Below are 144,179 nucleotides of genomic sequence, written 5' to 3'. Positions count from 1 at the left end.
TGAATACACACAACACAAATAAGTTACTGAGAATTCATCTGTCTAGCTTTATATGAAGAAATCCCGTTTCCAACGAAGGCCTCAAAGAGGTCTAAATATCACCTTTCGGACTTAACAAACAGAGTGTTTCCAAACTGCTCTATGAAAAGAAACGTTAAACTCCGTGAGTTGAACGCACACATCACAAAGTAGTCTCTCAGAATGATTCTGTGTAGTTTTTGAACGAAGATATTTCCTTGACTACAATTTTCCTCAAATCGCTTGAAATTTCCAGTTGCAAATTCCACAAAAAGAGTGTTTCCAAACTGCTCTGTGTAAAGGAAAGTTTAACTCTGTGAGGTGAATACACACAACACAAAGAAGTTACTGAGAATTCCTCTGTCTAGCAGTATACTGAGAAATCCCGTTTCCAACGAAGTCCTCAGAGTGGTCCAATTATCCTGCTTCAAACTTTACAAACAGAGTGTTTCCAAACTGCTCTATGAAAAGAAAGGTGAAACTCTGTGAGTTGAACGCACACATCACAAAGTAGTTTCTGAGAATGATTCTGTCTAGTTTTTAAACGAAGATATTTCCTTTACTACAATTCGCCTGAAATCGTATGAAATCTCCACTTGTAAAATCTACAAAAAGAGTGTTTCATATCTGCTCTCTCTAAAGAAAGGTTCAACTCTGTGAGTTCAACAAACACAACACAAAGAAGTTATTGAGAATTCATCTGTCTAGCTGTATGTGAAGAAATCCCGTTTCCAACGAAGGCCTCAAAGAGCTCTAAATATCCCCTTGCAGACTTAAGAAACAGAGTGTTTCCAAACTGCTCTATGAAGAGAAAGGTGAAACTCTGTGAGTTTAACGCACACATCACAAAGTCGTTTCTGAGAATGATTCTGTCTAGTTTATATACCAAGATATTTCGATTTCTAAAATTGGCCTCAAATCGCTTGAAATCTCCACTTGCAAATTCCACAAAAAGAGTGTTTCCAAACTGCTCTGTCTAAAGGAAGGTTCAATTCAGTGAGTTGAATAAACTCAACACAAAGAAGTTACTGGGAATTCATCGGTCTAGCAGTATACTGAGAAATCCCGTTTCCTACGAAGGCCTCAGAGTGGTCCAAATATCCTGTTGCAAACTTAACAAACAGAGTGTTTCCAAACTGCTCTATGAAAAGAAAGGTGAAACTCTGTGAGTTGAACGCACACATCACAAAGTAGTTTCTGAGAATGATTCTGTATAGTTTTTAAACGAAGATATTTCCTTTACTACAAATGGCCTCAAATGGCTTGAAATCTCCACTTGTAAAATCCACAAAAAGAGTGTTTCAAATCTGTTCTGTCTAAAGAATGGTTCAACTCTGTGAGTTGAATACACACAACACAAAGAAGTTACTGAGAATTCATCTGTCCAGCTTTATATGAAGAACTCCCGTTTCCAACGAAGGCCTCAAAGAGGTCTAAATATCCCCTTGCAGACTTAATAAACAGAGTGTTTCCAAACTGCTCTATGAAAAGAAAGGTGAAACTCTGTGAGTTTAACGCACAAATCACAAAGTAGTTTCTGAGAATGATTCTGTCTAGTTTTCAAACGAAGATATTTCCTTGACTGCAATTATCCTCAAATCGCTTGAAGTTTCCAGTTGGAAATTCCACAAAAAGAGTGTTTCCAAACTGCTCTGTGTAAAGGAAAGTTTAACTCTGTGAGGTGAATACACACAACACAAAGAAGTTACTGGGAATTCATCTGTCTAGCAGTATACTGAGAAATCCCGTTTCCAACGAAGGCCTCAGAGTGGTCCAAATATCCTGCTGCAAACTTAACAAACAGAGTGTTTCCAAACTGCTCTATGAAAAGAAAGGTGAAACTCTGTGAGTTGAACGCACAAATCACAAAGTAGTTTCTGAGAATGATTCTGTCTAGTTTTCAAACGAAGTTATTTCCTTGACTGCAATTTTCCTCAAATCGCTTGAAATTTCCAGTTGCAAATTCCACAAAAAGAGTGTTTCCAAACTGCTCTGTGTAAAGGAAAGTTTAACTCTGTGAGGTGAATACACACAACACAAAGAAGTTACTGGGAATTCATCTGTCTAGCAGTATACTGAGAAATCCCGTTTCCAACGAAGGCCTCAGAGTGGTCCAAATATCCTGCTGCAAACTTAACAAACAGAGTGTTTCCAAACTGCTCTATGAAAAGAAAGGTGAAACTCTGTGAGTTGAACGCACACATCACAAAGTAGTTTCTGAGAATGATTCTGTCTAGTTTTTAAACGAAGATATTTCCTTTACTACAATTCGCCTGAAATCGTATGAAATCTCAACTTGTAAAATCTACAAAAAGAGTGTTTCATATCTGTTCTCTCTAAAGAAAGGTTCAACTCTGTGAGTTGAGCAAACACAACACAAAGAAGTTATTGAGAATTCATCTGTCTAGCTGTATGTGAAGAAATCCCGTTTCCAACGAAGGCCTCAAAGAGCTCTAAATATCCCCTTGCAGACTTAAGAAACAGAGTGTTTCCAAACTGCTCTATGAAAAGAAAGGTGAAACTCTGTGAGTTTAACGCACACATCACAAAGTAGTTTCTGAGAATGATTCTGTCTTGTTTTTATACAAAGATATTTCGATTTCTAAAATTGGCCTCAAATCGCTTGAAATCTCCACTTGCAAATTCCACAAAAAGAGTGTTTCCAAACTGCTCTGTCTAAAGGAAGGTTCAATTCAGTGAGTTGAATAAACTCAACACAAAGAAGTTACTGGGAATTCATCGGTCTAGCAGTATACTGAGAAATCCCGTTTCCAACGAAGGCCTCGAAGTGGTCCAAATATCCTGCTGCAAACTTAACAAACAGAGTGTTTCCAAACTGCTCTATGAAAAGAAAGGTTAAACTCTGTGCGTTAGACGCACACATCACAAAGTAGTTTCTGAGAATGATTCTGTATAGTTTTTAAACGAAGATATTTCCTTTACTACAAATGGCCTCAAATGGCTTGAAATCTCCACTTGTAAAATCCACAAAAAGGGTGTTTCAAATCTGCTCTGTCTAAAGAATGGTTCAACTCTGTGAGTTGAATACACACAACACAAAGAAGTTACTGAGAATTCATCTGTCCAGCTTTATATGAAGAAATCCCGTTTCCAACGAAGGCCTCAAAGAGGTCTAAATATCCCCTTGCAGACTTAACAAACAGAGTGTTTCCAAACTGCTCTATGAAAAGAAAGGTTAAACTCTGTGAGTTGAACGCACAAATCACAAAGTAGTTTCTGAGAATGATTCTGTCTAGTTTTCAAACGAAGATATTTCCTTGACTGCAATTTTCCTCAAATCGCTTGAAATTTCCAGTTGCAAATTCCACAAAAAGAGTGTTTCCAAACTGCTCTGTGTAAAGGAAAGTTTAACTCTGTGAGTTGAATACACACAACACAAAGAAGTTACTGGGAATTCATCTGTCTAGCAGTATACTGAGAAATCCCGTTTCCAACGAAGGCCTCAGAGTGGTCCAAATATCCTGCTGCAAACTTAACAGAGTGTTTCCAAACTGCTCTATGAAAAGAAAGGTGAAACTCTGTGAGTTGAACGCACACATCACAAAGTAGTTTCTGAGAATGATTCTGTCTAGTTTTTAAACGAAGATATTTCCTTTACTACAATTCGCCTGAAATCGTATGAAATCTCCACTTGTAAAATCTACAAAAAGAGTTTTTCATATCTGCTCTCTCTATAGAAAGGTTCAACTCTGTGAGTTGAACAAACACAACACAAAGAAGTTATTGAGAATTCATCTGTCTAGCTGTATATGAAGAAATCCCGTTTCCAACGAAGGCCTCAAAGAGCTCTAAATATCCCCTTGCAGACTTAAGAAACAGAGTGTTTCCAAACTGCTCTATGAAAAGAAAGGTGAAACTCTGTGAGTTTAACGCACAGATCACAAAGTCGTTTCTGAGAATGATTCTGTCTAGTTTATATGCAAAGATATTTCGATTTCTAAAATTGGCCTCAAATCGCTTGAAATCTCCACTTGCAAATTCCACAAAAAGAGTGTTTCCAAACTGCTCTGTCTAAAGGAAGGTTCAATTCAGTGAGTTGAATAAACTCAACACAAAGAAGTTACTGGGAATTCATCGGTCTAGCAGTATACTGAGAAATCCCGTTTCCAACGAAGGCCTCAGAGTGGTCCAAATATCCTGCTGCAAACTTAACAAACAGAGTGTTTCCAAACTGCTCTATGAAAAGAAAGGTGAAACTCTGTGAGTTGAACGCACACATCACAAAGTAGTTTCTGAGAATGATTCTGTATAGTTTTTAAACGAAGATATTTCCTTTACTACAAATGGCCTCAAATGACTTGAAATCTCCACTTGTAAAATCCACAAAAAGAGTGTTTCAAATCTGTTCTGTCTAAAGAATGGTTCAACTCTGTGAGTTGAATACACACAACACAAAGAAGTTACTGAGAATTCATCTGTCCAGCTTTATATGAAGAAATCCCGTTTCCAACGAAGGCCTCAAAGAGGTCTAAATATCCCCTTGCAGACTTAACAAACAGAGTGTTTCCAAACTGCTCTATGAAAAGAAAGGTTAAACTCTGTGAGTTGAACGCACAAATCACAAAGTAGTTTCTGAGAATGATTCTGTCTAGTTTTCAAACGAAGATATTTCCTTGACTGCAATTTTCTTCAAATCGCTTGAAATTTCCAGTTGGAAATTCCACAAAAAGAGTGTTTCCAAACTGCTCTGTGTAAAGGAAAGTTTAACTCTGTGAGGTGAATACACACAACACAAAGAAGTTACTGGGAATTCATCTGTCTAGCAGTATACTGAGAAATCCCGTTTCCAACGAAGGCCTCAGAGTGGTCCAAATATCCTGCTGCAAACTTAACAAACAGAGTGTTTCCAAACTGCTCTATGAAAAGAAAGGTGAAACTCTGTGAGTTGAACGCACAAATCACAAAGTAGTTTCTGAGAATGATTCTGTCTAGTTTTCAAACGAAGATATTTCCTTGACTGCAATTTTCCTCAAATCGCTTGAAATTTCCAGTTGCAAATTCCACAAAAAGAGTGTTTCCAAACTGCTCTGTGTAAAGGAAAGTTTAACTCTGTGAGGTGAATACACACAGCACAAAGAAGTTACTGGGAATTCATCTGTCTAGCAGTATACTGAGAAATCCCGTTTCCAACGAAGGCCTCAGAGTGTTCCAAATATCCTGCTGCAAACTTAACAAACAGAGTGTTTCCAAACTGCTCTATGAAAAGAAAGGTGAAACTCTGAGAGTTGAACGCACACATCACAAAGTAGTTTCTGAGAATGATTCTGTCTAGTTTTTAAACGAAGATATTTCCTTTAGTACAATTCGCCTGAAATCGTATGAAATCTCAACTTGTAAAATCTACAAAAAGAGTGTTTCATATCTGTTCTCTCTAAAGAAAGGTTCAACTCTGTGAGTTGAGCAAACACAACACAAAGAAGTTATTGAGAATTCATCTGTCTAGCTGTATGTGAAGAAATCCCGTTTCCAACGAAGGCCTCAAAGAGCTCTAAATATCCCCTTGCAGACTTAAGAAACAGAGTGTTTCCAAACTGCTCTATGAAAAGAAAGGTGAAACTCTGTGAGTTTAACGCACACATCACAAAGTAGTTTCTGAGAATGATTCTGTCTAGTTTTTATACAAAGATATTACGATTTCTAAAATTGGCCTCAAATCGCTTGAAATCTCCACTTGCAAATTCCACAAAAAGAGTGTTTCCAAACTGCTCTGTCTAAAGGAAGGTTCAATTCAGTGAGTTGAATACACTCAACACAAAGAAGTTACTGGGAATTCATCGGTCTAGCAGTATACTGAGAAATCCCGTTTCCAACGAAGGCCTCAAAGTGGTCCAAATATCCTGCTGCAAACTTAAGAAACAGAGTGTTTCCAAACTGCTCTATGAAAAGAAAGTTTAAACTCTGTGCGTTAAACACACACATCACAAAGTAGTTTCTGAGAATGATTCTGTCTAGTTTTTAAACGAGGATATTTCCTTTACTAAAAACGGCATCAAATCGCTTGAAATCTCCACTTGTAAAATCCACAAAAAGAGTGTTTCAAATCTGCTCTGTCTAAAGAATGGTTCAACTCTGTGAGTTGAATACACACAACACAAATAAGTTACTGAGAATTCATCTGTCTAGCTTTATATGAAGAAATCCCGTTTCCAACGAAGGCCTCAAAGAGGTCTAAATATCACCTTTCGGACTTAACAAACAGAGTGTTTCCAAACTGCTCTATGAAAAGAAACGTTAAACTCCGTGAGTTGAACGCACACATCACAAAGTAGTCTCTCAGAATGATTCTGTGTAGTTTTTGAACGAAGATATTTCCTTGACTACAATTTTCCTCAAATCGCTTGAAATTTCCAGTTGCAAATTCCACAAAAAGAGTGTTTCCAAACTGCTCTGTGTAAAGGAAAGTTTAACACTGTGAGGTGAATACACACAACACAAAGAAGTTACTGAGAATTCCTCTGTCTAGCAGTATACTGAGAAATCCCGTTTCCAACGAAGTCCTCAGAGTGGTCCAATTATCCTGCTTCAAACTTTACAAACAGAGTGTTTCCAAACTGCTCTATGAAAAGAAAGGTGAAACTCTGTGAGTTGAACGCACACATCACAAAGTAGTTTCTGAGAATGATTCTGTCTAGTTTTTAAACGAAGATATTTCCTTTACTACAATTCGCCTGAAATCGTATGAAATCTCCACTTGTAAAATCTACAAAAAGAGTGTTTCATATCTGCTCTCTCTAAAGAAAGGTTCAACTCTGTGAGTTCAACAAACACAACACAAAGAAGTTATTGAGAATTCATCTGTCTAGCTGTATGTGAAGAAATCCCGTTTCCAACGAAGGCCTCAAAGAGCTCTAAATATCCCCTTGCAGACTTAAGAAACAGAGTGTTTCCAAACTGCTCTATGAAAAGAAAGGTGAAACTCTGTGAGTTTAACGCACACATCACAAAGTAGTTTCTGAGAATGATTCTGTCTTGTTTTTATACAAAGATATTTCGATTTCTAAAATTGGCCTCAAATCGCTTGAAATCTCCACTTGCAAATTCCACAAAAAGAGTGTTTCCAAACTGCTCTGTCTAAAGGAAGGTTCAATTCAGTGAGTTGAATAAACTCAACACAAAGAAGTTACTGGGAATTCATCGGTCTAGCAGTATACTGAGAAATCCCGTTTCCAACGAAGGCCTCAAAGTGGTCCAAATATCCTGCTGCAAACTTAACAAACAGAGTGTTTCCAAACTGCTCTATGAAAAGAAAGGTTAAACTCTGTGCGTTAGACGCACACATCACAAAGTAGTTTCTGAGAATGATTCTGTATAGTTTTTAAACGAAGATATTTCCTTTACTACAAATGGCCTCAAATGGCTTGAAATCTCCACTTGTAAAATCCACAAAAAGGGTGTTTCAAATCTGCTCTGTCTAAAGAATGGTTCAACTCTGTGAGTTGAATACACACAACACAAAGAAGTTACTGAGAATTCATCTGTCCAGCTTTATATGAAGAAATCCCGTTTCCAACGAAGGCCTCAAAGAGGTCTAAATATCCCCTTGCAGACTTAACAAACAGAGTGTTTCCAAACTGCTCTATGAAAAGAAAGGTTAAACTCTGTGAGTTGAACGCACAAATCACAAAGTAGTTTCTGAGAATGATTCTGTCTAGTTTTCAAACGAAGATATTTCCTTGACTGCAATTTTCCTCAAATCGCTTGAAATTTCCAGTTGCAAATTCCACAAAAAGAGTGTTTCCAAACTGCTCTGTGTAAAGGAAAGTTTAACTCTGTGAGGTGAATACACACAACACAAAGAAGTTACTGGGAATTCATCTGTCTAGCAGTATACTGAGAAATCCCGTTTCCAACGAAGGCCTCAGAGTGGTCCAAATATCCTGCTGCAAACTTAACAAACAGAGTGTTTCCAAACTGCTCTATGAAAAGAAAGGTGAAACTCTGTGAGTTGAACGCACACATCACAAAGTAGTTTCTGAGAATGATTCTGTCTAGTTTTTAAACGAAGATATTTCCTTTACTACAATTCGCCTGAAATCGTATGAAATCTCAACTTGTAAAATCTACAAAAAGAGTGTTTCATATCTGCTCTCTCTAAAGAAAGGTTCAACTCTGTGAGTTGAGCAAACACAACACAAAGAAGTTATTGAGAATTCATCTGTCTAGCTGTATATGAAGAAATCCCGTTTCCAACGAAGGCCTCAAAGAGCTCTAAATATCCCCTTGCAGACTTAAGAAACAGAGTGTTTCCAAACTGCTCTATGAAAAGAAAGGTGAAACTCTGTGAGTTTAACGCACACATCACAAAGTCGTTTCTGAGAATGATTCTGTCTAGTTTATATACAAAGATATTTCGATTTCTAAAATTGGCCTCAAATCGCTTGAAATCTCCACTTGCAAATTCCACAAAAAGAGTGTTTCCAAACTGCTCTGTCTAAAGGAAGGTTCAATTCAGTGAGTTGAATAAGCTCAACACAAAGAAGTTACTGGGAATTCATCGGTCTAGCAGTATACTGAGAAATCCCGTTTCCAACGAAGGCCTCAGAGTGGTCCAAATATCCTGCTGCAAACTTAACAAACAGAGTGTTTCCAAACTGCTCTATGAAAAGAAAGGTGAAACTCTGTGAGTTGAACGCACACATCACAAAGTAGTTTCTGAGAATGATTCTGTATAGTTTTTAAACGAAGATATTTCCTTTACTACACATGGCCTCAAATGGCTTGAAATGTCCACTTGTAAAATCCACAAAAAGAGTGTTTCAAATCTGTTCTGTCTAAAGAATGGTTCAACTCTGTGAGTTGAATACACACAACACAAAGAAGTTACTGAGACTTCATCTGTCCAGCTTTATATGAAGAAATCCCGTTTCCAACGAAGGCCTCAAAGAGGTCTAAATATCCCCTTGCAGACTTAACAAACAGAGTGTTTCCAAACTGCTCTATGAAAAGAAAGGTGAAACTCTGTGAGTTGAACGCACAAATCACAAAGTAGTTTCTGAGAATGATTCTGTCTAGTTTTCAAACGAAGATATATCCTTGACTGCAATTTTCCTCAAATCGCTTGAAATTTCCAGTTGCAAATTCCACAAAAAGAGTGTTTCCAAACTGCTCTGTGTAAAGGAAAGTTTAACTCTGTGAGGTGAATACACACAACACAAAGAAGTTACTGGGAATTCATCTGTCTAGCAGTATACTGAGAAATCCCGTTTCCAACGAAGGCCTCAGAGTGGTCCAAATATCCTGCTGCAAACTTAACAAACAGAGTGTTTCCAAACTGCTCTATGAAAAGAAAGGTGAAACTCTGTGAGTTGAACGCACACATCACAAAGTAGTTTCTGAGAATGATTCTGTCTAGTTTTTAAACGAAGATATTTCCTTTACTACAATTCGCCTGAAATCGTATGAAATCTCCACTTGTAAAATCTACAAAAAGAGTGTTTCATATCTGCTCTCTCTAAAGAAAGGTTCAACTCTGTGAGTTGAGGAAACACAACACAAAGAAGTTATTGAGAATTCATCTGTCTAGCTGTATGTGAAGAAATCCCGTTTCCAACGAAGGCCTCAAAGAGCTCTAAATATCCCCTTGCAGACTTAAGAAACAGAGTGTTTCCAAACTGCTCTATGAAAAGAAAGGTGAAACTCTGTGAGTTTAACGCACACATCACAAAGTAGTTTCTGAGAATGATTCTGTCTTGTTTTTAAACGAAGATATTTCCTTTACTACAAATTGGCCTCAAATGGCTTGAAATCTCCACTTGTAAAATCCACAAAAAGGGTGTTTCAAATCTGCTCTGTCTAAAGAATGGTTCAACTCTGTGAGTTGAATACACACAACACAAAGAAGTTACTGAGAATTCATCTGTCCAGCTTTATATGAAGAAATCCCGTTTCCAACGAAGGCCTCAAAGAGGTCTAAATATCCCCTTGCAGACTTAACAAACAGAGTGTTTCCAAACTGCTCTATGAAAAGAAAGGTGAAACTCTGTGAGTTGAACGCACAAATCACAAAGTAGTTTCTGAGAATGATTCTGTCTAGTTTTCAAACGAAGATATTTCCTTGACTGCAATTTTCCTCAAATCGCTTGAAATTTCCAGTTGCAAATTCCACAAAAAGAGTGTTTCCAAACTGCTCTGTGTAAAGGAAAGTTTAACTCTGTGAGTTGAATACACACAACACAAAGAAGTTACTGGGAATTCATCTGTCTAGCAGTATACTGAGAAATCCCGTTTCCAACGAAGGCCTCAGAGTGGTCCAAATATCCTGCTGCAAACTTAACAGAGTGTTTCCAAACTGCTCTATGAAAAGAAAGGTGAAACTCTGTGAGTTGAACGCACACATCACAAAGTAGTTTCTGAGAATGATTCTGTCTAGTTTTTAAACGAAGATATTTCCTTTACTACAATTCGCCTGAAATCGTATGAAATCTCCACTTGTAAAATCTACAAAAAGAGTTTTTCATATCTGCTCTCTCTATAGAAAGGTTCAACTCTGTGAGTTGAACAAACACAACACAAAGAAGTTATTGAGAATTCATCTGTCTAGCTGTATATGAAGAAATCCCGTTTCCAACGAAGGCCTCAAAGAGCTCTAAATATCCCCTTGCAGACTTAAGAAACAGAGTGTTTCCAAACTGCTCTATGAAAAGAAAGGTGAAACTCTGTGAGTTTAACGCACAGATCACAAAGTCGTTTCTGAGAATGATTCTGTCTAGTTTATATACAAAGATATTTCGATTTCTAAAATTGGCCTCAAATCGCTTGAAATCTCCACTTGCAAATTCCACAAAAAGAGTGTTTCCAAACTGCTCTGTCTAAAGGAAGGTTCAATTCAGTGAGTTGAATAAACTCAACACAAAGAAGTTACTGGGAATTCATCGGTCTAGCAGTATACTGAGAAATCCCGTTTCCAACGAAGGCCTCAGAGTGGTCCAAATATCCTGCTGCAAACTTAACAAACAGAGTGTTTCCAAACTGCTCTATGAAAAGAAAGGTGAAACTCTGTGAGTTGAACGCACACATCACAAAGTAGTTTCTGAGAATGATTCTGTATAGTTTTTAAACGAAGATATTTCCTTTACTACAAATGGCCTCAAATGGCTTGAAATCTCCACTTGTAAAATCCACAAAAAGAGTGTTTCAAATCTGTTCTGTCTAAAGAATGGTTCAACTCTGTGAGTTGAATACACACAACACAAAGAAGTTACTGAGAATTCATCTGTCCAGCTTTATATGAAGAAATCCCGTTTCCAACGAAGGCCTCAAAGAGGTCTAAATATCCCCTTGCAGACTTAACAAACAGAGTGTTTCCAAACTGCTCTATGAAAAGAAAGGTGAAACTCTGTGAGTTGAACGCACAAATCACAAAGTAGTTTCTGAGAATGATTCTGTCTAGTTTTCAAACGAAGATATTTCCTTGACTGCAATTTTCCTCAAATCGCTTGAAATTTCCAGTTGCAAATTCCACAAAAAGAGTGTTTCCAAACTGCTCTGTGTAAAGGAAAGTTTAACTCTGTGAGGTGAATACACACAACACAAAGAAGTTACTGGGAATTCATCTGTCTAGCAGTATACTGAGAAATCCCGTTTCCAACGAAGGCCTCAGAGTGGTCCAAATATCCTGCTGCAAACTTAACAAACAGAGTGTTTCCAAACTGCTCTATGAAAAGAAAGGTGAAACTCTGTGAGTTGAACGCACACATCACAAAGTAGTTTCTGAGAATGATTCTGTCTAGTTTTTAAACGAAGATATTTCCTTTACTACAATTCGCCTGAAATCGTATGAAATCTCAACTTGTAAAATCTACAAAAAGAGTGTTTCATATCTGTTCTCTCTAAAGAAAGGTTCAACTCTGTGAGTTGAGCAAACACAACACAAAGAAGTTATTGAGAATTCATCTGTCTAGCTGTATGTGAAGAAATCCCGTTTCCAACGAAGGCCTCAAAGAGCTCTAAATATCCCCTTGCAGACTTAAGAAACAGAGTGTTTCCAAACTGCTCTATGAAAAGAAAGGTGAAACTCTGTGAGTTTAACGCACACATCACAAAGTAGTTTCTGAGAATGATTCTGTCTTGTTTTTATACAAAGATATTTCGATTTCTAAAATTGGCCTCAAATCGCTTGAAATCTCCACTTGCAAATTCCACAAAAAGAGTGTTTCCAAACTGCTCTGTCTAAAGGAAGGTTCAATTCAGTGAGTTGAATAAACTCAACACAAAGAAGTTACTGGGAATTCATCGGTCTAGCAGTATACTGAGAAATCCCGTTTCCAACGAAGGCCTCAAAGTGGTCCAAATATCCTGCTGCAAACTTAACAAACAGAGTGTTTCCAAACTGCTCTATGAAAAGAAAGGTTAAACTCTGTGCGTTAAACACACACATCACAAAGTAGTTTCTGAGAATGATTCTGTCTAGTTTTTAAACGAGGATATTTCCTTTATTAAAAACGGCCTCATATCGCTTGAAATCTCCACTTGTAAAATCCACAAAAAGAGTGTTTCAAATCTGCTCTGTCTAAAGAATGGTTCAACTCTGTGAGTTGAATACACACAACACAAATAAGTTACTGAGAATTCATCTGTCTAGCTTTATATGAAGAAATCCCGTTTCCAACGAAGGCCTCAAAGAGGTCTAAATATCACCTTGCGGATTTAACAAACAGAGTGTTTCCAAACTGCTCTATGAAAAGAAACGTTAAACTCCGCGAGTTGAACGCACACATCACAAAGTAGTCTCTCAGAATGATTCTGTGTAGTTTTTGAACGAAGATATTTCCTTGACTACAATTTTCCTCAAATCGCTTGAAATTTCCAGTTGCAAATTCCACAAAAAGAGTGTTTCCAAACTGCTCTGTGTAAAGGAAAGTTTAACTCTGTGAGGTGAATACACACAACACAAAGAAGTTACTGGGAATTCCTCTGTCTAGCAGTATACTGAGAAATCCCGTTTCCAACGAACTCCTCAGAGTGGTCCAATTATCCTGCTTCAACCTTTACAAACAGAGTGTTTCCAAACTGCTCTATGAAAAGAAAGGTGAAACTCTGTGAGTTGAACGCACACATCACAAAGTAGTTTCTGAGAATGATTCTGTCTAGTTTTTAAACAAAGATATTTCCTTTACTACAATTCGCCTGAAATCGTATTAAATCTCAACTTGTAAAATCTACAAAAAGAGTGTTTCATATCTGCTCTCTCTAAAGAAAGGTTCAACTCTGTGAGTTGAGCAAACACAACACAAAGAAGTTATTGAGAATTCATCTGTCTAGCTGTATGTGAAGAAATCCCGTTTCCAACGAAGGCCTCAAAGAGCTCTAAATATCCCCTTGCAGACTTAAGAAACAGAGTGTTTCCAAACTGCTCTATGAAAAGAAAGGTGAAACTCTGTGAGTTTAACGCACACATCACAAAGTAGTTTCTGAGAATGATTCTGTCTTGTTTTTATACAAAGATATTTCGATTTCTAAAATTGGCCTCAAATCGCTTGAAATCTCCACTTGCAAATTCCACAAAAAGAGTGTTTCCAAACTGCTCTGTCTAAAGGAAGGTTCAATTCAGTGAGTTGAATAAACTCAACACAAAGAAGTTACTGGGAATTCATCGGTCTAGCAGTATACTGAGAAATCCCGTTTCCAACGAAGGCCTCAAAGTGGTCCAAATATCCTGCTGCAAACTTAACAAACAGAGTGTTTCCAAACTGCTCTATGAAAAGAAAGGTTAAACTCTGTGCGTTAGACGCACACATCACAAAGTAGTTTCTGAGAATGATTCTGTATAGTTTTTAAACGAAGATATTTCCTTTACTACAAATGGCCTCAAATGGCTTGAAATCTCCACTTGTAAAATCCACAAAAAGGGTGTTTCAAATCTGCTCTGTCTAAAGAATGGTTCAACTCTGTGAGTTGAATACACACAACACAAAGAAGTTACTGAGAATTCATCTGTCCAGCTTTATATGAAGAAATCCCGTTTCCAACGAAGGCCTCAGAGTGGTCCAAATATCCTGCTGCAAACTTAACAAACAGAGTGTTTCCAAACTGCTCTATGAAAAGAAAGGTGAAACTCTGTGAGTTGAACGCACACATCACAAAGTAGTTTCTGAGAATGATTCTGTCTAGTTTTTAAACGAAGATATTTCCTTTACTACAATTCGCCTGAAATCGTATGAAATCTCAACTTGTAAAATCTACAAAAAGAGTGTTTCATATCTGTTCTCTCTAAAGAAAGGTTCAACTCTGTGAGTTGAGCAAACACAACACAAAGAAGTTATTGAGAATTCATCTGTCTAGCTGTATGTGAAGAAATCCCGTTTCCAACGAAGGCCTCAAAGAGCTCTAAATATCCCCTTGCAGACTTAAGAAACAGAGTGTTTCCAAACTGCTCTATGAAAAGAAAGGTGAAACTCTGTGAGTTTAACGCACACATCACAAAGTAGTTTCTGAGAATGATTCTGTCTTGTTTTTATACAAAGATATTTCGATTTCTAAAATTGGCCTCAAATCGCTTGAAATCTCCACTTGCAAATTCCACAAAAAGAGTGTTTCCAAACTGCTCTGTCTAAAGGAAGGTTCAATTCAGTGAGTTGAATAAACTCAACACAAAGAAGTTACTGGGAATTCATCGGTCTAGCAGTATACTGAGAAATCCCGTTTCCAACGAAGGCCTCAAAGTGGTCCAAATATCCTGCTGCAAACTTAACAAACAGAGTGTTTCCAAACTGCTCTATGAAAAGAAAGGTTAAACTCTGTGCGTTAAACACACACATCACAAAGTAGTTTCTGAGAATGATTCTGTCTAGTTTTTAAACGAGGATATTTCCTTTATTAAAAACGGCCTCAAATCGCTTGAAATCTCCACTTGTAAAATCCACAAAAAGAGTGTTTCAAATCTGCTCTGTCTAAAGAATGGTTCAACTCTGTGAGTTGAATACACACAACACAAATAAGTTACTGAGAATTCATCTGTCTAGCTTTATATGAAGAAATCCCGTTTCCAACGAAGGCCTCAAAGAGGTCTAAATATCACCTTGCGGACTTAACAAACAGAGTGTTTCCAAACTGCTCTATGAAAAGTAACGTTAAACTCCGCGAGTTGAACGCACACATCACAAAGTAGTCTCTCAGAATGATTCTGTGTAGTTTTTGAACGAAGATATTTCCTTGACTACAATTTTCCTCAAATCGCTTGAAATTTCCAGTTGCAAATTCCACAAAAAGAGTGTTTCCAAACTGCTCTGTGTAAAGGAAAGTTTAACTCTGTGAGGTGAATACACACAACACAAAGAAGTTACTGGGAATTCCTCTGTCTAGCAGTATACTGAGAAATCCCGTTTCCAATGAAGTCCTCAGAGTGGTCCAATTATCCTGCTTCAACCTTTACAAACAGAGTGTTTCCAAACTGCTCTATGAAAAGAAAGGTGAAACTCTGTGAGTTGAACGCACACATCACAAAGTAGTTTCTGAGAATGATTCTGTCTAGTTTTTAAACAAAGATATTTCCTTTACTACAATTCGCCTGAAATCGTATGAAATCTCAACTTGTAAAATCTACAAAAAGAGTGTTTCATATCTGCTCTCTCTAAAGAAAGGTTCAACTCTGTGAGTTGAGCAAACACAACACAAAGAAGTTATTGAGAATTCATCTGTCTAGCTGTATGTGAAGAAATCCCGTTTCCAACGAAGGCCTCAAAGAGCTCTAAATATCCCCTTGCAGACTTAAGAAACAGAGTGTTTCCAAACTGCTCTATGAAAAGAAAGGTGAAACTCTGTGAGTTTAACGCACACATCACAAAGTAGTTTCTGAGAATGATTCTGTCTTGTTTTTATACAAAGATATTTCGATTTCTAAAATTGGCCTCAAATCGCTTGAAATCTCCACTTGCAAATTCCACAAAAAGAGTGTTTCCAAACTGCTCTGTCTAAAGGAAGGTTCAATTCAGTGAGTTGAATAAACTCAACACAAAGAAGTTACTGGGAATTCATCGGTCTAGCAGTATACTGAGAAATCCCGTTTCCAACGAAGGCCTCAAAGTGGTCCAAATATCCTGCTGCAAACTTAACAAACAGAGTGTTTCCAAACTGCTCTATGAAAAGAAAGGTTAAACTCTGTGCGTTAGACGCACACATCACAAAGTAGTTTCTGAGAATGATTCTGTATAGTTTTTAAACGAAGATATTTCCTTTACTACAAATGGCCTCAAATGGCTTGAAATCTCCACTTGTAAAATCCACAAAAAGGGTGTTTCAAATCTGCTCTGTCTAAAGAATGGTTCAACTCTGTGAGTTGAATACACACAACACAAAGAAGTTACTGAGAATTCATCTGTCCAGCTTTATATGAAGAAATCCCGTTTCCAACGAAGGCCTCAGAGTGGTCCAAATATCCTGCTGCAAACTTAACAGAGTGTTTCCAAACTGCTCTATGAAAAGAAAGGTGAAACTCTGTGAGTTGAACGCACACATCACAAAGTAGTTTCTGAGAATGATTCTGTCTAGTTTTTAAACGAAGATATTTCCTTTACTACAATTCGCCTGAAATCGTATGAAATCTCCACTTGTAAAATCTACAAAAAGAGTTTTTCATATCTGCTCTCTCTATAGAAAGGTTCAACTCTGTGAGTTGAGCAAACACAACACAAAGAAGTTATTGAGAATTCATCTGTCTAGCTGTATGTGAAGAAATCCCGTTTCCAACGAAGGCCTCAAAGAGCTCTAAATATCCCCTTGCAGACTTAAGAAACAGAGTGTTTCCAAACTGCTCTATGAAAAGAAAGGTGAAACTCTGTGAGTTTAACGCACACATCACAAAGTAGTTTCTGAGAATGATTCTGTCTTGTTTTTATACAAAGATATTTCGATTTCTAAAATTGGCCTCAAATCGCTTGAAATCTCCACTTGCAAATTCCACAAAAAGAGTGTTTCCAAACTGCTCTGTCTAAAGGAAGGTTCAATTCAGTGAGTTGAATAAACTCAACACAAAGAAGTTACTGGGAATTCATCGGTCTAGCAGTATACTGAGAAATCCCGTTTCCAACGAAGGCCTCAAAGTGGTCCAAATATCCTGCTGCAAACTTAACAAACAGAGTGTTTCCAAACTGCTCTATGAAAAGAAAGGTTAAACTCTGTGCGTTAAACACACACATCACAAAGTAGTTTCTGAGAATGATTCTGTCTAGTTTTTAAACGAGGATATTTCCTTTATTAAAAACGGCCTCATATCGCTTGAAATCTCCACTTGTAAAATCCACAAAAAGAGTGTTTCAAATCTGCTCTGTCTAAAGAATGGTTCAACTCTGTGAGTTGAATACACACAACACAAATAAGTTACTGAGAATTCATCTGTCTAGCTTTATATGAAGAAATCCCGTTTCCAACGAAGGCCTCAAAGAGGTCTAAATATCACCTTGCGGATTTAACAAACAGAGTGTTTCCAAACTGCTCTATGAAAAGAAACGTTAAACTCCGCGAGTTGAACGCACACATCACAAAGTAGTCTCTCAGAATGATTCTGTGTAGTTTTTGAACGAAGATATTTCCTTGACTACAATTTTCCTCAAATCGCTTGAAATTTCCAGTTGCAAATTCCACAAAAAGAGTGTTTCCAAACTGCTCTGTGTAAAGGAAAGTTTAACTCTGTGAGGTGAATACACACAACACAAAGAAGTTACTGGGAATTCCTCTGTCTAGCAGTATACTGAGAAATCCCGTTTCCAACGAACTCCTCAGAGTGGTCCAATTATCCTGCTTCAACCTTTACAAACAGAGTGTTTCCAAACTGCTCTATGAAAAGAAAGGTGAAACTCTGTGAGTTGAACGCACACATCACAAAGTAGTTTCTGAGAATGATTCTGTCTAGTTTTTAAACAAAGATATTTCCTTTACTACAATTCGCCTGAAATCGTATTAAATCTCAACTTGTAAAATCTACAAAAAGAGTGTTTCATATCTGCTCTCTCTAAAGAAAGGTTCAACTCTGTGAGTTGAGCAAACACAACACAAAGAAGTTATTGAGAATTCATCTGTCTAGCTGTATGTGAAGAAATCCCGTTTCCAACGAAGGCCTCAAAGAGCTCTAAATATCCCCTTGCAGACTTAAGAAACAGAGTGTTTCCAAACTGCTCTATGAAAAGAAAGGTGAAACTCTGTGAGTTTAACGCACACATCACAAAGTAGTTTCTGAGAATGATTCTGTCTTGTTTTTATACAAAGATATTTCGATTTCTAAAATTGGCCTCAAATCGCTTGAAATCTCCACTTGCAAATTCCACAAAAAGAGTGTTTCCAAACTGCTCTGTCTAAAGGAAGGTTCAATTCAGTGAGTTGAATAAACTCAACACAAAGAAGTTACTGGGAATTCATCGGTCTAGCAGTATACTGAGAAATCCCGTTTCCAACGAAGGCCTCAAAGTGGTCCAAATATCCTGCTGCAAACTTAACAAACAGAGTGTTTCCAAACTGCTCTATGAAAAGAAAGGTTAAACTCTGTGCGTTAGACGCACACATCACAAAGTAGTTTCTGAGAATGATTCTGTATAGTTTTTAAACGAAGATATTTCCTTTACTACAAATGGCCTCAAATGGCTTGAAATCTCCACTTGTAAAATCCACAAAAAGGGTGTTTCAAATCTGCTCTGTCTAAAGAATGGTTCAACTCTGTGAGTTGAATACACACAACACAAAGAAGTTACTGAGAATTCATCTGTCCAGCTTTATATGAAGAAATCCCGTTTCCAACGAAGGCCTCAGAGTGGTCCAAATATCCTGCTGCAAACTTAACAAACAGAGTGTTTCCAAACTGCTCTATGAAAAGAAAGGTGAAACTCTGTGAGTTGAACGCACACATCACAAAGTAGTTTCTGAGAATGATTCTGTCTAGTTTTTAAACGAAGATATTTCCTTTACTACAATTCGCCTGAAATCGTATGAAATCTCAACTTGTAAAATCTACAAAAAGAGTGTTTCATATCTGTTCTCTCTAAAGAAAGGTTCAACTCTGTGAGTTGAGCAAACACAACACAAAGAAGTTATTGAGAATTCATCTGTCTAGCTGTATGTGAAGAAATCCCGTTTCCAACGAAGGCCTCAAAGAGCTCTAAATATCCCCTTGCAGACTTAAGAAACAGAGTGTTTCCAAACTGCTCTATGAAAAGAAAGGTGAAACTCTGTGAGTTTAACGCACACATCACAAAGTAGTTTCTGAGAATGATTCTGTCTTGTTTTTATACAAAGATATTTCGATTTCTAAAATTGGCCTCAAATCGCTTGAAATCTCCACTTGCAAATTCCACAAAAAGAGTGTTTCCAAACTGCTCTGTCTAAAGGAAGGTTCAATTCAGTGAGTTGAATAAACTCAACACAAAGAAGTTACTGGGAATTCATCGGTCTAGCAGTATACTGAGAAATCCCGTTTCCAACGAAGGCCTCAAAGTGGTCCAAATATCCTGCTGCAAACTTAACAAACAGAGTGTTTCCAAACTGCTCTATGAAAAGAAAGGTTAAACTCTGTGCGTTAAACACACACATCACAAAGTAGTTTCTGAGAATGATTCTGTCTAGTTTTTAAACGAGGATATTTCCTTTATTAAAAACGGCCTCAAATCGCTTGAAATCTCCACTTGTAAAATCCACAAAAAGAGTGTTTCAAATCTGCTCTGTCTAAAGAATGGTTCAACTCTGTGAGTTGAATACACACAACACAAATAAGTTACTGAGAATTCATCTGTCTAGCTTTATATGAAGAAATCCCGTTTCCAACGAAGGCCTCAAAGAGGTCTAAATATCACCTTGCGGACTTAACAAACAGAGTGTTTCCAAACTGCTCTATGAAAAGAAACGTTAAACTCCGCGAGTTGAACGCACACATCACAAAGTAGTCTCTCAGAATGATTCTGTGTAGTTTTTGAACGAAGATATTTCCTTGACTACAATTTTCCTCAAATCGCTTGAAATTTCCAGTTGCAAATTCCACAAAAAGAGTGTTTCCAAACTGCTCTGTGTAAAGGAAAGTTTAACTCTGTGAGGTGAATACACACAACACAAAGAAGTTACTGGGAATTCCTCTGTCTAGCAGTATACTGAGAAATCCCGTTTCCAATGAAGTCCTCAGAGTGGTCCAATTATCCTGCTTCAACCTTTACAAACAGAGTGTTTCCAAACTGCTCTATGAAAAGAAAGGTGAAACTCTGTGAGTTGAACGCACACATCACAAAGTAGTTTCTGAGAATGATTCTGTCTAGTTTTTAAACAAAGATATTTCCTTTACTACAATTCGCCTGAAATCGTATGAAATCTCAACTTGTAAAATCTACAAAAAGAGTGTTTCATATCTGCTCTCTCTAAAGAAAGGTTCAACTCTGTGAGTTGAGCAAACACAACACAAAGAAGTTATTGAGAATTCATCTGTCTAGCTGTATGTGAAGAAATCCCGTTTCCAACGAAGGCCTCAAAGAGCTCTAAATATCCCCTTGCAGACTTAAGAAACAGAGTGTTTCCAAACTGCTCTATGAAAAGAAAGGTGAAACTCTGTGAGTTTAACGCACACATCACAAAGTAGTTTCTGAGAATGATTCTGTCTTGTTTTTATACAAAGATATTTCGATTTCTAAAATTGGCCTCAAATCGCTTGAAATCTCCACTTGCAAATTCCACAAAAAGAGTGTTTCCAAACTGCTCTGTCTAAAGGAAGGTTCAATTCAGTGAGTTGAATAAACTCAACACAAAGAAGTTACTGGGAATTCATCGGTCTAGCAGTATACTGAGAAATCCCGTTTCCAACGAAGGCCTCAAAGTGGTCCAAATATCCTGCTGCAAACTTAACAAACAGAGTGTTTCCAAACTGCTCTATGAAAAGAAAGGTTAAACTCTGTGCGTTAGACGCACACATCACAAAGTAGTTTCTGAGAATGATTCTGTATAGTTTTTAAACGAAGATATTTCCTTTACTACAAATGGCCTCAAATGGCTTGAAATCTCCACTTGTAAAATCCACAAAAAGGGTGTTTCAAATCTGCTCTGTCTAAAGAATGGTTCAACTCTGTGAGTTGAATACACACAACACAAAGAAGTTACTGAGAATTCATCTGTCCAGCTTTATATGAAGAAATCCCGTTTCCAACGAAGGCCTCAGAGTGGTCCAAATATCCTGCTGCAAACTTAACAGAGTGTTTCCAAACTGCTCTATGAAAAGAAAGGTGAAACTCTGTGAGTTGAACGCACACATCACAAAGTAGTTTCTGAGAATGATTCTGTCTAGTTTTTAAACGAAGATATTTCCTTTACTACAATTCGCCTGAAATCGTATGAAATCTCCACTTGTAAAATCTACAAAAAGAGTTTTTCATATCTGCTCTCTCTATAGAAAGGTTCAACTCTGTGAGTTGAACAAACACAACACAAAGAAGTTATTGAGAATTCATCTGTCTAGCTGTATATGAAGAAATCCCGTTTCCAACGAAGGCCTAAAAGAGCTCTAAATATCCCCTTGCAGACTTAAGAAACAGAGTGTTTCCAAACTGCTCTATGAAAAGAAAGGTGAAACTCTGTGAGTTTAACGCACAGATCACAAAGTCGTTTCTGAGAATGATTCTGTCTAGTTTATATACAAAGATATTTCGATTTCTAAAATTGGCCTCAAATCGCTTGAAATCTCCACTTGCAAATTCCACAAAAAGAGTGTTTCCAAACTGCTCTGTCTAAAGGAAGGTTCAATTCAGTGAGTTGAATAAACTCAACACAAAGAAGTTACTGGGAATTCATCGGTCTAGCAGTATACTGAGAAATCCCGTTTCCAACGAAGGCCTCAGAGTGGTCCAAATATCCTGCTGCAAACTTAACAAACAGAGTGTTTCCAAACTGCTCTATGAAAAGAAAGGTGAAACTCTGTGAGTTGAACGCACACATCACAAAGTAGTTTCTGAGAATGATTCTGTATAGTTTTTAAACGAAGATATTTCCTTTACTACAAATGGCCCCAAATGGCTTGAAATCTCCACTTGTAAAATCCACAAAAAGAGTGTTTCAAATCTGTTCTGTCTAAAGAATGGTTCAACTCTGTGAGTTGAATACACACAACACAAAGAAGTTACTGAGAATTCATCTGTCCAGCTTTATATGAAGAAATCCCGTTTCCAACGAAGGCCTCAAAGAGGTCTAAATATCCCCTTGCAGACTTAACAAACAGAGTGTTTCCAAACTGCTCTATGAAAAGAAAGGTGAAACTCTGTGAGTTGAACGCACAAATCACAAAGTAGTTTCTGAGAATGATTCTGTCTAGTTTTCAAACGAAGATATTTCCTTGACTGCAATTTTCCTCAAATCGCTTGAAATTTCCAGTTGCAAATTCCACAAAAAGAGTGTTTCCAAACTGCTCTGTGTAAAGGAAAGTTTAACTCTGTGAGGTGAATACACACAACACAAAGAATTTACTGGGAATTCATCTGTCTAGCAGTATACTGAGAAATCCCGTTTCCAACGAAGGCCTCAGAGTGGTCCAAATATCCTGCTGCAAACTTAACAAACAGAGTGTTTCCAAACTGCTCTATGAAAAGAAAGGTGAAACTCTGTGAGTTGAACGCACACATCACAAAGTAGTTTCTGAGAATGATTCTGTCTAGTTTTTAAACGAAGATATTTCCTTTACTACAATTCGCCTGAAATCGTATGAAATCTCCACTTGTAAAATCTACAAAAAGAGTTTTTCATATCTGCTCTCTCTAAAGAAAGGTTCAACTCTGTGGGTTGAGCAAACACAACACAAAGAAGTTATTGAGAATTCATCTGTCTAGCTGTATGTGAAGAAATCCCGTTTCCAACGAAGGCCTCAAAGAGCTCTAAATATCCCCTTGCAGACTTAAGAAACAGAGTGTTTCCAAACTGCTCTATGAAAAGAAAGGTGAAACTCTGTGAGTTTAACGCACACATCACAAAGTAGTTTCTGAGAATGATTCTGTCTTGTTTTTATACAAAGATATTTCGATTTCTAAAATTGGCCTCAAATCGCTTGAAATCTCCACTTGCAAATTCCACAAAAAGAGTGTTTCCAAACTGCTCTGTCTAAAGGAAGGTTCAATTCAGTGAGTTGAATAAACTCAACACAAAGAAGTTACTGGGAATTCATCGGTCTAGCAGTATACTGAGAAATCCCGTTTCCAACGAAGGCCTCAAAGTGGTCCAAATATCCTGCTGCAAACTTAACAAACAGAGTGTTTCCAAACTGCTCTATGAAAAGAAAGGTTAAACTCTGTGCGTTAGACGCACACATCACAAAGTAGTTTCTGAGAATGATTCTGTATAGTTTTTAAACGAAGATATTTCCTTTACTACAAATGGCCTCAAATGGCTTGAAATCTCCACTTGTAAAATCCACAAAAAGGGTGTTTCAAATCTGCTCTGTCTAAAGAATGGTTCAACTCTGTGAGTTGAATACACACAACACAAAGAAGTTACTGAGAATTCATCTGTCCAGCTTTATATGAAGAAATCCCGTTTCCAACGAAGGCCTCAGAGTGGTCCAAATATCCTGCTGCAAACTTAACAGAGTGTTTCCAAACTGCTCTATGAAAAGAAAGGTGAAACTCTGTGAGTTGAACGCACACATCACAAAGTAGTTTCTGAGAATGATTCTGTCTAGTTTTTAAACGAAGATATTTCCTTTACTACAATTCGCCTGAAATCGTATGAAATCTCCACTTGTAAAATCTACAAAAAGAGTTTTTCATATCTGCTCTCTCTATAGAAAGGTTCAACTCTGTGAGTTGAACAAACACAACACAAAGAAGTTATTGAGAATTCATCTGTCTAGCTGTATATGAAGAAATCCCGTTTCCAACGAAGGCCTAAAAGAGCTCTAAATATCCCCTTGCAGACTTAAGAAACAGAGTGTTTCCAAACTGCTCTATGAAAAGAAAGGTGAAACTCTGTGAGTTTAACGCACAGATCACAAAGTCGTTTCTGAGAATGATTCTGTCTAGTTTATATACAAAGATATTTCGATTTCTAAAATTGGCCTCAAATCGCTTGAAATCTCCACTTGCAAATTCCACAAAAAGAGTGTTTCCAAACTGCTCTGTCTAAAGGAAGGTTCAATTCAGTGAGTTGAATAAACTCAACACAAAGAAGTTACTGGGAATTCATCGGTCTAGCAGTATACTGAGAAATCCCGTTTCCAACGAAGGCCTCAGAGTGGTCCAAATATCCTGCTGCAAACTTAACAAACAGAGTGTTTCCAAACTGCTCTATGAAAAGAAAGGTGAAACTCTGTGAGTTGAACGCACACATCACAAAGTAGTTTCTGAGAATGATTCTGTATAGTTTTTAAACGAAGATATTTCCTTTACTACAAATGGCCCCAAATGGCTTGAAATCTCCACTTGTAAAATCCACAAAAAGAGTGTTTCAAATCTGTTCTGTCTAAAGAATGGTTCAACTCTGTGAGTTGAATACACACAACACAAAGAAGTTACTGAGAATTCATCTGTCCAGCTTTATATGAAGAAATCCCGTTTCCAACGAAGGCCTCAAAGAGGTCTAAATATCCCCTTGCAGACTTAACAAACAGAGTGTTTCCAAACTGCTCTATGAAAAGAAAGGTGAAACTCTGTGAGTTGAACGCACAAATCACAAAGTAGTTTCTGAGAATGATTCTGTCTAGTTTTCAAACGAAGATATTTCCTTGACTGCAATTTTCCTCAAATCGCTTGAAATTTCCAGTTGCAAATTCCACAAAAAGAGTGTTTCCAAACTGCTCTGTGTAAAGGAAAGTTTAACTCTGTGAGGTGAATACACACAACACAAAGAATTTACTGGGAATTCATCTGTCTAGCAGTATACTGAGAAATCCCGTTTCCAACGAAGGCCTCAGAGTGGTCCAAATATCCTGCTGCAAACTTAACAAACAGAGTGTTTCCAAACTGCTCTATGAAAAGAAAGGTGAAACTCTGTGAGTTGAACGCACACATCACAAAGTAGTTTCTGAGAATGATTCTGTCTAGTTTTTAAACGAAGATATTTCCTTTACTATAATTCGCCTGAAATCGTATGAAATCTCCACTTGTAAAATCTACAAAAAGAGTTTTTCATATCTGCTCTCTCTAAAGAAAGGTTCAACTCTGTGGGTTGAGCAAACACAACACAAAGAAGTTATTGAGAATTCATCTGTCTAGCTGTATGTGAAGAAATCCCGTTTCAAACGAAGGCCTCAAAGAGCTCTAAATATCCCCTTGCAGACTTAAGAAACAGAGTGTTTCAAAACTGCTCTATGAAAAGAAAGGTGAAACTCTGTGAGTTTAACGCACACATCACAAAGTAGTTTCCGAGAATGATTCTGTCTTGTTTTTAAACGAAGATATTTCCTTTACTACAAATTGGCCTCATATGGCTTGAAATCTCCACTTGTAAAATCCACAAAAAGGGTATTTCAAATCTGCTCTGTCTAAAGAATGGTTCAACTCTGTGAGTTGAATACACACAACACAAAGAAGTTACTGAGAATTCATCTGTCCAGCTTTATATGAAGAAATCCCGTTTCCAACGAAGGCCTCAAAGAGGTCGAAATATCCCCTTGCAGACTTAACAAACAGAGTGTTTCCAAACTGCTCTATGAAAAGAAAGGTTAAACTCTGTGAGTTGAACGCACAAATCACAAAGTAGTTTCTGAGAATGATTCTGTCTAGTTTTCAAACGAAGATATTTCCTTGACTGCAATTTTCCTCAAATCGCTTGAAATTTCCAGTTGCAAATTCCACAAAAAGAGTGTTTCCAAACTGCTCTGTGTAAAGGAAAGTTTAACTCTGTGAGTTGAATACACACAACACAAAGAAGTTACTGGGAATTCATCTGTCTAGCAGTATACTGAGAAATCCCGTTTCCAACGAAGGCCTCAGAGTGGTCCAAATATCCTGCTGCAAACTTAAGAGAGTGTTTCCAAACTGCTCTATGAAAAGAAAGGTGAAACTCTGTGAGTTGAACGCACACATCACAAAGTAGTTTCTGAGAATGATTCTGTCTAGTTTTTAAACGAAGATATTTCCTTTACTACAATTCGCCTGAAATCGTATGAAATCTCCACTTGTAAAATCTACAAAAAGAGTTTTTCATATCTGCTCTCTCTATAGAAAGGTTCAACTCTGTGAGTTGAACAAACACAACACAAAGAAGTTATTGAGAATTCATCTGTCTAGCTGTATATGAAGAAATCCCGTTTCCAACGAAGGCCTAAAAGAGCTCTAAATATCCCCTTGCAGACTTAAGAAACAGAGTGTTTCCAAACTGCTCTATGAAAAGAAAGGTGAAACTCTGTGAGTTTAACGCACAGATCACAAAGTCGTTTCTGAGAATGATTCTGTCTAGTTTATATACAAAGATATTTCGATTTCTAAAATTGGCCTCAAATCGCTTGAAATCTCCACTTGCAAATTCCACAAAAAGAGTGTTTCCAAACTGCTCTGTCTAAAGGAAGGTTCAATTCAGTGAGTTGAATAAACTCAACACAAAGAAGTTACTGGGAATTCATCGGTCTAGCAGTATACTGAGAAATCCCGTTTCCAACGAAGGCCTCAGAGTGGTCCAAATATCCTGCTGCAAACTTAACAAACAGAGTGTTTCCAAACTGCTCTATGAAAAGAAAGGTGAAACTCTGTGAGTTGAACGCACACATCACAAAGTAGTTTCTGAGAATGATTCTGTATAGTTTTTAAACGAAGATATTTCCTTTACTACAAATGGCCCCAAATGGCTTGAAATCTCCACTTGTAAAATCCACAAAAAGAGTGTTTCAAATCTGTTCTGTCTAAAGAATGGTTCAACTCTGTGAGTTGAATACACACAACACAAAGAAGTTACTGAGAATTCATCTGTCCAGCTTTATATGAAGAAATCCCGTTTCCAACGAAGGCCTCAAAGAGGTCTAAATATCCCCTTGCAGACTTAACAAACAGAGTGTTTCCAAACTGCTCTATGAAAAGAAAGGTGAAACTCTGTGAGTTGAACGCACAAATCACAAAGTAGTTTCTGAGAATGATTCTGTCTAGTTTTCAAACGAAGATATTTCCTTGACTGCAATTTTCCTCAAATCGCTTGAAATTTCCAGTTGCAAATTCCACAAAAAGAGTGTTTCCAAACTGCTCTGTGTAAAGGAAAGTTTAACTCTGTGAGGTGAATACACACAACACAAAGAATTTACTGGGAATTCATCTGTCTAGCAGTATACTGAGAAATCCCGTTTCCAACGAAGGCCTCAGAGTGGTCCAAATATCCTGCTGCAAACTTAACAAACAGAGTGTTTCCAAACTGCTCTATGAAAAGAAAGGTGAAACTCTGTGAGTTGAACGCACACATCACAAAGTAGTTTCTGAGAATGATTCTGTCTAGTTTTTAAACGAAGATATTTCCTTTACTACAATTCGCCTGAAATCGTATGAAATCTCCACTTGTAAAATCTACAAAAAGAGTTTTTCATATCTGCTCTCTCTAAAGAAAGGTTCAACTCTGTGGGTTGAGCAAACACAACACAAAGAAGTTATTGAGAATTCATCTGTCTAGCTGTATGTGAAGAAATCCCGTTTCCAACGAAGGCCTCAAAGAGCTCTAAATATCCCCTTGCAGACTTAAGAAACAGAGTGTTTCCAAACTGCTCTATGAAAAGAAAGGTGAAACTCTGTGAGTTTAACGCACACATCACAAAGTAGTTTCTGAGAATGATTCTGTCTTGTTTTTATACAAAGATATTTCGATTTCTAAAATTGGCCTCAAATCGCTTGAAATCTCCACTTGCAAATTCCACAAAAAGAGTGTTTCCAAACTGCTCTGTCTAAAGGAAGGTTCAATTCAGTGAGTTGAATAAACTCAACACAAAGAAGTTACTGGGAATTCATCGGTCTAGCAGTATACTGAGAAATCCCGTTTCCAACGAAGGCCTCAAAGTGGTCCAAATATCCTGCTGCAAACTTAACAAACAGAGTGTTTCCAAACTGCTCTATGAAAAGAAAGGTTAAACTCTGTGCGTTAGACGCACACATCACAAAGTAGTTTCTGAGAATGATTCTGTATAGTTTTTAAACGAAGATATTTCCTTTACTACAAATGGCCTCAAATGGCTTGAAATCTCCACTTGTAAAATCCACAAAAAGGGTGTTTCAAATCTGCTCTGTCTAAAGAATGGTTCAACTCTGTGAGTTGAATACACACAACACAAAGAAGTTACTGAGAATTCATCTGTCCAGCTTTATATGAAGAAATCCCGTTTCCAACGAAGGCCTCAGAGTGGTCCAAATATCCTGCTGCAAACTTAACAGAGTGTTTCCAAACTGCTCTATGAAAAGAAAGGTGAAACTCTGTGAGTTGAACGCACACATCACAAAGTAGTTTCTGAGAATGATTCTGTCTAGTTTTTAAACGAAGATATTTCCTTTACTACAATTCGCCTGAAATCGTATGAAATCTCCACTTGTAAAATCTACAAAAAGAGTTTTTCATATCTGCTCTCTCTATAGAAAGGTTCAACTCTGTGAGTTGAACAAACACAACACAAAGAAGTTATTGAGAATTCATCTGTCTAGCTGTATATGAAGAAATCCCGTTTCCAACGAAGGCCTAAAAGAGCTCTAAATATCCCCTTGCAGACTTAAGAAACAGAGTGTTTCCAAACTGCTCTATGAAAAGAAAGGTGAAACTCTGTGAGTTTAACGCACAGATCACAAAGTCGTTTCTGAGAATGATTCTGTCTAGTTTATATACAAAGATATTTCGATTTCTAAAATTGGCCTCAAATGGCTTGAAATCTCCACTTGCAAATTCCACAAAAAGAGTGTTTCCAAACTGCTCTGTCTAAAGGAAGGTTCAATTCAGTGAGTTGAATAAACTCAACACAAAGAAGTTACTGGGAATTCATCGGTCTAGCAGTATACTGAGAAATCCCGTTTCCAACGAAGGCCTCAGAGTGGTCCAAATATCCTGCTGCAAACTTAACAAACAGAGTGTTTCCAAACTGCTCTATGAAAAGAAAGGTGAAACTCTGTGAGTTGAACGCACACATCACAAAGTAGTTTCTGAGAATGATTCTGTATAGTTTTTAAACGAAGATATTTCCTTTACTACAAATGGCCCCAAATGGCTTGAAATCTCCACTTGTAAAATCCACAAAAAGAGTGTTTCAAATCTGTTCTGTCTAAAGAATGGTTCAACTCTGTGAGTTGAATACACACAACACAAAGAAGTTACTGAGAATTCATCTGTCCAGCTTTATATGAAGAAATCCCGTTTCCAACGAAGGCCTCAAAGAGGTCTAAATATCCCCTTGCAGACTTAACAAACAGAGTGTTTCCAAACTGCTCTATGAAAAGAAAGGTGAAACTCTGTGAGTTGAACGCACAAATCACAAAGTAGTTTCTGAGAATGATTCTGTCTAGTTTTCAAACGAAGATATTTCCTTGACTGCAATTTTCCTCAAATCGCTTGAAATTTCCAGTTGCAAATTCCACAAAAAGAGTGTTTCCAAACTGCTCTGTGTAAAGGAAAGTTTAACTCTGTGAGGTGAATACACACAACACAAAGAATTTACTGGGAATTCATCTGTCTAGCAGTATACTGAGAAATCCCGTTTCCAACGAAGGCCTCAGAGTGGTCCAAATATCCTGCTGCAAACTTAACAAACAGAGTGTTTCCAAACTGCTCTATGAAAAGAAAGGTGAAACTCTGTGAGTTGAACGCACACATCACAAAGTAGTTTCTGAGAATGATTCTGTCTAGTTTTTAAACGAAGATATTTCCTTTACTACAATTCGCCTGAAATCGTATGAAATCTCCACTTGTAAAATCTACAAAAAGAGTTTTTCATATCTGCTCTCTCTAAAGAAAGGTTCAACTCTGTGGGTTGAGCAAACACAACACAAAGAAGTTATTGAGAATTCATCTGTCTAGCTGTATGTGAAGAAATCCCGTTTCCAACGAAGGCCTCAAAGAGCTCTAAATATCCCCTTGCAGACTTAAGAAACAGAGTGTTTCAAAACTGCTCTATGAAAAGAAAGGTGAAACTCTGTGAGTTTAACGCACACATCACAAAGTAGTTTCCGAGAATGATTCTGTCTTGTTTTTAAACGAAGATATTTCCTTTACTACAAATTGGCCTCATATGGCTTGAAATCTCCACTTGTAAAATCCACAAAAAGCGTATTTCAAATCTGCTCTGTCTAAAGAATGGTTCAACTCTGTGAGTTGAATACACACAACACAAAGAAGTTACTGAGAATTCATCTGTCCAGCTTTATATGAAGAAATCCCGTTTCCAACGAAGGCCTCAAAGAGGTCGAAATATCCCCTTGCAGACTTAACAAACAGAGTGTTTCCAAACTGCTCTATGAAAAGAAAGGTTAAACTCTGTGCGTTGAACGCACAAATCACAAAGTAGTTTCTGAGAATGATTCTGTCTAGTTTTCAAACGAAGATATTTCCTTGACTGCAATTTTCCTCAAATCGCTTGAAATTTCCAGTTGCAAATTCCACAAAAAGAGTGTTTCCAAACTGCTCTGTGTAAAGGAAAGTTTAACTCTGTGAGTTGAATACACACAACACAAAGAAGTTACTGGGAATTCATCTGTCTAGCAGTATACTGAGAAATCCCGTTTCCAACGAAGGCCTCAGAGTGGTCCAAATATCCTGCTGCAAACTTAACAGAGTGTTTCCAAACTGCTCTATGAAAAGAAAGGTGAAACTCTGTGAGTTGAACGCACACATCACAAAGTAGTTTCTGAGAATGATTCTGTCTAGTTTTTAAACGAAGATATTTCCTTTACTACAATTCGCCTGAAATCGTATGAAATCTCCACTTGTAAAATCTACAAAAAGAGTTTTTCATATCTGCTCTCTCTATAGAAAGGTTCAACTCTGTGAGTTGAACAAACACAACACAAAGAAGTTATTGAGAATTCATCTGTCTAGCTGTATATGAAGAAATCCCGTTTCCAACGAAGGCCTCAAAGAGCTCTAAATATCCCCTTGCAGACTTAAGAAACAGAGTGTTTCCAAACTGCTCTATGAAAAGAAAGGTGAAACTCTGTGAGTTTAACGCACAGATCACAAAGTCGTTTCTGAGAATGATTCTGTCTAGTTTATATACAAAGATATTTCGATTTCTAAAATTGGCCTCAAATCGCTTGAAATCTCCACTTGCAAATTCCACAAAAAGAGTGTTTCCAAACTGCTCTGTCTAAAGGAAGGTTCAATTCAGTGAGTTGAATAAACTCAACACAAAGAAGTTACTGGGAATTCATCGGTCTAGCAGTATACTGAGAAATCCCGTTTCCAACGAAGGCCTCAAAGTGGTCCAAATATCCTGCTGCAAACTTAACAAACAGAGTGTTTCCAAACTGCTCTATGAAAAGAAAGGTGAAACTCTGTGAGTTGAACGCACACATCACAAAGTAGTTTCTGAGAATGATTCTGTATAGTTTTTAAACGAAGATATTTCCTTTACTACAAATGGCCTCAAATGGCTTGAAATCTCCACTTGTAAAATCCACAAAAAGAGTGTCTCAAATCTGTTCTGTCTAAAGAATGGTTCAACTCTGTGAGTTGAATACACACAACACAAAGAAGTTACTGAGAATTCATCTGTCCAGCTTTATATGAAGAAATCCCGTTTCCAACGAAGGCCTCAAAGAGGTCTAAATATCCCCTTGCAGACTGAACAAACAGAGTGTTTCGAAACTGCTCTATGAAAAGAAAGGTGAAACTCTGTGAGTTGAACGCACAAATCACAAAGTAGTTTCTGAGAATGATTCTGTCTAGTTTTCAAACGAAGATATTTCCTTGACTGCAATTTTCCTCAAATCGCTTGAAATTTCCAGTTGCAAATTCCACAAAAAGAGTGTTTCCAAACTGCTCTGTGTAAAGGAAAGTTTAACTCTGTGAGGTGAATACACACAACACAAAGAAGTTACTGGGAATTCATCTGTCTAGCAGTATACTGAGAAATCCCGTTTCCAACGAAGGCCTCAGAGTGGTCCAAATATCCTGCTGCTAACTTAACAAACAGAGTGTTTCCAAACTGCTCTATGAAAAGAAAGGTGAAACTCTGTGAGTTGAACGCACAAATCACAAAGTAGTTTCTGAGAATGATTCTGTCTAGTTTTCAAACGAAGATATTTCCTTGACTGCAATTTTCCTCAAATCGCTTGAAATTTCCAGTTGCAAATTCCACAAAAAGAGTGTTTCCAAACTGCTCTGTGTAAAGGAAAGTTTAACTCTGTGAGGTGAATACACACAACACAAAGAAGTTACTGGTAATTCATCTGTCTAGCAGTATACTGAGAAATCCCGTTTCCAACGAAGGCCTCAGAGTGGTCCAAATATCCTGCTGCAAACTTAACAAACAGAGTGTTTCCAAACTGCTCTATGAAAAGAAAGGTGAAACTCTGTGAGTTGAACGCACACATCACAAAGTAGTTTCTGAGAATGATTCTGTCTAGTTTTTAAACGAAGATATTTCCTTTACTACAATTCGCCTGAAATCGTATGAAATCTCAACTTGTAAAATCTACAAAAAGAGTGTTTCATATCTGTTCTCTCTAAAGAAAGGTTCAACTCTGTGAGTTGAGCAAACACAACACAAAGAAGTTATTGAGAATTCATCTGTCTAGCTGTATGTGAAGAAATCCCGTTTCCAACGAAGGCCTCAAAGAGCTCTAAATATCCCCTTGCAGACTTAAGAAACAGAGTGTTTCCAAACTGCTCTATGAAAAGAAAGGTGAAACTCTGTGAGTTTAACGCACACATCACAAAGTAGTTTCTGAGAATGATTCTGTCTTGTTTTTATACAAAGATATTTCGATTTCTAAAATTGGCCTCAAATCGCTTGAAATCTCCACTTGCAAATTCCACAAAAAGAGTGTTTCCAAACTGCTCTGTCTAAAGGAAGGTTCAATTCAGTGAGTTGAATAAACTCAACACAAAGAAGTTACTGGGAATTCATCGGTCTAGCAGTATACTGAGAAATCCCGTTTCCAACGAAGGCCTCAAAGTGGTCCAAATATCCTGCTGCAAACTTAACAAACAGAGTGTTTCCAAACTGCTCTATGAAAAGAAAGGTTAAACTCTGTGCGTTAGACGCACACATCACAAAGTAGTTTCTGAGAATGATTCTGTATAGTTTTTAAACGAAGATATTTCCTTTACTACAAATGGCCCCAAATGGCTTGAAATCTCCACTTGTAAAATCCACAAAAAGGGTGTTTCAAATCTGCCCTGTCTAAAGAATGGTTCAACTCTGTGAGTTGAATACACACAACACAAAGAAGTTACTGAGAATTCATCTGTCCAGCTTTATATGAAGAAATCCCGTTTCCAACGAAGGCCTCAAAGAGGTCTAAATATCCCCTTGCAGACTTAAAAAACAGAGTGTTTCCAAACTGCTCTATGAAAAGAAAGGTTAAACTCTGTGAGTTGAACGCACAAATCACAAAGTAGTTTCTGAGAATGATTCTGTCTAGTTTTCAAACGAAGATATTTCCTTGACTGCAATTTTCCTCAAATCGCTTGAAATTTCCAGTTGCAAATTCCACAAAAAGAGTGTTTCCAAACTGCTCTGTGTAAAGGAAAGTTTATCTCTGTGAGTTGAATACACACAACACAAAGAAGTTACTGGGAATTCATCTGTCTAGCAGTATACTGAGAAATCCCGTTTCCAACGAAGGCCTCAGAGTGGTCCAAATATCCTGCTGCAAACTTAACAGAGTGTTTCCAAACTGCTCTATGAAAAGAAAGGTGAAACTCTGTGAGTTGAACGCACACATCACAAAGTAGTTTCTGAGAATGATTCTGTCTAGTTTTTAAACGAAGATATTTCCTTTACTACAATTCGCCTGAAATCGTATGAAATCTCCACTTGTAAAATCTACAAAAAGAGTTTTTCATATCTGCTCTCTCTATAGAAAGGTTCAACTCTGTGAGTTGAACAAACACAACACAAAGAAGTTATTGAGAATTCATCTGTCTAGCTGTATATGAAGAAATCCCGTTTCCAACGAAGGCCTCAAAGAGCTCTAAATATCCCCTTGCAGACTTAAGAAACAGAGTGTTTCCAAACTGCTCTATGAAAAGAAAGGTGAAACTCTGTGAGTTTAACGCACAGATCACAAAGTCGTTTCTGAGAATGATTCTGTCTAGTTTATATACAAAGATATTTCGATTTCTAAAATTGGCCTCAAATCGCTTGAAATCTCCACTTGCAAATTCCACAAAAAGAGTGTTTCCAAACTGCTCTGTCTAAAGGAAGGTTCAATTCAGTGAGTTGAATAAACTCAACACAAAGAAGTTACTGGGAATTCATCGGTCTAGCAGTATACTGAGAAATCCCGTTTCCAACGAAGGCCTCAGAGTGGTCCAAATATCCTGCTGCAAACTTAACAAACAGAGTGTTTCCAAACTGCTCTATGAAAAGAAAGGTGAAACTCTGTGAGTTGAACGCACACATCACAAAGTAGTTTCTGAGAATGATTCTGTATAGTTTTTAAACGAAGATATTTCCTTTACTACAAATGGCCTCAAATGGCTTGAAATCTCCACTTGTAAAATCCACAAAAAGAGTGTTTCAAATCTGTTCTGTCTAAAGAATGGTTCAACTCTGTGAGTTGAATACACACAACACAAAGAAGTTACTGAGAATTCATCTGTCCAGCTTTATATGAAGAAATCCCGTTTCCAACGAAGGCCTCAAAGAGGTCTAAATATCCCCTTGCAGACTTAACAAACAGAGTGTTTCCAAACTGCTCTATGAAAAGAAAGGTGAAACTCTGTGAGTTGAACGCACAAATCACAAAATAGTTTCTGAGAATGATTCTGTCTAGTTTTCAAACGAAGATATTTCCTTGACTGCAATTTTCCTCAAATCGCTTGAAATTTCCAGTTGCAAATTCCACAAAAAGAGTGTTTCCAAACTGCTCTGTGTAAAGGAAAGTTTAACTCTGTGAGGTGAATACACACAACACAAAGAAGTTACTGGGAATTCATCTGTCTAGCAGTATACTGAGAAATCCCGTTTCCAACGAAGGCCTCAGAGTGGTCCAAATATCCTGCTGCTAACTTAACAAACAGAATGTTTCCAAACTGCTCTATGAAAAGAAAGGTGAAACTCTGTGAGTTGAACGCACAAATCACAAAGTAGTTTCTGAGAATGATTCTGTCTAGTTTTCAAACGAAGATATTTCCTTGACTGCAATTTTCCTCAAATCGCTTGAAATTTCCAGTTGCAAATTCCACAAAAAGAGTGTTTCCAAACTGCTCTGTGTAAAGGAAAGTTTAACTCTGTGAGGTGAATACACACAACACAAAGAAGTTACTGGGAATTCATCTGTCTAGCAGTATACTGAGAAATCCCGTTTCCAACGAAGGCCTCAGAGTGGTCCAAATATCCTGCTGCAAACTTAACAAACAGAGTGTTTCCAAACTGCTCTATGAAAAGAAAGGTGAAACTCTGTGAGTTGAACGCACACATCACAAAGTAGTTTCTGAGAATGATTCTGTCTAGTTTTTAAACGAAGATATTTCCTTTACTACAATTCGCCTGAAATCGTATGAAATCTCCACTTGTAAAATCTACAAAAAGAGTGTTTCATATCTGTTCTCTCTAAAGAAAGGTTCAACTCTGTGAGTTGAGCAAACACAACACAAAGAAGTTATTGAGAATTCATCTGTCTAGCTGTATGTGAAGAAATCCCGTTTCCAACGAAGGCCTCAAAGAGCTCTAAATATCCCCTTGCAGACTTAAGAAACAGAGTGTTTCCAAACTGCTCTATGAAAAGAAAGGTGAAACTCTGTGAGTTGAACGCACAAATCACAAAGTAGTTTCTGAGAATGATTCTGTCTAGTTTTCAAACGAAGATATTTCCTTGACTGCAATTTTCCTCAAATCGCTTGAAATTTCCAGTTGCAAATTCCACAAAAAGAGTGTTTCCAAACTGCTCTGTGTAAAGGAAAGTTTAACTCTGTGAGTTGAATACACACAACACAAAGAAGTTACTGGGAATTCATCGGTCTAGCAGTATACTGAGAAATCCCGTTTCCAACGAAGGCCTCAGAGTGGTCCAAATATCCTGCTGCAAACTTAACAGAGTGTTTCCAAACTGCTCTATGAAAAGAAAGGTGAAACTCTGTGAGTTGAACGCACACATCACAAAGTAGTTTCTGAGAATGATTCTGTCTAGTTTTTAAACGAAGATATTTCCTTTACTACAATTCGCCTGAAATCGTATGAAATCTCCACTTGTAAAATCTACAAAAAGAGTTTTTCATATCTGCTCTCTCTATAGAAAGGTTCAACTCTGTGAGTTGAACAAACACAACACAAAGAAGTTATTGAGAATTCATCTGTCTAGCTGTATATGAAGAAATCCCGTTTCCAACGAAGGCCTCAAAGAGCTCTAAATATCCCCTTGCAGACTTAAGAAACAGAGTGTTTCCAAACTGCTCTATGAAAAGAAAGGTGAAACTCTGTGAGTTTAACGCACAGATCACAAAGTCGTTTCTGAGAATGATTCTGTCTAGTTTATATACAAAGATATTTCGATTTCTAAAATTGGCCTCAAATCGTTTGAAATCTCCACTTGCAAATTCCACAAAAAGAGTGTTTCCAAACTGCTCTGTCTAAAGGAAGGTTCAATTCAGTGAGTTGAATAAACTCAACACAAAGAAGTTACTGGGAATTCATCGGTCTAGCAGTATACTGAGAAATCCCGTTTCCAACGAAGGCCTCAGAGTGGTCCAAATATCCTGCTGCAAACTTAACAAACAGAGTGTTTCCAAACTGCTCTATGAAAAGAAAGGTGAAACTCTGTGAGTTGAACGCACACATCACAAAGTAGTTTCTGAGAATGATTCTGTATAGTTTTTAAACGAAGATATTTCCTTTACTACAAATGGCCTCAAATGGCTTGAAATCTCCACTTGTAAAATCCACAAAAAGAGTGTTTCAAATCTGTTCTGTCTAAAGAATGGTTCAACTCTGTGAGTTGAATACACACAACACAAAGAAGTTACTGAGAATTCATCTGTCCAGCTTTATATGAAGAAATCCCGTTTCCAACGAAGGCCTCAAAGAGGTCTAAATATCCCCTTGCAGACTTAACAAACAGAGTGTTTCCAAACTGCTCTATGAAAAGAAAGGTTAAACTCTGTGAGTTGAACGCACAAATCACAAAGTAGTTTCTGAGAATGATTCTGTCTAGTTTTCAAACGAAGATATTTCCTTGACTGCAATTTTCCTCAAATCGCTTGAAATTTCCAGTTGCAAATTCCACAAAAAGAGTGTTTCCAAACTGCTCTGTGTAAAGGAAAGTTTAACTCTGTGAGGTGAATACACACAACACAAAGAAGTTACTGGGAATTCATCTGTCTAGCAGTATACTGAGAAATCCCGTTTCCAACGAAGGCCTCAGAGTGGTCCAAATATCCTGCTGCTAACTTAACAAACAGAGTGTTTCCAAACTGCTCTATGAAAAGAAAGGTGAAACTCTGTGAGTTGAACGCACAAATCACAAAGTAGTTTCTGAGAATGATTCTGTCTAGTTTTCAAACGAAGATATTTCCTTGACTGCAATTTTCCTCAAATCGCTTGAAATTTCCAGTTGCAAATTCCACAAAAAGAGTGTTTCCAAACTGCTCTGTGTAAAGGAAAGTTTAACTCTGTGAGGTGAATACACACAACACAAAGAAGTTACTGGGAATTCATCTGTTTAGCAGTATACTGAGAAATCCCGTTTCCAACGAAGGCCTCAGAGTGGTCCAAATATCCTGCTGCAAACTTAACAAACAGAGTGTTTCCAAACTGCTCTATGAAAAGAAAGGTGAAACTCTGTGAGTTGAACGCACACATCACAAAGTAGTTTCTGAGAATGATTCTGTCTAGTTTTTAAACGAAGATATTTCCTTTACTACAATTCGCCTGAAATCGTATGAAATCTCAACTTGTAAAATCTACAAAAAGAGTGTTTCATATCTGTTCTCTCTAAAGAAAGGTTCAACTCTGTGAGTTGAGCAAACACAACACAAAGAAGTTATTGAGAATTCATCTGTCTAGCTGTATGTGAAGAAATCCCGTTTCCAACGAAGGCCTCAAAGAGCTCTTAATATCCCCTTGCAGACTTAAGAAACAGAGTGTTTCCAAACTGCTCTATGAAAAGAAAGGTGAAACTCTGTGAGTTGAACGCACACATCACAAAGTAGTTTCTGAGAATGATTCTGTCTTGTTTTTATACAAAGATATTTCGATTTCTAAAATTGGCCTCAAATCGCTTGAAATCTCCACTTGCAAATTCCACAAAAAGAGTGTTTCCAAACTGCTCTGTCTAAAGGAAGGTTCAATTCAGTGAGTTGAATAAACTCAACACAAAGAAGTTACTGGGAATTCATCGGTCTAGCAGTATACTGAGAAATCCCGTTTCCAACGAAGGCCTCAAAGTGGTCCAAATATCCTGCTGCAAACTTAACAAACAGAGTGTTTCCAAACTGCTCTATGAAAAGAAAGGTTAAACTCTGTGCGTTAGACGCACACATCACAAAGTAGTTTCTGAGAATGATTCTGTATAGTTTTTAAACGAAGATATTTCCTTTACTACAAATGGCCTCAAATGGCTTGAAATCTCCACTTGTAAAATCCACAAAAAGGGTGTTTCAAATCTGCTCTGTCTAAAGAATGGTTCAACTCTGTGAGTTGAATACACACAACACAAAGAAGTTACTGAGAATTCATCTGTCCAGCTTTATATGAACAAATCCCGTTTCCAACGAAGGCCTCAAAGAGGTCTAAATATCCCCTTGCAGACTTAACAAACAGAGTGTTTCCAAACTGCTCTATGAAAAGAAAGGTGAAACTCTGTGAGTTGAATGCACAAATCACAAAGTAGTTTCTGTGAATGATTCTGTCTAGTTTTCAAACGAAGATATTTCCTTGACTGCAATTTTCCTCAAATCGCTTGAAATTTCCAGTTGCAAATTCCACAAAAAGAGTGTTTCCAAACTGCTCTGTGTAAAGGAAAGTTTAACTCTGTGAGTTGAATACACACAACACAAAGAAGTTACTGGGAATTCATCTGTCTAGCAGTATACTGAGAAATCCCGTTTCCAACGAAGGCCTCAGAGTGGTCCAAATATCCTGCTGCAAACTTAACAGAGTGTTTCCAAACTGCTCTATGAAAAGAAAGGTGAAACTCTGTGAGTTGAACGCACACATCACAAAGTAGTTTCTGAGAATGATTCTGTCTAGTTTTTAAACGAAGATATTTCCTTTACTACAATTCGCCTGAAATCGTATGAAATCTCCACTTGTAAAATCTACAAAAAGAGTTTTTCATATCTGCTCTCTCTATAGAAAGGTTCAACTCTGTGAGTTGAACAAACACAACACAAAGAAGTTATTGAGAATTCATCTGTCTAGCTGTATATGAAGAAATCCCGTTTCCAACGAAGGCCTCAAAGAGCTCTAAATATCCCCTTGCAGACTTAAGAAACAGAGTGTTTCCAAACTGCTCTATGAAAAGAAAGGTGAAACTCTGTGAGTTTAACGAACAGATCACAAAGTCGTTTCTGAGAATGATTCTGTCTAGTTTATATACAAAGATATTTCGATTTCTAAAATTGGCTTCAAATCGCTTGAAATCTCCACTTGCAAATTCCACAAAAAGAGTGTTTCCAAACTGCTCTGTCTAAAGGAAGGTTCAATTCAGTGAGTTGAATAAACTCAACACAAAGAAGTTACTGGGAATTCATCGGTCTAGCAGTATACTGAGAAATCCCGTTTCCAACGAAGGCCTCAGAGTGGTCCAAATATCCTGCTGCAAACTTAACAAACAGAGTGTTTCCAAACTGCTCTATGAAAAGAAAGGTGAAACTCTGTGAGTTGAACGCACACATCACAAAGTAGTTTCTGAGAATGATTCTGTATAGTTTTTAAACGAAGATATTTCCTTTACTACAAATGGCCTCAAATGGCTTGAAATCTCCACTTGTAAAATCCACAAAAAGAGTGTTTCAAATCTGTTCTGTCTAAAGAATGGTTCAACTCTGTGAGTTGAATACACACAACACAAAGAAGTTACTGAGAATTCATCTGTCCAGCTTTATATGAAGAAATCCCGTTTCCAACGAAGGCCTCAAAGAGGTCTAAATATCCCCTTGCAGACTTAACAAACAGAGTGTTTCCAAACTGCTCTATGAAAAGAAAGGTGAAACTCTGTGAGTTGAACGCGCAAATCACAAAGTAGTTTCTGAGAATGATTCTGTCTAGTTTTCAAACGAAGATATTTCCTTGACTGCAATTTTCCTCAAATCGCTTGAAATTTCCAGTTGCAAATTCCACAAAAAGAGTGTTTCCAAACTGCTCTGTGTAAAGGAAAGTTTAACTCTGTGAGGTGAATACACACAACACAAAGAAGTTACTGGGAATTCATCTGTCTAGCAGTATACTGAGAAATCCCGTTTCCAACGAAGGCCTCAGAGTGGTCCAAATATCCTGCTGCTAACTTAACAAACAGAGTGTTTCCAAACTGCTCTATGAAAAGAAAGGTGAAACTCTGTGAGTTGAACGCACAAATCACAAAGTAGTTTCTGAGAATGATTCTGTCTAGTTTTCAAACGAAGATATTTCCTTGACTGCAATTTTCCTCAAATCGCTTGAAATTTCCAGTTGCAAATTCCACAAAAAGAGTGTTTCCAAACTGCTCTGTGTAAAGGAAAGTTTAACTCTGTGAGTTGAATACACACAACACAAAGAAGTTACTGGGAATTCATCTGTCTAGCAATATACTGAGAAATCCCTTTTCCAACGAAGGCCTCAGAGTGGTCCAAATATCCTGCTGCAAACTTAACAGAGTGTTTCCAAACTGCTCTATGAAAAGAAAGGTGAAACTCTGTGAGTTGAACGCACACATCACAAAGTAGTTTCTGAGAATGATTCTGTCTAGTTTTTAAACGAAGATATTTCCTTTACTACAATTCGCCTGAAATCGTATGAAATCTCCACTTGTAAAATCTACAAAAAGAGTTTTTCATATCTGCTCTCTCTATAGAAAGGTTCAACTCTGTGAGTTGAACAAACACAACACAAAGAAGTTATTGAGAATTCATCTGTCTAGCTGTATATGAAGAAATCCCGTTTCCAACGAAGGCCTCAAAGAGCTCTAAATATCCCCTTGCAGACTTAAGAAACAGAGTGTTTCCCAACTGCTCTATGAAAAGAAAGGTGAAACTCTGTGAGTTTAACGCACAGATCACAAAGTCGTTTCTGAGAATGATTCTGTCTAGTTTATATACAAAGATATTTCGATTTCTAAAATTGGCCTCAAATCGCTTGAAATCTCCACTTGCAAATTCCACAAAAAGAGTGTTTCCAAACTGCTCTGTCTAAAGGAAGGTTCAATTCAGTGAGTTGAATAAACTCAACACAAAGAAGTTACTGGGAATTCATCGGTCTAGCAGTATACTGAGAAATCCCGTTTCCAACGAAGGCCTCAGAGTGGTCCAAATATCCTGCTGCAAACTTAACAAACAGAGTGTTTCCAAACTGCTCTATGAAAAGAAAGGTGAAACTCTGTGAGTTGAACGCACACATCACAAAGTAGTTTCTGAGAATGATTCTGTCTAGTTTTTAAACGAAGATATTTCCTTTACTACAAATGGCCTCAAATGGCTTGAAATCTCCACTTGTAAAATCCACAAAAAGAGTGTTTCAAATCTGTTCTGTCTAAAGAATGGTTCAACTCTGTGAGTTGAATACACACAACACAAAGAAGTTACTGAGAATTCATCTGTCCAGCTTTATATGAAGAAATCCCGTTTCCAACGAAGGCCTCAAAGAGGTCTAAATATCCCCTTGCAGACTTAACAAACAGAGTGTTTCCAAACTGCTCTATGAAAAGAAAGGTGAAACTCTGTGAGTTGAACGCACAAATCACAAAGTAGTTTCTGAGAATGATTCTGTCTAGTTTTCAAACGAAGATATTTCCTTGACTGCAATTTTCCTCAAATCGCTTGAAATTTCCAGTTGCAAATTCCACAAAAAGAGTGTTTCCAAACTGCTCTGTGTAAAGGAAAGTTTAACTCTGTGAGGTGAATACACACAACACAAAGAAGTTACTGGGAATTCATCTGTCTAGCAGTATACTGAGAAATCCCGTTTCCAACGAAGGCCTCAGAGTGGTCCAAATATCCTGCTGCAAACTTAACAAACAGAGTGTTTCCAAACTGCTCTATGAAAAGAAAGGTGAAACTCTGTGAGTTGAACGCACAAATCACAAAGTAGTTTCTGAGAATGATTCTGTCTAGTTTTCAAACGAAGATATTTCCTTGACTGCAATTTTCCTCAAATCGCTTGAAATTTCCAGTTGCAAATTCCACAAAAAGAGTGTTTCCAAACTGCTCTGTGTAAAGGAAAGTTTAACTCTGTGAGGTGAATACACACAACACAAAGAAGTTACTGGGAATTCATCTGTCTAGCAGTATACTGAGAAATCCCGTTTCCAACGAAGGCCTCAGAGTGGTCCAAATATCCTGCTGCAAACTTAACAAACAGAGTGTTTCCAAACTGCTCTATGAAAAGAAAGGTGAAACTCTGTGAGTTGAACGCACACATCACAAAGTAGTTTCTGAGAATGATTCTGTCTAGTTTTTAAACGAAGATATTTCCTTTACTACAATTCGCCTGAAATCGTATGAAATCTCAACTTGTAAAATCTACAAAAAGAGTGTTTCATATCTGTTCTCTCTAAAGAAAGGTTCAACTCTGTGAGTTGAGCAAACACAACACAAAGAAGTTATTGAGAATTCATCTGTCTAGCTGTATGTGAAGAAATCCCGTTTCCAACGAAGGCCTCAAAGAGCTCTAAATATCCCCTTGCAGACTTAAGAAACAGAGTGTTTCCAAACTGCTCTATGAAAAGAAAGGTGAAACTCTGTGAGTTTAACGCACACATCACAAAGTAGTTTCTGAGAATGATTCTGTCTAGTTTTTAAACGAAGATATTTCGATTTCTAAAATTGGCCTCAAATCGCTTGAAATCTCCACTTGCAAATTCCACAAAAAGAGTGTTTCCAAACTGCTCTGTCTAAAGGAAGGTTCAATTCAGTGAGTTGAATAAACTCAACACAAAGAAGTTACTGGGAATTCATCGGTCTAGCAGTATACTGAGAAATCCCGTTTCCAACGAAGGCCTCAAAGTTGTCCAAATATCCTGCTGCAAACTTAACAAACAGAGTGTTTCCAAACTGCTCTATGAAAAGAAAGGTTAAACTCTGTGCATTAGACGCACACATCACAAAGTAGTTTCTGAGAATGATTCTGTATAGTTTTTAAACGAAGATATTTCCTTTACTACAAATGGCCTCAAATGGCTTGAAATCTCCACTTGTAAAATCCACAAAAAGGGTGTTTCAAATCTGCTCTGTCTAAAGAATGGTTCAACTCTGTGAGTTGAATACACACAACACAAAGAAGTTACTGAGAATTCATCTGTCCAGCTTTATATGAAGAAATCCCGTTTCCAACGAAGGCCTCAAAGAGGTCTAAATATCCCCTTGCAGACTTAACAAACAGAGTGTTTCCAAACTGCTCTATGAAAAGAAAGGTTAAACTCTGTGAGTTGAACGCACAAATCACAAAGTAGTTTCTGAGAATGATTCTGTCTAGTTTTCAAACGAAGATATTTCCTTGACTGCAATTTTCCTCAAATCGCTTGAAATTTCCAGTTGCAAATTCCACAAAAAGAGTGTTTCCAAACTGCTCTTTGTAAAGGGAAGTTTAACTCTGTGAGTTGAATACACACAACACAAAGAAGTTACTGGGAATTCATCTGTCTAGCAGTATACTGAGAAATCCCGTTTCCAACGAAGGCCTCAGAGTGGTCCAAATATCCTGCTGCAAACTTAACAGAGTGTTTCCAAACTGCTCTATGAAAAGAAAGGTGAAACTCTGTGAGTTGAACGCACACATCACAAAGTAGTTTCTGAGAATGATTCTGTCTAGTTTTTAAACGAAGATATTTCCTTTACTACAATTCGCCTGAAATCGTATGAAATCTCCACTTGTAAAATCTACAAAAAGAGTTTTTCATATCTGCTCTCTCTATAGAAAGGTTCAACTCTGTGAGTTGAACAAACACAACACAAAGAAGTTATTGAGAATTCATCTGTCTAGCTGTATATGAAGAAATCCCGTTTCCAACGAAGGCCTCAAAGAGCTCTAAATATCCCCTTGCAGACTTAAGAAACAGAGTGTTTCCAAACTGCTCTATGAAAAGAAAGGTGAAACTCTGTGAGTTTAACGCACAGATCACAAAGTCGTTTCTGAGAATGATTCTGTCTAGTTTATATGCAAAGATATTTCGATTTCTAAAATTGGCCTCAAATCGCTTGAAATCTCCACTTGCAAATTCCACAAAAAGAGTGTTTCCAAACTGCTCTGTCTAAAGGAAGGTTCAATTCAGTGAGTTGAATAAACTCAACACAAAGAAGTTACTGGGAATTCATCGGTCTAGCAGTATACTGAGAAATCCCGTTTCCAACGAAGGCCTCAGAGTGGTCCAAATATCCTGCTGCAAACTTAACAAACAGAGTGTTTCCAAACTGCTCTATGAAAAGAAAGGTGAAACTCTGTGAGTTGAACGCACACATCACAAAGTAGTTTCTGAGAATGATTCTGTATAGTTTTTAAACGAAGATATTTCCTTTACTACAAATGGCCTCAAATGGCTTGAAATCTCCACTTGTAAAATCCACAAAAAGAGTGTTTCAAATCTGTTCTGTCTAAAGAATGGTTCAACTCTGTGAGTTGAATACACACAACACAAAGAAGTTACTGAGAATTCATCTGTCCAGCTTTATATGAAGAAATCCCGTTTCCAACGAAGGCCTCAAAGAGGTCTAAATATCCCCTTGCAGGCTTAACAAACAGAGTGTTTCCAAACTGCTCTATGAAAAGAAAGGTTAAACTCTGTGAGTTGAACGCACAAATCACAAAGTAGTTTCTGAGAATGATTCTGTCTAGTTTTCAAACGAAGATATTTCCTTGACTGCAATTTTCCTCAAATCGCTTGAAATTTCCAGTTGCAAATTCCACAAAAAGAGTGTTTCCAAACTGCTCTGTGTAAAGGAAAGTTTAACTCTGTGAGGTGAATACACACAACACAAAGAAGTTACTGGGAATTCATCTGTCTAGCAGTATACTGAGAAATCCCTTTTCCAACGAAGGCCTCAGAGTGGTCCAAATATCCTGCTGCTAACTTAACAAACAGAGTGTTTCCAAACTGCTCTATGAAAAGAAAGGTGAAACTCTGTGAGTTGAACGCACAAATCACAAAGTAGTTTCTGAGAATGATTCTGTCTAGTTTTCAAACGAAGATATTTCCTTGACTGCAATTTTCCTCAAATCGCTTGAAATTTCCAGTTGCAAATTCCACAAAAAGAGTGTTTCCAAACTGCTCTGTGTAAAGGAAAGTTTAACTCTGTGAGGTGAATACACACAACACAAAGAAGTTACTGGGAATTCATCTGTCTAGCAGTATACTGAGAAATCCCGTTTCCAACGAAGGCCTCAGAGTGGTCCAAATATCCTGCTGCAAACTTAACAAACAGAGTGTTTCCAAACTGCTCTATGAAAAGAAAGGTGAAACTCTGTGAGTTGAACGCACACATCACAAAGTAGTTTCTGAGAATGATTCTGTCTAGTTTTTAAACGAAGATATTTCCTTTACTACAATTCGCCTGAAATCGTATGAAATCTCAACTTGTAAAATCTACAAAAAGAGTGTTTCATATCTGTTCTCTCTAAAGAAAGGTTCAACTCTGTGAGTTGAGCAAACACAACACAAAGAAGTTATTGAGAATTCATCTGTCTAGCTGTATGTGAAGAAATCCCGTTTCCAACGAAGGCCTCAAAGAGCTCTAAATATCCCCTTGCAGACTTAAGAAACAGAGTGTTTCCAAACTGCTCTATGAAAAGAAAGGTGAAACTCTGTGAGTTTAACGCACACATCACAAAGTAGTTTCTGAGAATGATTCTGTCTTGTTTTTATACAAAGATATTTCGATTTCTAAAATTGGCCTCAAATCGCTTGAAATCTCCACTTGCAAATTCCACAAAAAGAGTGTTTCCAAACTGCTCTGTCTAAAGGAAGGTTCAATTCAGTGAGTTGAATAAACTCAACACAAAGAAGTTACTGGGAATTCATCGGTCTAGCAGTATACTGAGAAATCCCGTTTCCAACGAAGGCCTCAAAGTGGTCCAAATATCCTGCTGCAAACTTAACAAACAGAGTGTTTCCAAACTGCTCTATGAAAAGAAAGGTTAAACTCTGTGCGTTAGACGCACACATCACAAAGTAGTTTCTGAGAATGATTCTGTATAGTTTTTAAACGAAGATATTTCCTTTACTACAAATGGCCTCAAATGGCTTGAAATCTCCACTTGTAAAATCCACAAAAAGGGTGTTTCAAATCTGCTCTGTCTAAAGAATGTTTCAACTCTGTGAGTTGAATACACACAACACAAAGAAGTTACTGAGAATTCATCTGTCCAGCTTTATATGAAGAAATCCCGTTTCCAACGAAGGCCTCAAAGAGGTCTAAATATCCCCTTGCAGACTTAACAAACAGAGTGTTTCCAAACTGCTCTATGAAAAGAAAGGTGAAACTCTGTGAGTTGAACGCACAAATCACAAAGTAGTTTCTGAGAATGATTCTGTCTAGTTTTCAAACGAAGATATTTCCTTGACTGCAATTTTCCTCAAATCGCTTGAAATTTCCAGTTGCAAATTCCACAAAAAGAGTGTTTCCAAACTGCTCTGTGTAAAGGAAAGTTTAACTCTGTGAGTTGAATACACACAACACAAAGAAGTTACTGGGAATTCATCTGTCTAGCAATATACTGAGAAATCCCTTTTCCAACGAAGGCCTCAGAGTGGTCCAAATATCCTGCTGCAAACTTAACAGAGTGTTTCCAAACTGCTCTATGAAAAGAAAGGTGAAACTCTGTGAGTTGAACGCACACATCACAAAGTAGTTTCTGAGAATGATTCTGTCTAGTTTTTAAACGAAGATATTTCCTTTACTACAATTCGCCTGAAATCGTATGAAATCTCCACTTGTAAAATCTACAAAAAGAGTTTTTCATATCTGCTCTCTCTATAGAAAGGTTCAACTCTGTGAGTTGAACAAACACAACACAAAGAAGTTATTGAGAATTCATCTGTCTAGCTGTATATGAAGAAATCCCGTTTCCAACGAAGGCCTCAAAGAGCTCTAAATATCCCCTTGCAGACTTAAGAAACAGAGTGTTTCCCAACTGCTCTATGAAAAGAAAGGTGAAACTCTGTGAGTTTAACGCACAGATCACAAAGTCGTTTCTGAGAATGATTCTGTCTAGTTTATATACAAAGATATTTCGATTTCTAAAATTGGCCTCAAATCGCTTGAAATCTCCACTTGCAAATTCCACAAAAAGAGTGTTTCCAAACTGCTCTGTCTAAAGGAAGGTTCAATTCAGTGAGTTGAATAAACTCAACACAAAGAAGTTACTGGGAATTCATCGGTCTAGCAGTATACTGAGAAATCCCGTTTCCAACGAAGGCCTCAGAGTGGTCCAAATATCCTGCTGCAAACTTAACAAACAGAGTGTTTCCAAACTGCTCTATGAAAAGAAAGGTGAAACTCTGTGAGTTGAACGCACACATCACAAATTAGTTTCTGAGAATGATTCTGTATAGTTTTTAAACGAAGATATTTCCTTTACTACAAATGGCCTCAAATGGCTTGAAATCTCCACTTGTAAAATCCACAAAAAGAGTGTTTCAAATCTGTTCTGTCTAAAGAATGGTTCAACTCTGTGAGTTGAATACACACAACACAAAGAAGTTACTGAGAATTCATCTGTCCAGCTTTATATGAAGAAATCCCGTTTCCAACGAAGGCCTCAAAGAGGTCTAAATATCCCCTTGCAGACTTAACAAACAGAGTGTTTCCAAACTGCTCTATGAAAAGAAAGGTGAAACTCTGTGAGTTGAACGCACACATCACAAAGTAGTTTCTGAGAATGATTCTGTATAGTTTTTAAACGAAGATATTTCCTTTACTACAAATGGCCTCAAATGGCTTGAAATCTCCACTTGTAAAATCCACAAAAAGAGTGTTTCAAATCTGTTCTGTCTAAAGAATGGTTCAACTCTGTGAGTTGAATACACACAACACAAAGAAGTTACTGAGAATTCATCTGTCCAGCTTTATATGAAGAAATCCCGTTTCCAACGAAGGCCTCAAAGAGGTCTAAATATCCCCTTGCAGGCTTAACAAACAGAGTGTTTCCAAACTGCTCTATGAAAAGAAAGGTGAAACTCTGTGAGTTGAACGCACAAATCACAAAGTAGTTTCTGAGAATGATTCTGTCTAGTTTTCAAACGAAGATATTTCCTTGACTGCAATTTTCCTCAAATCGCTTGAAATTTCCAGTTGCAAATTCCACAAAAAGAGTGTTTCCAAACTGCTCTGTGTAAAGAAAAGTTTAACTCTGTGAGGTGAATACACACAACACAAAGAAGTTACTGGGAATTCATCTGTCTAGCAGTATACTGAGAAATCCCGTTTCCAACGAAGGCCTCAGAGTGGTCCAAATATCCTGCTGCTAACTTAACAAACAGAGTGTTTCCAAACTGCTCTATGAAAAGAAAGGTGAAACTCTGTGAGTTGAACGCACAAATCACAAAGTAGTTTCTGAGAATGATTCTGTCTAGTTTTCAAACGAAGATATTTCCTTTACTACAATTCGCCTGAAATCGTATGAAATCTCCACTTGTAAAATCTACAAAAAGAGTTTTTCATATCTGCTCTCTCTATAGAAAGGTTCAACTCTGTGAGTTGAACAAACACAACACAAAGAAGTTATTGAGAATTCATCTGTCTAGCTGTATATGAAGAAATCCCGTTTCCAACGAAGGCCTCAAAGAGCTCTAAATATCCCCTTGCAGACTTAAGAAACAGAGTGTTTCCAAACTGCTCTATGAAAAGAAAGGTGAAACTCTGTGAGTTTAACGCACAGATCACAAAGTCGTTTCTGAGAATGATTCTGTCTAGTTTATATACAAAGATATTTCGATTTCTAAAATTGGCCTCAAATCGCTTGAAATCTCCACTTGCAAATTCCACAAAAAGAGTGTTTCCAAACTGCTCTGTCCAAAGGAAGGTTCAATTCAGTGAGTTGAATAAACTCAACACAAGAAGTTACTGGGAATTCATCGGTCTAGCAGTATACTGAGAAATCCCGTTTCCAACGAAGGCCTCAGAGTGGTCCAAATATCCTGCTGCAAACTTAACAAACAGAGTGTTTCCAAACTGCTCTATGAAAAGAAAGGTGAAACTCTGTGAGTTGAACGCACACATCACAAATTAGTTTCTGAGAATGATTCTGTATAGTTTTTAAACGAAGATATTTCCTTTACTACAAATGGCCTCAAATGGCTTGAAATCTCCACTTGTAAAATCCACAAAAAGAGTGTTTCAAATCTGTTCTGTCTAAAGAATGGTTCAACTCTGTGAGTTGAATACACACAACACAAAGAAGTTACTGAGAATTCATCTGTCCAGCTTTATATGAAGAAATCCCGTTTCCAACGAAGGCCTCAAAGAGGTCTAAATATCCCCTTGCAGACTTAACAAACAGAGTGTTTCCAAACTGCTCTATGAAAAGAAAGGTGAAACTCTGTGAGTTGAACGCACACATCACAAAGTAGTTTCTGAGAATGATTCTGTATAGTTTTTAAACGAAGATATTTCCTTTACTACAAATGGCCTCAAATGGCTTGAAATCTCCACTTGTAAAATCCACAAAAAGAGTGTTTCAAATCTGTTCTGTCTAAAGAATGGTTCAACTCTGTGAGTTGAATACACACAACACAAAGAAGTTACTGAGAATTCATCTGTCCAGCTTTATATGAAGAAATCCCGTTTCCAACGAAGGCCTCAAAGAGGTCTAAATATCCCCTTGCAGGCTTAACAAACAGAGTGTTTCCAAACTGCTCTATGAAAAGAAAGGTGAAACTCTGTGAGTTGAACGCACAAATCACAAAGTAGTTTCTGAGAATGATTCTGTCTAGTTTTCAAACGAAGATATTTCCTTGACTGCAATTTTCCTCAAATCGCTTGAAATTTCCAGTTGCAAATTCCACAAAAAGAGTGTTTCCAAACTGCTCTGTGTAAAGGAAAGTTTAACTCTGTGAGGTGAATACACACAACACAAAGAAGTTACTGGGAATTCATCTGTCTAGCAGTATACTGAGAAATCCCGTTTCCAACGAAGGCCTCAGAGTGGTCCAAATATCCTGCTGCAAACTTAACAAACAGAGTGTTTCCAAACTGCTCTATGAAAAGAAAGGTGAAACTCTGTGAGTTGAACGCACACATCACAAAGTAGTTTCTGAGAATGATTCTGTCTAGTTTTTAAACGAAGATATTTCCTTTACTACAATTCGCCTGAAATCGTATGAAATCTCCACTTGTAAAATCTACAAAAAGAGTTTTTCATATCTGCTCTCTCTATAGAAAGGTTCAACTCTGTGAGTTGAACAAACACAACACAAAGAAGTTATTGAGAATTCATCTGTCTAGCTGTATATGAAGAAATCCCGTTTCCAACGAAGGCCTCAAAGAGCTCTAAATATCCCCTTGCAGACTTAAGAAACAGAGTGTTTCCAAACTGCTCTATGAAAAGAAAGGTGAAACTCTGTGAGTTTAACGCACAGATCACAAAGTCGTTTCTGAGAATGATTCTGTCTAGTTTATATACAAAGATATTTCGATTTCTAAAATTGGCCTCAAATCGCTTGAAATCTCCACTTGCAAATTCCACAAAAAGAGTGTTTCCAAACTGCTCTGTCTAAAGGAAGGTTCAATTCAGTGAGTTGAATAAACTCAACACAAAGAAGTTACTGGGAATTCATCGGTCTAGCAGTATACTGAGAAATCCCGTTTCCAACGAAGGCCTCAGAGTGGTCCAAATATCCTGCTGCAAACTTAACAAACAGAGTGTTTCCAAACTGCTCTATGAAAAGAAAGGTGAAACTCTGTGAGTTGATCGCACACATCACAAATTAGTTTCTGAGAATGATTCTGTATAGTTTTTAAACGAAGATATTTCCTTTACTACAAATGGCCTCAAATGGCTTGAAATCTCCACTTGTAAAATCCACAAAAAGAGTGTTTCAAATCTGTTCTGTCTAAAGAATGGTTCAACTCTGTGAGTTGAATACACACAACACAAAGAAGTTACTGAGAATTCATCTGTCCAGCTTTATATGAAGAAATCCCGTTTCCAACGAAGGCCTCAAAGAGGTCTAAATATCCCCTTGCAGACTTAACAAACAGAGTGTTTCCAAACTGCTCTATGAAAAGAAAGGTGAAACTCTGTGAGTTGAACGCACAAATCACAAAGTAGTTTCTGAGAATGATTCTGTCTAGTTTTCAAACGAAGATATTTCCTTGACTGCAATTTTCCTCAAATCGCTTGAAATTTCCAGTTGCAAATTCCACAAAAAGAGTGTTTCCAAACTGCTCTGTGTAAAGGAAAGTTTAACTCTGTGAGGTGAATACACACAACACAAAGAAGTTACTGGGAATTCATCTGTCTAGCAGTATACTGAGAAATCCCGTTTCCAACGAAGGCCTCAGAGTGGTCCAAATATCCTGCTGCTAACTTAACAAACAGAGTGTTTCCAAACTGCTCTATGAAAAGAAAGGTGAAACTCTGTGAGTTGAACGCACAAATCACAAAGTAGTTTCTGAGAATGATTCTGTCTAGTTTTCAAACGAAGATATTTCCTTGACTGCAATTTTCCTCAAATCGCTTGAAATTTCCAGTTGCAAATTCCACAAAAAGAGTGTTTCCAAACTGCTCTGTGTAAAGGAAAGTTTAACTCTGTGAGGTGAATACACACAACACAAAGAAGTTACTGGGAATTCATCTGTCTAGCAGTATACTGAGAAATCCCGTTTCCAACGAAGGCCTCAGAGTGGTCCAAATATCCTGCTGCAAACTTAACAAACAGAGTGTTTCCAAACTGCTCTATGAAAAGAAAGGTGAAACTCTGTGAGTTGAACGCACACATCACAAAGTAGTTTCTGAGAATGATTCTGTCTAGTTTTTAAACGAAGATATTTCCTTTACTACAATTCGCCTGAAATCGTATGAAATCTCAACTTGTAAAATCTACAAAAAGAGTGTTTCATATCTGTTCTCTCTAAAGAAAGGTTCAACTCTGTGAGTTGAGCAAACACAACACAAAGAAGTTATTGAGAATTCATCTGTCTAGCTGTATGTGAAGAAATCCCGTTTCCAACGAAGGCCTCAAAGAGCTCTAAATATCCCCTTGCAGACTTAAGAAACAGAGTGTTTCCAAACTGCTCTATGAAAAGAAAGGTGAAACTCTGTGAGTTTAACGCACACATCACAAAGTAGTTTCTGAGAATGATTCTGTCTTGTTTTTATACAAAGATATTTCGATTTCTAAAATTGGCCTCAAATCGCTTGAAATCTCCACTTGCAAATTCCACAAAAAGAGTGTTTCCAAACTGCTCTGTCTAAAGGAAGGTTCAATTCAGTGAGTTGAATAAACTCAACACAAAGAAGTTACTGGGAATTCATCGGTCTAGCAGTATACTGAGAAATCCCGTTTCCAACGAAGGCCTCAAAGTGGTCCAAATATCCTGCTGCAAACTTAACAAACAGAGTGTTTCCAAACTGCTCTATGAAAAGAAAGGTTAAACTCTGTGCGTTAGACGCACACATCACAAAGTAGTTTTTGAGAATGATTCTGTCTAGTTTTTAAACGAAGATATTTCCTTTACTACAAATGGCCTCAAATGGCTTGAAATCTCCACTTGTAAAATCCACAAAAAGGGTGTTTCAAATCTGCTCTGTCTAAAGAATGGTTCAACTCTGTGAGTTGAATACACACAACACAAAGAAGTTACTGAGAATTCATCTGTCCAGCTTTATATGAAGAAATCCCGTTTCCAACGAAGGCCTCAAAGAGGTCTAAATATCCCCTTGCAGACTTAACAAACAGAGTGTTTCCAAACTGCTCTATGAAAAGAAAGGTGAAACTCTGTGAGTTGAACGCACAAATCACAAAGTAGTTTCTGAGAATGATTCTGTCTAGTTTTCAAACGAAGATATTTCCTTGACTGCAATTTTCCTCAAATCGCTTGAAATTTCCAGTTGCAAATTCCACAAAAAGAGTGTTTCCAAACCGCTCTGTGTAAAGGAAAGTTTAACTCTGTGAGTTGAATACACACAACACAAAGAAGTTACTGGGAATTCATCTGTCTAGCAATATACTGAGAAATCCCGTTTCCAACGAAGGCCTCAGAGTGGTCCAAATATCCTGCTGCAAACTTAACAGAGTGTTTCCAAACTGCTCTATGAAAAGAAAGGTGAAACTCTGTGAGTTGAACGCACACATCACAAAGTAGTTTCTGAGAATGATTCTGTCTAGTTTTTAAACGAAGATATTTCCTTTACTACAATTCGCCTGAAATCGTATGAAATCTCCACTTGTAAAATCTACAAAAAGAGTTTTTCATATCTGCTCTCTCTATAGAAAGGTTCAACTCTGTGAGTTGAACAAACACAACACAAAGAAGTTATTGAGAATTCATCTGTCTAGCTGTATATGAAGAAATCCCGTTTCCAACGAAGGCCTCAAAGAGCTCTAAATATCCCCTTGCAGACTTAAGAAACAGAGTGTTTCCAAACTGCTCTATGAAAAGAAAGGTGAAACTCTGTGAGTTTAACGCACAGATCACAAAGTCGTTTCTGAGAATGATTCTGTCTAGTTTATATACAAAGATATTTCGATTTCTAAAATTGGCCTCAAATCGCTTGAAATCTCCACTTGCAAATTCCACAAAAAGAGTGTTTCCAAACTGCTCTGTCCAAAGGAAGGTTCAATTCAGTGAGTTGAATAAACTCAACACAAGAAGTTACTGGGAATTCATCGGTCTAGCAGTATACTGAGAAATCCCGTTTCCAACGAAGGCCTCAGAGTGGTCCAAATATCCTGCTGCAAACTTAACAAACAGAGTGTTTCCAAACTGCTCTATGAAAAGAAAGGTGAAACTCTGTGAGTTGAACGCACACATCACAAATTAGTTTCTGAGAATGATTCTGTATAGTTTTTAAACGAAGATATTTCCTTTACTACAAATGGCCTCAAATGGCTTGAAATCTCCACTTGTAAAATCCACAAAAAGAGTGTTTCAAATCTGTTCTGTCTAAAGAATGGTTCAACTCTGTGAGTTGAATACACACAACACAAAGAAGTTACTGAGAATTCATCTGTCCAGCTTTATATGAAGAAATCCCGTTTCCAACGAAGGCCTCAAAGAGGTCTAAATATCCCCTTGCAGACTTAACAAACAGAGTGTTTCCAAACTGCTCTATGAAAAGAAAGGTGAAACTCTGTGAGTTGAACGCACACATCACAAAGTAGTTTCTGAGAATGATTCTGTATAGTTTTTAAACGAAGATATTTCCTTTACTACAAATGGCCTCAAATGGCTTGAAATCTCCACTTGTAAAATCCACAAAAAGAGTGTTTCAAATCTGTTCTGTCTAAAGAATGGTTCAACTCTGTGAGTTGAATACACACAACACAAAGAAGTTACTGAGAATTCATCTGTCCAGCTTTATATGAAGAAATCCCGTTTCCAACGAAGGCCTCAAAGAGGTCTAAATATCCCCTTGCAGGCTTAACAAACAGAGTGTTTCCAAACTGCTCTATGAAAAGAAAGGTGAAACTCTGTGAGTTGAACGCACAAATCACAAAGTAGTTTCTGAGAATGATTCTGTCTAGTTTTCAAACGAAGATATTTCCTTGACTGCAATTTTCCTCAAATCGCTTGAAATTTCCAGTTGCAAATTCCACAAAAAGAGTGTTTCCAAACTGCTCTGTGTAAAGGAAAGTTTAACTCTGTGAGGTGAATACACACAACACAAAGAAGTTACTGGGAATTCATCTGTCTAGCAGTATACTGAGAAATCCCGTTTCCAACGAAGGCCTCAGAGTGGTCCAAATATCCTGCTGCAAACTTAACAAACAGAGTGTTTCCAAACTGCTCTATGAAAAGAAAGGTGAAACTCTGTGAGTTGAACGCACACATCACAAAGTAGTTTCTGAGAATGATTCTGTCTAGTTTTTAAACGAAGATATTTCCTTTACTACAATTCGCCTGAAATCGTATGAAATCTCCACTTGTAAAATCTACAAAAAGAGTTTTTCATATCTGCTCTCTCTATAGAAAGGTTCAACTCTGTGAGTTGAACAAACACAACACAAAGAAGTTATTGAGAATTCATCTGTCTAGCTGTATATGAAGAAATCCCGTTTCCAACGAAGGCCTCAAAGAGCTCTAAATATCCCCTTGCAGACTTAAGAAACAGAGTGTTTCCAAACTGCTCTATGAAAAGAAAGGTGAAACTCTGTGAGTTTAACGCACAGATCACAAAGTCGTTTCTGAGAATGATTCTGTCTAGTTTATATACAAAGATATTTCGATTTCTAAAATTGGCCTCAAATCGCTTGAAATCTCCACTTGCAAATTCCACAAAAAGAGTGTTTCCAAACTGCTCTGTCTAAAGGAAGGTTCAATTCAGTGAGTTGAATAAACTCAACACAAAGAAGTTACTGGGAATTCATCGGTCTAGCAGTATACTGAGAAATCCCGTTTCCAACGAAGGCCTCAGAGTGGTCCAAATATCCTGCTGCAAACTTAACAAACAGAGTGTTTCCAAACTGCTCTATGAAAAGAAAGGTGAAACTCTGTGAGTTGATCGCACACATCACAAATTAGTTTCTGAGAATGATTCTGTATAGTTTTTAAACGAAGATATTTCCTTTACTACAAATGGCCTCAAATGGCTTGAAATCTCCACTTGTAAAATCCACAAAAAGAGTGTTTCAAATCTGTTCTGTCTAAAGAATGGTTCAACTCTGTGAGTTGAATACACACAACACAAAGAAGTTACTGAGAATTCATCTGTCCAGCTTTATATGAAGAAATCCCGTTTCCAACGAAGGCCTCAAAGAGGTCTAAATATCCCCTTGCAGACTTAACAAACAGAGTGTTTCCAAACTGCTCTATGAAAAGAAAGGTGAAACTCTGTGAGTTGAACGCACAAATCACAAAGTAGTTTCTGAGAATGATTCTGTCTAGTTTTCAAACGAAGATATTTCCTTGACTGCAATTTTCCTCAAATCGCTTGAAATTTCCAGTTGCAAATTCCACAAAAAGAGTGTTTCCAAACTGCTCTGTGTAAAGGAAAGTTTAACTCTGTGAGGTGAATACACACAACACAAAGAAGTTACTGGGAATTCATCTGTCTAGCAGTATACTGAGAAATCCCGTTTCCAACGAAGGCCTCAGAGTGGTCCAAATATCCTGCTGCTAACTTAACAAACAGAGTGTTTCCAAACTGCTCTATGAAAAGAAAGGTGAAACTCTGTGAGTTGAACGCACAAATCACAAAGTAGTTTCTGAGAATGATTCTGTCTAGTTTTCAAACGAAGATATTTCCTTGACTGCAATTTTCCTCAAATCGCTTGAAATTTCCAGTTGCAAATTCCACAAAAAGAGTGTTTCCAAACTGCTCTGTGTAAAGGAAAGTTTAACTCTGTGAGGTGAATACACACAACACAAAGAAGTTACTGGGAATTCATCTGTCTAGCAGTATACTGAGAAATCCCGTTTCCAACGAAGGCCTCAGAGTGGTCCAAATATCCTGCTGCAAACTTAACAAACAGAGTGTTTCCAAACTGCTCTATGAAAAGAAAGGTGAAACTCTGTGAGTTGAACGCACACATCACAAAGTAGTTTCTGAGAATGATTCTGTCTAGTTTTTAAACGAAGATATTTCCTTTACTACAATTCGCCTGAAATCGTATGAAATCTCAACTTGTAAAATCTACAAAAAGAGTGTTTCATATCTGTTCTCTCTAAAGAAAGGTTCAACTCTGTGAGTTGAGCAAACACAACACAAAGAAGTTATTGAGAATTCATCTGTCTAGCTGTATGTGAAGAAATCCCGTTTCCAACGAAGGCCTCAAAGAGCTCTAAATATCCCCTTGCAGACTTAAGAAACAGAGTGTTTCCAAACTGCTCTATGAAAAGAAAGGTGAAACTCTGTGAGTTTAACGCACACATCACAAAGTAGTTTCTGAGAATGATTCTGTCTTGTTTTTATACAAAGATATTTCGATTTCTAAAATTGGCCTCAAATCGCTTGAAATCTCCACTTGCAAATTCCACAAAAAGAGTGTTTCCAAACTGCTCTGTCTAAAGGAAGGTTCAATTCAGTGAGTTGAATAAACTCAACACAAAGAAGTTACTGGGAATTCATCGGTCTAGCAGTATACTGAGAAATCCCGTTTCCAACGAAGGCCTCAAAGTGGTCCAAATATCCTGCTGCAAACTTAACAAACAGAGTGTTTCCAAACTGCTCTATGAAAAGAAAGGTTAAACTCTGTGCGTTAGACGCACACATCACAAAGTAGTTTTTGAGAATGATTCTGTCTAGTTTTTAAACGAAGATATTTCCTTTACTACAAATGGCCTCAAATGGCTTGAAATCTCCACTTGTAAAATCCACAAAAAGGGTGTTTCAAATCTGCTCTGTCTAAAGAATGGTTCAACTCTGTGAGTTGAATACACACAACACAAAGAAGTTACTGAGAATTCATCTGTCCAGCTTTATATGAAGAAATCCCGTTTCCAACGAAGGCCTCAAAGAGGTCTAAATATCCCCTTGCAGACTTAACAAACAGAGTGTTTCCAAACTGCTCTATGAAAAGAAAGGTGAAACTCTGTGAGTTGAACGCACAAATCACAAAGTAGTTTCTGAGAATGATTCTGTCTAGTTTTCAAACGAAGATATTTCCTTGACTGCAATTTTCCTCAAATCGCTTGAAATTTCCAGTTGCAAATTCCACAAAAAGAGTGTTTCCAAACCGCTCTGTGTAAAGGAAAGTTTAACTCTGTGAGTTGAATACACACAACACAAAGAAGTTACTGGGAATTCATCTGTCTAGCAATATACTGAGAAATCCCGTTTCCAACGAAGGCCTCAGAGTGGTCCAAATATCCTGCTGCAAACTTAACAGAGTGTTTCCAAACTGCTCTATGAAAAGAAAGGTGAAACTCTGTGAGTTGAACGCACACATCACAAAGTAGTTTCTGAGAATGATTCTGTCTAGTTTTTAAACGAAGATATTTCCTTTACTACAATTCGCCTGAAATCGTATGAAATCTCCACTTGTAAAATCTACAAAAAGAGTTTTTCATATCTGCTCTCTCTATAGAAAGGTTCAACTCTGTGAGTTGAACAAACACAACACAAAGAAGTTATTGAGAATTCATCTGTCTAGCTGTATATGAAGAAATCCCGTTTCCAACGAAGGCCTCAAAGAGCTCTAAATATCCCCTTGCAGACTTAAGAAACAGAGTGTTTCCAAACTGCTCTATGAAAAGAAAGGTGAAACTCTGTGAGTTTAACGCACAGATCACAAAGTCGTTTCTGAGAATGATTCTGTCTAGTTTATATACAAAGATATTTCGATTTCTAAAATTGGCCTCAAATCGCTTGAAATCTCCACTTGCAAATTCCACAAAAAGAGTGTTTCCAAACTGCTCTGTCTAAAGGAAGGTTCAATTCAGTGAGTTGAATAAACTCAACACAAAGAAGTTACTGGGAATTCATCGGTCTAGCAGTATACTGAGAAATCCCGTTTCCAACGAAGGCCTCAGAGTGGTCCAAATATCCTGCTGCAAACTTAACAAACAGAGTGTTTCCAAACTGCTCTATGAAAAGAAAGGTGAAACTCTGTGAGTTGAACGCACACATCACAAAGTAGTTTCTGAGAATGATTCTGTATAGTTTTTAAACGAAGATATTTCCTTTACTACAAATGGCCTCAAATGGCTTGAAATCTCCACTTGTAAAATCCACAAAAAGAGTGTTTCAAATCTGTTCTGTCTAAAGAATGGTTCAACTCTGTGAGTTGAATACACACAACACAAAGAAGTTACTGAGAATTCATCTGTCCAGCTTTATATGAAGAAATCCCGTTTCCAACGAAGGCCTCAAAGAGGTCTAAATATCCCCTTGCAGACTTAACAAACAGAGTGTTTCCAAACTGCTCTATGAAAAGAAAGGTTAAACTCTGTGAGTTGAACGCACAAATCACAAAGTAGTTTCTGAGAATGATTCTGTCTAGTTTTCAAACGAAGATATTTCCTTGACTGCAATTTTCCTCAAATCGCTTGAAATTTCCAGTTGCAAATTCCACAAAAAGAGTGTTTCCAAACTGCTCTGTGTAAAGGAAAGTTTAACTCTGTGAGGTGAATACACACAACACAAAGAAGTTACTGGGAATTCATCTGTCTAGCAGTATACTGAGAAATCCCGTTTCCAACGAAGGCCTCAGAGTGGTCCAAATATCCTGCTGCTAACTTAACAAACAGAGTGTTTCCAAACTGCTCTATGAAAAGAAAGGTGAAACTCTGTGAGTTGAACGCACAAATCACAAAGTAGTTTCTGAGAATGATTCTGTCTAGTTTTCAAACGAAGATATTTCCTTGACTGCAATTTTCCTCAAATCGCTTGAAATTTCCAGTTGCAAATTCCACAAAAAGAGTGTTTCCAAACTGCTCTGTGTAAAGGAAAGTTTAACTCTGTGAGGTGAATACACACAACACAAAGAAGTTACTGGGAATTCATCTGTCTAGCAGTATACTGAGAAATCCCGTTTCCAACGAAGGCCTCAGAGTGGTCCAAATATCCTGCTGCAAACTTAACAAACAGAGTGTTTCCAAACTGCTCTATGAAAAGAAAGGTGAAACTCTGTGAGTTGAACGCACACATCACAAAGTAGTTTCTGAGAATGATTCTGTCTAGTTTTTAAACGAAGATATTTCCTTTACTACAATTCGCCTGAAATCGTATGAAATCTCAACTTGTAAAATCTACAAAAAGAGTGTTTCATATCTGTTCTCTCTAAAGAAAGGTTCAACTCTGTGAGTTGAGCAAACACAACACAAAGAAGTTATTGAGAATTCATCTGTCTAGCTGTATGTGAAGAAATCCCGTTTCCAACGAAGGCCTCAAAGAGCTCTAAATATCCCCTTGCAGACTTAAGAAACAGAGTGTTTCCAAACTGCTCTATGAAAAGAAAGGTGAAACTCTGTGAGTTTAACGCACACATCACAAAGTAGTTTCTGAGAATGATTCTGTCTTGTTTTTATACAAAGATATTTCGATTTCTAAAATTGGCCTCAAATCGCTTGAAATCTCCACTTGCAAATTCCACAAAAAGAGTGTTTCCAAACTGCTCTGTCTAAAGGAAGGTTCAATTCAGTGAGTTGAATAAACTCAACACAAAGAAGTTACTGGGAATTCATCGGTCTAGCAGTATACTGAGAAATCCCGTTTCCAACGAAGGCCTCAAAGTGGTCCAAATATCCTGCTGCAAACTTAACAAACAGAGTGTTTCCAAACTGCTCTATGAAAAGAAAGGTTAAACTCTGTGCGTTAGACGCACACATCACAAAGTAGTTTCTGAGAATGATTCTGTCTAGTTTTTAAACGAAGATATTTCCTTTACTACAATTCGCCTGAAATCGTATGAAATCTCCACTTGTAAAATCTACAAAAAGAGTTTTTCATATCTGCTCTCTCTATAGAAAGGTTCAACTCTGTGAGTTGAACAAACACAACACAAAGAAGTTATTGAGAATTCATCTGTCTAGCTGTATATGAAGAAATCCCGTTTCCAACGAAGGCCTCAAAGAGCTCTAAATATCCCCTTGCAGACTTAAGAAACAGAGTGTTTCCAAACTGCTCTATGAAAAGAAAGGTGAAACTCTGTGAGTTTAACGCACAGATCACAAAGTCGTTTCTGAGAATGATTCTGTCTAGTTTATATACAAAGATATTTCGATTTCTAAAATTGGCCTCAAATCGCTTGAAATCTCCACTTGCAAATTCCACAAAAAGAGTGTTTCCAAACTGCTCTGTCTAAAGGAAGGTTCAATTCAGTGAGTTGAATAAACTCAACACAAAGAAGTTACTGGGAATTCATCGGTCTAGCAGTATACTGAGAAATCCCGTTTCCAACGAAGGCCTCAGAGTGGTCCAAATATCCTGCTGCAAACTTAACAAACAGAGTGTTTCCAAACTGCTCTATGAAAAGAAAGGTGAAACTCTGTGAGTTGAACGCACACATCACAAAGTAGTTTCTGAGAATGATTCTGTATAGTTTTTAAACGAAGATATTTCCTTTACTACAAATGGCCTCAAATGGCTTGAAATCTCCACTTGTAAAATCCACAAAAAGAGTGTTTCAAATCTGTTCTGTCTAAAGAATGGTTCAACTCTGTGAGTTGAATACACACAACACAAAGAAGTTACTGAGAATTCATCTGTCCAGCTTTATATGAAGAAATCCCGTTTCCAACGAAGGCCTCAAAGAGGTCTAAATATCCCCTTGCAGACTTAACAAACAGAGTGTTTCCAAACTGCTCTATGAAAAGAAAGGTTAAACTCTGTGAGTTGAACGCACAAATCACAAAGTAGTTTCTGAGAATGATTCTGTCTAGTTTTCAAACGAAGATATTTCCTTGACTGCAATTTTCCTCAAATCGCTTGAAATTTCCAGTTGCAAATTCCACAAAAAGAGTGTTTCCAAACTGCTCTGTGTAAAGGAAAGTTTAACTCTGTGAGGTGAATACACACAACACAAAGAAGTTACTGGGAATTCATCTGTCTAGCAGTATACTGAGAAATCCCGTTTCCAACGAAGGCCTCAGAGTGGTCCAAATATCCTGCTGCTAACTTAACAAACAGAGTGTTTCCAAACTGCTCTATGAAAAGAAAGGTTAAACTCTGTGAGTTGAACGCACAAATCACAAAGTAGTTTCTGAGAATGATTCTGTCTAGTTTTCAAACGAAGATATTTCCTTGACTGCAATTTTCCTCAAATCGCTTGAAATTTCCAGTTGCAAATTCCACAAAAAGAGTGTTTCCAAACTGCTCTGTGTAAAGGAAAGTTTAACTCTGTGAGGTGAATACACACAACACAAAGAAGTTACTGGGAATTCATCTGTCTAGCAGTATACTGAGAAATCCCGTTTCCAACGAAGGCCTCAGAGTGGTCCAAATATCCTGCTGCAAACTTAACAAACAGAGTGTTTCCAAACTGCTCTATGAAAAGAAAGGTGAAACTCTGTGAGTTGAACGCACACATCACAAAGTAGTTTCTGAGAATGATTCTGTCTAGTTTTTAAACGAAGATATTTCCTTTACTACAATTCGCCTGAAATCGTATGAAATCTCAACTTGTAAAATCTACAAAAAGAGTGTTTCATATCTGTTCTCTCTAAAGAAAGGTTCAACTCTGTGAGTTGAGCAAACACAACACAAAGAAGTTATTGAGAATTCATCTGTCTAGCTGTATGTGAAGAAATCCCGTTTCCAACGAAGGCCTCAAAGAGCTCTAAATATCCCCTTGCAGACTTAAGAAACAGAGTGTTTCCAAACTGCTCTATGAAAAGAAAGGTGAAACTCTGTGAGTTTAACGCACACATCACAAAGTAGTTTCTGAGAATGATTCTGTCTTGTTTTTATACAAAGATATTTCGATTTCTAAAATTGGCCTCAAATCGCTTGAAATCTCCACTTGCAAATTCCACAAAAAGAGTGTTTCCAAACTGCTCTGTCTAAAGGAAGGTTCAATTCAGTGAGTTGAATAAACTCAACACAAAGAAGTTACTGGGAATTCATCGGTCTAGCAGTATACTGAGAAATCCCGTTTCCAACGAAGGCCTCAAAGTGGTCCAAATATCCTGCTGCAAACTTAACAAACAGAGTGTTTCCAAACTGCTCTATGAAAAGAAAGGTTAAACTCTGTGCGTTAGACGCACACATCACAAAGTAGTTTCTGAGAATGATTCTGTATAGTTTTTAAACGAAGATATTTCCTTTACTACAAATGGCCTCAAATGGCTTGAAATCTCCACTTTTAAAATCCACAAAAAGGGTGTTTCAAATCTGCTCTGTCTAAAGAATGGTTCAACTCTGTGAGTTGAATACACACAACACAAAGAAGTTACTGAGAATTCATCTGTCCAGCTTTATATGAAGAAATCCCGTTTCCAACGAAGGCCTCAAAGAGGTCTAAATATCCCCTTGCAGACTTAACAAACAGAGTGTTTCCAAACTGCTCTATGAAAAGAAAGGTGAAACTCTGTGAGTTGAACGCACAAATCACAAAGTAGTTTCTGAGAATGATTCTGTCTAGTTTTCAAACGAAGATATTTCCTTGACTGCAATTTTCCTCAAATCGCTTGAAATTTCCAGTTGCAAATTCCACAAAAAGAGTGTTTCCAAACTGCTCTGTGTAAAGGAAAGTTTAACTCTGTGAGTTGAATACACACAACACAAAGAAGTTACTGGGAATTCATCTGTCTAGCAATATACTGAGAAATCCCGTTTCCAACGAAGGCCTCAGAGTGGTCCAAATATCCTGCTGCAAACTTAACAGAGTGTTTCCAAACTGCTCTATGAAAAGAAAGGTGAAACTCTGTGAGTTGAACGCACACATCACAAAGTAGTTTCTGAGAATGATTCTGTCTAGTTTTTAAACGAAGATATTTCCTTTACTACAATTCGCCTGAAATCGTATGAAATCTCCACTTGTAAAATCTACAAAAAGAGTTTTTCATATCTGCTCTCTCTATAGAAAGGTTCAACTCTGTGAGTTGAACAAACACAACACAAAGAAGTTATTGAGAATTCATCTGTCTAGCTGTATATGAAGAAATCCCGTTTCCAACGAAGGCCTCAAAGAGCTCTAAATATCCCCTTGCAGACTTAAGAAACAGAGTGTTTCCAAACTGCTCTATGAAAAGAAAGGTGAAACTCTGTGAGTTTAACGCACAGATCACAAAGTCGTTTCTGAGAATGATTCTGTCTAGTTTATATACAAAGATATTTCGATTTCTAAAATTGGCCTCAAATCGCTTGAAATCTCCACTTGCAAATTCCACAAAAAGAGTGTTTCCAAACTGCTCTGTCTAAAGGAAGGTTCAATTCAGTGAGTTGAATAAACTCAACACAAAGAAGTTACTGGGAATTCATCGGTCTAGCAGTATACTGAGAAATCCCGTTTCCAACGAAGGCCTCAGAGTGGTCCAAATATCCTGCTGCAAACTTAACAAACAGAGTGTTTCCAAACTGCTCTATGAAAAGAAAGGTGAAACTCTGTGAGTTGAACGCACACATCACAAAGTAGTTTCTGAGAATGATTCTGTATAGTTTTTAAACGAAGATATTTCCTTTACTACAAATGGCCTCAAATGGCTTGAAATCTCCACTTGTAAAATCCACAAAAAGAGTGTTTCAAATCTGTTCTGTCTAAAGAATGGTTCAACTCTGTGAGTTGAATACACACAACACAAAGAAGTTACTGAGAATTCATCTGTCCAGCTTTATATGAAGAAATCCCGTTTCCAACGAAGGCCTCAAAGAGGTCTAAATATCCCCTTGCAGACTTAACAAGCAGAGTGTTTCCAAACTGCTCTATGAAAAGAAAGGTGAAACTCTGTGAGTTGAACGCACAAATCACAAAGTAGTTTCTGAGAATGATTCTGTCTAGTTTTCAAACGAAGATATTTCCTTGACTGCAATTTTCCTCAAATCGCTTGAAATTTCCAGTTGCAAATTCCACAAAAAGAGTGTTTCCAAACTGCTCTGTGTAAAGGAAAGTTTAACTCTGTGAGGTGAATACACACAACACAAAGAAGTTACTGGGAATTCATCTGTCTAGCAGTATACTGAGAAATCCCGTTTCCAACGAAGGCCTCAGAGTGGTCCAAATATCCTGCTGCAAACTTAACAAACAGAGTGTTTCCAAACTGCTCTATGAAAAGAAAGGTGAAACTCTGTGAGTTGAACGCACAAATCACAAAGTAGTTTCTGAGAATGATTCTGTCTAGTTTTCAAACGAAGATATTTCCTTGACTGCAATTTTCCTCAAATCGCTTGAAATTTCCAGTTGCAAATTCCACAAAAAGAGTGTTTCCAAACTGCTCTGTGTAAAGGAAAGTTTAACTCTGTGAGGTGAATACACACAACACAAAGAAGTTACTGGGAATTCATCTGTCTAGCAGTATACTGAGAAATCCCGTTTCCAACGAAGGCCTCAGAGTGGTCCAAATATCCTGCTGCAAACTTAACAAACAGAGTGTTTCCAAACTGCTCTATGAAAAGAAAGGTGAAACTCTGTGAGTTGAACGCACACATCACAAAGTAGTTTCTGAGAATGATTCTGTCTAGTTTTTAAACGAAGATATTTCCTTTACTACAATTCGCCTGAAATCGTATGAAATCTCAACTTGTAAAATCTACAAAAAGAGTGTTTCATATCTGTTCTCTCTAAAGAAAGGTTCAACTCTGTGAGTTGAGCAAACACAACACAAAGAAGTTATTGAGAATTCATCTGTCTAGCTGTATGTGAAGAAATCCCGTTTCCAACGAAGGCCTCAAAGAGCTCTAAATATCCCCTTGCAGACTTAAGAAACAGAGTGTTTCCAAACTGCTCTATGAAAAGAAAGGTGAAACTCTGTGAGTTTAACGCACACATCACAAAGTAGTTTCTGAGAATGATTCTGTCTTGTTTTTATACAAAGATATTTCGATTTCTAAAATTGGCCTCAAATCGCTTGAAATCTCCACTTGCAAATTCCACAAAAAGAGTGTTTCCAAACTGCTCTGTCTAAAGGAAGGTTCAATTCAGTGAGTTGAATAAACTCAACACAAAGAAGTTACTGGGAATTCATCGGTCTAGCAGTATACTGAGAAATCCCGTTTCCAACGAAGGCCTCAAAGTGGTCCAAATATCCTGCTGCAAACTTAACAAACAGAGTGTTTCCAAACTGCTCTATGAAAAGAAAGGTTAAACTCTGTGCGTTAGACGCACACATCACAAAGTAGTTTCTGAGAATGATTCTGTATAGTTTTTAAACGAAGATATTTCCTTTACTACAAATGGCCTCAAATGGCTTGAAATCTCCACTTGTAAAATCCACAAAAAGGGTGTTTCAAATCTGCTCTGTCTAAAGAATGGTTCAACTCTGTGAGTTGAATACACACAACACAAAGAAGTTACTGAGAATTCATCTGTCCAGCTTTATATGAAGAAATCCCGTTTCCAACGAAGGCCTCAAAGAGGTCTAAATATCCCCTTGCAGACTTAACAAACAGAGTGTTTCCAAACTGCTCTATGAAAAGAAAGGTTAAACTCTGTGAGTTGAACGCACAAATCACAAAGTAGTTTCTGAGAATGATTCTGTCTAGTTTTCAAACGAAGATATTTCCTTGACTGCAATTTTCCTCAAATCGCTTGAAATTTCCAGTTGCAAATTCCACAAAAAGAGTGTTTCCAAACTGCTCTGTGTAAAGGGAAGTTTAACTCTGTGAGTTGAATACACACAACACAAAGAAGTTACTGGGAATTCATCTGTCTAGCAGTATACTGAGAAATCCCGTTTCCAACGAAGGCCTCAGAGTGGTCCAAATATCCTGCTGCAAACTTAACAGAGTGTTTCCAAACTGCTCTATGAAAAGAAAGGTGAAACTCTGTGAGTTGAACGCACACATCACAAAGTAGTTTCTGAGAATGATTCTGTCTAGTTTTTAAACGAAGATATTTCCTTTACTACAATTCGCCTGAAATCGTATGAAATCTCCACTTGTAAAATCTACAAAAAGAGTTTTTCATATCTGCTCTCTCTATAGAAAGGCTCAACTCTGTGAGTTGAACAAACACAACACAAAGAAGTTATTGAGAATTCATCTGTCTAGCTGTATATGAAGAAATCCCGTTTCCAACGAAGGCCTCAAAGAGCTCTAAATATCCCCTTGCAGACTTAAGAAACAGAGTGTTTCCAAACTGCTCTATGAAAAGAAAGGTGAAACTCTGTGAGTTTAACGCACAGATCACAAAGTCGTTTCTGAGAATGATTCTGTCTAGTTTATATGCAAAGATATTTCGATTTCTAAAATTGGCCTCAAATCGCTTGAAATCTCCACTTGCAAATTCCACAAAAAGAGTGTTTCCAAACTGCTCTGTCTAAAGGAAGGTTCAATTCAGTGAGTTGAATAAACTCAACACAAAGAAGTTACTGGGAATTCATCGGTCTAGCAGTATACTGAGAAATCCCGTTTCCAACGAAGGCCTCAGAGTGGTCCAAATATCCTGCTGCAAACTTAACAAACAGAGTGTTTCCAAACTGCTCTATGAAAAGAAAGGTGAAACTCTGTGAGTTGAACGCACACATCACAAAGTAGTTTCTGAGAATGATTCTGTATAGTTTTTAAACGAAGATATTTCCTTTACTACAAATGGCCTCAAATGGCTTGAAATCTCCACTTGTAAAATCCACAAAAAGAGTGTTTCAAATCTGTTCTGTCTAAAGAATGGTTCAACTCTGTGAGTTGAATACACACAACACAAAGAAGTTACTGAGAATTCATCTGTCCAGCTTTATATGAAGAAATCCCGTTTCCAACGAAGGCCTCAAAGAGGTCTAAATATCCCCTTGCAGGCTTAACAAACAGAGTGTTTCCAAACTGCTCTATGAAAAGAAAGGTGAAACTCTGTGAGTTGAACGCACAAATCACAAAGTAGTTTCTGAGAATGATTCTGTCTAGTTTTCAAACGAAGATATTTCCTTGACTGCAATTTTCCTCAAATCGCTTGAAATTTCCAGTTGCAAATTCCACAAAAAGAGTGTTTCCAAACTGCTCTGTGTAAAGGAAAGTTTAACTCTGTGAGGTGAATACACACAACACAAAGAAGTTACTGGGAATTCATCTGTCTAGCAGTATACTGAGAAATCCCGTTTCCAACGAAGGCCTCAGAGTGGTCCAAATATCCTGCTGCAAACTTAACAGAGTGTTTCCAAACTGCTCTATGAAAAGAAAGGTGAAACTCTGTGAGTTGAACGCACACATCACAAAGTAGTTTCTGAGAATGATTCTGTCTAGTTTTTAAACGAAGATATTTCCTTTACTACAATTCGCCTGAAATCGTATGAAATCTCCACTTGTAAAATCTACAAAAAGAGTTTTTCATATCTGCTCTCTCTATAGAAAGGTTCAACTCTGTGAGTTGAACAAACACAACACAAAGAAGTTATTGAGAATTCATCTGTCTAGCTGTATATGAAGAAATCCCGTTTCCAACGAAGGCCTCAAAGAGCTCTAAATATCCCCTTGCAGACTTAAGAAACAGAGTGTTTCCAAACTGCTCTATGAAAAGAAAGGTGAAACTCTGTGAGTTTAACGCACAGATCACAAAGTCGTTTCTGAGAATGATTCTGTCTAGTTTATATACAAAGATATTTCGATTTCTAAAATTGGCCTCAAATCGCTTGAAATCTCCACTTGCAAATTCCACAAAAAGAGTGTTTCCAAACTGCTCTGTCTAAAGGAAGGTTCAATTCAGTGAGTTGAATAAACTCAACACAAAGAAGTTACTGGGAATTCATCGGTCTAGCAGTATACTGAGAAATCCCGTTTCCAACGAAGGCCTCAGAGTGGTCCAAATATCCTGCTGCAAACTTAACAAACAGAGTGTTTCCAAACTGCTCTATGAAAAGAAAGGTGAAACTCTGTGAGTTGAACGCACACATCACAAAGTAGTTTCTGAGAATGATTCTGTATAGTTTTTAAACGAAGATATTTCCTTTACTACAAATGGCCTCAAATGGCTTGAAATCTCCACTTGTAAAATCCACAAAAAGAGTGTTTCAAATCTGTTCTGTCTAAAGAATGGTTCAACTCTGTGAGTTGAATACACACAACACAAAGAAGTTACTGAGAATTCATCTGTCCAGCTTTATATGAAGAAATCCCGTTTCCAACGAAGGCCTCAAAGAGGTCTAAATATCCCCTTGCAGACTTAACAAACAGAGTGTTTCCAAACTGCTCTATGAAAAGAAAGGTTAAACTCTGTGAGTTGAACGCACAAATCACAAAGTAGTTTCTGAGAATGATTCTGTCTAGTTTTCAAACGAAGATATTTCCTTGACTGCAATTTTCCTCAATCGCTTGAAATTTCCAGTTGCAAATTCCACAAAAAGAGTGTTTCCAAACTGCTCTGTGTAAAGGAAAGTTTAACTCTGTGAGGTGAATACACACAACACAAAGAAGTTACTGGTAATTCATCTGTCTAGCAGTATACTGAGAAATCCCGTTTCCAACGAAGGCCTCAGAGTGGTCCAAATATCCTGCTGCTAACTTAACAAACAGAGTGTTTCCAAACTGCTCTATGAAAAGAAAGGTGAAACTCTGTGAGTTGAACGCACAAATCACAAAGTAGTTTCTGAGAATGATTCTGTCTAGTTTTCAAACGAAGATATTTCCTTGACTGCAATTTTCCTCAAATCGCTTGAAATTTCCAGTTGCAAATTCCACAAAAAGAGTGTTTCCAAACTGCTCTGTGTAAAGGAAAGTTTAACTCTGTGAGGTGAATACACACAACACAAAGAAGTTACTGGGAATTCATCTGTCTAGCAGTATACTGAGAAATCCCGTTTCCAACGAAGGCCTCAGAGTGGTCCAAATATCCTGCTGCAAACTTAACAAACAGAGTGTTTCCAAACTGCTCTATGAAAAGAAAGGTGAAACTCTGTGAGTTGAACGCACACATCACAAAGTAGTTTCTGAGAATGATTCTGTCTAGTTTTTAAACGAAGATATTTCCTTTACTACAATTCGCCTGAAATCGTATGAAATCTCCACTTGTAAAATCTACAAAAAGAGTTTTTCATATCTGCTCTCTCTATAGAAAGGTTCAACTCTGTGAGTTGAACAAACACAACACAAAGAAGTTATTGAGAATTCATCTGTCTAGCTGTATATGAAGAAATCCCGTTTCCAACGAAGGCCTCAAAGAGCTCTAAATATCCCCTTGCAGACTTAAGAAACAGAGTGTTTCCAAACTGCTCTATGAAAAGAAAGGTGAAACTCTGTGAGTTTAACGCACAGATCACAAAGTCGTTTCTGAGAATGATTCTGTCTAGTTTATATGCAAAGATATTTCGATTTCTAAAATTGGCCTCAAATCGCTTGAAATCTCCACTTGCAAATTCCACAAAAAGAGTGTTTCCAAACTGCTCTGTCTAAAGGAAGGTTCAATTCAGTGAGTTGAATAAACTCAACACAAAGAAGTTACTGGGAATTCATCGGTCTAGCAGTATACTGAGAAATCCCGTTTCCAACGAAGGCCTCAGAGTGGTCCAAATATCCTGCTGCAAACTTAACAAACAGAGTGTTTCCAAACTGCTCTATGAAAAGAAAGGTGAAACTCTGTGAGTTGAACGCACACATCACAAAGTAGTTTCTGAGAATGATTCTGTATAGTTTTTAAACGAAGATATTTCCTTTACTACAAATGGCCTCAAATGGCTTGAAATCTCCACTTGTAAAATCCACAAAAAGAGTGTTTCAAATCTGTTCTGTCTAAAGAATGGTTCAACTCTGTGAGTTGAATACACACAACACAAAGAAGTTACTGAGAATTCATCTGTCCAGCTTTATATGAAGAAATCCCGTTTCCAACGAAGGCCTCAAAGAGGTCTAAATATCCCCTTGCAGGCTTAACAAACAGAGTGTTTCCAAACTGCTCTATGAAAAGAAAGGTGAAACTCTGTGAGTTGAACGCACAAATCACAAAGTAGTTTCTGAGAATGATTCTGTCTAGTTTTCAAACGAAGATATTTCCTTGACTGCAATTTTCCTCAAATCGCTTGAAATTTCCAGTTGCAAATTCCACAAAAAGAGTGTTTCCAAACTGCTCTGTGTAAAGGAAAGTTTAACTCTGTGAGGTGAATACACACAACACAAAGAAGTTACTGGGAATTCATCTGTCTAGCAGTATACTGAGAAATCCCGTTTCCAACGAAGGCCTCAGAGTGGTCCAAATATCCTGCTGCAAACTTAACAGAGTGTTTCCAAACTGCTCTATGAAAAGAAAGGTGAAACTCTGTGAGTTGAACGCACACATCACAAAGTAGTTTCTGAGAATGATTCTGTCTAGTTTTTAAACGAAGATATTTCCTTTACTACAATTCGCCTGAAATCGTATGAAATCTCCACTTGTAAAATCTACAAAAAGAGTTTTTCATATCTGCTCTCTCTATAGAAAGGTTCAACTCTGTGAGTTGAACAAACACAACACAAAGAAGTTATTGAGAATTCATCTGTCTAGCTGTATATGAAGAAATCCCGTTTCCAACGAAGGCCTCAAAGAGCTCTAAATATCCCCTTGCAGACTTAAGAAACAGAGTGTTTCCAAACTGCTCTATGAAAAGAAAGGTGAAACTCTGTGAGTTTAACGCACAGATCACAAAGTCGTTTCTGAGAATGATTCTGTCTAGTTTATATACAAAGATATTTCGATTTCTAAAATTGGCCTCAAATCGCTTGAAATCTCCACTTGCAAATTCCACAAAAAGAGTGTTTCCAAACTGCTCTGTCTAAAGGAAGGTTCAATTCAGTGAGTTGAATAAACTCAACACAAAGAAGTTACTGGGAATTCATCGGTCTAGCAGTATACTGAGAAATCCCGTTTCCAACGAAGGCCTCAGAGTGGTCCAAATATCCTGCTGCAAACTTAACAAACAGAGTGTTTCCAAACTGCTCTATGAAAAGAAAGGTGAAACTCTGTGAGTTGAACGCACACATCACAAATTAGTTTCTGAGAATGATTCTGTATAGTTTTTAAACGAAGATATTTCCTTTACTACAAATGGCCTCAAATGGCTTGAAATCTCCACTTGTAAAATCCACAAAAAGAGTGTTTCAAATCTGTTCTGTCTAAAGAATGGTTCAACTCTGTGAGTTGAATACACACAACACAAAGAAGTTACTGAGAATTCATCTGTCCAGCTTTATATGAAGAAATCCCGTTTCCAACGAAGGCCTCAAAGAGGTCTAAATATCCCCTTGCAGACTTAACAAACAGAGTGTTTCCAAACTGCTCTATGAAAAGAAAGGTTAAACTCTGTGAGTTGAACGCACAAATCACAAAGTAGTTTCTGAGAATGATTCTGTCTAGTTTTCAAACGAAGATATTTCCTTGACTGCAATTTTCCTCAAATCGCTTGAAATTTCCAGTTGCAAATTCCACAAAAAGAGTGTTTCCAAACTGCTCTGTGTAAAGGAAAGTTTAACTCTGTGAGGTGAATACACACAACACAAAGAAGTTACTGGGAATTCATCTGTCTAGCAGTATACTGAGAAATCCCGTTTCCAACGAAGGCCTCAGAGTGGTCCAAATATCCTGCTGCTAACTTAACAAACAGAGTGTTTCCAAACTGCTCTATGAAAAGAAAGGTGAAACTCTGTGAGTTGAACGCACAAATCACAAAGTAGTTTCTGAGAATGATTCTGTCTAGTTTTCAAACGAAGATATTTCCTTGACTGCAATTTTCCTCAAATCGCTTGAAATTTCCAGTTGCAAATTCCACAAAAAGAGTGTTTCCAAACTGCTCTGTGTAAAGGAAAGTTTAACTCTGTGAGGTGAATACACACAACACAAAGAAGTTACTGGGAATTCATCTGTCTAGCAGTATACTGAGAAATCCCGTTTCCAACGAAGGCCTCAGAGTGGTCCAAATATCCTGCTGCAAACTTAACAAACAGAGTGTTTCCAAACTGCTCTATGAAAAGAAAGGTGAAACTCTGTGAGTTGAACGCACACATCACAAAGTAGTTTCTGAGAATGATTCTGTCTAGTTTTTAAACGAAGATATTTCCTTTACTACAATTCGCCTGAAATCGTATGAAATCTCAACTTGTAAAATCTACAAAAAGAGTGTTTCATATCTGTTCTCTCTAAAGAAAGGTTCAACTCTGTGAGTTGAGCAAACACAACACAAAGAAGTTATTGAGAATTCATCTGTCTAGCTGTATGTGAAGAAATCCCGTTTCCAACGAAGGCCTCAAAGAGCTCTAAATATCCCCTTGCAGACTTAAGAAACAGAGTGTTTCCAAACTGCTCTATGAAAAGAAAGGTGAAACTCTGTGAGTTTAACGCACACATCACAAAGTAGTTTCTGAGAATGATTCTGTCTTGTTTTTATACAAAGATATTTCGATTTCTAAAATTGGCCTCAAATCGCTTGAAATCTCCACTTGCAAATTCCACAAAAAGAGTGTTTCCAAACTGCTCTGTCTAAAGGAAGGTTCAATTCAGTGAGTTGAATAAACTCAACACAAAGAAGTTACTGGGAATTCATCGGTCTAGCAGTATACTGAGAAATCCCGTTTCCAACGAAGGCCTCAGAGTGGTCCAAATATCCTGCTGCAAACTTAACAAACAGAGTGTTTCCAAACTGCTCTATGAAAAGAAAGGTGAAACTCTGTGAGTTGAACGCACACATCACAAAGTAGTTTCTGAGAATGATTCTGTATAGTTTTTAAACGAAGATATTTCCTTTACTACAAATCGCCTCAAATGGCTTGAAATCTCCACTTGTAAAATCCACAAAAAGAGTGTTTCAAATCTGTTCTGTCTAAAGAATGGTTCAACTCTGTGAGTTGAATACACACAACACAAAGAAGTTACTGAGAATTCATCTGTCCAGCTTTATATGAAGAAATCCCGTTTCCAACGAAGGCCTCAAAGAGGTCTAAATATCCCCTTGCAGGCTTAACAAACAGAGTGTTTCCAAACTGCTCTATGAAAAGAAAGGTGAAACTCTGTGAGTTGAACGCACAAATCACAAAGTAGTTTCTGAGAATGATTCTGTCTAGTTTTCAAACGAAGATATTTCCTTGACTGCAATTTTCCTCAAATCGCTTGAAATTTCCAGTTGCAAATTCCACAAAAAGAGTGTTTCCAAACTGCTCTGTGTAAAGGAAAGTTTAACTCTGTGAGGTGAATACACACAACACAAAGAAGTTACTGGGAATTCATCTGTCTAGCAGTATACTGAGAAATCCCGTTTCCAACGAAGGCCTCAGAGTGGTCCAAATATCCTGCTGCAAACTTAACAGAGTGTTTCCAAACTGCTCTATGAAAAGAAAGGTGAAACTCTGTGAGTTGAACGCACACATCACAAAGTAGTTTCTGAGAATGATTCTGTCTAGTTTTTAAACGAAGATATTTCCTTTACTACAATTCGCCTGAAATCGTATGAAATCTCCACTTGTAAAATCTACAAAAAGAGTTTTTCATATCTGCTCTCTCTATAGAAAGGTTCAACTCTGTGAGTTGAACAAACACAACACAAAGAAGTTATTGAGAATTCATCTGTCTAGCTGTATATGAAGAAATCCCGTTTCCAACGAAGGCCTCAAAGAGCTCTAAATATCCCCTTGCAGACTTAAGAAACAGAGTGTTTCCAAACTGCTCTATGAAAAGAAAGGTGAAACTCTGTGAGTTTAACGCACAGATCACAAAGTCGTTTCTGAGAATGATTCTGTCTAGTTTATATACAAAGATATTTCGATTTCTAAAATTGGCCTCAAATCGCTTGAAATCTCCACTTGCAAATTCCACAAAAAGAGTGTTTCCAAACTGCTCTGTCTAAAGGAAGGTTCAATTCAGTGAGTTGAATAAACTCAACACAAAGAAGTTACTGGGAATTCATCGGTCTAGCAGTATACTGAGAAATCCCGTTTCCAACGAAGGCCTCAGAGTGGTCCAAATATCCTGCTGCAAACTTAACAAACAGAGTGTTTCCAAACTGCTCTATGAAAAGAAAGGTGAAACTCTGTGAGTTGAACGCACACATCACAAATTAGTTTCTGAGAATGATTCTGTATAGTTTTTAAACGAAGATATTTCCTTTACTACAAATGGCCTCAAATGGCTTGAAATCTCCACTTGTAAAATCCACAAAAAGAGTGTTTCAAATCTGTTCTGTCTAAAGAATGGTTCAACTCTGTGAGTTGAATACACACAACACAAAGAAGTTACTGAGAATTCATCTGTCCAGCTTTATATGAAGAAATCCCGTTTCCAACGAAGGCCTCAAAGAGGTCTAAATATCCCCTTGCAGACTTAACAAACAGAGTGTTTCCAAACTGCTCTATGAAAAGAAAGGTTAAACTCTGTGAGTTGAACGCACAAATCACAAAGTAGTTTCTGAGAATGATTCTGTCTAGTTTTCAAACGAAGATATTTCCTTGACTGCAATTTTCCTCAAATCGCTTGAAATTTCCAGTTGCAAATTCCACAAAAAGAGTGTTTCCAAACTGCTCTGTGTAAAGGAAAGTTTAACTCTGTGAGGTGAATACACACAACACAAAGAAGTTACTGGGAATTCATCTGTCTAGCAGTATACTGAGAAATCCCGTTTCCAACGAAGGCCTCAGAGTGGTCCAAATATCCTGCTGCTAACTTAACAAACAGAGTGTTTCCAAACTGCTCTATGAAAAGAAAGGTGAAACTCTGTGAGTTGAACGCACAAATCACAAAGTCGTTTCTGAGAATGATTCTGTCTAGTTTTCAAACGAAGATATTTCCTTGACTGCAATTTTCCTCAAATCGCTTGAAATTTCCAGTTGCAAATTCCACAAAAAGAGTGTTTCCAAACTGCTCTGTGTAAAGGAAAGTTTAACTCTGTGAGGTGAATACACACAACACAAAGAAGTTACTGGGAATTCATCTGTCTAGCAGTATACTGAGAAATCCCGTTTCCAACGAAGGCCTCAGAGTGGTCCAAATATCCTGCTGCAAACTTAACAAACAGAGTGTTTCCAAACTGCTCTATGAAAAGAAAGGTGAAACTCTGTGAGTTGAACGCACACATCACAAAGTAGTTTCTGAGAATGATTCTGTCTAGTTTTTAAACGAAGATATTTCCTTTACTACAATTCGCCTGAAATCGTATGAAATCTCAACTTGTAAAATCTACAAAAAGAGTGTTTCATATCTGTTCTCTCTAAAGAAAGGTTCAACTCTGTGAGTTGAGCAAACACAACACAAAGAAGTTATTGAGAATTCATCTGTCTAGCTGTATGTGAAGAAATCCCGTTTCCAACGAAGGCCTCAAAGAGCTCTAAATATCCCCTTGCAGACTTAAGAAACAGAGTGTTTCCAAACTGCTCTATGAAAAGAAAGGTGAAACTCTGTGAGTTTAACGCACACATCACAAAGTAGTTTCTGAGAATGATTCTGTCTTGTTTTTATACAAAGATATTTCGATTTCTAAAATTGGCCTCAAATCGCTTGAAATCTCCACTTGCAAATTCCACAAAAAGAGTGTTTCCAAACTGCTCTGTCTAAAGGAAGGTTCAATTCAGTGAGTTGAATAAACTCAACACAAAGAAGTTACTGGGAATTCATCGGTCTAGCAGTATACTGAGAAATCCCGTTTCCAACGAAGGCCTCAAAGTGGTCCAAATATCCTGCTGCAAACTTAACAAACAGAGTGTTTCCAAACTGCTCTATGAAAAGAAAGGTTAAACTCTGTGCGTTAGACGCACACATCACAAAGTAGTTTCTGAGAATGATTCTGTATAGTTTTTAAACGAAGATATTTCCTTTACTACAAATGGCCTCAAATGGCTTGAAATCTCCACTTGTAAAATCCACAAAAAGGGTGTTTCAAATCTGCTCTGTCTAAAGAATGGTTCAACTCTGTGAGTTGAATACACACAACACAAAGAAGTTACTGAGAATTCATCTGTCCAGCTTTATATGAAGAAATCCCGTTTCCAACGAAGGCCTCAAAGAGGTCGAAATATCCCCTTGCAGACTTAACAAACAGAGTGTTTCCAAACTGCTCTATGAAAAGAAAGGTGAAACTCTGTGAGTTGAACGCACAAATCACAAAGTAGTTTCTGAGAATGATTCTGTCTAGTTTTCAAACGAAGATATTTCCTTGACTGCAATTTTCCTCAAATCGCTTGAAATTTCCAGTTGCAAATTCCACAAAAAGAGTGTTTCCAAACTGCTCTGTGTAAAGGAAAGTTTAACTCTGTGAGGTGAATACACACAACACAAAGAAGTTACTGGGAATTCATCTGTCTAGCAATATACTGAGAAATCCCGTTTCCAACGAAGGCCTCAGAGTGGTCCAAATATCCTGCTGCAAACTTAACAGAGTGTTTCCAAACTGCTCTATGAAAAGAAAGGTGAAACTCTGTGAGTTGAACGCACACATCACAAAGTAGTTTCTGAGAATGATTCTGTCTAGTTTTTAAACGAAGATATTTCCTTTACTACAATTCGCCTGAAATCGTATGAAATCTCCACTTGTAAAATCTACAAAAAGAGTTTTTCATATCTGCTCTCTCTATAGAAAGGTTCAACTCTGTGAGTTGAACAAACACAACACAAAGAAGTTATTGAGAATTCATCTGTCTAGCTGTATATGAAGAAATCCCGTTTCCAACGAAGGCCTCAAAGAGCTCTAAATATCCCCTTGCAGACTTAAGAAACAGAGTGTTTCCAAACTGCTCTATGAAAAGAAAGGTGAAACTCTGTGAGTTTAACGCACAGATCACAAAGTCGTTTCTGAGAATGATTCTGTCTAGTTTATATACAAAGATATTTCGATTTCTAAAATTGGCCTCAAATCGCTTGAAATCTCCACTTGCAAATTCCACAAAAAGAGTGTTTCCAAACTGCTCTGTCTAAAGGAAGGTTCAATTCAGTGAGTTGAATAAACTCAACACAAAGAAGTTACTGGGAATTCATCGGTCTAGCAGTATACTGAGAAATCCCGTTTCCAACGAAGGCCTCAGAGTGGTCCAAATATCCTGCTGCAAACTTAACAAACAGAGTGTTTCCAAACTGCTCTATGAAAAGAAAGGTGAAACTCTGTGAGTTGAACGCACACATCACAAAGTAGTTTCTGAGAATGATTCTGTATAGTTTTTAAACGAAGATATTTCCTTTACTACAAATGGCCTCAAATGGCTTGAAATCTCCACTTGTAAAATCCACAAAAAGAGTGTTTCAAATCTGTTCTGTCTAAAGAATGGTTCAACTCTGTGAGTTGAATACACACAACACAAAGAAGTTACTGAGAATTCATCTGTCCAGCTTTATATGAAGAAATCCCGTTTCCAACGAAGGCCTCAAAGAGGTCTAAATATCCCCTTGCAGACTTAACAAACAGAGTGTTTCCAAACTGCTCTATGAAAAGAAAGGTTAAACTCTGTGAGTTGAACGCACAAATCACAAAGTAGTTTCTGAGAATGATTCTGTCTAGTTTTCAAACGAAGATATTTCCTTGACTGCAATTTTCCTCAAATCGCTTGAAATTTCCAGTTGCAAATTCCACAAAAAGAGTGTTTCCAAACTGCTCTGTGTAAAGGAAAGTTTAACTCTGTGAGGTGAATACACACAACACAAAGAAGTTACTGGGAATTCATCTGTCTAGCAGTATACTGAGAAATCCCGTTTCCAACGAAGGCCTCAGAGTGGTCCAAATATCCTGCTGCTAACTTAACAAACAGAGTGTTTCCAAACTGCTCTATGAAAAGAAAGGTGAAACTCTGTGAGTTGAACGCACAAATCACAAAGTAGTTTCTGAGAATGATTCTGTCTAGTTTTCAAACGAAGATATTTCCTTGACTGCAATTTTCCTCAAATCGCTTGAAATTTCCAGTTGCAAATTCCACAAAAAGAGTGTTTCCAAACTGCTCTGTGTAAAGGAAAGTTTAACTCTGTGAGGTGAATACACACAACACAAAGAAGTTACTGGGAATTCATCTGTCTAGCAGTATACTGAGAAATCCCGTTTCCAACGAAGGCCTCAGAGTGGTCCAAATATCCTGCTGCAAACTTAACAAACAGAGTGTTTCCAAACTGCTCTATGAAAAGAAAGGTGAAACTCTGTGAGTTGAACGCACACATCACAAAGTAGTTTCTGAGAATGATTCTGTCTAGTTTTTAAACGAAGATATTTCCTTTACTACAATTCGCCTGAAATCGTATGAAATCTCAACTTGTAAAATCTACAAAAAGAGTGTTTCATATCTGTTCTCTCTAAAGAAAGGTTCAACTCTGTGAGTTGAGCAAACACAACACAAAGAAGTTATTGAGAATTCATCTGTCTAGCTGTATGTGAAGAAATCCCGTTTCCAACGAAGGCCTCAAAGAGCTCTAAATATCCCCTTGCAGACTTAAGAAACAGAGTGTTTCCAAACTGCTCTATGAAAAGAAAGGTGAAACTCTGTGAGTTTAACGCACACATCACAAAGTAGTTTCTGAGAATGATTCTGTCTTGTTTTTATACAAAGATATTTCGATTTCTAAAATTGGCCTCAAATCGCTTGAAATCTCCACTTGCAAATTCCACAAAAAGAGTGTTTCCAAACTGCTCTGTCTAAAGGAAGGTTCAATTCAGTGAGTTGAATAAACTCAACACAAAGAAGTTACTGGGAATTCATCGGTCTAGCAGTATACTGAGAAATCCCGTTTCCAACGAAGGCCTCAAAGTGGTCCAAATATCCTGCTGCAAACTTAACAAACAGAGTGTTTCCAAACTGCTCTATGAAAAGAAAGGTTAAACTCTGTGCGTTAGACGCACACATCACAAAGTAGTTTCTGAGAATGATTCTGTATAGTTTTTAAACGAAGATATTTCCTTTACTACAAATGGCCTCAAATGGCTTGAAATCTCCACTTGTAAAATCCACAAAAAGGGTGTTTCAAATCTGCTCTGTCTAAAGAATGGTTCAACTCTGTGAGTTGAATACACACAACACAAAGAAGTTACTGAGAATTCATCTGTCCAGCTTTATATGAAGAAATCCCGTTTCCAACGAAGGCCTCAAAGAGGTCGAAATATCCCCTTGCAGACTTAACAAACAGAGTGTTTCCAAACTGCTCTATGAAAAGAAAGGTGAAACTCTGTGAGTTGAACGCACAAATCACAAAGTAGTTTCTGAGAATGATTCTGTCTAGTTTTCAAACGAAGATATTTCCTTGACTGCAATTTTCCTCAAATCGCTTGAAATTTCCAGTTGCAAATTCCACAAAAAGAGTGTTTCCAAACTGCTCTGTGTAAAGGAAAGTTTAACTCTGTGAGGTGAATACACACAACACAAAGAAGTTACTGGGAATTCATCTGTCTAGCAATATACTGAGAAATCCCGTTTCCAACGAAGGCCTCAGAGTGGTCCAAATATCCTGCTGCAAACTTAACAGAGTGTTTCCAAACTGCTCTATGAAAAGAAAGGTGAAACTCTGTGAGTTGAACGCACACATCACAAAGTAGTTTCTGAGAATGATTCTGTCTAGTTTTTAAACGAAGATATTTCCTTTACTACAATTCGCCTGAAATCGTATGAAATCTCCACTTGTAAAATCTACAAAAAGAGTTTTTCATATCTGCTCTCTCTATAGAAAGGTTCAACTCTGTGAGTTGAACAAACACAACACAAAGAAGTTATTGAGAATTCATCTGTCTAGCTGTATATGAAGAAATCCCGTTTCCAACGAAGGCCTCAAAGAGCTCTAAATATCCCCTTGCAGACTTAAGAAACAGAGTGTTTCCAAACTGCTCTATGAAAAGAAAGGTGAAACTCTGTGAGTTTAACGCACAGATCACAAAGTCGTTTCTGAGAATGATTCTGTCTAGTTTATATACAAAGATATTTCGATTTCTAAAATTGGCCTCAAATCGCTTGAAATCTCCACTTGCAAATTCCACAAAAAGAGTGTTTCCAAACTGCTCTGTCTAAAGGAAGGTTCAATTCAGTGAGTTGAATAAACTCAACACAAAGAAGTTACTGGGAATTCATCGGTCTAGCAGTATACTGAGAAATCCCGTTTCCAACGAAGGCCTCAGAGTGGTCCAAATATCCTGCTGCAAACTTAACAAACAGAGTGTTTCCAAACTGCTCTATGAAAAGAAAGGTGAAACTCTGTGAGTTGAACGCACACATCACAAAGTAGTTTCTGAGAATGATTCTGTATAGTTTTTAAACGAAGATATTTCCTTTACTACAAATGGCCTCAAATGGCTTGAAATCTCCACTTGTAAAATCCACAAAAAGAGTGTTTCAAATCTGTTCTGTCTAAAGAATGGTTCAACTCTGTGAGTTGAATACACACAACACAAAGAAGTTACTGAGAATTCATCTGTCCAGCTTTATATGAAGAAATCCCGTTTCCAACGAAGGCCTCAAAGAGGTCTAAATATCCCCTTGCAGACTTAACAAGCAGAGTGTTTCCAAACTGCTCTATGAAAAGAAAGGTGAAACTCTGTGAGTTGAACGCACAAATCACAAAGTAGTTTCTGAGAATGATTCTGTCTAGTTTTCAAACGAAGATATTTCCTTGACTGCAATTTTCCTCAAATCGCTTGAAATTTCCAGTTGCAAATTCCACAAAAAGAGTGTTTCCAAACTGCTCTGTGTAAAGGAAAGTTTAACTCTGTGAGGTGAATACACACAACACAAAGAAGTTACTGGGAATTCATCTGTCTAGCAGTATACTGAGAAATCCCGTTTCCAACGAAGGCCTCAGAGTGGTCCAAATATCCTGCTGCAAACTTAACAAACAGAGTGTTTCCAAACTGCTCTATGAAAAGAAAGGTGAAACTCTGTGAGTTGAACGCACAAATCACAAAGTAGTTTCTGAGAATGATTCTGTCTAGTTTTCAAACGAAGATATTTCCTTGACTGCAATTTTCCTCAAATCGCTTGAAATTTCCAGTTGCAAATTCCACAAAAAGAGTGTTTCCAAACTGCTCTGTGTAAAGGAAAGTTTAACTCTGTGAGGTGAATACACACAACACAAAGAAGTTACTGGGAATTCATCTGTCTAGCAGTATACTGAGAAATCCCGTTTCCAACGAAGGCCTCAGAGTGGTCCAAATATCCTGCTGCAAACTTAACAAACAGAGTGTTTCCAAACTGCTCTATGAAAAGAAAGGTGAAACTCTGTGAGTTGAACGCACACATCACAAAGTAGTTTCTGAGAATGATTCTGTCTAGTTTTTAAACGAAGATATTTCCTTTACTACAATTCGCCTGAAATCGTATGAAATCTCAACTTGTAAAATCTACAAAAAGAGTGTTTCATATCTGTTCTCTCTAAAGAAAGGTTCAACTCTGTGAGTTGAGCAAACACAACACAAAGAAGTTATTGAGAATTCATCTGTCTAGCTGTATGTGAAGAAATCCCGTTTCCAACGAAGGCCTCAAAGAGCTCTAAATATCCCCTTGCAGACTTAAGAAACAGAGTGTTTCCAAACTGCTCTATGAAAAGAAAGGTGAAACTCTGTGAGTTTAACGCACACATCACAAAGTAGTTTCTGAGAATGATTCTGTCTTGTTTTTATACAAAGATATTTCGATTTCTAAAATTGGCCTCAAATCGCTTGAAATCTCCACTTGCAAATTCCACAAAAAGAGTGTTTCCAAACTGCTCTGTCTAAAGGAAGGTTCAATTCAGTGAGTTGAATAAACTCAACACAAAGAAGTTACTGGGAATTCATCGGTCTAGCAGTATACTGAGAAATCCCGTTTCCAACGAAGGCCTCAAAGTGGTCCAAATATCCTGCTGCAAACTTAACAAACAGATTGTTTCCAAACTGCTCTATGAAAAGAAAGGTTAAACTCTGTGCGTTAGACGCACACATCACAAAGTAGTTTCTGAGAATGATTCTGTATAGTTTTTAAACGAAGATATTTCCTTTACTACAAATGGCCTCAAATGGCTTGAAATCTCCACTTGTAAAATCCACAAAAAGGGTGTTTCAAATCTGCTCTGTCTAAAGAATGGTTCAACTCTGTGAGTTGAATACACACAACACAAAGAAGTTACTGAGAATTCATCTGTCCAGCTTTATATGAAGAAATCCCGTTTCCAACGAAGGCCTCAAAGAGGTCTAAATATCCCCTTGCAGACTTAACAAACAGAGTGTTTCCAAACTGCTCTATGAAAAGAAAGGTTAAACTCTGTGAGTTGAACGCACAAATCACAAAGTAGTTTCTGAGAATGATTCTGTCTAGTTTTCAAACGAAGATATTTCCTTGACTGCAATTTTCCTCAAATCGCTTGAAATTTCCAGTTGCAAATTCCACAAAAAGAGTGTTTCCAAACTGCTCTGTGTAAAGGGAAGTTTAACTCTGTGAGTTGAATACACACAACACAAAGAAGTTACTGGGAATTCATCTGTCTAGCAGTATACTGAGAAATCCCGCTTCCAACGAAGGCCTCAGAGTGGTCCAAATATCCTGCTGCAAACTTAACAGAGTGTTTCCAAACTGCTCTATGAAAAGAAAGGTGAAACTCTGTGAGTTGAACGCACACATCACAAAGTAGTTTCTGAGAATGATTCTGTCTAGTTTTTAAACGAAGATATTTCCTTTACTACAATTCGCCTGAAATCGTATGAAATCTCCACTTGTAAAATCTACAAAAAGAGTTTTTCATATCTGCTCTCTCTATAGAAAGGTTCAACTCTGTGAGTTGAACAAACACAACACAAAGAAGTTATTGAGAATTCATCTGTCTAGCTGTATATGAAGAAATCCCGTTTCCAACGAAGGCCTCAAAGAGCTCTAAATATCCCCTTGCAGACTTAAGAAACAGAGTGTTTCCAAACTGCTCTATGAAAAGAAAGGTGAAACTCTGTGAGTTTAACGCACAGATCACAAAGTCGTTTCTGAGAATGATTCTGTCTAGTTTATATGCAAAGATATTTCGATTTCTAAAATTGGCCTCAAATCGCTTGAAATCTCCACTTGCAAATTCCACAAAAAGAGTGTTTCCAAACTGCTCTGTCTAAAGGAAGGTTCAATTCAGTGAGTTGAATAAACTCAACACAAAGAAGTTACTGGGAATTCATCGGTCTAGCAGTATACTGAGAAATCCCGTTTCCAACGAAGGCCTCAGAGTGGTCCAAATATCCTGCTGCAAACTTAACAAACAGAGTGTTTCCAAACTGCTCTATGAAAAGAAAGGTGAAACTCTGTGAGTTGAACGCACACATCACAAAGTAGTTTCTGAGAATGATTCTGTATAGTTTTTAAACGAAGATATTTCCTTTACTACAAATGGCCTCAAATGGCTTGAAATCTCCACTTGTAAAATCCACAAAAAGAGTGTTTCAAATCTGTTCTGTCTAAAGAATGGTTCAACTCTGTGAGTTGAATACACACAACACAAAGAAGTTACTGAGAATTCATCTGTCCAGCTTTATATGAAGAAATCCCGTTTCCAACGAAGGCCTCAAAGAGGTCTAAATATCCCCTTGCAGGCTTAACAAACAGAGTGTTTCCAAACTGCTCTATGAAAAGAAAGGTGAAACTCTGTGAGTTGAACGCACAAATCACAAAGTAGTTTCTGAGAATGATTCTGTCTAGTTTTCAAACGAAGATATTTCCTTGACTGCAATTTTCCTCAAATCGCTTGAAATTTCCAGTTGCAAATTCCACAAAAAGAGTGTTTCCAAACTGCTCTGTGTAAAGGAAAGTTTAACTCTGTGAGGTGAATACACACAACACAAAGAAGTTACTGGGAATTCATCTGTCTAGCAGTATACTGAGAAATCCCGTTTCCAACGAAGGCCTCAGAGTGGTCCAAATATCCTGCTGCAAACTTAACAAACAGAGTGTTTCCAAACTGCTCTATGAAAAGAAAGGTGAAACTCTGTGAGTTGAACGCACAAATCACAAAGTAGTTTCTGAGAATGATTCTGTCTAGTTTTCAAACGAAAATATTTCCTTCACTGCAATTTTCCTCAAATCGCTTGAAATTTCCAGTTGCAAATTCCACAAAAAGAGTGTTTCCAAACTGCTCTGTGTAAAGGAAAGTTTAACTCTGTGAGGTGAATACACACAACACAAAGAAGTTACTGGGAATTCATCTGTCTAGCAGTATACTGAGAAATCCCGTTTCCAACGAAGGCCTCAGAGTGGTCCAAATATCCTGCTGCAAACTTAACAAACAGAGTGTTTCCAAACTGCTCTATGAAAAGAAAGGTGAAACTCTGTGAGTTAAACGCACACATCACAAAGTAGTTTCTGAGAATGATTCTGTCTAGATTTAAACGAAGATATTTCCTTTACTACAATTCGCCTGAAATCGTATGAAATCTCAACTTGTAAAATCTACAAAAAGAGTGTTTCATATCTGTTCTCTCTAAAGAAAGGTTCAACTCTGTGAGTTGAGCAAACACAACACAAAGAAGTTATTGAGAATTCATCTGTCTAGCTGTATGTGAAGAAATCCCGTTTCCAACGAAGGCCTCAAAGAGCTCTAAATATCCCCTTGCAGACTTAAGAAACAGAGTGTTTCCAAACTGCTCTATGAAAAGAAAGGTTAAACTCTGTGAGTTTAACGCACACATCACAAAGTAGTTTCTGAGAATGATTCTGTCTAGTTTTTATACAAAGATATTACGATTTATATAATTGGCCTCAAATCGCTTGAAATCTCCACTTGCAAATTCCACAAAAAGAGTGTTTTCAAACTGCTCTGTCTAAAGGAAGGTTCAATTCAGTGAGTTGAATACACTCAACACAAAGAAGTTACTGGGAATTCATCGGTCTAGCAGTTTACTGAGAAATCCCGTTTCCAACGAAGGCCTCAAAGTGGTCCAAATATCCTGCTGCAAACTTAACAAACAGAGTGTTTCCAAACTGCTCTATGAAAAGAAAGGTTAAACTCTGTGCGTTAGACGCACACATCACAAAGTAGTTTCTGAGAATGATTCTGTATAGTTTTTAAACGAAGATATTTCCTTTACTACAAATGGCCTCAAATGGCTTGAAATCTCCACTTGTAAAATCCACAAAAAGGGTGTTTCAAATCTGCTCTGTCTAAAGAATGGTTCAACTCTGTGAGTTGAATACACACAACACAAAGAAGTTACTGAGAATTCATCTGTCCAGCTTTATATGAAGAAATCCCGTTTCCAACGAAGGCCTCAAAGAGGTCTAAATATCCCCTTGCAGACTTAACAAACAGAGTGTTTCCAAACTGCTCTATGAAAAGAAAGGTTAAACTCTGTGAGTTGAACGCACAAATCACAAAGTAGTTTCTGAGAATGATTCTGTCTAGTTTTCAAACGAAGATATTTCCTTGACTGCAATTTTCCTCAAATCGCTTGAAATTTCCAGTTGCAAATTCCACAAAAAGAGTGTTTCCAAACTGCTCTGTGTAAAGGGAAGTTTAACTCTGTGAGTTGAATACACACAACACAAAGAAGTTACTGGGAATTCATCTGTCTAGCAGTATACTGAGAAATCCCGCTTCCAACGAAGGCCTCAGAGTGGTCCAAATATCCTGCTGCAAACTTAACAGAGTGTTTCCAAACTGCTCTATGAAAAGAAAGGTGAAACTCTGTGAGTTGAACGCACACATCACAAAGTAGTTTCTGAGAATGATTCTGTCTAGTTTTTAAACGAAGATATTTCCTTTACTACAATTCGCCTGAAATCGTATGAAATCTCCACTTGTAAAATCTACAAAAAGAGTTTTTCATATCTGCTCTCTCTATAGAAAGGTTCAACTCTGTGAGTTGAACAAACACAACACAAAGAAGTTATTGAGAATTCATCTGTCTAGCTGTATATGAAGAAATCCCGTTTCCAACGAAGGCCTCAAAGAGCTCTAAATATCCCCTTGCAGACTTAAGAAACAGAGTGTTTCCAAACTGCTCTATGAAAAGAAAGGTGAAACTCTGTGAGTTTAACGCACAGATCACAAAGTCGTTTCTGAGAATGATTCTGTCTAGTTTATATGCAAAGATATTTCGATTTCTAAAATTGGCCTCAAATCGCTTGAAATCTCCACTTGCAAATTCCACAAAAAGAGTGTTTCCAAACTGCTCTGTCTAAAGGAAGGTTCAATTCAGTGAGTTGAATAAACTCAACACAAAGAAGTTACTGGGAATTCATCGGTCTAGCAGTATACTGAGAAATCCCGTTTCCAACGAAGGCCTCAGAGTGGTCCAAATATCCTGCTGCAAACTTAACAAACAGAGTGTTTCCAAACTGCTCTATGAAAAGAAAGGTGAAACTCTGTGAGTTGAACGCACACATCACAAAGTAGTTTCTGAGAATGATTCTGTATAGTTTTTAAACGAAGATATTTCCTTTACTACAAATGGCCTCAAATGGCTTGAAATCTCCACTTGTAAAATCCACAAAAAGAGTGTTTCAAATCTGTTCTGTCTAAAGAATGGTTCAACTCTGTGAGTTGAATACACACAACACAAAGAAGTTACTGAGAATTCATCTGTCCAGCTTTATATGAAGAAATCCCGTTTCCAACGAAGGCCTCAAAGAGGTCTAAATATCCCCTTGCAGGCTTAACAAACAGAGTGTTTCCAAACTGCTCTATGAAAAGAAAGGTGAAACTCTGTGAGTTGAACGCACAAATCACAAAGTAGTTTCTGAGAATGATTCTGTCTAGTTTTCAAACGAAGATATTTCCTTGACTGCAATTTTCCTCAAATCGCTTGAAATTTCCAGTTGCAAATTCCACAAAAAGAGTGTTTCCAAACTGCTCTGTGTAAAGGAAAGTTTAACTCTGTGAGGTGAATACACACAACACAAAGAAGTTACTGGGAATTCATCTGTCTAGCAGTATACTGAGAAATCCCGTTTCCAACGAAGGCCTCAGAGTGGTCCAAATATCCTGCTGCAAACTTAACAAACAGAGTGTTTCCAAACTGCTCTATGAAAAGAAAGGTGAAACTCTGTGAGTTGAACGCACAAATCACAAAGTAGTTTCTGAGAATGATTCTGTCTAGTTTTCAAACGAAAATATTTCCTTCACTGCAATTTTCCTCAAATCGCTTGAAATTTCCAGTTGCAAATTCCACAAAAAGAGTGTTTCCAAACTGCTCTGTGTAAAGGAAAGTTTAACTCTGTGAGGTGAATACACACAACACAAAGAAGTTACTGGGAATTCATCTGTCTAGCAGTATACTGAGAAATCCCGTTTCCAACGAAGGCCTCAGAGTGGTCCAAATATCCTGCTGCAAACTTAACAAACAGAGTGTTTCCAAACTGCTCTATGAAAAGAAAGGTGAAACTCTGTGAGTTAAACGCACACATCACAAAGTAGTTTCTGAGAATGATTCTGTCTAGATTTAAACGAAGATATTTCCTTTACTACAATTCGCCTGAAATCGTATGAAATCTCAACTTGTAAAATCTACAAAAAGAGTGTTTCATATCTGTTCTCTCTAAAGAAAGGTTCAACTCTGTGAGTTGAGCAAACACAACACAAAGAAGTTATTGAGAATTCATCTGTCTAGCTGTATGTGAAGAAATCCCGTTTCCAACGAAGGCCTCAAAGAGCTCTAAATATCCCCTTGCAGACTTAAGAAACAGAGTGTTTCCAAACTGCTCTATGAAAAGAAAGGTTAAACTCTGTGAGTTTAACGCACACATCACAAAGTAGTTTCTGAGAATGATTCTGTCTAGTTTTTATACAAAGATATTACGATTTATATAATTGGCCTCAAATCGCTTGAAATCTCCACTTGCAAATTCCACAAAAAGAGTGTTTTCAAACTGCTCTGTCTAAAGGAAGGTTCAATTCAGTGAGTTGAATACACTCAACACAAAGAAGTTACTGGGAATTCATCGGTCTAGCAGTTTACTGAGAAATCCCGTTTCCAACGAAGGCCTCAAAGTGGTCCAAATATCCTGCTGCAAACTTAACAAACAGAGTGTTTCCAAACTGCTCTATGAAAAGAAAGGTTAAACTCTGTGCGTTAAACACACACATCACAAAGTAGTTTCTGAGAATGATTCTGTCTAGTTTTTAAACGAGGATATTTCCTTTACTAAAAACGGCCTCAAATCGCTTGAAATCTCCACTTGTAAAATCCACAAAAAGAGTGTTTCAAATCTGCTCTGTCTAAAGAATGGTTCAACTCTGTGAGTTGAATACACACAACACAAATAAGTTACTGAGAATTCATCTGTCTAGCTTTATATGAAGAAATCCCGTTTCCAACGAAGGCCTCAAAGAGGTCTAAATATCACCTTGCGGACTTAACAAACAGAGTGTTTCCAAACTGCTCTATGAAAAGAAACGTTAAACTCCGTGAGTTGAACGCACACATCACAAAGTAGTCTCTCAGAATGATTCTGTGTAGTTTTTGAACGAAGATATTTCCTTGACTACAATTTTCCTGAAATCGCTTGAAATTTCCAGTTGCAAATTCCACAAAAAGAGTGTTTCCAAACTGCTCTGTGTAAAGGAAAGTTTAACTCTGTGAGGTGAATACACACAACACAAAGAAGTTACTGGGAATTCCTCTGTCTAGCAGTATACTGAGAAATCCCGTTTCCAACGAAGTCCTCAGAGTGGTCCAATTATCCTGCTTCAAACTTTACAAACAGAGTGTTTCCAAACTGCTCTATGAAAAGAAAGGTGAAACTCTGTGAGTTGAACGCACACATCACAAAGTAGTTTCTGAGAATGATTCTGTCTAGTTTTTAAACGAAGATATTTCCTTTACTACAATTCGCCTGAAATCGTATGAAATCTCCACTTGTAAAATCTACAAAAAGAGTGTTTCATATCTGCTCTCTCTAAAGAAAGGTTCAACTCTGTGAGTTCAACAAACACAACACAAAGAAGTTATTGAGAATTCATCTGTCTAGCTGTATGTGAAGAAATCCCGTTTCCAACGAAGGCCTCAAAGAGCTCTAAATATCCCCTTGCAGACTTAAGAAACAGAGTGTTTCCAAACTGCTCTATGAAGAGAAAGGTGAAACTCTGTGAGTTTAACGCACACATCACAAAGTAGTTTCTGAGAATGATTCTGTCTAGTTTTTATACAAAGATATTTCGATTTCTAAAATTGTCCTCAAATCGCTTGAAATCTCCACTTGCAAATTCCACAAAAAGAGTGTTTCCAAACTGCTCTGTCTAAAGGAAGGTTCAATTCAGTGAGTTGAATAAACTCAACACAAAGAAGTTACTGGGAATTCATCGGTCTAGCAGTATACTGAGAAATCCCGTTTCCAACGAAGGCCTCAAAGTGGTCCAAATATCCTGCTGCAAACTTAACAAACAGAGTATTTCCAAACTGCTCTATGAAAAGAAAGGTTAAACTCTGTGCGTTAAACACACACATCACAAAGTAGTTTCTGTGAATGATTCTGTATAGTTTTTAAACGAAGATATTTCCTTTACTACAAATGGCCTCAAATGGCTTGAAATCTCCACTTGTAAAATCCACAAAAAGAGTGTTTCAAATCTGCTCTGTCTAAAGAATGGTTCAACTCTGTGAGTTGAATACACACAACACAAAGAAGTTACTGAGAATTCATCTGTCCAGCTTTATATGAAGAAATCCCGTTTCCAACGAAGGCCTCAAAGAGGTCTAAATATCCCCTTGCAGACTTAACAAACAGAGTGTTTCCAAACTGCTCTATGAAAAGAAAGGTGAAACTCTGTGAGTTGAACGCACAAATCACAAAGTAGTTTCTGAGAATGATTCTGTCTAGTTTTCAAACGAAGATATTTCCTTGACTGCAATTTTCCTCAAATCGCTTGAAATTTCCAGTTGCAAATTCCACAAAAAGAGTGTTTCCAAACTGCTCTGTGTAAAGGAAAGTTTAACTCTGTGAGGTGAATACACACAACACAAAGAAGTTACTGGGAATTCATCTGTCTAGCAGTATACTGAGAAATCCCGTTTCCAACGAAGGCCTCAGAGTGGTCCAAATATCCTGCTGCAAACTTAACAAACAGAGTGTTTCCAAACTGCTCTATGAAAAGAAAGGTGAAACTCTGTGAGTTGAACGCACACATCACAAAGTAGTTACTGAGAATGATTCTGTCTAGTTTTTAAACGAAGATATTTCCTTTACTACAATTCGCCTGAAATCGTATGAAATCTCCACTTGTAAAATCTACAAAAAGAGTTTTTCATATCTGCTCTCTCTAAAGAAAGGTTCAACTCTGTGAGTTGAACAAACACAACACAGAGAAGTTATTGAGAATTCATCTGTCTAGCTGTATATGAAGAAATCCCGTTTCCAACGAAGGCCTCAAAGAGCTCTAAATATCCCCTTGCAGACTTAAGAAACAGAGTGTTTCCAAACTGCTCTATGAAAAGAAAGGTGAAACTCTGTGAGTTTAACGCACACATCACAAAGTAGTTTCTGAGAATGATTCTGTCTAGTTTTTATACAAAGATATTTCGATTTCTAAAGTTGGCCTCAAATCGCTTGAAATCTCCACTTGCAAATTCCACAAAAAGAGTGTTTGCAAACTGCTCTGTCTAAAGGAAGGTTCAATTCAGTGAGTTGAATAAACTCAACACAAAGAAGTTACTGGGAATTCATCGGTCTAGCAGTATACTGAGAAATCCCGTTTCCAACGAAGGCCTCAGAGTGGTCCAAATATCCTGCTGCAAACTTAACAAACAGAGTGTTTCCAAACTGCTCTATGAAAAGAAAGGTTAAACTCTCTGCGTTAAACACACACATCACAAAGTAGTTTCTGTGAATGATTCTGTATAGTTTTTAAACGAAGATATTTCCTTTACTACAAATGGCCTCAAATGGCTTGAAATCTCCACTTGTAAAATCCACAAAAAGAGTGTTTCAAATCTGTTCTGTCTAAAGAATGGTTCAACTCTGTGAGTTGAATACACACAACACAAAGAAGTTACTGAGAATTCATCTGTCCAGCTTTATATGAAGAAATCCCGTTTCCAACGAAGGCCTCAAAGAGGTCTAAATATCCCCTTGCAGACTTAACAAACAGAGTGTTTCCAAACTGCTCTATGAAAAGAAAGGTTAAACTCTGTGAGTTGAACGCACAAATCACAAAGTAGTTTCTGAGAATGATTCTGTCTAGTTTTCAAACGAAGATATTTCCTTGACTGCAATTTTCCTGAAATCGCTTGAAATTTCCAGTTGCAAATTCCACAAAAAGAGTGTTTCCAAACTGCTCTGTGTAAAGGAAAGTTTAACTCTGTGAGGTGAATACACACAACACAAAGAAGTTACTGGGAATTCATCTGTCTAGCAGTATACTGAGAAATCCCGTTTCCAACGAAGGCCTCAGAGTGGTCCAAATATCCTGCTGCAAACTTAACAAACAGAGTGTTTCCAAACTGCTCTATGAAAAGAAAGGTGAAACTCTGTGAGTTGAACGCACACATCACAAAGTAGTTTCTGAGAATGATTCTGTCTAGTTTTTAAACGAAGATATTTCCTTTACTACAATTCGCCTGAAATCGTATGAAATCTCCACTTGTAAAATCTACAAAAAGAGTGTTTCATATCTGCTCTCTCTAAAGAAAGGTTCAACTCTGTGAGTTGAGCAAACACAACACAAAGAAGTTATTGAGAATTCATCTGTCTAGCTGTATGTGAAGAAATCCCGTTTCCAACGAAGGCCTCAAAGAGCTCTAAATATCCCCTTGCAGACTTAAGAAACAGAGTGTTTCCAAACTGCTCTATGAAAAGAAAGGTGAAACTCTGTGAGTTTAACGCACACATCACAAAGTAGTTTCTGAGAATGATTCTGTCTAGTTTTTATACAAAGATATTTCGATTTCTAAAATTGGCCTCAAATCGCTTGAAATCTCCACTTGCAAATTCCACAAAAAGAGTGTTTCCAAACTGCTCTGTCTAAAGGAAGGTTCAATTCAGTGAGTTGAATAAACTCAACACAAAGAAGTTACTGGGAATTCATCGGTCTAGCAGTATACTGAGAAATCCCGTTTCCAACGAAGGCCTCAAAGTGGTCCAAATATCCTGCTGCAAACTTAACAAACAGAGTGTTTCCAAACTGCTCTATGAAAAGAAAGGTTAAACTCTGTGAGTTAAACGCACACATCACAAAGTAGTTTCTGAGAATGATTCTGTATAGTTTTTAAACGAAGATATTTCCTTTACAACAAATGGCCTCAAATGGCTTGAAATCTCCACTTGTAAAATCCACAAAAAGAGTGTTTCAAATCTGTTCTGTCTAAAGAATGGTTCAACTCTGTGAGTTGAATACACACAACACAAAGAAGTTACTGAGAATTCATCTGTCCAGCTTTATATGAAGAAATCCCGTTTCCAACGAAGGCCTCAAAGAGGTCTAAATATCCCCTTGCAGACTTAAAAAACAGAGTGTTTCCAAACTGCTCTATGAAAAGAAAGGTTAAACTCTGTGAGTTGAACGCACAAATCACAAAGTAGTTTCTGAGAATGATTCTGTCTAGTTTTCAAACGAAGATATTTCCTTGACTGCAATTTTCCTCAAATCGCTTGAAATTTCCAGTTGCAAATTCCACAAAAAGAGTGTTTCCAAATTGCTCTGTGTAAAGGAAAGTTTAACACTGTGAGTTGAATACACACAACACAAAGAAGTTACTGAGAATTCATCTGTCCAGCTTTATATGAAGAAATCCCGTTTCCAACGAAGGCCTCAAAGAGGTCTAAATATCCCCTTGCAGACTTAACAAACAGAGTGTTTCCAAACTGCTCTATGAAAAGAAAGGTGAAACTCTGTGAGTTAAACGCACACATCACAAAGTAGTTTCTGAGAATGATTCTGTCTAGTTTTTAAACGAAGATATTTCCTTTACTACAATTCGCCTGAAATCGTATGAAATCTCCACTTGTAAAATCTACCAAAAGAGTGTTTCATATCTGCTCTCTCTAAAGAAAGGTTCAACTCTGTGAGTTGAGCAAACACAACACAAAGAAGTTATTGAGAATTCATCTGTCTAGCTGTATGTGAAGAAATCCCGTTTCCAACGAAGGCCTCAAAGTGGTCCAAATATCCTGCTGCAAACTTAACAAACAGAGTGTTTCCAAACTGCTCTATGAAAAGAAAGGTTAAACACTGTGATTTGCACGCACAAATCACAAAGTAGTTTCTGAGAATGATTCTGTCTAGTTTTCAAACGAAGATATTTCCTTGACTGCAATTTTCCTCAAATCGCTTGAAATTTCCAGTTGCAAATTCCACAAAAAGAGTGTTTCCAAACTGCTCTGTGTAAAGGAAAGTTTAACTCTGTGAGGTGAATACACACTACACAAAGAAGTTACTGGGAATTCATCTGTCTAGCAGTATACTGAGAAATCCCGTTTCCAACGAAGGCCTCAGAGTGGTCCAAATATCCTGCTGCAAACTTAACAAACAGAGTGTTTCCAAACTGCTCTATGAAAAGAAAGGTTAAACACTGTGATTTGCACGCACAAATCACAAAGTAGTTTCTGAGAATGATTCTGTCTAGTTTTCAAAACGAAGATCTTTTCTTTACTACAATTCGCCTGAAATCGTATGAAATCTCCACTTGTAAAATCTACAAAAAGAGTGTTTCATATCTGCTCTCTCTAAAGAAAGGTTCAACTCTGTGAGTTGAGCAAACACAACACAAAGAAGTTATTGAGAATTCATCTGTCTAGCTGTATGTGAAGAAATCCCGTTTCCAACGAAGGCCTCAAAGAGCTCTAAATATCCCCTTGCAGACTTAAGAAACAGAGTGTTTCCAAACTCCTCTATGAAAAGAAAGGTGAAACTCTGTGAGTTTAACGCACACATCACAAAGTAGTTTCTGAGAATGATTCTGTCTAGTTTTTATACAAAGATATTTCGATTTCTAAAATTGGCCTCAAATCGCTTGAAATCTCCATTTGCAAATTCCACAAAAAGAGTGTTTCCAAACTGCTCTGTCTAAAGGAAGGTTCAATTCAGTGAGTTGAATAAACTCAACACAAAGAAGTTACTGGGAATTCATCGGTCTAGCAGTATACTGAGAAATCCCGTTTCCAACGAAGGCCTCAAAGTGGTCCAAATATCCTGCTGCAAACTTAACAAACAGAGTGTTTCCAAACTGCTCTATGAAAAGAAAGGTTAAACTCTGTGAGTTAAACGCACACATCACAAAGTAGTTTCTGAGAATGATTCTGTCTAGTTTTTAAACGAAGATCTTTTCTTTACTACAATTCGCCTGAAATCATATGAAATCTCCACTTGTAAAATCTACAAAAAGAGTGTTTCATATCTGCTCTCTCTAAAGAAAGGTTCAACTCTGTGAGTTGAGCAAACACAACACAAAGAAGTTTTTGAGAATTCATCTGTCTAGCTGTATGTGAAGAAATCCCGTTTCCAACGAAGGCCTCAAAGAGCTCTAAATATCCCCTTGCAGACTTAACAAACAGAGTGTTTCCAAACTGCTCTATGAAAAGAAAGGTGAAACTGTGAGTTGAACGCACACATCACAAAGTAGTTTCTGAGAATGATTCTGTCTAGTTTTTATACAAAGATATTTCGATTTCTAAAATTGGCCTCAAATCACTTGAAATCTCCACTTGCAAATTCCACAAAAAGAGTGTTTCCAAACTGCTCGGTCTAAAGGATGGTTCAATTCAGTGAGTTGAATAAACTCAACACAAAGAATTTACTGGGAATTCATCGGTCTAGCAGTATACTGAGAAATCCCGTTTCCAACGAAGGCCTCAGAGTGGTCCAAATATCCTGCTGCAAACTTAACAAACAGAGTGTTTCCAAACTGCTCTATGAAAAGAAAGGTTAAACTCTGTGAGTTAAACGCACACATCACAAAGTAGTTTCTGAGAATGATTCTGTCTAGTTTTTAAACGAAGATATTTCCTTTACTACAAATGGCCTCAAATGGCTTGAAATCTCCACTTGTAAAATCCACAAAAAGAGTGTTTCAAATCTGTTCTGTCTAAAGAATGGTTCAACTCTGTGAGTTGGATACACACAACACAAAGAAGTTACTGAGAATTCATCTGTCCAGCTTTATATGAAGAAATCCCGTTTCCAACGAAGGCCTCAAAGAGGTCTAAATATCCCCTTGCAGACTTAACAAACAGAGTGTTTCCAAACTGCTCTATGAAAAGAAAGGTTAAACTCTGTGAGTTGAACGCACAAATCACAAAGTAGTTTCTGAGAATGATTCTGTCTAGTTTTCAAACGAAGATATTTCCTTGACTGCAATTTTCCTGAAATCGCTTGAAATTTCCAGTTGCAAATTCCACAAAAAGAGTGTTTCCAAACTGCTCTGTGTAAAGGAAAGTTTAACTCTGTGAGGTGAATACACACAACACAAAGAAGTTACTGGGAATTCATCTGTCTAGCAGTATACTGAGAAATCCCGTTTCCAACGAAGGCCTCAGAGTGGTCCAAATATCCTGCTGCAAACTTAACAAACAGAGTGTTTCCAAACTGCTCTATGAAAAGAAAGGTGAAACTCTGTGAGTTGAACGCACACATCACAAAGTAGTTTCTGAGAATGATTCTGTCTAGTTTTTAAACGAAGATCTTTTCTTTACTACAATTCGCCTGAAATCGTATGAAATCTCCAATTGTAAAATCTACAAAAAGAGTGTTTCATATCTGCTCTCTCTAAAGAAAGGTTCAACTCTGTGAGTTGAGCAAACACAACACAAAGAAGTTATTGAGAATTCATCTGTCTAGCTGTATGTGAAGAAATCCCGTTTCCAACGAAGGCCTCAAAGAGCTCTAAATATCCCCTTGCAGACTTAAGAAACAGAGTGTTTCCAAACTGCTCTGTGTAAAGGAAAGTTTAACTCTGTGAGGTGAATACACACAACACAAAGAAGTTACTGGGAATTCATCTGTCTAGCAGTATACTGAGAAATCCCGTTTCCAACGAAGGCCTCAGAGTGGTCCAAATATCCTGCTGCAAACTTAACAAACAGAGTGTTTCCAAACTGCTCTATGAAAAGAAAGGTGAAACTCTGTGAGTTGAACGCACACATCACAAAATAGTTACTGAGAATGATTCTGTCTAGTTTTTAAACGAAGATATTTCCTTTACTACAATTCGCCTGAAATCGTATGAAATCTCCACTTGTAAAATCTACAAAAAGAGTTTTTCATATCTGCTCTCTCTAAAGAAAGGTTCAACTCTGTGAGTTGAACAAACACAACACAGAGAAGTTATTGAGAATTCATCTGTCTAGCTGTATATGAAGAAATCCCGTTTCCAACGAAGGCCTCAAAGAGCTCTAAATATCCCCTTGCAGACTTAAGAAACAGAGTGTTTCCAAACTGCTCTATGAAAAGAAAGGTGAAACTCTGTGAGTTTAACGCACACATCACAAAGTAGTTTCTGAGAATGATTCTGTCTAGTTTTTATACAAAGATATTTCGATTTCTAAAGTTGGCCTCAAATCGCTTGAAATCTCCACTTGCAAATTCCACAAAAAGAGTGTTTCCAAACTGCTCTGTCTAAAGGAAGGTTCAATTCAGTGAGTTGAATAAACTCAACACAAAGAAGTTACTGGGAATTCATTGGTCTAGCAGTATACTGAGAAATCCCGTTTCCAACGAAGGCCTCAAAGTGGTCCAAATATCCTGCTGCAAACTTAACAAACAGAGTGTTTCCAAACTGCTCTATGAAAAGAAAGGTTAAACTCTCTGCGTTAAACACACACATCACAAAGTAGTTTCTGTGAATGATTCTGTATAGTTTTTAAACGAAGATATTTCCTTTACCACAAATGGCCTCAAATGGCTTGAAATCTCCACTTGTAAAATCCACAAAAAGAGTGTTTCAAATCTGTTCTGTCTAAAGAATGGTTCAACTCTGTGAGTTGAATACACACAACACAAAGAAGTTACTGAGAATTCATCTGTCCAGCTTTATTTGAAGAAATCCCGTTTCCAACGAAGGCCTCAAAGAGGTCTAAATATCCCCTTGCAGACTTAACAAACAGAGTGTTTCCAAACTGCTCTATGAAAAGAAAGGTTAAACTCTGTGAGTTGAACGCACAAATCACAAAGTAGTTTCTGAGAATGATTCTGTCTAGTTTTCAAACGAAGATATTTCCTTGACTGCAATTTTCCTCAAATCGCTTGAAATTTCCAGTTGCAAATTCCACAAAAAGAGTGTTTCCAAACTGCTCTGTGTAAAGGAAAGTTTAACTCTGTGAGGTGAATACACACAACACAAAGAAGTTACTGGGAATTCATCTGTCTAGCAGTATACTGAGAAATCCCGTTTCCAACGAAGGCCTCAGAGTGGTCCAAATATCCTGCTGCAAACTTAACAAACAGAGTGTTTCCAAACTGCTCTATGAAAAGAAAGGTGAAACTCTGTGAGTTGAACGCACACATCACAAAGTAGTTTCTGAGAATGATTCTGTCTAGTTTTTAAACGAAGATATTTCCTTTACTACAATTCGCCTGAAATCGTATGAAATCTCCACTTGTAAAATCTACAAAAAGAGTGTTTCATATCTGCTCTCTCTAAAGAAAGGTTCAACTCTGTGAGTTGAGCAAACACAACACAAAGAAGTTATTGAGAATTCATCTGTCTAGCTGTATGTGAAGAAATCCCGTTTCCAACGAAGGCCTCAAAGAGCTCTAAATATCCCCTTGCAGACTTAAGAAACAGAGTGTTTCCAAACTGCTCTATGAAAAGAAAGGTGAAACTCTGTGAGTTTAACGCACACATCACAAAGTAGTTTCTGAGAATGATTCTGTCTAGTTTTTATACAAAGATATTTCGATTTCTAAAATTGGCCTCAAATCGCTTGAAATCTCCACTTGCAAATTCCACAAAAAGAGTGTTTCCAAACTGCTCTGTCTAAAGGAAGGTTCAATTCAGTGAGTTGAATAAACTCAACACAAAGAAGTTACTGGGAATTCATCGGTCTAGCAGTATACTGAGAAATCCCGTTTCCAACGAAGGCCTCAAAGTGGTCCAAATATCCTGCTGCAAACTTAACAAACAGAGTGTTTCCAAACTGCTCTATGAAAAGAAAGGTTAAACTCTGTGAGTTAAACGCACACATCACAAAGTAGTTTCTGAGAATGATTCTGTATAGTTTTTAAACGAAGATATTTCCTTTACAACAAATGGCCTCAAATGGCTTGAAATCTCCACTTGTAAAATCCACAAAAAGAGTGTTTCAAATCTGTTCTGTCTAAAGAATGGTTCAACTCTGTGAGTTGAATACACACAACACAAAGAAGTTACTGAGAATTCATCTGTCCAGCTTTATATGAAGAAATCCCGTTTCCAACGAAGGCCTCAAAGAGGTCTAAATATCCCCTTGCAGACTTAAAAAACAGAGTGTTTCCAAACTGCTCTATGAAAAGAAAGGTTAAACTCTGTGAGTTGAACGCACAAATCACAAAGTAGTTTCTGAGAATGATTCTGTCTAGTTTTCAAACGAAGATATTTCCTTGACTGCAATTTTCCTCAAATCGCTTGAAATTTCCAGTTGCAAATTCCACAAAAAGAGTGTTTCCAAACTGCTTTGTGTAAAGGAAAGTTTAACTCTGTGAGTTGAATACACACAACACAAAGAAGTTACTGAGAATTCATCTGTCCAGCTTTATATGAAGAAATCCCGTTTCCAACGAAGGCCTCAAAGAGGTCTAAATATCCCCTTGCAGACTTAACAAACAGAGTGTTTCCAAACTGCTCTATGAAAAGAAAGGTGAAACTCTGTGAGTTAAACGCACACATCACAAAGTAGTTTCTGAGAATGATTCTGTCTAGTTTTTAAACGAAGATATTTCCTTTACTACAATTCGCCTGAAATCGTATGAAATCTCCACTTGTAAAATCTACCAAAAGAGTGTTTCATATCTGCTCTCTCTAAAGAAAGTTTCAACTCTGTGAGTTGAGCAAACACAACACAAAGAAGTTATTGAGAATTCATCTGTCTAGCTGTATGTGAAGAAATCCCGTTTCCAACGAAGGCCTCAAAGTGGTCCAAATATCCTGCTGCAAACTTAACAAACAGAGTGTTTCCAAACTGCTCTATGAAAAGAAAGGTTAAACACTGTGATTTGCACGCACAAATCACAAAGTAGTTTCTGAGAATGATTCTGTCTAGTTTTCAAACGAAGATATTTCCTTGACTGCAATTTTCCTCAAATCGCTTGAAATTTCCAGTTGCAAATTCCACAAAAAGAGTGTTTCCAAACTGCTCTGTGTAAAGGAAAGTTTAACTCTGTGAGGTGAATACACACTACACAAAGAAGTTACTGGGAATTCATCTGTCTAGCAGTATACTGAGAAATCCCGTTTCCAACGAAGGCCTCAGAGTGGTCCAAATATCCTGCTGCAAACTTAACAAACAGAGTGTTTCCAAACTGCTCTATGAAAAGAAAGGTGAAACTCTGTGAGTTGAACGCACACATCACAAAGTAGTTTCTGAGAATGATTCTGTCTAGTTTTTAAACGAAGATCTTTTCTTTACTACAATTCGCCTGAAATCGTATGAAATCTCCACTTGTAAAATCTACAAAAAGAGTGTTTCATATCTGCTCTCTCTAAAGAAAGGTTCAACTCTGTGAGTTGAGCAAACACAACACAAAGAAGTTATTGAGAATTCATCTGTCTAGCTGTATGTGAAGAAATCCCGTTTCCAACGAAGGCCTCAAAGAGCTCTAAATATCCCCTTGCAGACTTAAGAAACAGAGTGTTTCCAAACTGCTCTATGAAAAGAAAGGTGAAACTCTGTGAGTTTAACGCACACATCACAAAGTAGTTTCTGAGAATGATTCTGTCTAGTTTTTATACAAAGATATTTCGATTTCTAAAATTGGCCTCAAATCGCTTGAAATCTCCATTTGCAAATTCCACAAAAAGAGTGTTTCCAAACTGCTCTGTCTAAAGGAAGGTTCAATTCAGTGAGTTGAATAAACTCAACACAAAGAAGTTACTGGGAATTCATCGGTCTAGCAGTATACTGAGAAATCCCGTTTCCAACGAAGGCCTCAAAGTGGTCCAAATATCCTGCTGCAAACTTAACAAACAGAGTGTTTCCAAACTGCTCTATGAAAAGAAAGGTTAAACTCTGTGAGTTAAACGCACACATCACAAAGTAGTTTCTGAGAATGATTCTGTCTAGTTTTTAAACGAAGATCTTTTCTTTACTACAATTCGCCTGAAATCATATGAAATCTCCACTTGTAAAATCTACAAAAAGAGTGTTTCATATCTGCTCTCTCTAAAGAAAGGTTCAACTCTGTGAGTTGAGCAAACACAACACAAAGAAGTTATTGAGAATTCATCTGTCTAGCTGTATGTGAAGAAATCCCGTTTCCAACGAAGGCCTCAAAGAGCTCTATATATCCCCTTGCAGACTTAAGAAACAGAGTGTTTCCAAACTGCTCTATGAAAAGAAAGGTGAAACTGTGAGTTGAACGCACACATCACAAAGTAGTTTCTGAGAATGATTCTGTCTAGTTTTTATACAAAGATATTTCGATTTCTAAAATTGGCCTCAAATCACTTGAAATCTCCACTTGCAAATTCCACAAAAAGAGTGTTTCCAAACTGCTCGGTCTAAAGGATGGTTCAATTCAGTGAGTTGAATAAACTCAACACAAAGAATTTACTGGGAATTCATCGGTCTAGCAGTATACTGAGAAATCCCGTTTCCAACGAAGGCCTCAAAGTGGTCCAAAGATCCTGCTGCAAACTTAACAAACAGAGTGTTTCCAAACTGCTCTATGAAAAGAAAGGTTAAACTCTGTGAGTTAAACGCACACATCACAAAGTAGTTTCTGAGAATGATTCTGTCTAGTTTTTAAACGAAGATATTTCCTTTACTACAAATGGCCTCAAATGGCTTGAAATCTCCACTTGTAAAATCCACAAAAAGAGTGTTTCGAATCTGTTCTGTCTAAAGAATGGTTCAACTCTGTGAGTTGGATACACACAACACAAAGAAGTTACTGAGAATTCATCTGTCCAGCTTTATATGAAGAAATCCCGTTTCCAACGAAGGCCTCAAAGAGGTCTAAATATCCCCTTGCAGACTTAACAAACAGAGTGTTTCCAAACTGCTCTATGAAAAGAAAGGTGAAACTCTGTGAGTTAAACGCACACATCACAAAGTAGTTTCTGAGAATGATTCTGTCTAGTTTTTAAACGAAGATATTTCCTTTACTACAATTCGCCTGAAATCGTATGAAATCTCCACTTGTAAAATCTACAAAAAGAGTGTTTCATATCTGCTCTCTCTAAAGAAAGGTTCAACTCTGTGAGTTGAGCAAACACAACACAAAGAAGTTATTGAGAATTCATCTGTCTAGCTGTATGTGAAGAAATCCCGTTTCCAACGAAGGCCTCAAAGAGCTCTAAATATCCCCTTGCAGACTTAAGAAACAGAGTGTTTCCAAACTGCTCTATGAAAAGAAAGGTGAAACTCTGTGAGTTTAACGCACACATCACAAAGTAGTTTCTGAGAATGATTCTGTCTAGTTTTTATACAAAGATATTTCGATTTCTAAAATTGGCCTCAAATCGCTTGAAATCTCCACTTGCAAATTCCACAAAAAGAGTGTTTCCAAACTGCTCTGTCTAAAGGAAGGTTCAATTCAGTGAGTTGAATAAACTCAACACAAAGAAGTTACTGGGAATTCATCGGTCTAGCAGTATACTGAGAAATCCCGTTTCCAATGAAGGCCTCAAAGTGGTCCAAAGATCCTGCTGCAAACTTAACAAACAGAGTGTTTCCAAACTGCTCTATGAAAAGAAAGGTTAAACTCTGTGAGTTAAACGCACACATCACAAAGTAGTTTCTGAGAATGATTCTGTCTAGTTTTTAAACGAAGATATTTCCTTTACTACAAATGGCCTCAAATGGCTTGAAATCTCCACTTGTAAAATCCACAAAAAGAGTGTTTCAAATCTGTTCTGTCTAAAGAATGGTTCAACTCTGTGAGTTGGATACACACAACACAAAGAAGTTACTGAGAATTCATCTGTCCAGCTTTATATGAAGAAATCCCGTTTCCAACGAAGGCCTCAAAGAGGTCTAAATATCCCCTTGCAGACTTAACAAACAGAGTGTTTCCAAACTGCTCTATGAAAAGAAAGGTTAAACTCTGTGAGTTGAACGCACAAATCACAAAGTAGTTTCTGAGAATGATTCTGTCTAGTTTTCAAACGAAGATATTTCCTTGACTGCAATTTTCCTGAAATCGCTTGAAATTTCCAGTTGCAAATTCCACAAAAAGAGTGTTTCCAAACTGCTCTGTGTAAAGGAAAGTTTAACTCTGTGAGGTGAATGCACACAACACAAAGAAGTTACTGGGAATTCATCTGTCTAGCAGTATACTGAGAAATCCCGTTTCCAACGAAGGCCTCAGAGTGGTCCAAATATCCTGCTGCAAACTTAACAAACAGAGTGTTTCCAAACTGCTCTATGAAAAGAAAGGTGAAACTCTGTGAGTTGAACGCACACATCACAAAGTAGTTTCTGAGAATGATTCTGTCTAGTTTTTAAACGAAGATCTTTTCTTTACTACAATTCGCCTGAAATCGTATGAAATCTCCACTTGTAAAATCTACAAAAAGAGTGTTTCATATCTGCTCTCTCCAAAGAAAGGTTCAACTCTGTGAGTTGAGCAAACACAACACAAAGAAGTTATTGAGAATTCATCTGTCTAGCTGTATGTGAAGAAATCCCGTTTCCAACGAAGGCCTCAAAGAGCTCTAAATATCCCCTTGCAGACTTAAGAAACAGAGTGTTTCCAAACTGCTCTATGAAAAGAAAGGTGAAACTCTGTGAGTTTAACGCACACATCACAAAGTAGTTTCTGAGAATGATTCTGTCTAGTTTTTATACAAAGATATTTCGATTTCTAAAATTGGCCTCAAATCGCTTGAAATCTCCCCTTGCAAATTCCACAAAAAGAGTGTTTCCAAACTGCTCTGTCTAAAGGAAGGTTCAATTCAGTGAGTTGAATAAACTCAACACAAAGAAGTTACTGGGAATTCATCGGTCTAGCAGTATACTGAGAAATCCCGTTTCCAATGAAGGCCTCAAAGTGGTCCAAATATCCTGCTGCAAACTTAACAAACAGAGTGTTTCCAAACTGCTCTATGAAAAGAAAGGTTAAACTCTGTGAGTTAAACGCACACATCACAAAGTAGTTTCTGAGAATGATTCTGTCTACTTTTTAAACGAAGATATTTCCTTTACTACAAATGGCCTCAAATGGCTTGAAATCTCCACTTGTAAAATCCACAAAAAGAGTGTTTCAAATCTGTTCTGTCTAAAGAATGGTTCAACTCTGTGAGTTGAATACACACAACACAAAGAAGTTACTGAGAATTCATCTATCCAGCTTTATATGAAGAAATCCCGTTTCCAACGAAGGCCTCAAAGAGGTCTAAATATCCCCTTGCAGACTTAACAAACAGAGTGTTTCCAAACTGCTCTATGAAAAGAAAGGTGAAACTCTGTGAGTTAAACGCACACATCACAAAGTAGTTTCTGAGAATGATTCTGTCTAGTTTTTAAACGAAGATATTTCCTTTACTACAATTCGCCTGAAATCGTATGAAATCTCCACTTGTAAAATCTACAAAAAGAGTGTTTCATATCTGCTCTCTCTAAAGAAAGGTTCAACTCTGTGAGTTGAGCAAACACAACACAAAGAAGTTATTGAGAATTCATCTGTCTAGCTGTATGTGAAGAAATCCCGTTTCCAACGAAGGCCTCAAAGAGCTCTAAATATCCCCTTGCAGACTTAAGAAACAGAGTGTTTCCAAACTGCTCTATGAAAAGAAAGGTGAAACTCTGTGAGTTTAACGCACACATCACAAAGTAGTTTCTGAAAATGATTCTGTCTAGTTTTTACACAAAGATATTTCGATTTCTAAAATTGGCCTCAAATCGCTAGAAATCTCCACTTGCAAATTCCACAAAAAGAGTGTTTCCAAACTGCTCTGTCTAAAGGAAGGTTCAATTCAGTGAGTTGAATAAACTCAACACAAAGAAGTTACTGGGAATTCATCGGTCTAGCAGTATACTGAGAAATCCCGTTTCCAACGAAGGCCTCAAAGTGGTCCAAAGATCCTGCTGCAAACTTAACAAACAGAGTGTTTCCAAACTGCTCTATGAAAAGAAAGGTTAAACTCTGTGAGTTAAACGCACACATCACAAAGTAGTTTCTGAGAATGATTCTGTCTAGTTTTTAAACGAAGATATTTCCTTTACTACAAATGGCCTCAAATGGCTTGAAATCTCCACTTGTAAAATCCACAAAAAGAGTGTTTCAAATCTGTTCTGTCTAAAGAATGGTTCAACTCTGTGAGTTGGATACACACAACACAAAGAAGTTACTGAGAATTCATCTCTCCAGCTTTATATGAAGAAATCCCGTTTCCAACGAAGGCCTCAAAGAGGTCTAAATATCCCCTTGCAGACTTAACAAACAGAGTGTTTCCAAACTGCTCTATGAAAAGAAAGGTTAAACTCTGTGAGTTGAACGCACAAATCACAAAGTAGTTTCTGAGAATGATTCTGTCTAGTTTTCAAACGAAGATATTTCCCTGACTGCAATTTTCCTGAAATCGCTTGAAATTTCCAGTTGCAAATTCCACAAAAAGAGTGTTTCCAAACTGCTCTGTGTAAAGGAAAGTTTAACTCTGTGAGGTGAATACACCCAACACAAAGAAGTTACTGGGAATTCATCTGTCTAGCAGTGTACTGAGAAATCCCGTTTCCAACGATGGCCTCAGAGTGGTCCAAATATCCTGCTGCAAACGTAACAAACAGAGTGTTTCCAAACTGCTCTATGAAAAGAAAGGTGAAACACTGTGAGTTGAACGCACACATCACAAAGTAGTTTCTGAGAATGATTCTGTCTAGTTTTTAAACGAAGATATTTCCTTTACTACAATTCGCCTGAAATCGTATGAAATCTCCACTTGTAAAATCTACAAAAAGAGTGTTTCATATATGCTCTCTCTAAGGAAAGGTTCAACTCTGTGAGTTGAGCACACACAACACAAAGAGGTTATTGAGAATTCATCTGTCTAGCTGTATATTAAGAAATCCCGTTTCCAACGAAGGCCTCAAAGAGCTCTAAATATCCCCTTGCAGACTTAAGAAACAGAGTGTTTCCAAACTGCTCTATGAAAAGAAAGGTGAAACTCTGTGAGTTTAACACACACATCACAAAGTAGTTTCTGAGAATGATTCTGTCTAGTTTTTATACAAAGATATTTCGATTTCTAAAATTGGCCTCAAATCGCTTGAAATCTCCACTTGCAAATTCCACAAAAAGAGTGTTTCCAAACTGCTCTGTCTAAAGGAAGGTTCAATTCAGTGAGTTGAATAAACTCAACACAAAGAAGTTACTGGGAATTCATCGGTCTATTAGTATACTGAGAAATCCCGTTTCCAACGAAGGCCTCAAAGTGGTCCAAAGATCCTGCTGCAAACTTAACAAACAGAGTGTTTCCAAACTGCTCTATGAAAAGAAAGGTTAAACTCTGTGAGTTAAACGCACACATCACAAAGTAGTTTCTGAGAATGATTCTGTCTAGTTTTTAAACGAAGATATTTCCTTTACTACAAATGGCCTCAAATGGCTTGAAATCTCCACTTGTAAAATCCACAAAAAGAGTGTTTCAAATCTGTTCTGTCTAAAGAATGGTTCAACTCTGTGAGTTGAATACACACAACACAAAGAAGTTACTGAGAATTCATCTGTCCAGCTTTATATGAAGAAATCCCGTTTCCAACGAAGGCCTCAAAGAGGTCTAAATATCCCCTTGCAGACTTAACAAACAGAGTGTTTCCAAACTGCTCTATGAAAAGAAAGGTTAAACACTGTGATTTGAACGCACAAATCACAAAGTAGTTTCTGAGAATGATTCTGTCTAGTTTTCAAACGAAGATATTTCCTTGACTGCAATTTTCCTCAAATCGCTTGAAATTTCCAGTTGCAAATTCCACAAAAACAGTGTTTCCAAACTGCTCTGTCTAAAGGAAGGTTCAATTCAGTGAGTTGAATAAACTCAACACAAAGAATTTACTGGGAATTCATCGGTCTAGCAGTATACTGAGAAATCCCGTTTCCAACGAAGGCCTCAAAGTGGTCCAAAGATCCTGCTGCAAACTTAACAAACAGAGTGTTTCCAAACTGCTCTATGAAAAGAAAGGTTAAACTCTGTGAGTTAAACGCACACATCACAAAGTAGTTTCTGAGAATGATTCTGTCTAGTTTTTAAACGAAGATATTTCCTTTACTACAAATGGCCTCAAATGGCTTGAAATCTCCACTTGTAAAATCCACAAAAAGAGTGTTTCGAATCTGTTCTGTCTAAAGAATGGTTCAACTCTGTGAGTTGGATACACACAACACAAAGAAGTTACTGAGAATTCATCTGTCCAGCTTTATATGAAGAAATCCCGTTTCCAACGAAGGCCTCAAAGAGGTCTAAATATCCCCTTGCAGACTTAACAAACAGAGTGTTTCCAAACTGCTCTATGAAAAGAAAGGTTAAACTCTGTGAGTTGAACGCACAAATCACAAAGTAGTTTCTGAGAATGATTCTGTCTAGTTTTCAAACGAAGATATTTCCTTGACTGCAATTTTCCTGAAATCGCTTGAAATTTCCAGTTGCAAATTCCACAAAAAGAGTGTTTCCAAACTGCTCTGTGTAAAGGAAAGTTTAACTCTGTGAGGTGAATACACACAACACAAAGAAGTTACTGGGAATTCATCTGTCTAGCAGTATACTGAGAAATCCCGTTTCCAACGAAGGCCTCAGAGTGGTCCAAATATCCTGCTGCAAACTTAACAAACAGAGTGTTTCCAAACTGCTCTATGAAAAGAAAGGTGAAACTCTGTGAGTTGAACGCACACATCACAAAGTAGTTTCTGAGAATGATTCTGTCTAGTTTTTAAACGAAGATATTTTCTTTACTACATTTCGCCTGAAATCGTATGAAATCTCCACTTGTAAAATCTACAAAAAGAGTGTTTCATATCTGCTCTCTCTAAAGAAAGGTTCAACTCTGTGAGTTGAGCAAACACAACACAAAGAAGTTATTGAGAATTCATCTGTTTAGCTGTATGTGAAGAAATCCCGTTTCCAACGAAGGCCTCAAAGAGCTCTAAATATCCCCTTGCAGACTTAAGAAACAGAGTGTTTCCAAACTGCTCTATGAAAAGAAAGGTGAAACTCTGTGAGTTTAACGCACACATCACAAAGTAGTTTCTGAGAATGATTCTGTCTAGTTTTTATACAAAGATATTTCGATTTCTAAAATTGGCCTCATATCGCTTGAAATCTCCCCTTGCAAATTCCACAAAAAGAGTGTTTCCAAACTGCTCGGTCTAAAGGATGGTTCAATTCAGTGAGTTGAATAAACTCAACACAAAGAATTTACTGGGAATTCATCGGTCTAGCAGTATACTGAGAAATCCCGTTTCCAACGAAGGCCTCAAAGTGGTCCAAAGATCCTGCTGCAAACTTAACAAACAGAGTGTTTCCAAACTGCTCTATGAAAAGAAAGGTTAAACTCTGTGAGTTAAACGCACACATCACAAAGTAGTTTCTGAGAATGATTCTGTCTAGTTTTTAAACGAAGATATTTCCTTTACTACAAATGGCCTCAAATGGCTTGAAATCTCCACTTGTAAAATCCACAAAAAGAGTGTTTCGAATCTATTCTGTCTAAAGAATGGTTCAACTCTGTGTGTTGGATACACACAACACAAAGAAGTTACTGAGAATTCATCTGTCCAGCTTTATATGAAGAAATCCCGTTTCCAACGAAGGCCTCAAAGAGGTCTAAATATCCCCTTGCAGACTTAACAAACAGAGTGTTTCCAAACTGCTCTATGAAAAGAAAGGTTAAACTCTGTGAGTTGAACGCACAAATCACAAAGTAGTTTCTGAGAATGATTCTGTCTAGTTTTCAAACGAAGATATTTCCTTGACTGCAATTTTCCTGAAATCGCTTGAAATTTCCAGTTGCAAATTCCACAAAAAGAGTGTTTCCAAACTGCTCTGTGTAAAGGAAAGTTTAACTCTGTGAGGTGAATACACACAACACAAAGAAGTTACTGGGAATTCATCTGTCTAGCAGTATACTGAGAAATCCCGTTTCCAACGACGGCCTCAGAGTGGTCCAAATATCCTGCTGCAAACTTAACAAACAGAGTGTTTCCAAACTGCTCTATGAAAAGAAAGGTGAAACTCTGTGAGTTGAACGCACACATCACAAAGTAGTTTCTGAGAATGATTCTGTCTAGTTTTTAAACGAAGATCTTTTCTTTACTACAATTCGCCTGAAATCGTATGAAATCTCCAATTGTAAAATCTACAAAAAGAGTGTTTCATATCTGCTCTCTCTAAAGAAAGGTTCAACTCTGTGAGTTGAGCAAACACAACACAAAGAAGTTATTGAGAATTCATCTGTCTAGCTGTATGTGAAGAAATCCCGTTTCCAACGAAGGCCTCAAAGAGCTCTAAATATCCCCTTGCAGACTTAAGAAACAGAGTGTTTCCAAACTGCTCTGTGTAAAGGAAAGTTTAACTCTGTGAGGTGAATACACACAACACAAAGAAGTTACTGGGAATTCATCTGTCTAGCAGTATACTGAGAAATCCCGTTTCCAACGAAGGCCTCAGAGTGGTCCAAATATCCTGCTGCAAACTTAACAAACAGAGTGTTTCCAAACTGCTCTATGAAAAGAAAGGTGAAACTCTGTGAGTTGAACGCACACATCACAAAGTAGTTACTGAGAATGATTCTGTCTAGTTTTTAAACGAAGATATTTCCTTTACTACAATTCGCCTGAAATCGTATGAAATCTCCACTTGTAAAATCTACAAAAAGAGTTTTTCATATCTGCTCTCTCTAAAGAAAGGTTCAACTCTGTGAGTTGAGCAAACACAACACAGAGAAGTTATTGAGAATTCATCTGTCTAGCTGTATATGAAGAAATCCCGTTTCCAACGAAGGCCTCAAAGAGCTCTATATATCCCCTTGCAGACTTAAGAAACAGAGTGTTTCCAAACTGCTCTATGAAAAGAAAGGTGAAACTCTGTGAGTTTAACGCACACATCACAAAGTAGTTTCTGAGAATGATTCTGTCTAGTTTTTATACAAAGATATTTCGATTTCTAAAGTTGGCCTCAAATCGCTTGAAATCTCCACTTGCAAATTCCACAAAAAGAGTGTTTCCAAACTGCTCTGTCTAAAGGAAGGTTCAATTCAGTGAGTTGAATAAACTCAACACAAAGAAGTTACTGGGAATTCATCGGTCTAGCAGTATACTGAGAAATCCCGTTTCCAACGAAGGCCTCAAAGTGGTCCAAATATCCTGCTGCAAACTTAACAAACAGAGTGTTTCCAAACTGCTCTATGAAAAGAAAGGTTAAACTCTCTGCGTTAAACACACACATCACAAAGTAGTTTCTGTGAATGATTCTGTATAGTTTTTAAACGAAGATATTTCCTTTACTACAAATGGCCTCAAATGGCTTGAAATCTCCACTTGTAAAATCCACAAAAAGAGTGTTTCAAATCTGTTCTGTCTAAAGAATGGTTCAACTCTGTGAGTTGAATACACACAACACAAAGAAGTTACTGAGAATTCATCTGTCCAGCTTTATATGAAAAAATCCCGTTTCCAACGAAGGCCTCAAAGAGGTCTAAATATCCCCTTGCAGACTTAACAAACAGAGTGTTTCCAAACTGCTCTATGAAAAGAAAGGTTAAACTCTGTGAGTTGAACGCACAAATCACAAAGTAGTTTCTGAGAATGATTCTGTCTAGTTTTCAAACGAAGATATTTCCTTGACTGCAATTTTCCTCAAATCGCTTGAAATTTCCAGTTGCAAATTCCACAAAAAGAGTGTTTCCAAACTGCTCTGTGTAAAGGAAAGTTTAACTCTGTGAGGTGAATACACACAACACAAAGAAGTTACTGGGAATTCATCTGTCTAGCAGTATACTGAGAAATCCCGTTTCCAACGAAGGCCTCAGAGTGGTCCAAATATCCTGCTGCAAACTTAACAAACAGAGTGTTTCCAAACTGCTCTATGAAAAGAAAGGTGAAACTCTGTGAGTTGAACGCACACATCACAAAGTAGTTTCTGAGAATGATTCTGTCTAGTTTTTAAACGAAGATATTTCCTTTACTACAATTCGCCTGAAATCGTATGAAATCTCCACTTGTAAAATCTACAAAAAGAGTGTTTCATATCTGCTCTCTCTAAAGAAAGGTTCAACTCTGTGAGTTGAGCAAACACAACACAAAGAAGTTATTGAGAATTCATCTGTCTAGCTGTATGTGAAGAAATCCCGTTTCCAACGAAGGCCTCAAAGAGCTCTAAATATCCCCTTGCAGACTTAAGAAACAGAGTGTTTCCAAACTGCTCTATGAAAAGAAAGGTGAAACTCTGTGAGTTTAACGCACACATCACAAAGTAGTTTCTGAGAATGATTCTGTCTAGTTTTTATACAAAGATATTTCGATTTCTAAAATTGGCCTCAAATCGCTTGAAATCTCCACTTGCAAATTCCACAAAAAGAGTGTTTCCAAACTGCTCGGTCTAAAGGATGGTTCAATTCAGTGAGTTGAATAAACTCAACACAAAGAATTTACTGGGAATTCATCGGTCTAGCAGTATACTGAGAAATCCCGTTTCCAACGAAGGCCTCAAAGTGGTCCAAAGATCCTGCTGCAAACTTAACAAACAGAGTGTTTCCAAACTGCTCTATGAAAAGAAAGGTTAAACTCTGTGAGTTAAACGCACACATCACAAAGTAGTTTCTGAGAATGATTCTGTCTAGTTTTTAAACGAAGATATTTCCTTTACAACAAATGGCCTCAAATGGCTTGAAATCTCCACTTGTAAAATCCACAAAAAGAGTGTTTCGAATCTGTTCTGTCTAAAGAATGGTTCAACTCTGTGAGTTGGATACACACAACACAAAGAAGTTACTGAGAATTCATCTGTCCAGCTTTATATGAAGAAATCCCGTTTCCAACGAAGGCCTCAAAGAGGTCTAAATATCCCCTTGCAGACTTAACAAACAGAGTGTTTCCAAACTGCTCTATGAAAAGAAAGGTTAAACTCTGTGAGTTGAACGCACAAATCACAAAGTAGTTTCTGAGAATGATTCTGTCTAGTTTTCAAACGAAGATATTTCCTTGACTGCAATTTTCCTGAAATCGCTTGAAATTTCCAGTTGCAAATTCCACAAAAAGAGTGTTTCCAAACTGCTCTGTGTAAAGGAAAGTTTAACTCTGTGAGGTGAATACACACAACACAAAGAAGTTACTGGGAATTCATCTGTCTAGCAGTATACTGAGAAATCCCGTTTCCAACGAAGGCCTCAGAGTGGTCCAAATATCCTGCTGCAAACTTAACAAACAGAGTGTTTCCAAACTGCTCTATGAAAAGAAAGGTGAAACTCTGTGAGTTGAACGCACACATCACAAAGTAGTTTCTGAGAATGATTCTGTCTAGTTTTTAAACGAAGATCTTTTCTTTACTACAATTCGCCTGAAATCGTATGAAATCTCCAATTGTAAAATCTACAAAAAGAGTGTTTCATATCTGCTCTCTCTAAAGAAAGGTTCAACTCTGTGAGTTGAGCAAACACAACACAAAGAAGTTATTGAGAATTCATCTGTCTAGCTGTATGTGAAGAAATCCCGTTTCCAACGAAGGCCTCAAAGAGCTCTAAATATCCCCTTGCAGACTTAAGAAACAGAGTGTTTCCAAACTGCTCTATGAAAAGAAAGGTGAAACTCTGTGAGTTTAACGCACACATCACAAAGTAGTTTCTGAGAATGATTCTGTCTAGTTTTTATACAAAGATATTTCGATTTCTAAAATTGGCCTCAAATCGCTTGAAATCTCCCCTTGCAAATTCCACAAAAAGAGTGTTTCCAAACTGCTCTGTCTAAAGGAAGGTTCAATTCAGTGAGTTGAATAAACTCAACACAAAGAAGTTACTGGGAATTCATCGGTCTAGCAGTATACTGAGAAATCCCGTTTCCAATGAAGGCCTCAAAGTGGTCCAAATATCCTGCTGCAAACTTAACAAACAGAGTGTTTCCAAACTGCTCTATGAAAAGAAAGGTTAAACTCTGTGAGTTAAACGCACACATCACAAAGTAGTTTCTGAGAATGATTCTGTCTAGTTTTTAAACGAAGATATTTCCTTTACTACAAATGGCCTCAAATGGCTTGAAATCTCCACTTGTAAAATCCACAAAAAGAGTGTTTCAAATCTGTTCTGTCTAAAGAATGGTTCAACTCTGTGAGTTGGATACACACAACACAAAGAAGTTACTGAGAATTCATCTGTCCAGCTTTATATGAAGAAATCCCGTTTCCAACGAAGGCCTCAAAGAGGTCTAAATATCCCCTTGCAGACTTAACAAACAGAGTGTTTCCAAACTGCTCTATGAAAAGAAAGGTGAAACTCTGTGAGTTAAACGCACACATCACAAAGTAGTTTCTGAGAATGATTCTGTCTAGTTTTTAAACGAAGATATTTCCTTTACTACAATTCGCCTGAAATCGTATGAAATCACTTGTAAAATCTACAAAAAGAGTGTTTCATATCTGCTCTCTCTAAAGAAAGGTTCAACTCTGTGAGTTGAGCAAACACAACACAAAGAAGTTATTGAGAATTCATCTGTCTAGCTGTATGTGAAGAAATCCCGTTTCCAACGAAGGCCTCAAAGAGCTCTAAATATCCCCTTGCAAACTTAAGAAACAGAGTGTTTCCAAACTGCTCTATGAAAAGAAAGGTGAAACTCTGTGAGTTTAACGCACACATCCCAAAGTAGTTTCTGAGAATGATTCTGTCTAGTTTTTATACAAAGATATTTCGATTTCTAAAACTGGCCTCAAATCGCTTGAAATCTCCACTTGCAAATTCCACAAAAAGAGTGTTTCCAAACTGCTCTGTCTAAAGGAAGGTTCAATTCAGTGAGTTGAATAAACTCAACACAAAGAAGTTACTGGGAATTCATCGGTCTAGCAGTATACTGAGAAATCCCGTTTCCAATGAAGGCCTCAAAGTGGTCCAAAGATCCTGCTGCAAACTTAACAAACAGAGTGTTTCCAAACTGCTCTATGAAAAGAAAGGTTAAACTCTGTGAGTTAAACGCACACATCACAAAGTAGTTTCTGAGAATGATTCTGTCTAGTTTTTAAACGAAGATATTTCCTTTACTACAAATGGCCTCAAATGGCTTGAAATCTCCACTTGTAAAATCCACAAAAAGAGTGTTTCAAATCTGTTCTGTCTAAAGAATGGTTCAACTCTGTGAGTTGGATACACACAACACAAAGAAGTTACTGAGAATTCATCTGTCCAGCTTTATATGAAGAAATCCCGTTTCCAACGAAGGCCTCAAAGAGGTCTAAATATCCCCTTGCAGACTTAACAAACAGAGTGTTTCCAAACTGCTCTATGAAAAGAAAGGTTAAACTCTGTGAGTTGAACGCACAAATCACAAAGTAGTTTCTGAGAATGATTCTGTCTAGTTTTCAAACGAAGATATTTCCTTGACTGCAATTTTCCTGAAATCGCTTGAAATTTCCAGTTGCAAATTCCACAAAAAGAGTGTTTCCAAACTGCTCTGTGTAAAGGAAAGTTTAACTCTGTGAGGTGAATACACACAACACAAAGAAGTTACTGGGAATTCATCTGTCTAGCAGTATACTGAGAAATCCCGTTTCCAACGAAGGCCTCAGAGTGGTCCAAATATCCTGCTGCAAACTTAACAAACAGAGTGTTTCCAAACTGCTCTATGAAAAGAAAGGTGAAACTCTGTGAGTTGAACGCACACATCACAAAGTAGTTTCTGAGAATGATTCTGTCTAGTTTTCAAACGAAGATATTTCCTTGACTGCAATTTTCCTCAAATCGCTTGAAATTTCCAGTTGCAAATTCCACAAAAAGAGTGTTTCCAAACTGCTCTGTGTAAAGGAAAGTTTAACTCTGTGAGTTGAATACACACAACACAAAGAAGTTACTGAGAATTCATCTGTCCAGCTTTATATGAAGAAATCCCGTTTCCAACGAAGGCCTCAAAGAGGTCTAAATATCCCCTTGCAGACTTAACAAACAGAGTGTTTCCAAACTGCTCTATGAAAAGAAAGGTGAAACTCTGTGAGTTAAACGCACACATCACAAAGTAGTTTCTGAGAATGATTCTGTCTAGTTTTTAAACGAAGATATTTCCTTTACTACAATTCGCCTGAAATCGTATGAAATCTCCACTTGTAAAATCTACCAAAAGAGTGTTTCATATCTGCTCTCTCTAAAGAAAGGTTCAACTCTGTGAGTTGAGCAAACACAACACAAAGAAGTTATTGAGAATTCATCTGTCTAGCTGTATGTGAAGAAATCCCGTTTCCAACGAAGGCCTCAAAGTGGTCCAAATATCCTGCTGCAAACTTAACAAACAGAGTGTTTCCAAACTGCTCTATGAAAAGAAAGGTTAAACACTGTGATTTGCACGCACAAATCACAAAGTAGTTTCTGAGAATGATTCTGTCTAGTTTTCAAACGAAGATATTTCCTTGACTGCAATTTTCCTCAAATCGCTTGAAATTTCCAGTTGCAAATTCCACAAAAAGAGTGTTTCCAAACTGCTCTGTGTAAAGGAAAGTTTAACTCTGTGAGGTGAATACACACTACACAAAGAAGTTACTGGGAATTCATCTGTCTAGCAGTATACTGAGAAATCCCGTTTCCAACGAAGGCCTCAGAGTGGTCCAAATATCCTGCTGCAAACTTAACAAACAGAGTGTTTCCAAACTGCTCTATGAAAAGAAAGGTGAAACTCTGTGAGTTGAACGCACACATCACAAAGTAGTTTCTGAGAATGATTCTGTCTAGTTTTTAAACGAAGATCTTTTCTTTACTACAATTCGCCTGAAATCGTATGAAATCTCCACTTGTAAAATCTACAAAAAGAGTGTTTCATATCTGCTCTCTCTAAAGAAAGGTTCAACTCTGTGAGTTGAGCAAACACAACACAAAGAAGTTATTGAGAATTCATCTGTCTATCTGTATGTGAAGAAATCCCGTTTCCAACGAAGGCCTCAAAGAGCTCTAAATATCCCCTTGCAGACTTAAGAAACAGAGTGTTTCCAAACTGCTCTATGAAAAGAAAGGTGAAACTCTGTGAGTTTAACGCACACATCACAAAGTAGTTTCTGAGAATGATTCTGTCTAGTTTTTATACAAAGATATTTCGATTTCTAAAATTGGCCTCAAATCGCTTGAAATCTCCATTTGCAAATTCCACAAAAAGAGTGTTTCCAAACTGCTCTGTCTAAAGGAAGGTTCAATTCAGTGAGTTGAATAAACTCAACACAAAGAAGTTACTGGGAATTCATCGGTCTAGCAGTATACTGAGAAATCCCGTTTCCAACGAAGGCCTCAAAGTGGTCCAAATATCCTGCTGCAAACTTAACAAACAGAGTGTTTCCAAACTGCTCTATGAAAAGAAAGGTTAAACTCTGTGAGTTAAACGCACACATCACAAAGTAGTTTCTGAGAATGATTCTGTCTAGTTTTTAAACGAAGATCTTTTCTTTACTACAATTCGCCTGAAATCATATGAAATCTCCACTTGTAAAATCTACAAAAAGAGTGTTTCATATCTGCTCTCTCTAAAGAAAGGTTCAACTCTGTGAGTTGAGCAAACACAACACAAAGAAGTTATTGAGAATTCATCTGTCTAGCTGTATGTGAAGAAATCCCGTTTCCAACGAAGGCCTCAAAGAGCTCTAAATATCCCCTTGCAGACTTAACAAACAGAGTGTTTCCAAACTGCTCTATGAAAAGAAAGGTGAAACTGTGAGTTGAACGCACACATCACAAAGTAGTTTCTGAGAATGATTCTGTATAGTTTTTATACAAAGATATTTCGATTTCTAAAATTGGCCTCAAATCACTTGAAATCTCCACTTGCAAATTCCACAAAAAGAGTGTTTCCAAACTGCTCGGTCTAAAGGATGGTTCAATTCAGTGAGTTGAATAAACTCAACACAAAGAATTTACTGGGAATTCATCGGTCTAGCAGTATACTGAGAAATCCCGTTTCCAACGAAGGCCTCAAAGTGGTCCAAAGATCCTGCTGCAAACTTAACAAACAGAGTGTTTCCAAACTGCTCTATGAAAAGAAAGGTTAAACTCTGTGAGTTAAACGCACACATCACAAAGTAGTTTCTGAGAATGATTCTGTCTAGTTTTTAAACGAAGATATTTCCTTTACAACAAATGGCCTCAAATGGCTTGAAATCTCCACTTGTAAAATCCACAAAAAGAGTGTTTCGAATCTGTTCTGTCTAAAGAATGGTTCAACTCTGTGAGTTGGATACACACAACACAAAGAAGTTACTGAGAATTCATCTGTCCAGCTTTATATGAAGAAATCCCGTTTCCAACGAAGGCCTCAAAGAGGTCTAAATATCCCCTTGCAGACTTAACAAACAGAGTGTTTCCAAACTGCTCTATGAAAAGAAAGGTTAAACTCTGTGAGTTGAACGCACAAATCACAAAGTAGTTTCTGAGAATGATTCTGTCTAGTTTTCAAACGAAGATATTTCCTTGACTGCAATTTTCCTGAAATCGCTTGAAATTTCCAGTTGCAAATTCCACAAAAAGAGTGTTTCCAAACTGCTCTGTGTAAAGGAAAGTTTAACTCTGTGAGGTGAATACACACAACACAAAGAAGTTACTGGGAATTCATCTGTCTAGCAGTATACTGAGAAATCCCGTTTCCAACGAAGGCCTCAGAGTGGTCCAAATATCCTGCTGCAAACTTAACAAACAGAGTGTTTCCAAACTGCTCTATGAAAAGAAAGGTGAAACTCTGTGAGTTGAACGCACACATCACAAAGTAGTTTCTGAGAATGATTCTGTCTAGTTTTTAAACGAAGATCTTTTCTTTACTACAATTCGCCTGAAATCGTATGAAATCTCCAATTGTAAAATCTACAAAAAGAGTGTTTCATATCTGCTCTCTCTAAAGAAAGGTTCAACTCTGTGAGTTGAGCAAACACAACACAAAGAAGTTATTGAGAATTCATCTGTCTAGCTGTATGTGAAGAAATCCCGTTTCCAACGAAGGCCTCAAAGAGCTCTAAATATCCCCTTGCAGACTTAAGAAACAGAGTGTTTCCAAACTGCTCTATGAAAAGAAAGGTGAAACTCTGTGAGTTTAACGCACACATCACAAAGTAGTTTCTGAGAATGATTCTGTCTAGTTTTTATACAAAGATATTTCGATTTCTAAAATTGGCCTCAAATCGCTTGAAATCTCCCCTTGCAAATTCCACAAAAAGAGTGTTTCCAAACTGCTCTGTCTAAAGGAAGGTTCAATTCAGTGAGTTGAATAAACTCAACACAAAGAAGTTACTGGGAATTCATCGGTCTAGCAGTATACTGAGAAATCCCGTTTCCAATGAAGGCCTCAAAGTGGTCCAAATATCCTGCTGCAAACTTAACAAACAGAGTGTTTCCAAACTGCTCTATGAAAAGAAAGGTTAAACTCTGTGAGTTAAACGCACACATCACAAAGTAGTTTCTGAGAATGATTCTGTCTAGTTTTTAAACGAAGATATTTCCTTTACTACAAATGGCCTCAAATGGCTTGAAATCTCCACTTGTAAAATCCACAAAAAGAGTGTTTCAAATCTGTTCTGTCTAAAGAATGGTTCAACTCTGTGAGTTGGATACACACAACACAAAGAAGTTACTGAGAATTCATCTGTCCAGCTTTATATGAAGAAATCCCGTTTCCAACGAAGGCCTCAAAGAGGTCTAAATATCCCCTTGCAGACTTAACAAACAGAGTGTTTCCAAACTGCTCTATGAAAAGAAAGGTGAAACTCTGTGAGTTAAACGCACACATCACAAAGTAGTTTCTGAGAATGATTCTGTCTAGTTTTTAAACGAAGATATTTCCTTTACTACAATTCGCCTGAAATCGTATGAAATCACTTGTAAAATCTACAAAAAGAGTGTTTCATATCTGCTCTCTCTAAAGAAAGGTTCAACTCTGTGAGTTGAGCAAACACAACACAAAGAAGTTATTGAGAATTCATCTGTCTAGCTGTATGTGAAGAAATCCCGTTTCCAACGAAGGCCTCAAAGAGCTCTAAATATCCCCTTGCAAACTTAAGAAACAGAGTGTTTCCAAACTGCTCTATGAAAAGAAAGGTGAAACTCTGTGAGTTTAACGCACACATCCCAAAGTAGTTTCTGAGAATGATTCTGTCTAGTTTTTATACAAAGATATTTCGATTTCTAAAACTGGCCTCAAATCGCTTGAAATCTCCACTTGCAAATTCCACAAAAAGAGTGTTTCCAAACTGCTCTGTCTAAAGGAAGGTTCAATTCAGTGAGTTGAATAAACTCAACACAAAGAAGTTACTGGGAATTCATCGGTCTAGCAGTATACTGAGAAATCCCGTTTCCAATGAAGGCCTCAAAGTGGTCCAAAGATCCTGCTGCAAACTTAACAAACAGAGTGTTTCCAAACTGCTCTATGAAAAGAAAGGTTAAACTCTGTGAGTTAAACGCACACATCACAAAGTAGTTTCTGAGAATGATTCTGTCTAGTTTTTAAACGAAGATATTTCCTTTACTACAAATGGCCTCAAATGGCTTGAAATCTCCACTTGTAAAATCCACAAAAAGAGTGTTTCAAATCTGTTCTGTCTAAAGAATGGTTCAACTCTGTGAGTTGGATACACACAACACAAAGAAGTTACTGAGAATTCATCTGTCCAGCTTTATATGAAGAAATCCCGTTTCCAACGAAGGCCTCAAAGAGGTCTAAATATCCCCTTGCAGACTTAACAAACAGAGTGTTTCCAAACTGCTCTATGAAAAGAAAGGTTAAACTCTGTGAGTTGAACGCACAAATCACAAAGTAGTTTCTGAGAATGATTCTGTCTAGTTTTCAAACGAAGATATTTCCTTGACTGCAATTTTCCTGAAATCGCTTGAAATTTCCAGTTGCAAATTCCACAAAAAGAGTGTTTCCAAACTGCTCTGTGTAAAGGAAAGTTTAACTCTGTGAGGTGAATACACACAACACAAAGAAGTTACTGGGAATTCATCTGTCTAGCAGTATACTGAGAAATCCCGTTTCCAACGAAGGCCTCAGAGTGGTCCAAATATCCTGCTGCAAACTTAACAAACAGAGTGTTTCCAAACTGCTCTATGAAAAGAAAGGTGAAACTCTGTGAGTTGAACGCACACATCACAAAGTAGTTTCTGAGAATGATTCTGTCTAGTTTTTAAACGAAGATATTTCCTTTACTACAATTCGCCTGAAATCGTATGAAATCTCCACTTGTAAAATCTATAAAAAGAGTGTTTCATATCTGCTCTCTCTAAAGAAAGGTTCAACTCTGTGAGTTGAGCAAACACAACACAAAGAAGTTATTGAGAATTCATCTGTCTAGCTGTATATGAAGAAATCCCGTTTCCAACGAAGGCCTCAAAGAGATCTAAATATCCCCTTGCAGACTTAAGAAACAGAGTGTTTCCAAACTGCTCTATGAAAAGAAAGGTGAAACTCTGTGAGTTTAACACACACATCACAAAGTAGTTTCTGAGAATGATTCTGTCTAGTTTTTATACAAAGATATTTCGATTTCTAAAATTGGCCTCAAATCGCTTGAAATCTCCACTTGCAAATTCCACAAAAAGAGTGTTTCCAAACTGCTCTGTCTAAAGGAAGGTTCAATTCAGTGAGTTGAATAAACTCAACGCAAAGAAGTTACTGGGAATTCATCGGTCTAGCAGTATACTGAGAAATCCCGTTTCCAACGAAGGCCTCAAAGTGGTCCAAAGATCCTGCTGCAAACTTAACAAACAGAGTGTTTCCAAACTGCTCTATGAAAAGAAAGGTTAAACACTGTGATGTGAACGCACAAATCACAAAGTAGTTTCTGAGAATGATTCTGTCTAGTTTTCAAACGAAGATATTTCCTTGACTGCAATTTTCCTCAAGTCGCTTGAAATTTCCAGTTGCAAATTCCACAGAAAGAGTGTTTCCAAACTGCTCTGTCTAAAGGAAGGTTCAATTCAGTGAGTTGAATAAACTCAACACAAAGAAGTTACTGGGAATTCATGGGTCTAGCAGTATACTGAGAAATCCCGTTTCCAACGAAGGCCTCAAAGTGGTCCAAATATCCTGCTGCAAACTTAACAAACAGAGTGTTTCCAAACTGCTCTATGAAAAGAAAGGTGAAACTCTGTGAGTTAAACGCACACATCACAAAGTAGTTTCTGAGAATTATTCTGTATTGTTTTAAAACGAAGATATTTCCTTTACTACAAATGGCCTCAAATGGCTTGAAATCTCCACTTGTAAAATCCACAAAAAGAGTGTTTCAAATCTGTTCTGTCTAAAGAATGGTTCAACTCTGTGAGTTGGATACACACAACACAAAGAAGTTACTGAGAATTCATCTGTCCAGCTTTATATGAAGAAATCCCGTTTCCAACGAAGGCCTCATAGAGCTCTAAATATCCCCTTGCAGACTTAAGAAACAGAGTGTTTCCAAACTGCTCTATGAAAAGAAAGGTGAAACTCTGTGAGTTTAACACACACATCACAAAGTAGTTTCTGAGAATGATTCTGTCTAGTTTTTATACAAAGATATTTCGATTTCTAAAATTGGCCTCAAATCGCTTGAAATCTCCACTTGCAAATTCCACAAAAAGAGTGTTTCCAAACTGCTCTGTCTAAAGGAAGGTTCAATTCAGTGAGCTGAATAAACTCAACACAAAGAAGTTACTGGGAATTCATCGGTCTAGCAGTATACTGAGAAATCCTGTTTCCAACGAAGGCCTCAAAGAGGTCTAAATATCCCCTTGCAGACTTAACAAACAGAGTGTTTCCAAACTGCTCTATGAAAAGAAAGGTTAAACACTGTGGTTTGAACGCACAAATCACAAAGTAGTTTCTGAGAATGATTCTGTCTAGTTTTCAAACGAAGATATTTCCTTGACTGCAATTTTCCTGAAATCGCTTGAAATTTCCAGTTGCAAATTCCACAAAAAGAGTGTTTCCAAACTGCTCTGTGTAAAGGAAAGTTTAACTCTGTGAGGTGAATACACACAACACAAAGAAGTTACTGGGAATTCATCTGTCTAGCAGTATACTGAGAAATCCCGTTTCCAACGAAGGCCTCAGAGTGGTCCAAATATCCTGCTGCAAACTTAACAAACAGAGTGTTTCCAAACTGCTCTATGAAAAGAAAGGTTAAACTCTGTGAGTTGAACGCACACATCACAAAGTAGTTTCTGAGAATGATTCTGTCTAGTTTTTAAACGAAGATCTTTTCTTTACTACAATTCGCCTGAAATCGTATGAAATCTCCACTTGTAAAATCTACAAAAAGAGTGTTTCATATCTGCTCTCTCTAAAGAAAGGTTCAACTCTGTGAGTTGAGCAAACACAACACAAAGAAGTTATTGAGAATTCATCTGTCTAGCTGTATATGAAGAAATCCCGTTTCCAACGAAGGCCTCAAAGAGCTCTAAATATCCCCTTGCAGACTTAAGAAACAGAGTGTTTCCAAACTGCTCTATGAAAAGAAAGGTGAAACTCTGTGAGTTTAACACACACATCACAAAGTAGTTTCTGAGAATGATTCTGTCTAGTTTTTATACAAAGATATTTCGATTTCTAAAATTGGCCTCAAATCGTTGAAATCTCCACTTGCAAATTCCACAAAAAGAGTGTTTCCAAACTGCTCTGTCTAAAGGAAGGTTCAATTCAGTGAGTTGAATAAACTCAACACAAAGAAGTTACTGGGAATTCATCGGTCTAGCAGTATACTGAGAAATCCCGTTTCCAACGAAGGCCTCAAAGTGGTCAAAATATCCTGCTGCAAACTTAACAAACAGAGTGTTTCCAAACTGCTCTATGAAAAGAAAGGTTAAACTCTGTGAGTTAAACGCACACATCACAAAGTAGTTTCTGAGAATGATTCTGTCTAGTTTTTAAACGAAGATATTTCCTTTACTACAATTCGCCTGAAATCGTATGAAATCTCCACTTGTAAAATCTACAAAAAGAGTGTTTCATATCTGCTCTCTCTAAAGAAAGGTTCAACTCTGTGAGTTGAACAAACACAACACAAAGAAGTTATTGAGAATTCATCTGTCTAGCTGTATATGAAGAAATCCCGATTCCAAAGAAGGCCTCAAAGAGCTCTAAATATCCCCTTGCAGACTTAAGAAACAGAGTGTTTCCAAACTGCTCTATGAAAAGAAAGGTGAAACTGTGAGTTGAACGCACACATCATAAAGTAGTTTCTGAGAATGATTCTGACTAGTTTTTATACAAAGATATTTCGATTTCTAAAATTGGCCTCAAATCGCTTGAAATCTCCACTTGCAAATTCCACAAAAAGAGTGTTTCCAAACTGCTCTGTCTAAAGGAAGGTTCAATTCAGTGAGTTGAATATACTCAACACAAAGAAGTTACTGGGAATTCATCGGTCTAGCAGTATACTGAGAAATCCCGTTTCCAACGAAGGCCTCAAAGTGGTCCAAAGATCCTGCTGCAAACTTAACAAACAGAGTGTTTCCAAACTGCTCTATGAAAAGAAAGGTTAAACTCTGTGAGTTAAACGCACACATCACAAAGTAGTTTCTGAGAATGATTCTGTCTAGTTTTTAAACGAAGATATTTCCTTTACTACAAATGGCCTCAAATGGCTTGAAATCTCCACTTGTAAAATCCACAAAAAGAGTGTTTCAAATCTGTTCTGTCTAAAGAATGGTTCAACTCTGTGAGTTGAATAAACACAACACAAAGAAGTTACTGAGAATTCATCTGTCCAGCTTTATATGAAGAAATCCCGTTTCCAACGAAGGCCTCAAAGAGGTCTAAATATCCCCTTGCAGACTTAACAAACAGAGTGTTTCCAAACTGCTCTATGAAAAGAAAGGTTAAACACTGTGATTTCAACGCACAAATCACAAAGTAGTTTCTGAGAATGATTCTGTCTAGTTTTCAAACGAAGATATTTCCTTGACTGCAATTTTCCTGAAATCGCTTGAAATTTCCAGTTGCAAATTCCACAAAAAGAGTGTTTCCAAACTGCTCTGTGTAAAGGAAAGTTTAACTCTGTGAGGTGAATACACACAACACAAAGAAGTTACTGGGAATTCATCTGTCTAGCAGTATACTGAGAAATCCCGTTTCCAACGAAGGCCTCAGAGTGGTCCAAATATCCTGCTGCAAACTTAACAAACAGAGTGTTTCCAAACTGCTCTATGAAAAGAAAGGTTAAACTCTGTGAGTTGAACGCACACATCACAAAGTAGTTTCTGAGAATGATTCTGTCTAGTTTTTAAACGAAGATCTTTTCTTTACTACAATTCGCCTGAAATCGTATGAAATCTCCACTTGTAAAATCTACAAAAAGAGTGTTTCATATCTGCTCTCTCTAAAGAAAGGTTCAACTCTGTGAGTTGAGCAAACACAACACAAAGAAGTTATTGAGAATTCATCTGTCTAGCTGTATGTGAAGAAATCCCGTTTCCAACGAAGGCCTCAAAGAGCTCTAAATATCCCCTTGCAGACTTAAGAAACAGAGTGTTTCCAAACTGCTCTATGAAAAGAAAGGTGAAACTCTGTGAGTTTAACGCACACATCACAAAGTAGTTTCTGAGAATGATTCTGTCTAGTTTTTATACAAAGATATTTCGATTTCTAAAATTGGCCTCAAATCGCTTGAAATCTCCCCTTGCAAATTCCACAAAAAGAGTGTTTCCAAACTGCTCTGTCTAAAGGAAGGTTCAATTCAGTGAGTTGAATAAACTCAACACAAAGAAGTTACTGGGAATTCATCGGTCTAGCAGTATACTGAGAAATCCCGTTTCCAATGAAGGCCTCAAAATGGTCCAAATATCCTGCTGCAAACTTAACAAACAGAGTGTTTCCAAACTGCTCTATGAAAAGAAAGGTTAAACTCTGTGAGTTAAACGCACACATCACAAAGTAGTTTCTGAGAATGATTCTGTCTAGTTTTTAAACGAAGATATTTCCTTTACTACAAATGGCCTCAAATGGCTTGAAATCTCCACTTGTAAAATCCAGAAAAAGAGTGTTTCAAATCTGTTCTGTCTAAAGAATGGTTCAACACTGTGAGTTGAATACACACAACACAAAGAAGTTACTGAGAATTCATCTGTCCAGCTTTATATGAAGAAATCCCGTTTCCAACGAAGGCCTCAAAGAGGTCTAAATATCCCCTTGCAGACTTAACAAACAGAGTGTTTCCAAACTGCTCTATGAAAAGAAAGGTGAAACTCTGTGAGTTAAACGCACACATCACAAAGTAGTTTCTCAGAATGATTCTGTCTAGTTTTTAAACGAAGATATTTCCTTTACTACAAATCGCCTGAAATCGTATGAAATCTCCACTTGTAAAATCTACAAAAAGAGTGTTTCATATCTGCTCTCTCTAAAGAAAGGTTCAACTCTGTGAGTTGAGCAAACACAACACAAAGAAGTTATTGAGAATTCATCTGTCTAGCTGTATGTGAAGAAATCCCGTTTCCAACGAAGGCCTCAAAGAGCTCTAAATATCCCCTTGCAGACTTAAGAAACAGAGTGTTTCCAAACTGCTCTGTCTAAAGGAAGGTTCAATTCAGTGAGTTGAATAAACTCAACACAAAGAAGTTACTGGGAATTCATCGGTCTAGCAGTATACTGAGAAATCCCGTTTCCAACGAAGGCCTCAAAGTGGTCCAAAGATCCTGCTGCAAACTTAACAAACAGAGTGTTTCCAAACTGCTCTATGAAAAGAAAGGTTAAACTCTGTGAGTTAAACGCACACATCACAAAGTAGTTTCTGAGAATGATTCTGTATACTTTTTAAACGAAGATATTTCCTTTACTACAAAGGGCCTCAAATGGCTTGAAATCTCCACTTGTAAAATCCACAAAAAGAGTGTTTCAAATCTGTTCTGTCTAAAGAATGGTTCAACTCTGTGAGTTGGATACACACAACACAAAGAAGTTACTGAGAATTCATCTGTCCAGCTTTATATGAAGAAATGCCGTTTCCAAAGAAGGCCTCATAGAGCTCTAAATATCCCCTTGCAGACTTAAGAAACAGAGTGTTTCCAAACTGCTCTATGAAAAGAAAGGTGAAACTCTGTGAGTTTAACACACACATCACAAAGTAGTTTCTGAGAATGATTCTGTCTAGTTTTTATACAAAGATATTTCGATTTCTAAAATTGGCCTCAAATCGCTTGAAATCTCCACTTGCAAATTCCACAAAAAGAGTGTTTCCAAACTGCTCTGTCTAAAGGAAGGTTCAATTCAGTGAGTTGAATAAACTCAACACAAAGAAGTTACTGGGAATTCATCGGTCTAGCAGTATACTGAGAAATCCCGTTTCCAACGAAGGCCTCAAAGTGGTCCAAATATCCTGCTGCAAACTTAACAAACAGAGTGTTTCCAAACTGCTCTATGAAAAGAAAGGTTAAACTCTGTGAGTTAAACGCACACATCACAAAGTAGTTTCTGAGAATGATTCTGTCTAGTTTTTAAACGAAGATCTTTTCTTTACTACAATTCGCCTGAAATCATATGAAATCTCCACTTGTAAAATCTACAAAAACAGTGTTTCATATCTGCTCTCTCTAAAGAAAGGTTCAACTCTGTGAGTTGAGCAAACACAACACAAAGAAGTTATTGAGAATTCATCTGTCTAGCTGTATGTGAAGAAATCCCGTTTCCAACGAAGGCCTCAAAGAGCTCTAAATATCCCCTTACAGACTTAAGAAACAGAGTGTTTCCAAACTGCTCTATGAAAAGAAAGGTGAAACTCTGTGAGTTTAACGCACACATCACAAAGTAGTTTCTGAGAATGATTCTGTCTAGTTTTTATACAAAGATATTTCGATTTCTAAAATTGGCCTCAAATCGCTTGAAATCTCCACTTGCAAATTCCACAAAAAGAGTGTTTCCAAACTGCTCTGTCTAAAGTTATGTTCAATTCAGTGAGTTGAATAAACTCAACACAAAGAAGTTACTGGGAATTCATCGGTCTAGCAGTATACTGAGAAATCCCGTTTCCAACGAAGGCCTCAAAGTGGTCCAAAGATCCTGCTGCAAACTTAACAAACAGAGTGTTTCCAAACTGCTCTATGAAAAGAAAGGTTAAACTCTGTGAGTTAAACGCACACATCACAAAGTAGTTTCTGAGAATGATTCTGGCTAGTTTTTAAACGAAGATATTTCCTTTACTACAAATGGCCTCAAATGGCTTGAAATCTCCACTTGTAAAATCCACAAAAAGAGTGTTTCAAATCTGTTCTGTCTAAAGAATGGTTCAACTCTGTGAGTTGGATACACACAACACAAAGAAGTTACTGAGAATTCATCTGTCCAGCTTTATATGAAGAAATCCCGTTTCCAACGAAGGCCTCAAAGAGGTCTAAATATCCCCTTGCAGACTTAACAAACAGAGTGTTTCCAAACTGCTCTATGAAAAGAAAGGTTAAACTCTGTGAGTTGAACGCACAAATCACAAAGTAGTTTCTGAGAATGATTCTGTCTAGTTTTCAAACGAAGATATTTCCTTGACTGCAATTTTCCTCAAATCGCTTGAAATTTCCAGTTGCAAATTCCACAAAAAGAGTGTTTCCAAACTGCTCTGTGTAAAGGAAAGTTTAACTCTGTGAGGTGAATACACACAACACAAAGAAGTTACTGGGAATTCATCTGTCTAGCAGTATACTGAGAAATCCCGTTTCCAACGAAGGCCTCAGAGTGGTCCAATTATCCTGCTTCAAACTTTACAAACAGAGTGTTTCCAAACTGCTCTATGAAAAGAAAGGTGAAACTCTGTGAGTTGAACGCACACATCACAAAGTAGTTTCTGAGAATGATTCTGTCTAGTTTTTAAACGAAGATATTTCCTTTACTACAATTCGCCTGAAATCGTATGAAATCTCCACTTGTAAAATCTACAAAAAGAGTGTTTCATATCTGCTCTCTCTAAAGAAAGGTTCAACTCTGTGAGTTGAGCAAACACAACACAAAGAAGTTATTGAGAATTCATCTGTCTAGCTGTATGTGAAGAAATCCCGTTTCCAACGAAGGCCTCAAAGAGCTCTAAATATCCCCTTGCAGACTTAAGAAACAGAGTGTTTCCAAACTGCTCTATGAAAAGAAAGGTGAAACTCTGTGAGTTTAACGCACACATCACAAAGTAGTTTCTGAGAATGATTCTGTCTAGTTTTTATACAAAGATATTTCGATTTCTAAAATTGGCCTCAAATCGCTTGAAATCTCCCCTTGCAAATTCCACAAAAAGAGTGTTTCCAAACTGCTCTGTCTAAAGGAAGGTTCAATTCAGTGAGTTGAATAAACTCAACACAAAGAAGTTACTGGGAATTCATCGGTCTAGCAGTATACTGAGAAATCCCGTTTCCAATGAAGGCCTCAAAGTGGTCCAAATATCCTGCTGCAAACTTAACAAACAGAGTGTTTCCAAACTGCTCTATGAAAAGAAAGGTTAAACTCTGTGAGTTAAACGCACACATCACAAAGTAGTTTCTGAGAATGATTCTGTCTAGTTTTTAAACGAAGATATTTCCTTTACTACAAATGGCCTCAAATGGCTTGAAATCTCCACTTGTAAAATCCACAAAAAGAGTGTTTCAAATCTGTTCTGTCTAAAGAATGGTTCAACACTGTGAGTTGAATACACACAACACAAAGAAGTTACTGAGAATTCATCTGTCCAGCTTTATATGAAGAAATCCCGTTTCCAACGAAGGCCTCAAAGAGGTCTAAATATCCCCTTGCAGACTTAACAAACAGAGTGTTTCCAAACTGCTCTATGAAAAGAAAGGTGAAACTCTGTGAGTTAAACGCACACATCACAAAGTAGTTTCTGAGAATGATTCTGTCTAGTTTTTAAACGAAGATATTTCCTTTACTACAATTCGCCTGAAATCGTATGAAATCTCCACTTGTAAAATCTACAAAAAGAGTGTTTCATATCTGCTCTCTCTAAAGAAAGGTTCAACTCTGTGAGTTGAGCAAACACAACACAAAGAAGTTATTGAGAATTCATCTGTCTAGCTGTATGTGAAGAAATCCCGTTTCCAACGAAGGCCTCAAAGAGCTCTAAATATCCCCTTGCAGACTTAAGAAACAGAGTGTTTCCAAACTGCTCTATGAAAAGAAAGGTGAAACTCTGTGAGTTTAACGCACACATCACAAAGTAGTTTCTTAAAATGATTCTGTCTAGTTTTTACACAAAGATATTTCGATTTCTAAAATTGGCCTCAAATCGCTTGAAATCTCCACTTGCAAATTCCACAAAAAGAGTGTTTCCAAACTGCTCTGTCTAAAGGAAGGTTCAATTCAGTGAGTTGAATAAACTCAACACAAAGAAGTTACTGGGAATTCATCGGTCTAGCAGTATACTGAGAAATCCCGTTTCCAACGAAGGCCTCAAAGTGGTCCAAAGATCCTGCTGCAAACTTAACAAACAGAGTGTTTCCAAACTGCTCTATGAAAAGAAAGGTTAAACTCTGTGAGTTAAACGCACACATCACAAAGTAGTTTCTGAGAATGATTCTGTCTAGTTTTTAAACGAAGATCTTTTCTTTACTACAATTCGCCTGAAATCATATGAAATCTCCACTTGTAAAATCTACAAAAAGAGTGTTTCATATCTGCTCTCTCTAAAGAAAGGTTCAACTCTGTGAGTTGAGCAAACACAACACAAAGAAGTTATTGAGAATTCATCTGTCTAGCTGTATGTGAAGAAATCCCGTTTCCAACGAAGGCCTCAAAGAGCTCTAAATATCCCCTTACAGACTTAAGAAACAGAGTGTTTCCAAACTGCTCTATGAAAAGAAAGGTGAAACTCTGTGAGTTTAACGCACACATCACAAAGTAGTTTCTGAGAATGATTCTGTCTAGTTTTTATACAAAGATATTTCGATTTCTAAAATTGGCCTCAAATCGCTTGAAATCTCCACTTGCAAATTCCACAAAAAGAGTGTTTCCAAACTGCTCTGTCTAAAGTTATGTTCAATTCAGTGAGTTGAATAAACTCAACACAAAGAAGTTACTGGGAATTCATCGGTCTAGCAGTATACTGAGAAATCCCGTTTCCAACGAAGGCCTCAAAGTGGTCCAAAGATCCTGCTGCAAACTTAACAAACAGAGTGTTTCCAAACTGCTCTATGAAAAGAAAGGTTAAACTCTGTGAGTTAAACGCACACATCACAAAGTAGTTTCTGAGAATGATTCTGTCTAGTTTTTAAACGAAGATATTTCCTTTACTACAAATGGCCTCAAATGGCTTGAAATCTCCACTTGTAAAATCCACAAAAAGAGTGTTTCAAATCTGTTCTGTCTAAAGAATGGTTCAACACTGTGAGTTGAATACACACAACACAAAGAAGTTACTGAGAATTCATCTGTCCAGCTTTATATGAAGAAATCCCGTTTCCAACGAAGGCCTCAAAGAGGTCTAAATATCCCCTTGCAGACTTAACAAACAGAGTGTTTCCAAACTGCTCTATGAAAAGAAAGGTGAAACTCTGTGAGTTAAACGCACACATCACAAAGTAGTTTCTGAGAATGATTCTGTCTAGTTTTTAAACGAAGATATTTCCTTTACTACAATTCGCCTGAAATCGTATGAAATCTCCACTTGTAAAATCTACAAAAAGAGTGTTTCATATCTGCTCTCTCTAAAGAAAGGTTCAACTCTGTGAGTTGAGCAAACACAACACAAAGAAGTTATTGAGAATTCATCTGTCTAGCTGTATGTGAAGAAATCCCGTTTCCAACGAAGGCCTCAAAGAGCTCTAAATATCCCCTTGCAGACTTAAGAAACAGAGTGTTTCCAAACTGCTCTATGAAAAGAAAGGTGAAACTCTGTGAGTTTAACGCACACATCACAAAGTAGTTTCTTAAAATGATTCTGTCTAGTTTTTACACAAAGATATTTCGATTTCTAAAATTGGCCTCAAATCGCTTGAAATCTCCACTTGCAAATTCCACAAAAAGAGTGTTTCCAAACTGCTCTGTCTAAAGGAAGGTTCAATTCAGTGAGTTGAATAAACTCAACACAAAGAAGTTACTGGGAATTCATCGGTCTAGCAGTATACTGAGAAATCCCGTTTCCAACGAAGGCCTCAAAGTGGTCCAAAGATCCTGCTGCAAACTTAACAAACAGAGTGTTTCCAAACTGCTCTATGAAAAGAAAGGTTAAACTCTGTGAGTTAAACGCACACATCACAAAGTAGTTTCTGAGAATGATTCTGTCTAGTTTTTAAACGAAGATCTTTTCTTTACTACAATTCGCCTGAAATCATATGAAATCTCCACTTGTAAAATCTACAAAAAGAGTGTTTCATATCTGCTCTCTCTAAAGAAAGGTTCAACTCTGTGAGTTGAGCAAACACAACACAAAGAAGTTATTGAGAATTCATCTGTCTAGCTGTATGTGAAGAAATCCCGTTTCCAACGAAGGCCTCAAAGAGCTCTAAATATCCCCTTACAGACTTAAGAAACAGAGTGTTTCCAAACTGCTCTATGAAAAGAAAGTGAAACTCTGTGAGTTTAACGCACACATCACAAAGTAGTTTCTGAGAATGATTCTGTCTAGTTTTTATACAAAGATATTTCGATTTCTAAAATTGGCCTCAAATCGCTTGAAATCTCCACTTGCAAATTCCACAAAAAGAGTGTTTCCAAACTGCTCTGTCTAAAGTTATGTTCAATTCAGTGAGTTGAATAAACTCAACACAAAGAAGTTACTGGGAATTCATCGGTCTAGCAGTATACTGAGAAATCCCGTTTCCAACGAAGGCCTCAAAGTGGTCCAAAGATCCTGCTGCAAACTTAACAAACAGAGTGTTTCCAAACTGCTCTATGAAAAGAAAGGTTAAACTCTGTGAGTTAAACGCACACATCACAAAGTAGTTTCTGAGAATGATTCTGTCTAGTTTTTAAACGAAGATATTTCCTTTACTACAAATGGCCTCAAATGGCTTGAAATCTCCACTTGTAAAATCCACAAAAAGAGTGTTTCAAATCTGTTCTGTCTAAAGAATGGTTCAACTCTGTGAGTTGGATACACACAACACAAAGAAGTTACTGAGAATTCATCTGTCCAGCTTTATATGAAGAAATCCCGTTTCCAACGAAGGCCTCAAAGAGGTCTAAATATCCCCTTGCAGACTTAACAAACAGAGTGTTTCCAAACTGCTCTATGAAAAGAAAGGTTAAACTCTGTGAGTTGAACGCACAAATCACAAAGTAGTTTCTGAGAATGATTCTGTCTAGTTTTCAAACGAAGATATTTCCTTGACTGCAATTTTCCTCAAATCGCTTGAAATTTCCAGTTGCAAATTCCACAAAAAGAGTGTTTCCAAACTGCTCTGTGTAAAGGAAAGTTTAACTCTGTGAGGTGAATACACACAACACAAAGAAGTTACTGGGAATTCATCTGTCTAGCAGTATACTGAGAAATCCCGTTTCCAACGAAGGCCTCAGAGTGGTCCAATTATCCTGCTTCAAACTTTACAAACAGAGTGTTTCCAAACTGCTCTATGAAAAGAAAGGTGAAACTCTGTGAGTTGAACGCACACATCACAAAGTAGTTTCTGAGAATGATTCTGTCTAGTTTTTAAACGAAGATATTTCCTTTACTACAATTCGCCTGAAATCGTATGAAATCTCCACTTGTAAAATCTACAAAAAGAGTGTTTCATATCTGCTCTCTCTAAAGAAAGGTTCAACTCTGTGAGTTGAGCAAACACAACACAAAGAAGTTATTGAGAATTCATCTGTCTAGCTGTATGTGAAGAAATCCCGTTTCCAACGAAGGCCTCAAAGAGCTCTAAATATCCCCTTGCAGACTTAAGAAACAGAGTGTTTCCAAACTGCTCTATGAAAAGAAAGGTGAAACTCTGTGAGTTTAACGCACACATCACAAAGTAGTTTCTGAGAATGATTCTGTCTAGTTTTTATACAAAGATATTTCGATTTCTAAAATTGGCCTCAAATCGCTTGAAATCTCCCCTTGCAAATTCCACAAAAAGAGTGTTTCCAAACTGCTCTGTCTAAAGGAAGGTTCAATTCAGTGAGTTGAATAAACTCAACACAAAGAAGTTACTGGGAATTCATCGGTCTAGCAGTATACTGAGAAATCCCGTTTCCAATGAAGGCCTCAAAGTGGTCCAAATATCCTGCTGCAAACTTAACAAACAGAGTGTTTCCAAACTGCTCTATGAAAAGAAAGGTTAAACTCTGTGAGTTAAACGCACACATCACAAAGTAGTTTCTGAGAATGATTCTGTCTAGTTTTTAAACGAAGATATTTCCTTTACTACAAATGGCCTCAAATGGCTTGAAATCTCCACTTGTAAAATCCACAAAAAGAGTGTTTCAAATCTGTTCTGTCTAAAGAATGGTTCAACACTGTGAGTTGAATACACACAACACAAAGAAGTTACTGAGAATTCATCTGTCCAGCTTTATATGAAGAAATCCCGTTTCCAACGAAGGCCTCAAAGAGGTCTAAATATCCCCTTGCAGACTTAACAAACAGAGTGTTTCCAAACTGCTCTATGAAAAGAAAGGTGAAACTCTGTGAGTTAAACGCACACATCACAAAGTAGTTTCTGAGAATGATTCTGTCTAGTTTTTAAACGAAGATATTTCCTTTACTACAATTCGCCTGAAATCGTATGAAATCTCCACTTGTAAAATCTACAAAAAGAGTGTTTCATATCTGCTCTCTCTAAAGAAAGGTTCAACTCTGTGAGTTGAGCAAACACAACACAAAGAAGTTATTGAGAATTCATCTGTCTAGCTGTATGTGAAGAAATCCCGTTTCCAACGAAGGCCTCAAAGAGCTCTAAATATCCCCTTGCAGACTTAAGAAACAGAGTGTTTCCAAACTGCTCTATGAAAAGAAAGGTGAAACTCTGTGAGTTTAACGCACACATCACAAAGTAGTTTCTTAAAATGATTCTGTCTAGTTTTTACACAAAGATATTTCGATTTCTAAAATTGGCCTCAAATCGCTTGAAATCTCCACTTGCAAATTCCACAAAAAGAGTGTTTCCAAACTGCTCTGTCTAAAGGAAGGTTCAATTCAGTGAGTTGAATAAACTCAACACAAAGAAGTTACTGGGAATTCATCGGTCTAGCAGTATACTGAGAAATCCCGTTTCCAACGAAGGCCTCAAAGTGGTCCAAAGATCCTGCTGCAAACTTAACAAACAGAGTGTTTCCAAACTGCTCTATGAAAAGAAAGGTTAAACTCTGTGAGTTAAACGCACACATCACAAAGTAGTTTCTGAGAATGATTCTGTCTAGTTTTTAAACGAAGATCTTTTCTTTACTACAATTCGCCTGAAATCATATGAAATCTCCACTTGTAAAATCTACAAAAAGAGTGTTTCATATCTGCTCTCTCTAAAGAAAGGTTCAACTCTGTGAGTTGAGCAAACACAACACAAAGAAGTTATTGAGAATTCATCTGTCTAGCTGTATGTGAAGAAATCCCGTTTCCAACGAAGGCCTCAAAGAGCTCTAAATATCCCCTTACAGACTTAAGAAACAGAGTGTTTCCAAACTGCTCTATGAAAAGAAAGGTGAAACTCTGTGAGTTTAACGCACACATCACAAAGTAGTTTCTGAGAATGATTCTGTCTAGTTTTTATACAAAGATATTTCGATTTCTAAAATTGGCCTCAAATCGCTTGAAATCTCCACTTGCAAATTCCACAAAAAGAGTGTTTCCAAACTGCTCTGTCTAAAGTTATGTTCAATTCAGTGAGTTGAATAAACTCAACACAAAGAAGTTACTGGGAATTCATCGGTCTAGCAGTATACTGAGAAATCCCGTTTCCAACGAAGGCCTCAAAGTGGTCCAAAGATCCTGCTGCAAACTTAACAAACAGAGTGTTTCCAAACTGCTCTATGAAAAGAAAGGTTAAACTCTGTGAGTTAAACGCACACATCACAAAGTAGTTTCTGAGAATGATTCTGTCTAGTTTTTAAACGAAGATATTTCCTTTACTACAAATGGCCTCAAATGGCTTGAAATCTCCACTTGTAAAATCCACAAAAAGAGTGTTTCAAATCTGTTCTGTCTAAAGAATGGTTCAACACTGTGAGTTGAATACACACAACACAAAGAAGTTACTGAGAATTCATCTGTCCAGCTTTATATGAAGAAATCCCGTTTCCAACGAAGGCCTCAAAGAGGTCTAAATATCCCCTTGCAGACTTAACAAACAGAGTGTTTCCAAACTGCTCTATGAAAAGAAAGGTGAAACTCTGTGAGTTAAACGCACACATCACAAAGTAGTTTCTGAGAATGATTCTGTCTAGTTTTTAAACGAAGATATTTCCTTTACTACAATTCGCCTGAAATCGTATGAAATCTCCACTTGTAAAATCTACAAAAAGAGTGTTTCATATCTGCTCTCTCTAAAGAAAGGTTCAACTCTGTGAGTTGAGCAAACACAACACAAAGAAGTTATTGAGAATTCATCTGTCTAGCTGTATGTGAAGAAATCCCGTTTCCAACGAAGGCCTCAAAGAGCTCTAAATATCCCCTTGCAGACTTAAGAAACAGAGTGTTTCCAAACTGCTCTATGAAAAGAAAGGTGAAACTCTGTGAGTTTAACGCACACATCACAAAGTAGTTTCTTAAAATGATTCTGTCTAGTTTTTAAACAAAGATATTTCGATTTCTAAAATTGGCCTCAAATCGCTTGAAATCTCCACTTGCAAATTCCACAAAAAGAGTGTTTCCAAACTGCTCTGTCTAAAGGAAGGTTCAATTCAGTGAGTTGAATAAACTCAACACAAAGAAGTTACTGGGAATTCATCGGTCTAGCAGTATACTGAGAAATCCCGTTTCCAACGAAGGCCTCAAAGTGGTCCAAAGATCCTGCTGCAAACTTAACAAACAGAGTGTTTCCAAACTGCTCTATGAAAAGAAAGGTTAAACTCTGTGAGTTAAACGCACACATCACAAAGTAGTTTCTGAGAATGATTCTGTCTAGTTTTTAAACGAAGATCTTTTCTTTACTACAATTCGCCTGAAATCATATGAAATCTCCACTTGTAAAATCTACAAAAAGAGTGTTTCATATCTGCTCTCTCTAAAGAAAGGTTCAACTCTGTGAGTTGAGCAAACACAACACAAAGAAGTTATTGAGAATTCATCTGTCTAGCTGTATGTGAAGAAATCCCGTTTCCAACGAAGGCCTCAAAGAGCTCTAAATATCCCCTTACAGACTTAAGAAACAGAGTGTTTCCAAACTGCTCTATGAAAAGAAAGTGAAACTCTGTGAGTTTAACGCACACATCACAAAGTAGTTTCTGAGAATGATTCTGTCTAGTTTTTATACAAAGATATTTCGATTTCTAAAATTGGCCTCAAATCGCTTGAAATCTCCACTTGCAAATTCCACAAAAAGAGTGTTTCCAAACTGCTCTGTCTAAAGTTATGTTCAATTCAGTGAGTTGAATAAACTCAACACAAAGAAGTTACTGGGAATTCATCGGTCTAGCAGTATACTGAGAAATCCCGTTTCCAACGAAGGCCTCAAAGTGGTCCAAAGATCCTGCTGCAAACTTAACAAACAGAGTGTTTCCAAACTGCTCTATGAAAAGAAAGGTTAAACTCTGTGAGTTAAACGCACACATCACAAAGTAGTTTCTGAGAATGATTCTGTCTAGTTTTTAAACGAAGATATTTCCTTTACTACAAATGGCCTCAAATGGCTTGAAATCTCCACTTGTAAAATCCACAAAAAGAGTGTTTCAAATCTGTTCTGTCTAAAGAATGGTTCAACTCTGTGAGTTGGATACACACAACACAAAGAAGTTACTGAGAATTCATCTGTCCAGCTTTATATGAAGAAATCCCGTTTCCAACGAAGGCCTCAAAGAGGTCTAAATATCCCCTTGCAGACTTAACAAACAGAGTGTTTCCAAACTGCTCTATGAAAAGAAAGGTTAAACTCTGTGAGTTGAACGCACAAATCACAAAGTAGTTTCTGAGAATGATTCTGTCTAGTTTTCAAACGAAGATATTTCCTTGACTGCAATTTTCCTCAAATCGCTTGAAATTTCCAGTTGCAAATTCCACAAAAAGAGTGTTTCCAAACTGCTCTGTGTAAAGGAAAGTTTAACTCTGTGAGGTGAATACACACAACACAAAGAAGTTACTGGGAATTCATCTGTCTAGCAGTATACTGAGAAATCCCGTTTCCAACGAAGGCCTCAGAGTGGTCCAATTATCCTGCTTCAAACTTTACAAACAGAGTGTTTCCAAACTGCTCTATGAAAAGAAAGGTGAAACTCTGTGAGTTGAACGCACACATCACAAAGTAGTTTCTGAGAATGATTCTGTCTAGTTTTTAAACGAAGATATTTCCTTTACTACAATTCGCCTGAAATCGTATGAAATCTCCACTTGTAAAATCTACAAAAAGAGTGTTTCATATCTGCTCTCTCTAAAGAAAGGTTCAACTCTGTGAGTTGAGCAAATACAACACAAAGAAGTTATTGAGAATTCATCTGTCTAGCTGTATGTGAAGAAATCCCGTTTCCAACGAAGGCCTCAAAGAGCTCTAAATATCCCCTTGCAGACTTAAGAAACAGAGTGTTTCCAAACTGCTCTATGAAAAGAAAGGTGAAACTCTGTGAGTTTAACGCACACATCACAAAGTAGTTTCTGAGAATGATTCTGTCTAGTTTTTATACAAAGATATTTCGATTTGTAAAATTGGCCTCAAATCGCTTGAAATCTCCCCTTGCAAATTCCACAAAAAGAGTGTTTCCAAACTGCTCTGTCTAAAGGAAGGTTCAATTCAGTGAGTTGAATAAACTCAACACAAAGAAGTTACTGGGAATTCATCGGTCTAGCAGTATACTGAGAAATCCCGTTTCCAATGAAGGCCTCAAAGTGGTCCAAATATCCTGCTGCAAACTTAACAAACAGAGTGTTTCCAAACTGCTCTATGAAAAGAAAGGTTAAACTCTGTGAGTTAAACGCACACATCACAAAGTAGTTTCTGAGAATGATTCTGTCTAGTTTTTAAACGAAGATATTTCCTTTACTACAAATGGCCTCAAATGGCTTGAAATCTCCACTTGTAAAATCCACAAAAAGAGTGTTTCAAATCTGTTCTGTCTAAAGAATGGTTCAACACTGTGAGTTGAATACACACAACACAAAGAAGTTACTGAGAATTCATCTGTCCAGCTTTATATGAAGAAATCCCGTTTCCAACGAAGGCCTCAAAGAGGTCTAAATATCCCCTTGCAGACTTAACAAACAGAGTGTTTCCAAACTGCTCTATGAAAAGAAAGGTGAAACTCTGTGAGTTAAACGCACACATCACAAAGTAGTTTCTGAGAATGATTCTGTCTAGTTTTTAAACGAAGATATTTCCTTTACTACAATTCGCCTGAAATCGTATGAAATCTCCACTTGTAAAATCTACAAAAAGAGTGTTTCATATCTGCTCTCTCTAAAGAAAGGTTCAACTCTGTGAGTTGAGCAAACACAACACAAAGAAGTTATTGAGAATTCATCTGTCTAGCTGTATGTGAAGAAATCCCGTTTCCAACGAAGGCCTCAAAGAGCTCTAAATATCCCCTTGCAGACTTAAGAAACAGAGTGTTTCCAAACTGCTCTATGAAAAGAAAGGTGAAACTCTGTGAGTTTAACGCACACATCACAAAGTAGTTTCTTAAAATGATTCTGTCTAGTTTTTACACAAAGATATTTCGATTTCTAAAATTGGCCTCAAATCGCTTGAAATCTCCACTTGCAAATTCCACAAAAAGAGTGTTTCCAAACTGCTCTGTCTAAAGTTAAGTTCAATTCAGTGAGCTGAATAAACTCAACACAAAGTAGTTACTGGGAATTCATCGGTCTAGCAGTATACTGAGAAATCCCGTTTCCAACGAAGGCCTCAAAGTGGTCCAAAGATCCTGCTGCAAACTTAACAAACAGAGTGTTTCCAAACTGCTCTATGAAAAGAAAGGTTAAACTCTGTGAGTTAAACGCACACATCACAAAGTAGTTTCTGAGAATGATTCTGTCTAGTTTTTAAACGAAGATATTTCCTTTACTACAAATGGCCTCAAATGGCTTGAAATCTCCACTTGTAAAATCCACAAAAAGAGTGTTTCAAATCTGTTCTGTCTAAAGAATGGTTCAACTCTGTGAGTTGGATACACACAACACAAAGAAGTTACTGAGAATTCATCTGTCCAGCTTTATATGAAGCAATCCCGTTTCCAACGAAGGCCTCAGAGAGGTCTAAATATCCCCTTGCAGACTTAACAAACAGAGTGTTTCCAAACTGCTCTATGAAAAGAAAGGTTAAACTCTGTGAGTTGAACGCACAAATCACAAAGTAGTTTCTGAGAATGATTCTGTCTAGTTTTCAAACGAAGATATTTCCTTGACTGCAATTTTCTTCAAATCGCTTGAAATTTCCAGTTGGAAATTCCACAAAAAGAGTGTTTCCAAACTGCTCTGTGTAAAGGAAAGTTTAACTCTGTGAGGTGAATACACACAACACAAAGAAGTTACTGGGAATTCATCTGTCTAGCAGTATACTGAGAAATCCCGTTTCCAACGAAGGCCTCAGAGTGGTCCAATTATCCTGCTTCAAACTTTACAAACAGAGTGTTTCCAAACTGCTCTATGAAAAGAAAGGTGAAACTCTGTGAGTTGAACGCACACATCACAAAGTAGTTTCTGAGAATGATTCTGTCTAGTTTTTAAACGAAGATATTTCCTTTACTACAATTCGCCTGAAATCGTATGAAATCTCCACTTGTAAAATCTACAAAAAGAGTGTTTCATATCTGCTCTCTCTAAAGAAAGGTTCAACTCTGTGAGTTGAACAAACACAACACAAAGAAGTTATTGAGAATTCATCTGTCTAGCTGTATGTGAAGAAATCCCGTTTCCAACGAAGGCCTCAAAGAGCTCTAAATATCCCCTTACAGACTTAAGAAACAGAGTGTTTCCAAACTGCTCTATGAAAAGAAAGTGAAACTCTGTGAGTTTAACGCACACATCACAAAGTAGTTTCTGAGAATGATTCTGTCTAGTTTTTATACAAAGATATTTCGATTTCTAAAATTGGCCTCAAATCGCTTGAAATCTCCACTTGCAAATTCCACAAAAAGAGTGTTTCCAAACTGCTCTGTCTAAAGTTATGTTCAATTCAGTGAGTTGAATAAACTCAACACAAAGAAGTTACTGGGAATTCATCGGTCTAGCAGTATACTGAGAAATCCCGTTTCCAACGAAGGCCTCAAAGTGGTCCAAAGATCCTGCTGCAAACTTAACAAACAGAGTGTTTCCAAACTGCTCTATGAAAAGAAAGGTTAAACTCTGTGAGTTAAACGCACACATCACAAAGTAGTTTCTGAGAATGATTCTGTCTAGTTTTTAAACGAAGATATTTCCTTTACTACAAATGGCCTCAAATGGCTTGAAATCTCCACTTGTAAAATCCACAAAAAGAGTGTTTCAAATCTGTTCTGTCTAAAGAATGGTTCAACTCTGTGAGTTGGATACACACAACACAAAGAAGTTACTGAGAATTCATCTGTCCAGCTTTATATGAAGAAATCCCGTTTCCAACGAAGGCCTCAAAGAGGTCTAAATATCCCCTTGCAGACTTAACAAACAGAGTGTTTCCAAACTGCTCTATGAAAAGAAAGGTTAAACTCTGTGAGTTGAACGCACAAATCACAAAGTAGTTTCTGAGAATGATTCTGTCTAGTTTTCAAACGAAGATATTTCCTTGACTGCAATTTTCCTCAAATCGCTTGAAATTTCCAGTTGCAAATTCCACAAAAAGAGTGTTTCCAAACTGCTCTGTGTAAAGGAAAGTTTAACTCTGTGAGGTGAATACACACAACACAAAGAAGTTACTGGGAATTCATCTGTCTAGCAGTATACTGAGAAATCCCGTTTCCAACGAAGGCCTCAGAGTGGTCCAATTATCCTGCTTCAAACTTTACAAACAGAGTGTTTCCAAACTGCTCTATGAAAAGAAAGGTGAAACTCTGTGAGTTGAACGCACACATCACAAAGTAGTTTCTGAGAATGATTCTGTCTAGTTTTTAAACGAAGATATTTCCTTTACTACAATTCGCCTGAAATCGTATGAAATCTCCACTTGTAAAATCTACAAAAAGAGTGTTTCATATCTGCTCTCTCTAAAGAAAGGTTCAACTCTGTGAGTTGAGCAAATACAACACAAAGAAGTTATTGAGAATTCATCTGTCTAGCTGTATGTGAAGAAATCCCGTTTCCAACGAAGGCCTCAAAGAGCTCTAAATATCCCCTTGCAGACTTAAGAAACAGAGTGTTTCCAAACTGCTCTATGAAAAGAAAGGTGAAACTCTGTGAGTTTAACGCACACATCACAAAGTAGTTTCTGAGAATGATTCTGTCTAGTTTTTATACAAAGATATTTCGATTTGTAAAATTGGCCTCAAATCGCTTGAAATCTCCCCTTGCAAATTCCACAAAAAGAGTGTTTCCAAACTGCTCTGTCTAAAGGAAGGTTCAATTCAGTGAGTTGAATAAACTCAACACAAAGAAGTTACTGGGAATTCATCGGTCTAGCAGTATACTGAGAAATCCCGTTTCCAATGAAGGCCTCAAAGTGGTCCAAATATCCTGCTGCAAACTTAACAAACAGAGTGTTTCCAAACTGCTCTATGAAAAGAAAGGTTAAACTCTGTGAGTTAAACGCACACATCACAAAGTAGTTTCTGAGAATGATTCTGTCTAGTTTTTAAACGAAGATATTTCCTTTACTACAAATGGCCTCAAATGGCTTGAAATCTCCACTTGTAAAATCCACAAAAAGAGTGTTTCAAATCTGTTCTGTCTAAAGAATGGTTCAACACTGTGAGTTGAATACACACAACACAAAGAAGTTACTGAGAATTCATCTGTCCAGCTTTATATGAAGAAATCCCGTTTCCAACGAAGGCCTCAAAGAGGTCTAAATATCCCCTTGCAGACTTAACAAACAGAGTGTTTCCAAACTGCTCTATGAAAAGAAAGGTTAAACTCTGTGAGTTGAACGCACAAATCACAAAGTAGTTTCTGAGAATGATTCTGTCTAGTTTTCAAACGAAGATATTTCCTTGACTGCAATTTTCCTCAAATCGCTTGAAATTTCCAGTTGCAAATTCCACAAAAAGAGTGTTTCCAAACTGCTCTGTGTAAAGGAAAGTTTAACTCTGTGAGGTGAATACACACAACACAAAGAAGTTACTGGGAATTCATCTGTCTAGCAGTATACTGAGAAATCCCGTTTCCAACGAAGGCCTCAGAGTGGTCCAATTATCCTGCTTCAAACTTTACAAACAGAGTGTTTCCAAACTGCTCTATGAAAAGAAAGGTGAAACTCTGTGAGTTGAACGCACACATCACAAAGTAGTTTCTGAGAATGATTCTGTCTAGTTTTTAAACGAAGATATTTCCTTTACTACAATTCGCCTGAAATCGTATGAAATCTCCACTTGTAAAATCTACAAAAAGAGTGTTTCATATCTGCTCTCTCTAAAGAAAGGTTCAACTCTGTGAGTTGAGCAAATACAACACAAAGAAGTTATTGAGAATTCATCTGTCTAGCTGTATGTGAAGAAATCCCGTTTCCAACGAAGGCCTCAAAGAGCTCTAAATATCCCCTTGCAGACTTAAGAAACAGAGTGTTTCCAAACTGCTCTATGAAAAGAAAGGTGAAACTCTGTGAGTTTAACGCACACATCACAAAGTAGTTTCTGAGAATGATTCTGTCTAGTTTTTATACAAAGATATTTCGATTTGTAAAATTGGCCTCAAATCGCTTGAAATCTCCCCTTGCAAATTCCACAAAAAGAGTGTTTCCAAACTGCTCTGTCTAAAGGAAGGTTCAATTCAGTGAGTTGAATAAACTCAACACAAAGAAGTTACTGGGAATTCATCGGTCTAGCAGTATACTGAGAAATCCCGTTTCCAATGAAGGCCTCAAAGTGGTCCAAATATCCTGCTGCAAACTTAACAAACAGAGTGTTTCCAAACTGCTCTATGAAAAGAAAGGTTAAACTCTGTGAGTTAAACGCACACATCACAAAGTAGTTTCTGAGAATGATTCTGTCTAGTTTTTAAACGAAGATATTTCCTTTACTACAAATGGCCTCAAATGGCTTGAAATCTCCACTTGTAAAATCCACAAAAAGAGTGTTTCAAATCTGTTCTGTCTAAAGAATGGTTCAACACTGTGAGTTGAATACACACAACACAAAGAAGTTACTGAGAATTCATCTGTCCAGCTTTATATGAAGAAATCCCGTTTCCAACGAAGGCCTCAAAGAGGTCTAAATATCCCCTTGCAGACTTAACAAACAGAGTGTTTCCAAACTGCTCTATGAAAAGAAAGGTGAAACTCTGTGAGTTAAACGCACACATCACAAAGTAGTTTCTGAGAATGATTCTGTCTAGTTTTTAAACGAAGATATTTCCTTTACTACAATTCGCCTGAAATCGTATGAAATCTCCACTTGTAAAATCTACAAAAAGAGTGTTTCATATCTGCTCTCTCTAAAGAAAGGTTCAACTCTGTGAGTTGAGCAAACACAACACAAAGAAGTTATTGAGAATTCATCTGTCTAGCTGTATGTGAAGAAATCCCGTTTCCAACGAAGGCCTCAAAGAGCTCTAAATATCCCCTTGCAGACTTAAGAAACAGAGTGTTTCCAAACTGCTCTATGAAAAGAAAGGTGAAACTCTGTGAGTTTAACGCACACATCACAAAGTAGTTTCTTAAAATGATTCTGTCTAGTTTTTACACAAAGATATTTCGATTTCTAAAATTGGCCTCAAATCGCTTGAAATCTCCACTTGCAAATTCCACAAAAAGAGTGTTTCCAAACTGCTCTGTCTAAAGTTAAGTTCAATTCAGTGAGCTGAATAAACTCAACACAAAGAAGTTACTGGGAATTCATCGGTCTAGCAGTATACTGAGAAATCCCGTTTCCAACGAAGGCCTCAAAGTGGTCCAAAGATCCTGCTGCAAACTTAACAAACAGAGTGTTTCCAAACTGCTCTATGAAAAGAAAGGTTAAACTCTGTGAGTTAAACGCACACATCACAAAGTAGTTTCTGAGAATGATTCTGTCTAGTTTTTAAACGAAGATATTTCCTTTACTACAAATGGCCTCAAATGGCTTGAAATCTCCACTTGTAAAATCCACAAAAAGAGTGTTTCAAATCTGTTC

This window comes from Pan paniscus, chromosome 21 (assembly GCF_029289425.2).
Source record: "Pan paniscus chromosome 21, NHGRI_mPanPan1-v2.0_pri, whole genome shotgun sequence".
Lineage (NCBI taxonomy): Eukaryota > Metazoa > Chordata > Mammalia > Primates > Hominidae > Pan > Pan paniscus.
The sequence above is the reverse complement of the archived record's forward strand: the minus strand, read 5'-3'. Positions refer to the sequence as shown.